The 144,179-nt window shown below is 44.3% G+C and overlaps 4 protein-coding genes across 5 annotated transcripts; 2 read left to right on the top strand and 2 right to left on the bottom strand.

Moving 5' to 3' along the window:
• Window positions 1-79,178: 79,178 nt before the first annotated feature.
• Window positions 79,179-84,487, top strand: CDKN3 (cyclin dependent kinase inhibitor 3). Its single transcript, XM_066552462.1, has 7 exons — window positions 79,179-79,348; window positions 80,026-80,081; window positions 80,710-80,754; window positions 81,546-81,768; window positions 82,837-82,868; window positions 83,397-83,500; window positions 84,192-84,487. Exons 1-7 carry the CDS (start codon window positions 79,179-79,181, stop codon window positions 84,276-84,278), a joined length of 717 nt encoding a protein of 238 aa, XP_066408559.1. The 3' UTR covers window positions 84,279-84,487.
• Window positions 84,488-87,254: 2,767 nt separating this feature from the next.
• CNIH1 (cornichon family member 1) lies at window positions 87,255-94,450 on the bottom strand. Its single transcript, XM_066552480.1, has 5 exons — window positions 94,319-94,450; window positions 93,075-93,143; window positions 89,528-89,640; window positions 88,959-89,102; window positions 87,255-88,166 (listed from the first exon to the last, which is right to left on the bottom strand). Exons 1-5 carry the CDS (start codon window positions 94,397-94,399, stop codon window positions 88,139-88,141), a joined length of 435 nt encoding a protein of 144 aa, XP_066408577.1. The 5' UTR covers window positions 94,400-94,450; the 3' UTR covers window positions 87,255-88,138.
• A 2,025-nt stretch (window positions 94,451-96,475) lies between these two features.
• GMFB (glia maturation factor beta) lies at window positions 96,476-116,892 on the bottom strand. Of its 2 annotated transcripts, none has more exons than XM_066551970.1 (7): window positions 116,804-116,892; window positions 114,188-114,284; window positions 113,748-113,797; window positions 112,767-112,816; window positions 111,654-111,736; window positions 110,348-110,421; window positions 96,476-97,435 (listed from the first exon to the last, which is right to left on the bottom strand). In XM_066551970.1, exons 1-7 carry the CDS (start codon window positions 116,804-116,806, stop codon window positions 97,421-97,423), a joined length of 372 nt encoding a protein of 123 aa, XP_066408067.1. In that variant the 5' UTR covers window positions 116,807-116,892; the 3' UTR covers window positions 96,476-97,420. The 2 variants fall into 2 exon arrangements, with proteins under 2 accessions (XP_066408067.1, XP_066408066.1); XM_066551969.1 differs by lacking the exon at window positions 96,476-97,435 and adding an exon at window positions 104,301-108,112.
• Window positions 116,893-133,609: 16,717 nt separating this feature from the next.
• CGRRF1 (cell growth regulator with ring finger domain 1) lies at window positions 133,610-143,506 on the top strand. The gene is made up of 6 exons (XM_066551818.1): window positions 133,610-133,788; window positions 136,630-136,769; window positions 138,540-138,717; window positions 138,910-139,057; window positions 141,720-141,827; window positions 142,690-143,506. Exons 1-6 carry the CDS (start codon window positions 133,685-133,687, stop codon window positions 143,038-143,040), a joined length of 1,029 nt encoding a protein of 342 aa, XP_066407915.1. The 5' UTR covers window positions 133,610-133,684; the 3' UTR covers window positions 143,041-143,506.
• The last annotated feature ends 673 nt before the right edge of the window (window positions 143,507-144,179 follow it).

Raw genomic sequence — 144,179 nt, 5'->3', positions numbered from 1 at the left:
ATTACACTATCACTGTATAAAGCTGTTTTGATAGATCAGTTCCCTCACTGAGCATATTTTATACTCATCAAAACTATTTATACATCCTCACATAACAGAGCTATTCTAGGAATTTCAAATCTGAATAATAATATTAGTCATTCTTGAAAGAACAAACACATGCAGTATCCTCAATAATGCAACACACAAATCCCAAGGAAGAACCTGATTCCTTTCTCTTTTTTTTGCCTGCTCTTGTGCACATTCCCGGATGCCTGCATGGATCAAGCATCCAAAGATTCCACTAAACCCAACTGAAGAGCAAAAGGAAGCAATTTGAGGCTATTTTTAAACATGCACAACATGCACCAAATCCAAACTCCTTAACATACTCTCCTGAGAGCTTTTGTAAAGTCCAGCTTAAGGGAATTAGGCACTCGGATCTAATTGAATTTTGGTGCGATATGGACACCTAAGTCCTTGAAGCTCATTTGGAAACTCATCCAATACAGGGTTCATTTTCCAGCTGAGAAATACCTTAGTAATGGTACACTTAACACTCAACAGCCATTTGACCTATTTTACTAATGTGTTTGGGAAGGAGGTTAATTAACAGTGGATAGCCATATCCTTAAGCTTAATTTTTCCAACAACCCTGCTCATAAAAGGAAAAACTGAGTACATATTAAAGGAAGCAGGCAATTAAGTTGCACAAATAGTGAGCTCATTGAACTGCAGCTGACTTCTATCATGTCAAAGAACAACTAAACACAGAAGCAATGAAAAGATTGTTGCCACGACCGCCACTGAGAAGTGCCTGGCAATAAAGATGAATAACTTCCTACTTGAAGATTACTGATTAAAGCTCTTAGGAACCAAAAGGTTAGACATAGGCATATCTGGAGCAAAATATTTTAATGCATGTTTGGCAGATTCTGTAACATATTTACAGTGGATTTAAAGCAAAGATTTATACAACTCCAGTAAACTCAGCATTAAGCAGCCTTTAAAATCACAGCAGTTCCAAAGATCACAAGTACAGGCGCAACTGGTTCATTTTGATGCCTCAGAGAAGGAGCTACCCCTGCTGTTTCCTAAGGACAGAGGTGGAGAAATGGAACATTCACAGGCCTGAGCACACTGTGGGAGGGAACTGGGCCTAGTGGGATGAATCACAGAATCCAGAATGGACAGGGTGGGAAGGGAGCGCTGAAGGTCACTGAGTCCAACCTCTCTGCTCAAGCAGCATCCCCTCATGTGTGTCACTCAGGATTGTGTCCAGGTGGGTTTGGAATGGCTCCCATGGAGAAGACTCCACTGCATCTCTGGGCCTGTTCCAGCACTCAGTCACCTCAATGGTGTATGGAAAACATCAGGCCAGCACTGGATGGACCATTCCCACCAAGCTCCATGGCAGAACTTATTGTCATCCCTAAAATGTAGCTCTTAACTGGGCAAAATCCTGTTCCACAATAGATACAAATACATAAAAATACAGTTAACCTCACTTCTCACTTATCTATACTAACAAGATCAGCAAGTTGGGAGCAAAATTCTTCAGAGCACTGTTTCAAAAGGCTTCCCCCCACCATTTCTTGCTATGCTTTCCTGGAGTATTTCCCCGGAAAGAAAGGCTGGTTGCTTGAAAAGGAATTTTGGTTTTCATGGTTTTAATGCAGATATTCCCTGATGGAAATGCTTAGCTGGGTGTTTCTGTTTCACCTGGACCACCAAGGCTATAGTAGCCAAAATCCAGTGCCCCACAACATCCAGTGGGATAGATGCTCCCTCAGTACAGCAGCAAGCCTCCCATCTTGGTAATTTCTAAATGAAAAAATGCAGATCAACCAGGTCAGGAGAGAGAACTATTTAGGAAGAGAGAGTGTGTGTGTCCCAGAGGAGCTCTTCTAGGACCATGAGGCAGGAGCTGTGCAGCATGGACATGTTCCTCCTCCTCCACCACACAACTTGCAGCAATGCTTTTTGGATTTCCAGTCCAGTGAAGTTTTCACATGGAAGTGCAGGCCGTGTACTAGCAAATCTGCACTTAATGACAATAAGTGATTAAGGCTTTTCCTGGTGACATCCCATGGAATTCTATAGAGGCAAACTGTGGCAACCTCCTTTTCCTGCATCTTGAGACTCTCTGCACCACAGAGAAAGCCACTGGCCCAAAGAGATGTGCACAGACAAGAGAGAGACATCAAACGAAACTCCAGTGGTGGAATGAGGGCAATGAACTATGCAGAAATGCAGGGAAAAGAACTGGAAAGGCAGTTTGGCTGGGAACTGACAGTGAGAACATTCAGGCAGAAGACTCAGGAAAATTTATTCAGATAAGTTCTGATTATTTGCTGTCTGTGACTAAATATGAGGCACCTGCAAATGCAATAGAGCAAAAATCTACAAAGCAGAAATGCTGCTTCATCCAGAGCCCAGGGACGAGTGGCTTTGTGTAGCAAAGACATTTCATTTTAGATAGAGAATCTATGTGCAGTTCCCTGACAAATGACCCTAAATATGATCATTACACTCTTAGTTCTCACTGTAAAATAGTTCTGTGCATTAATGACATGAATTTAGAGATCACATTTTTGAACATTGGATCCAAAATCCAGACAGAAATCTGTGGGCTCAAGCAATAATTAACCCATTGACTTTTAAGTGTTTGACCTTTATTTGTCTCACACACATCCTCCTCAAAGCAAACTGGCATCTTCTCCTGACTTAGGGAGATTTTGGTTCAAATACCTTCTTGTTCCCAACCACTGAATGCTGATGGAAGCAAGACTTGCTATTATAGCTCTTTTTAATCTGACTTGGAAATAAGTAACTTGGAAAAAGACCTCCTTTTCTGCCTACTTTCTCCTCAGACTTGTGTCTTTTGGCCCTTGAAATTTTTCTGAATCCACTTCCCCTGCAGTGAATCACATGAGGAAGTAAAAATCTTAATTGCAACACGAAAGTTAAACAGCAAGACATGACTTCATTGGAGTGGACAAAAAAAGGGCAAGGGATTGCTGTATGAGGTGAAAATCCTCATCTTAATTCACAGGACTTCTTGGGATTGATACAATACAAGCATATGAGAAGCAGAGGGAAGTGGGGTTTTTAAAATGTTTTTATTTTAGTGCCTTTCTCTATCCCCTTCACTGCAGCCCTGAGCTTTGGGAACACACTCACAGCAAGTCACTAACACAAAGCACAGGAATTAAACATCACATTGATCCAGAACAGGCAAGACTTGCAAACCCAAAGTGCTCACTTACCTGTAGGAAGGTAACAACAAGCATTTAACTGGCCAGGGAGTGTCTCATTAGCATGAAGGTGATAGTGAGCCTTGGAACATGAAAGAGAGGCAAGATAAAAGGACAGTAGTGGGAAATACAGGAACTCTAATTACAGCAGCAGCAGGAAAAAGAAACCCAAGTGGTTTGCAGTGAGTGTGTAGCTCACAGATGAGCACGTGTTCCGTGTTCCATCTCTGTCCAATGCCAACAGTGGATTAGAGTCCTGGACTGCCCGCCCTGGCTCAAACTATAGGTTCCCCTGTCTCTAATTTCAGAAATACCCAATATTGGCCAACATCTTAGAAACAGCACAGCCCCTGATTGTCCCTTCTAGCCCTATGATCTATGAATTCTCTCTACATTTATGGGGACGAAGCAGTTTTCAGCACTTAAGTATTTTTCTGATAAGATTTATTTTCAGTCTCCCCTCACCAAAAGAACATTAAATTGTTCTTTTAAAAAAGTTCCTTTAAAAATTCACATCCACATTCACTGGCCAATGAGAATTTTGTGCAAAAGGAATACTGGCACAAGGCATTTTCTACCTATGGATGTTTAAAAAGGTAAATAGCAGTGCCATTTTGAACAGTATTTGTATTTTATCTCTCATAAACAGTTTGGCCTAAAAAATTCAAATATTCCTTATATTTGTGGGGTTTTTTTCAGTATATGTAAGCTAATTTTAAATTCTATTCCTATTTTTCAATACATTAAAGTGCATTTGCTATGCAACATTTGGCTTTGTTCTTGCCAGACAAGAGGAGCAAACTGATTCCCTGGAATATACCCACTGTGACAAGAAGAGCTGGGAGGAAACAAAAGGTATTCCTGCACATCACATGCACAGGGATATGCCCAGTTCTTCTGAGAAAAATAATGACATTTCAGACCTATGGATATTTTTCATTTTTTGTGTCCTAATCACATGAATCACCACTTTTGTGCAGATTTTTAAAAAGTCAGACTGACAGAGAAAGCAGGAAAGCCAATAAGAGTAAATGAAATATACTTCTAAAGGAAGTTTTCATGCTCCTTAAATCAAAGCTTTCAAATCTGCTTCCATAGGCTCAGCTTTTCATATCTTACCAGTTTGGCAATGTTGTAAAATCTCCTCGCAACAGATAAAAACTCAAGAGAAAACCATAAAAATTGACACTAAAAGAAATGATAGGAAATCCACCACGTACTACCTTGACCAATTATGTTGACATGACCAGCATGCAGGAGATCCTGCCTGAGTATGGAAGCTCTGCAAAGTCACACAAGGACGGATCTCAGCCACTTTCAATTTAGCAACAGGTTATTGATTGTGCTGTACTTACAGCTAAAGCTTCCAGCCAAGGATTAGGGGTTTAGGGCTAAGGTGAAAACCATTTTATCCATCACAGCCCAACAGCAATTCACTGAAAGACAGAAAGGTGAAGAGAGGTCCCTTAGATGTTCAGCATGAAGCTGATGACAAAGCCTGCCCAAAGGTCATAGGAGTGGCCCTGCTACTCTTGTGGTTGCTCCTTAGGAGGTTTTAATCAATGGCATCTGCAGAAGTAACACAAGTGAAAATTATTTTATTGATGAAAAGACTAATTCCATGCTGGGATAACATGGCATGGCTGGCTCCCAGCAGAAAAGGCTTCTACAAGAATAGGAAGGAATTTTGCTGAGCCAGAAGATCTTCTGCCGCCATTTTACCTAAAATAAAACTTCAGTTTGAAGATTTGGATTCCTGCTGGAGATCTAAACTTGTTCTTCTTGTTTTTCACGTATCAATCCTCCTACATGGAAAAGAGTGAACCAATGCAGCTTAGCCTATGGAAAGAAAAATCACACCTTCCTGAAAACTGGGTCTGAGTCTTTTGCACTGCAAAACTCAGTGGAAGAGTTCTGCTTACAGAGCAAGCCCATCATCCACCTAATTCAGGTAGAATCCATAACAGCAGATGCAATTTTTTTAAAAATGGAATTTAAACTATTTTAAATAATCATCCACCACCTCAGCATTCCTGGCAAACAAAGGCCATCAATACCACCATCCTCACCAACTTCCTCTTGGAGAAGGATGAGCAAAGAGACTTCGTGTGCTAGTGCTTCTCACCTCCAGGAAAACAGCATGGAAAGAATCTGCTTGTCACACTAGGAATTGAGGAGGGGGTGGGTAAGAGCCAAATTCATGTCATTACTGAAAAGAAACTCTTTTTGATATAGGCATTACTCCTGGGCTCATTACAAGGAACTATGAACTCGGTTTGACCACTGTGTTGGCGAGAGTTTCTGCAGGAGTGGGGAGAATTGAAGGGAAAAAAAGGATATTAAATATACAGGAATATGATAATAAACAATAAGGTTATTTTAATGCTACTCAAGCATGCTTTTTCAAGCAATTTTAAAATTCATATGAAAAATACATGCACACAAGGAATTTAGGGTTAGATTTCTTCCTTCCCCACCCCCTGCCTGCAGCTACTCCATTTCTCCTGGCTGCCCTGTTTGCTGAGCCACGTAAGTTGTGAGCAGTTTATCTTCAGAGTTGTTTTGCTGGTTTGTTTGTGTTTAGCTGGAGTTCTGATCCTTTCTGGTTAGCGTCTTTCACTGGTAATTACAGGCAGTGTACCGTGAAAAGGTTAGTTTGGTCAGTGGAGCAGAGGGCTGGGCGGGGGGAGAGGGTTAGGAGAGTTTATCAAATGATCAGAGATGCCTTGTTGGCGCTCATCCTTTGTAAACAATAAGAAATGTCAGCGTGGCTGGTTGCTGTCACTGCTGACAGTATAAAGAGCAGAGAGTGTAGCATTCTTTTGGAAAGCTGGTTTACTGGGAGAGGAAACAAGGCTATGGGATGAAGGCACTTGGTGGATATCCGAGTACCTTGGGAAAAGAGAGGAGTTTGGGCTTCTCACTCAGCAACCTAATGAAAACTAGACAAATAGTCCTGCATTTAATATATAGTTTCCACCAATTCATGCTTCTTTTGTTAGGAACAATTCCAGTCTGTATTGGAAAGAGACGGTTAAATATAAAGAAATCATTTCACATTGACAAGCAAGTTTCAGATGAAGAAGCCAGAGGAAGTTTATGAAAGAAAAGAGAGCTGCATTCGGATAGGTAAATTTCCATTCCCTGACCTCACACTCCTTCAACTTTGCAACAAAAAGGAGGGGAAAAAATCTGATGCCTGAACAAATAGTCAAATGGTAATCGGGAAACCTAAATAAGCATCTGTGTTATGAAATGCTGGGATACAAACAGCCACAAGTAAAGCAGAAACTTTGAAAAGTCTGTGAGAGAACTGCAGCAGAAATAGGAGCAACATGGAACAATTTACAAACACAAAGCTATACCTGCAGGCAAACATTTATCTAAAGGAACAGAATGTTCTGCTATTTAGAATCTCATAGGAGAATGTGTCCTGTAAAAACACAGATACTTTTCCAAGATTTAACTGGATCAGTAAACTCAACCCACCACATTATGCACCATTTCTAATATGTGGCCAATCTTCCTAAACTAAAATAAAACCCAGTGTAAAATAAAGGCAGATTTCCTCCAAGAAAACAAATCACACGTGTTGAATTGTAATAAACAACATACTGTCAAAACAGTGTTATTTAAAACAACTGACAGCACTCCATATTCACTGCTGCCTTGACACACAAAGTACTGAATGGATTTTGAGAGTTATCAGTCTATCAGTCACCCTGGGAGATTTATTGCACTCGAGTCAAATAAAACTCACAGAGCTGTTTAACTCTTGATCTTCTAGACTCCACAGAAGGAAAAGGAGAGTGAAATTAGTCTGGGAAAACAGGCAGGCTCTCTGAAGCAGAACTTCAGGTGGTGTTAACTGACACAACTCCCTTGCACTCCACTGCTAAACCCACAGAGGGGGGTTTAGCATCCCTAGTCATAGAGATGGCACTGCCACATGCACATGCCTACACAACCACGTGATAAATAAATTCATACACCCAAAACACAGACATTAGAGACACAGAGGTGGCAACATTCTTAAAATTTAGTGTTCTTTCACTCCAGACTTGGGATACCTGGTGCCAGAGAGACCTTCCCCTGGCAATCACAGCCTTGGCAGGTGCCCTAAACTGGGCATCATCATTGCTGTGTTTCATGTTTCCCATGTTCCACTGTGAAAATGTGTTTCATGTTTTTCACTGTGAAAATCATGCTTGGTGGCTGTAAAGGACTCTGGAACAGAGCCCCAGTAACCTGGAATTTCTCCTTATATTTAGATTCTGGGTCACAACAGTAAGAGTGGATTTAAACCCAGACACAGATGAGGCCTCTGAGCTTCCACCAACAGTGGTTTAGACTGCTGGAGTCAGCGAGGATGTCATGAGCTTCACTGGGCACAAGATCAGGCCATACCTCTCATACCTAAAACTGCTTTATTTCCTGGGAAATCCTACCATCAGTGAAATCAGCAGGAGTTTCACCTAAAAACTTAATAACTCATTCTAGAGCTTTTATTCCTCAATGGTAATCTCAAAACAAAGCGGGCATTATCAGTGACCTAGTCCTGCACAGGGGTAAGTGGACCTCTAAAATATTTATTTTCCTTTTTTTCCCCTCCTTCTTTTTTAATTGCAAAGTAACAAAAGGGACTCGTGCTGTTTGGATCACTTTTCATGAAGTAAATCTACAGACCCAGTCTTCAAGAAACGATTGTTCTCGAACTGCTTTCTGAACTAACAAATAGTAAAAATAAAATAAAATAAAAAAGATTTGCCTGTCATGGGAGTTGGTCAATAAAATGCAACAGTGTTTATTACAACATTTAAAGTCTGTGATTAAGAACACCAAAAGGCCTAAACTAGAAAGGGTTTTAGCCTGTAATTTCCCTACAGTCCTGGCCTGTACTTCCTTATGAGTTAGCTCAGCAGGGCTTTTCTTCCATGTCCATCATCAGCTTGTAATTATTGCCATTCTCAAAGCTATGCCAGATGGGCTCTTTAGAAGCCGGCATGCAGCTTGTTTATGAGAGAGTGAGCTGTAATATTACTCTGCACAGAGACCTATCTGGTCCTAGTCAAAGAGCCATCGTGTTCCCCCCTCCCAGCCCTCCTCACTCTCCCTGCTTCCCTGGGCAAGGCTCTGCCTTTCAGCTTGCTTCCCCCTCGGAATGGGCACAGCACCGGGGATCCTGGAACCCAGAAGGTGGAGACTGAACCCTGTGTCTCACTATTCACCCTCCCAAAAACATGTGTCGAAACCCAGGCAAGACACTGATGTTGGGAATGTTTTCCTCTTTCTCCCACTTCCTTCCTCCTCTCTGAGCTTGTGTCTTCCTTAGAGCGAGGACTGAGGTTTAGGAACGGGATCTCCCATGCTAGGGAGAGGATAAACATTTGTGGAGAGACTGAGGTTAAGCAGCGGTGCAGGAACGGGAGAGGGAATAACCCGGAGTTCATCTCGTTAGAGGCGGTCAGCGTTAGATATCTGGGAAGGCCAAGACAGTGCTTCTATCAGTAGTTAATGAGGCAGGACTTGCAACAGATAGCCACTTTTAACTTACAAAAGCTTTTAGATGTCTCTGTTTACTTTGATCCATTTCAGTTCATTTGAGCCTTTTTTCTTTCCCTTTTTTTTTTTTAAACCTTCCCCCTCCCCACAGCCAGCACAGATAAACTGCCTTCCCCCTTCTCCCCCCACCTTAACTCAAACAATAGTATCATTTACCAACTTTTATACTTAACAAGTTTGAAGATCTTTAGTCAAGTTCTGCTACAATGGCATAAAGAAAAAACATGGCTCTTGAGAACACCATCATAAAGAGAGAGGGAGGGGAATCTGGCTGCAGAGACGTAATTAAAAAATCCGACTGCCGAAAGATAAATGAAAGGAAGGGGGGGTGGGAATAACAGGAAAGGCTGCATTTTCAGGAGAGATTTAAAGTTATTTGTTCCTGATTGGGAGAACTGCTCATTCTTTTATCCCTTGTTATTTTATCCATGTGATGCCAAAAGAACTTTCTTTGTTAAAATGTTCTCAGAACGGATAAAACTAATTTGCTGGAATGTGAAATAATCCAGAAAGTAAGAGGACTGTGCCTAATGTTCACAGACCGAGAATGGCAAATTAACCGGCCACAGTTTCCAGTCCCTGGGGCACAGGACTGGAATTTAAAGCTTCCGAAGAGAGCCCTGGTGCTAATGGATTTGCATGAAACTTGGCATGCTAATGGAGATTGTCTCTTGTAATGAGCTTTTAATTAGGTCTGCTTGGTGCTTGACCTTCTTGTAATATGGGGCCACTCCTCAGATGACAGCATTTCTAACCCACAGGTGTGGATAAACAGAGCCTGTAAACAGACACGACTTCCCCCACAGCATTCCCGAGATCTTCTCCCCCCAGCATTCCCCAAATCTTGCAACTTCTTTCCTTCAGACTGCTCACCTCCTCATCAGTCACTATTCCTTCCCTCCTGAGAATACCCTTGTTTCCTTGATTATTATTTTGAAAGAGATTTTAAGTCAGTTGTTTTCGTTTTCTTGTCTGTTTAAAGATAATATTCACACCCAACTAGAAAACAAAACAAAACCAGCCACAGGAAGCTGCTGTTCTAAGTACACATGGGCAGCCACAGCATGGCACTAGGATGGCTCATGGATTCTAGGAGTTCTCTGGATTCCCACTGTCTTTCCAGAAAATAAATGTGGGGAAAAGCCTTTCTTTGCTAAACAGGCAGCCAGAACAGCCATTTCTAGACAGACACATGAGCCCAATTACAGAGGCTGTACCACCCTGTGAATAGCCCTGAACACAAGGATATGTATTTTTGTGTTTTCATATTCCACCAGAAAGGCTTTCTTACCCCTCACTGTGTCTCTCTGAGTCACCACTCCTGCCTTTCATGCTCGCAGGGTGCCCTTCAAACGCTGCCAAGATGTGGTAACATGCTGGAAGGCAGCACTTTTTGGGAACTGTGTGAATCACTGCTCACAGCACCAAATTCTCACTGGGGAGGCTACCAGCAACCAGGCTTTCCCAAATGCTCCAGATCCTCTCACTGAGGAATTTTTTTTCTTAAAACTCTGGGTGTGAGTCTGTACATCTGAATATGTAGCTAAAGAACAACAGATGCCAGTAAATAAATATAAATCTTTCTTTCACAGCAGCCTCTGCCTGTTCCCCTGGTTAGGAACACAACCAGCAGGCAACCTCAGAGGATACATATTCATGGATTCATAGAGTGTGAGGCCAGAAGAAACCATTAGATCATCCAGTGTGATTTCCTATATATCACAGGTCATTAACTTTCACTGGGTTACCCCTGTGCTGAACCCAATAATTTGTGTTTGACCGAGTGTCGCTCGTAGCTGACACGAACCTTTCACGAGGGCGGCCGGTCTTGATACGATGACATCAAAAGATGGAGAATCTACTGAACCTTTTGCTACAATCCTTGGGTTCTTTAATTATTAAATACCCCTTTCATGAGAAAAGGTCTCATTTTCAGTTTAAATATATGTAGCTTCTGGCTAGCAGGTTTCTCCAGTAAATTTCTCCAATGGCATTTCTCCAATAAATTAAGAAAACACTGTAAGTATTTTATATCTGTGAAGGTATTTGTATTCTGAGATAATTTACTATCAATCTTATTTTGACAAGATAATCTAATTGAAATTAGGAAGCCCTTGCTTAATTTATACTTGCTGGGAAAGACTCAGAGCTACCTGCCAGCAATGAAAGTGAAAAGGCTCTGAGGAACAAAATCTGCCAAATTCCATAATGGAGAAAGATTATTAAAGATACCTACATTGGAGATAACTATCCCTGAGCTTTCCAGGAAAACAAATGATATAGATAATTTAGAGTACATATAACCTGAGTTGGTTTAGGCCACTATGTCTGGAAGACTGATACATCTTAATTCTCTTCAGGCAGTATTTTGGGAGTTAGACAAGTAGCTGAGGTGTAGACAACTTGTGTTAACATCTTTATGTGGCCCCTTGTCACTATTAACATCCTAGTAAAAATTGTGTCAATTCATACCAACCTAATTCATACCAACCTGAAACTGAATAACCGCTTTTTTCCACTTTAACTTATACAAAAGGTAGAAACCGCCAAAGTGCATTCCTAAATACTCTGCCTCTACCCAAAATAACTCTTAAAACCTTATTATTGCCACAATATCAACCTTCCCTTCTCATTCCTTCTGTCTGGAGCAAAGGCTTCAGATGGAAAATCTGAAACTGAATATTATAATTTAATCAAAATGCAGACACTCCTCTTGGCAAATGCTTCAGATGAAGATAAAGGACAAGCATAAGACAAGTTTGTCCTTGTGGGATGAGTCATGGGAAGATCAGCTGTCAAGGCCTACAACTCATTTGGTTCTTCTTGCAGATGTTTTTACAATTAAGAAAAGTGACTTGAGTGTCAAGTGGGAAAAAGAGTATTCCCCCAGGATTCATCCATTAACTCTGTCAGCAGTACCCCAAGCCTCCACATCAGAGCATGTTCCTTGCCTGTTGACAATACAATAAAGAATGACTATTTACCATATGGTAATTATAGTTCAAGATGTGTTGTCCACATGGATTCTCCTTTTGCTTCTCATGTATCCATACAGGCAGTCGAGGTCTTTAGGATAGCAGTGCCTATGGAAACATCTTTATGGCTGGATTTGTGTCTTCAGAAGAGCTACTATGACCACAAAATACTTGCTGAATGCCTCAGGGCTGTGAAAAGGTCAAAGAGAAAAATCCATACTTGAATCCTAGTGAGATATCCTTGTGGATAACTCCAGGTACTTTCTGTAAGGTGAATGAACGAGCAGATGAAAGACAGTGTCTTGCCACCAGCTCTGTAATGAGGTATTAGGGAGGAGTGTTGAAAAGCCATGGAAAGTTGTTGAGATATTCAAAACCCAGGAGAGAATGGTAAATATTTTTTTTCTTTTTTTGTTTTGTGGGGGAAAATATAGCAGGAATTTTTTAAATGTCTCCTGATTGTAAATTCTCTCTCCTCTGGGTCGAAGTTATAGTAGAATCTACAGTGGTGAGATCTGGGAGCAAGCAAAGGAGAGATTGTGTCTAGCACATTTCTAAGAGTTTCTGTCCAAGCCAGGAGCTGTTTTCTTCTTTTCCCAGTGATTATCAGTCCTAGATAAATTCCTCTGCACAAGTGTTACAATGGATGTGAAATGTTCTTCTCAAGTCTGTTGCAGCTTGGATGCTTTGACAATGCTATGACACATATGAATGTATTAAAATAGACAATTGGAATTTTCCCCCAGAGTTTTTCTCCCCAGATGTCCTAAGCCCTCCTGGTGAAACAATTCCAAGCAATTCTCCTTGGAAGACTGACAGGCAACATCAACCCTAGAGATATATGGAAGCCAAAATCAATACTCTCAGTATTGAAAAAGTTTGATCATCTATTTTCCAATCGGCCACAGGAACAGGACCTAAACTGCATAATCCAATTATTAATTAAAGTAATGGTGTCTACTTTATATCTTATACTATCTTATACTTTATATCTTATACTACCTATCTAGATATAGTTTATTAAACTTGCTCCTGTTCCTGATGTTTCAGAATTCCACCAAAAATAAGTGATGTAGTTACTACCTGAATCCTTAAGGTGGAAACCTGTTAATCTGTTGGACAGGAACTCTTAAAAAAATGTCTTCCTTGGGAAAAGAAAAGAACATGAAATAGATCTACCATTAGTGGTTTTCCGTTTGATCTTCTGTGTTATTGCTTAAAAGAAATCAGAATTACTGGACAATTGAAAAAGAACAATGGAAGGGTTATAAGTATAAAAAAAAGTCTCCTGAGCATAGTCAAAATTCAAAAAAAGCTTGGAAAAGAACAATTCCTTTGCAGGTAAGTAAGTCCTCTTGAAGCCTTTTATTGACCTTTTTAACAGGGGTGTGAAAACACTGAGCATTCCTCAGCTCTCCAAAGGCTCATTACCATTTCAGCAGGTATTCTTAAACTATTTGAATCTGCCTTTTAGATGGAATCACCACAGGACAACAGGCCTGGGTAGAAAATTTAATTTATTTATCTTCAAGATATACTGCTCTAAACTTTCCAGCTAAGGAGGAGGTTTTATGCCCTTCAAGAGCAGGTTTGCTTTGCCCCAACAAAATTAGCCACTTCCGGGATAAATTGTGGAATGCCAGCAGTGGAAATGGGGATACAAAGTGATATCATATCCTCTGTGAAAAGAACCAGCATTAAATGGATCATCACTTTTTTCAGGTCAGAAAACCAATACTGTTTTGGCTAACAAAGACTCTCCAAATCTTCTTAGCTGGTTCTTGTGCCAGCTTCCTGAATTAGGAGGAATTGGAGGGAATGTGGATAGCATTTCCAGTCTCCCTTGTTAAAAGAGGCCAGAATACATTCAGCCCAAAGTTTAGTCCTGAAACAAAGGTAAAATTTTCTGATACCTCTAACTGCAAATAGGTGCATCCAGAAACTCTTTTTTCAAGATTATTGACTGCATTATGTGGTTTCTCCGGGACCACATGCTTTGAATTTCTTTATGGAGTGATCATTATTAGGGGATCTTCTGCCCTAGAAAGTTGGAAAACTTAAATTCTAATTATAATTCAAATTCAAACCAGCACAATCTCTTGAGGTCTAATTGAATTTAAGCTGCCTCCTCACCCCAGAGATTAGACCTTGCTCTCCTTCAATACAAAACTGTGTGTGAATCTGAAAATCCAGTGGATGTTTCCCTGTACAGCACATTTAAGTGAGAACAGGAGAATTGCCACACTGGGGCAGAGCAAGCATCAATATCTTTTTCCCAGTAATGATCCTAAGGAGACATCCAGGAAAGAGCAAGGACAGGACAATCATTTCTGGTACTTGTCTGAGTACTGTTGAGCTCCAGCTGTGCTCAGCCTGCTGGATTTCATGGTTCTTCTGTTTAGAATCTCTTCACAGATCTCTCTTACAACTGCTTGTACAGGCTCCTTTGAAACTATTTTTGCATCCATCTGCACATCCTCTGATGAGGAGCTCCAGGGATGAACCACCCATCTCATCTGTCTGGTTTGAACAGGACTCCCATTAACTGAATTAGCTCTCAGTGCCCTCCAGTTCTTGTACTGATGTATGAACAGCAGATCCCCATGGATACTCTCTGCATCAGTCAATCTGGACAGCTTTTCCAGGCTGACAAATCCCAACCACCACCCCGGACATTTATCAGCCCTATTGTTCTCTGACAGTTCCTGTGGGATAGCTGGAGCTGTGCCAGGGGAGGTTTAAGTTGGATATGAGGAAAGGTTCTTCCCCCAGAGGGTGCTGGCACTGCCCAGGCTCCCAGGGAATGGGCAGAGCTGCCAGAGCTCCAGGAGTGTTTGGACAGCACTGCCAGGGATGCCCAGGGTGGGGCTCTTGGGGTATCTGTGCAGGGCCACGAGTTGGATCAATGTTCCTTGTGAGTCCCTTCCAACTCAGGCTATTCCATTATTTTGGGATTTTAAGATGAGGGTCCAGAACTCCACACCACACTGAATGAGTAGGCAATAAATTGATTTACAGAACAGTGTAATGAGCTTCTCTTTTCATCTCCACTCCCTTCCTCATAATTCCTAATATATTATTTGGGGTTTTTGACTCCTATTAAGCATTGAATTGACATTTCCACAGAAATATAAATAACCCTATTGATCATTGCATCTTTTATCCTGAGTTGTAGTGGCCAGTTTAAAGTGTCAGTGGTCAACTTAAAGCTCCTCACTTTATAGTGAAGCCCAGATCCTGTGTCCCAGTGTGCATCCATTTACAGGTAGGTCTGCTGAATTTCACCCTCTATTTTGTTTATCAATCCCTCATTCCTGACAAGCTTCTTCACATTCTTTCACTATCCATCAACAACTTTATTCCCCTGACTAAATCCTGCCTCATCACCAGATGTTCTCACTGTTTCCTCTCCTCTCCTGGCCTCTTATGAGTGCATTGAACAGCACAAGCTCCAGCCCGGGGCTCCACTGGTGAACTTCCCTCACTGCAAGAACTGATTTATTTGGTTATTTATCCATGTAAGGAGCTTCTCTCCTATCCCATGGATGCTGAGTTTCATTAAAAGCATTTTGTGGAGAATTTTGTGTACAGTGTTTTGGAATTCTCAAGTGGATTATATCTACCAGATCAGTCTATTCACTTGTTCATTGATCCTTCCAAAGAACTCAAAGACATTTTTAAGGTAGGACTTCCCTTCACAGATGCCATGTTGACTCTTCCTTGCCATGTTGACTCTTCCCAAGTGAGTCATATTTATGTATGTGTCCATTACATTTTACTAATTTGTCCATACAAACACCTGCATTGCACTTCTGGAGTTCACTGAACCCTGGCTAAAGTCTTTTGAAATACTGGTGTTACATTTGACCCTCCCAATGTTGGGAAAGCTGGAAGATATAAGGCTCACACAAGTGACCCATGGAGCAACTGTTCAGAGAATATCTTGTCTTTACAGCACATAGAAATGGTCAGAGCTCAGCCAAACTGCTCAGTTCAGGCACAAGAGATCTTAATTGCCATGATTGCCTTTGCTCTCTACATGAAAATTCGAACACAAACATCCAAAACCTTGAACTCACTGCTCTAGCCAGACACTGCCAGTTTACATTCCAAATTATTTCGTTTTGTAAAAGCAGACAATGAGGGCTTTGTTCAAGAAAAATGCAAGGAAGCCAACAAATAAACAAGACAAAGATAGACCCTGGGGATAAACATTTCAGCTTGGGACACTGGCAATGTGGTCTCAGTTATCAAACCCAAGTGATCCTGGTGAAGAGGGCAGGGAATCTTCCTGCAGCCACCTCAGAGTGCACAGAGAGGGCAGGCACTGATCCCCCAACATCCTCCTGTCTTCATTTCCTACCCCAGGTGCTCAAAACAATGCTCTTGAATGATGTAGTTCTTTCTCAAAAATAAGGGTTTCTTCTAGGGGTTCATTCCCCTCCTTGTGACTCCAGTTCCAACATCCATATGTTCCTTCCACATCTGCCAATGTTTCCAGCAAACACATCTCCCTGCCTCACCTTGTCCATACCTTTACCCCTTTCACCCCAAACCTCAACTACCTCATCCATTTACTTTAGTCCTTCCCAATTAATTCATCTCCTCAGGGTAGAGACTTCCTTCCCTTGGGCTCCCAACATTTTAATGGCTGACTCTCAACATTAATTCACTTTCTTTTATGTGCAATAGTGATGAAGGGTCAGACTATACCCACTATTTTACACATGACACTTAATCAGAGAGAATCTAAGTTACTGAGGCTCACAGAGACAATCTGTCACAGCAGAAAACTGAATCCATGTCTCCCAGGTCCACAGGAAATGTTGCAATGATAGACCAGCCCTCCTCTCTCAGGTGATCCCACTGTAGAAGTGGTGGTGGCACGCAACAAAAAGAAATTAATTATTCTAAATACACATAGCTCTAAATACACATGGCTGTGGTCCATGTTCAGACCCCTGTAGTGCTCACATCACAGATCTCTTTGAGCAGGTAAAGCTGAAAAAATGGAGTGGTTGCAGCCCCATCCAGAGATAAACACTATCAGTACTCTGCAGCTCAGCTAAAGAAAGGCATCCAAAGAAAATTCCATTTGCCAGCAGAGCAGGGCAGTGGTTTTGTGTAAAAGGAGCCTCAGCAGTGGGTAAGCCCAGCAGCTCTGGCAGCACCAGCCTGTTTGTGCTAACGATGACAGCTGCACACAACTGGGAAAGTTTGTAACTTTGCATGTTTCCAACCCATCTAGTTGCCCTTTTCAGTAGTGCTGTCCAAGGGGAATGGCCCAAGGCCTTGTCTCACCCCTCCCTGGAAATGGAAAGGCAGCTGGTATGTCCCACACTGTACCCAGTGCCTGTAAAAATTGATGGTATCCAGCAGGCCAGGAACAGGAGGAGTTTCAAGAGCTAAAGCCACACTCAGGGACTGGTGCATTTGCCAAGTGCCTACAGAATGAAGGGAAGATGGGTCTGAGCCTCAGGACTGCACTCCTGCTCGTGGGTCCCATGCCTGCGGACCCCTTGTCGTGCAAGCATTCCCAGACAGATCAGGGAACAAAGTGTCAGACTTCCTTAGATTACTCACATGAACCAAACAAGTGGGATTTGGCCTGAATACAGGAATCAGTCAGTTATCCACTGCTAAAATATAGTGGATAATTGAAGATGAAAGGCAGCTGTAAACAAACAGCGGACCAGAATATTTCACTATTCAATAGCACGAGGACTGAACAGCGCATGCAAAAGTTCATTCCTGTCCATCTGAAATGACAGGATAAACTTTGATAAACAGGACATCATTATCAAATTATGGGTCAGATAAAGTGTCCTCTGCCACACAGACGAGAGGGAATGTTGTCACCCACAGAGGAAGTGATGCCAGGACCTGGCCCTTCTTGCCTGGACATAGTGGGAGAGCTGAAAGTTGGGGTGGAAGGGAAAGGGGAAGAGCTGTGAAGAGTAAGGTTTGGTGCTCCTGCTGCTGGGGAGGAGAGGACAGCAAGGCAACTGCTGTTGCTGCTAGGAAAGACCACCTCCTCCAAGCACCCCAACTTCCCCATCAAAGTAGTGGTGGAAGAGATGGCTCTCCCAAGGTTTGGCATGCACCGAGCAGGCATCGGGGCCAGGAGTCTGCCAGCTCCAAAGCTGCTTTGCCTAGAACTACACCCCTGGTCCAATTCAATATTCAGACCAGATGCCAAGGAACACATCCTGCCCTTGGTGTTTCTTCTCACCAACAGAACCAGAGGCAGCACCAGATGCTGGGAATCCCCATCTCTCCATGTGCCCACTTCCACACAGGGTGTCTGAAATTTCTCTTGATATCCCATGATGAGATCCCTGTGCTGTCCCATGGCACAGAGCATCTGCTAAAATCCACCATCCTGCTACATGTGCACCATGTCCCATCTGGGCAGCTCCAAAGACCAACCCTGTCAGCTCCTGCCCAGGCCTGGCTGCAGCCCAGCTGACCCGAGCAGGCAAAGAGAAGGGTCAGCCTCATTTACAGCAAATGACACAGCCACAGGGTGAGATTGAGCTTTGGCTCAAAGCCTTCAGTGTGATCATTCCTGCACCACCCCCAAGGAACTGGGAGAATCAAGTATCACCCCTTCCCTGCTCACCACATGTTGCAGAGTGGGGAATATGGCAATCCTGTGGCCAGAACATCTTGCTTTTCCCTCGTTCCAGCTCAGCTCCACTGGCTGGCACACTGTGAGAGAAATAAAACACCTAGAGTTTCTCCCTGACCTTCTTCACCACTTCCCTGCTCATCTCTGCACCATCACCCCTGCCTCTCATCTCTGGGGGAAGTGGGGGAGCAGAGGCTCCCATGCTGGGTGGGAACCTTGCACGTCCTCATGCAGCTGTGCTATGGCTGGTCCAGTTCAGCACATACTGTGGGGGTGATTCAGTCGCAGTAAACTCACCACAATCTGTGTCTTTTCCTTTTTTAAACACGATCATTCCATTTCCAAGAACAGACCAATAGCTTTTATAAGCCCTACAAATATTCACCTTTAAAAATATGCTCCTTCTTTCTGGAGAAATTACTTTTATGTCTATTTTTAAAGTACAAAGGAGTTGTGGTTCTCCATGCGGTTTTACAGTTTATGGTCCCACACATTTTGCAAACTGTAAAATACGGATGTTTCCCTAGTGGAAAAATTTCACTATAAAAAATTCATGGAGTTTCCTGTTTTCACATGGGGCTTCAGTATTTTCTCTTTAAAAAAATATCACCCCTATGGAAGAATCTGGTACAGCTTAATGGCAAAGGAGCAGCATGCTACAGATATGGGAAGTGTCCAACAAAACTCAATGGGAAATGATAACCTCTGTTAAGAAAGTCATAAAGTAATTCAGAAGTCCCTATTACAGTTTCCATTTACTGATTTGTGCCTTTCTTTAGGAGGTTATTTTTCATTACAGGTTGACTGGGTTCAGCCTTGTTACATCTCATATTCCACTGAGGTAGAACAGAGTAGGAGCACAGAACAGAGCCTGAGCCCAGGAGTGCTTTGGGACACACACCACAGGGACAGAGGGATCTGGGACACCCTGGTGTGTGCAGCATGTGTGACAGTGACTCCACAGAGTGGGGCTGACAAGAGGGACCAGGAGAGCCCCTGGAAAAGGATCAGCAGGACATTGGACTCACAGCACAGGTTGCACAGGCTTATAGCAGAGGGACTGAAACATCACAGAACCACAGATTCATAGGATGGTTTGGGTTGGAAGGGACATTAAAACTCATCTTTTTCCAAACCCCTGCCATGGGCCGGGACACCTTCCACTATCCCAGGTTGCTCCAAGCCCCATCCAACCTGGCCTTCAGGGATGGGGCAGCCATCCCACAGCTTCTCTGGGCACCCTGGGCCAGGGCCTCATCACCCTGACAGGGCAGAATTTCTTCCCAATATCCCACCTAACCCAGCCCTCCATCAGTTTGAAGCCATTCCTCCTTATCTGCCACTATCTTATCCCTTCCTCAGGAAACCTCCTCATGTGAGGATCTGCTGGAGGAGCCTCTGAAGGGGCAAAGGAAGAAAAATGTGCCACAGGAGTGTAATCAAGGAGGTCTTAAGGTCTCCTGGGATGTCTGGGTGGCTGCTGCAACTTTGATACCACTCATTACTCTGGGCTTAAAGTGCTTAAAGGCAAACCCTCTCTCTCCTCCACTTCTCTTTTCTATCCTTCACACCTCACTTGTGTACTAGAGTGACAACGTGCCTTGTGGCAGCAGCAGGATGTCACTGCATGGCCACCCTGTGAGGGAGCATTTTGTACAAGATGAGGACTGATCCAACAGCCCAGGGAAAGGAACTCTGCCACAGCCTGGGGTGAGAACTGGCTTCCTCCTTTCCTCCTGGAAAGCAAGATCCTAGATTACAGCAATGACAGCAGCAAGAATAATACCTTGCCTGTGTGTTCAAAGCCCTGCCTGGATTTTTTTGTGGCTGTACAAATGGGCCTGTTGACAAATATTAGTGCTCAACACAGCCTTTGCTTCCCGTATATTGGTAAATCACCACGGCTGCAGCAAAGCTATGAGGATTTGTCTCACAATACTTTATGTACAGTCATGATCTGAGCTCTCACAGCTGCCTTTTGCACTCTATTTATTGTGATTTCAGCAATGCAGGGATACCTGGACAAACTTACAGCCTTGTTTTATCACATACTCACCACATAATGTTGTCACATAACGCTTATCACGTAAGACTATTGGTATTTTCAGTGTAGCTCAGAGGGGAAGCCCCCCAGCTGGGTAACAAATCTTTTCTAGAACTTTTTGCACCTGGAATAATGTCTTGAAACCTCTACAAAACCTTGTGAAAAGAGTTATTTTGTCACAGAAAGAACAATTTTTTTGGCTTCTCATCTCTCATCCCAGATGAATTAGCCAAATCAGAAAATCCAGTGCTGTCAATGGAGATTGTGCGAGTTCAGTTCAAGACTGTCAATCTAGAATGTGTTGTTCAAATCTGCAGACAACATGAGGCTGCCTGCAGTGCCTTAAGACACCTAGGAGTCACACTGGAATATCCTTCGCTACATAAAAGCCCTGGAAACTTAGGTAAGGGGACACAGACATCAAGAAATGAACTACAGTCACACAGCCAGGCAGTGTAGAGCCAATAATTGAAAATTTCTTTTTTATTTTTAATTTTTTTTTAAAGTATTCTATGCATTCCCTCTGCAGTTCTCTGCTTTTCCACACTGGTCCAAGGGCTGACCACTACTCCAGGGCTGAAATCCCCCCCAGCTGGGGACAGGGATTTCTCTGTAGGTTCTTCTGTATATAAACAGGCTGAGCAGAACTGTGGTGCATGAGCTGGCCACAGATTTCTCCACACCCAAAGCCTCTGTGAGCTTTTCTCTTTGGGCTGGGAAACAGCACAGCTTCACATCCCAGAATTCAAACTCAATTCACTTCCTACTCCCCCTCTATATTCCTCTCTTTTTTTCCTTTTTTTTTTTTTTTTTTAGCTGAATGGCCATAAACTTCACCAGCAGATTCCATACGGGTTATGTTACACCACCACCTGACTCCAAATCAATTACAGTCCAAAGGGATAGAGTTGCAGAGAGTCTGTGAAGCCCAGCCCTGGGGTTTCCATGAGGGACAGAGAAACTGCAGTGCTAAGAACAGAGCCTGGAGATCCAGCTGAAAGAACTGAGTGATTTCACGATGAAAGCATGGACTGGGAGGCAGGAGAGCCAGGTCTGTGTGCCCTGCTGCTGGCTGCCTGCATGAGATCAAGCTCTTTATTTCATATCCTAGTATATGGCTCCTTGCACACCAGAGTCCCTCATTTCTGGGGTTTCTCTGTGCTATCATAACCCAAATATTTCATTATAAAGATGCAGAATGTTTTCTGGAGGACAAAGGCACTGTGAGGGTCTGAGATTCTGTTTCAACAAAACACCAGAGATTTCCACTGCAATTCTAAGAAATATGAGCACACTGATCAGTAAGAACTACCAGAATAACCCATATTCTTCTCTGACATCCATCATCAGAGGGAAATCACAGAAAGATGAGGATGGAAGGGACTTAATTCACCATGTTCTGCTTCCTGCTGTTACAAACAACCCTGTCATATAATCCTTTCCATAAGTCACACCTGACAAACAAACAGGTGTATTTTACAAGGCAGCAAGAAGTGCTTGTGAAGGGTACAGACACAGAGATGAGATCAGGCAGGGTTTGGATGCCACCCTCTGCCATCAGACCAGTTGTGCTCCACACCAGAAACAACACAGAGCACAGAGGGCACCTGGCTTTGTGCCTATACACAGAAAAGGCTGAGCACAAGGATTGCTCATCTCTCCTTCTTCATGCCTTCTTCATTCCTTCTTCTCAAGAGAAACTGGAAAAGGGATATAAAATACTGTATTTCTTACAAACTTAGGACACACAATACTCAGCACCATGTTGAAATAGCAAAGATCATTTGTTTTCTGCCAGTCTCGGAAGCAGCTGTAACATTCCTAAAGTTCAGCTCCTTTACCTTAAGGTTGAACTCACGAAATCCAGAAAAATCTCTGAGACTCACAGCTCTTTATCCTTCATTTATCTCACTGAATGGAGAAAAACAGCAATTACCAGGCACTGTGGCAAGAAAGAAATGGATACAGGGCCTGGTGCAATGTGCTGAATCCCTCCATGTCCCAGTGAGGCACAGCCTAAAGTCTTGGCTCAGTTTTTAATTCAGCACAGCCTGGAAGGGCATTAAAGAAGAGAAAATGAAAGAAAAGTGAAGATTTCTGGATAAACCAACAGAAGATGCTGTTGCTAAGCACCTGTTCGATAAGTTACATAAAGAAACATGACACATCACCCAAAAGCCCAAAGCCAAATTTCTCTCTGGCATAACTCTACTAAATCAATCAAATTACACAAGGAATGACCTTAGTTGAACACACCTCTGCCTAGCAGCCACTCAGGGTTTGCCCTTCCCAGTTTTAGCACTGTTTCTCCAAAAGAATTGCGATGGAGACCGGGGAGTTCACCGGAAAGTCAGCCTTTGTAGATTTGGAGTTATGGGGAGGGGAAAGGAGGGGGGTTACAGCTCCTCTCCTGCCAAACCTGCCCTGAACTTCCCTGCTGCAGGAGCTCCGAGCTCAGCACATCCGTTAGCGCCTTTCAGGGCATTCAAACCAACATAAGCACAGAAAGGGAAAAAATCTTCCCTCGCCAGCTTTTGATACAACCTGGAAAACAAACAGCTTGGAAGAGTTCCTTTTTCCTCAGCAGTGAAAATCGTGGTAAAGCACCATCTTGATAGTTCCCAAAGAGATTCATTTACAAAGATCAGTATAGGGGAGGCTTGTTTGGTCTCCCGAGATGTATCTCATCCTCTGACAATTCACTGAGACCTTTGCTGTATCTCGCTATATGTGTATAATTATCTGCTCTGATACCTGAGCTCCTATGCAATAGTCTTACTCCAAGTAATCCAAACTATCCCCAAGGCATGGCACACACAGAATGGTCAGGGGAGAGAGGGGAGGAGGGGCAGCGGACTTCCCTCGTTTGCCGCTGGAAATCGGCATTTTAGGGCCTTGTAGTCATTTCCTTGCTAGTGTGAGGAAACTTTTTGTACATTTATATAAAATAGGAGGCCAGAAGTGCACACCCCCATCTTACTTCCTAATATATTATGTTCTCCCCTGCCGAGTCCTGGGACTTAGTCTGGATTTGGTAACTGAAGTAATATAAATGTTAGCTAAGAAGTATTCCAGCAATATGGTTCCAATTTAGGCTTGTTTTGAAGTCTAAAGAACTAATATGTCTCAGAGATTCTTCACTGGATGTTTAGCTCTAATGTAATTTGTGCAGGAGTGCACACTGCTCTCTAGAAGCTCTTCTGCAATGCTCCAGAAAACAGGTTCTTTCCCAAGCAGGATGGAATCACAGAATCCCAGAATGGTTTGGCTTGGAGGAGACCTTAAGGATGATTGAATTCCATCCACTCTGCCATGGGCAGGACAACTCTCACTGGACCAGGTTGCTCAGAGCCCTGAGTCCTTGAGGTTGCAGAGCAACCACGAGCCCCAGCCCTGGCTGATAGTCACTGGCCTCTTGTGAATTTTGAGGCTTTGCTTAGGGAATGGTGTCCTATTTGCCAGGATAAATGAAGGCTGCATGTTGCCACTGGTTTCACTCCCCTTTTCCTCTTGTTTTTCAGAGGTGAAACAAGCCACCTCTGAAGGAAGCCATGCTCTGCAAGCTGTTTGCACTTTACTTCAATAACATGCTTCTTGCAACGCTGCCTTTATTTGTGTAGACATGCATTCTCAAGGTTTGCCTGCCCCCTTTTCCTCCCTCACACCCCTACGGAGCCCCTGCCTGAATCCAAGTAATGAGCTAACCCATGGAACTCATTGCCCTTTATCTTGCTGGGGAACGTGCACCTTTTGAACTGCCATCTGCAGATTGTGTTGATGCACTGACTTGTTAACTGTGCCATACTGTGAAGGAAATGGCATGATTTAGATCAAGTGCTCTGGACGGCTGTTCATAAGAAACACTTGAGCCAAGCTGTTACTGCTCAGGATGTGCCCTGGGGAGAGGGGTTTCGTTTCGGGTCATGCTCTTGCCTTGTATGAGGGCAGGCGCAAAGTACTGAAATCACAGTCCTTCCCTGAAGCTGAGGGGAGGGGGGAGGAGAAACATTATGAAACCATAGAAGCGAAGCTGCCAAATTAACTTCTCACCCTTTCAATCACACTCCAGAGGATAAAAGCCTAACATTTCTGCCTCAGAAACAGGCTCAGTTTACACCAAACAAGTTATTTCTCTAATTTATCAGACTTGCCAGCTATCATTCTAATTATTGGAAACCTCAGACTTTTTATGAAGTCAGATGTACAGTGTTATTTGCATGGTTGTAACATATCACCAGATAAATAGGTCTTGGGGAAAGCAAGGCATTTTAGAAAGGAATCTGCAGGTTTCCTTACAGAGTAAGGGATTTAAGAGCACTATCACTGTGACAAAAATGTGGTTCTGGATTTAATTTTCTTAAAAAAAAATGCTACTTCCAACATAAAGTAACATAGCTCAACATGAGAGGGAGGAGACTATGACGGAAAGCTCATCAAAAGACTCCCGTTGACTTTCACTGGCTTTGGATCAACCCTTAATTCTTTATCTTCCTTTGCCTAGTAGCACAATCATGGAAACAAGCTAACACCCAGCAGCCAGGCCAGGGGGAGGAGGAGGAGGCAGCAAGAGCCATCAGGGCCGGCTGCTCGCCCAGCCATTCCCAACACAAACACTGATTTGTCCTCTCTATGTAAATGGATGATTAGAGTCATTCTCTAAGACAAATTTACTTTTCTGCACACTCTAAATCTGTTTAGTCACTTTAAAGGTGTCAATTATTGGAGCATGCTAAGACTATGAATTTCTTAGTAATAGCTTTAATAACATTTTGAAATGAAAAGCAGATACCTTGAAGTTGGCTTACTTTGAAAAGACATACGAGTAGATCTGCTTTTAATTTATGTCCTATTCTACATCTGGAATCCCTTATAATTAAAACTAAAAGCTGGACTACTACTTCCACCTGTCAAATGATGAAAAGATGAATGCACTAATAGCTTACTAAATAGCCCAACACGATCGAGTTTACTTTCCCATTCTATACAGTAAAAAAGGATTTTGGACAGGAGGCTAAAGGTCTTTGGTCATTACTAATAACACACTTTCAGTATTAACCTACATACCCCACTACCAGCACCACCATGGGTGCCTTTTAGCACCAAGATCTCTAAACTGCACTTTGCATTTTGATCACTTGTGTGTACTCAGCTCTGCTGCTGCAACCTCTCAAACTTTCCAAATCCACAGGTGGATTTTCTTCCCTATAACTATTTTCAGCCACTCCACATTTTTCTTCTTCTTATCTTATTCTCTTGTTAACTACTTTAATCCATCAAGTTTTCCATCTGTATTTCTGAAGCACTCTTATCCCAAATTACAGCTTTCTCAGTGATGTGAGCAGTTCAGGGCATGTGGCACCTTGGACTCTATTTTTGCATCTTCTGGTCCTGTTCCTTTATGATCCCATCACCTCCTGTTCCTGATGATCCACCTGCCTCATCTTACTGCACTGGCTGATTCATGACAATTTCCCTGAATGGATTTGCACAGAACCAAACAAATCTGGACCCTCAAAAGGTAAGTAGGGTAAGTAGGGCCTTGAAGTACAGACGCTATCAATAAAGTGACAGCTGCTGGATTAAATGTTAAAACACAGCAAAAATACTCTCCTACAGAATTACTGACCACCTTTTCCCTAATGTGTTGATACATCACTCATGGGGTGTAAATGGGTCTTTATAGATGCACAGTTGGATTATGAATCTTGTAGGGGAATCCAGGAGATTCTAGCTCTTCAGTGAGAACACACAAGCTCTGGAGCCCCTCTGCTCTGGAGCCAGGCTGGGAGAGCTGGAGGAGACTCCAGGGAGAGCTCAGAGCCCCTTCTAGGGCCTAAAAGAGCTCCAAGAGAACTGGAGAGGGACTTTGGACAATGGATGTGACAGGACACAGAGAATGGTTTCCCACTGCCAGAGGGCAGGGATGGATGGGAGATTGGGAAGGAGTTCTTCCCTGTGAGGGTGGAGAGGCCCTGGCACAGGGTGCCCAGAGAAGCTGTGGCTGCCCCTGGATCCCCCTGTGAGTGTCAAAGGCCAGATTGGACAGGACTTGGAGCAACCTGGGATAATGGAAGGTGTCCCTGCCCATGGCAGGAGTTTGGAATGATACGAACTTTAATGTCCCTTCCAACCCAAACCCTTCTGGGATTCCATGGTACAGTACTGCAAAGGGATCCACCCCTCTGGTGTGTTTTGGATGTGGGGTTTCTTTTTTCAACATCTTTAAAGATAATTGGGCAAACACGTGCTGGGAAGAATGGCTCTGAAGGGCCAGAAGAATCCCAGAATGGTTAGAGCTGGAAGGGGTTTAAAGATCATCTAATTCCAACTTTCCATTTGACCAGGGTGCTCCAAGCCCTGTCCAACCTGGCCTGGAACACTTCCAGGGATCCAGGGACAGCCACAGCTGCTCTGGGCACCCTGTGCCAGGGCCTCACCACCCTCACAGGGAACAATTCTTTCCCAGTATCCCATCTAACCCTTTCCTTTGCAGTGGAAAGCCATTCCCTCTTGTCCTGTCCTTCTATCCCTTGTCCCAAGTTCCTCTCCAGCTCTCTTGTACATATACATTCTTTTAAAAACAAAAGAGTAGCAAAGGAGTTCACTTCAAAAGGAAAACTTTGGTTCTGTCCTTGCAGAATCCTTGCAGCAGCCAGCCAGCTGTGTGGGCTGTCTCTGAAGATTAATTGTCTCATCGCCTGCTCTGGTTTCCTCTGTTCATAGAAATATGAAAATATCCGATCTGGAAAACAGGATTTCACTCTGCTTGCTAAACAGCTCGGAATATTCTAAAATGTGAGGGTGTCTGGCCTAGATAAAGCAGAGTAATTAACACTGTTGTTGGTATCCTCACAGCTATTGTTATTTCCAGTGACCAAACCCCCCTCCGGTAGCTCTTACAGTTCTGAATATTGAGGAATAATCATTTTTATATTACTTCATTCCTCAAATGAAAATAAAAGTCTTGTCTCCTGAGTTGCTAGAGAGCTGCCCAGAAACCTCCTTGGCATAAAAATGCCAAGAGACTTGAATATTGCAGCAAAATCCTCAAGCTCAGGCAGGGAGCTATGGAAAAAGCTGCCCCAAATATTACAAATGCACAGCACTCGGCCTCTTACATCAATGCAAAGAGTAATGTTTCGACTGCCCCAGCAAGTAGGAAATGATGCAGGTATTAAACATTATTACGAGAACAGAGACACATTAGTTTCTGCTTATGCAGTAGGACTGTGAATGGAGCTTTTTGTTGGGGAGGATTTTCATGGGGAAAGTTAATACATTTTGTCCAGACCCTGAGATGGTACAAATCAGTGTAGTTCCATCTAAATCAGTGGATCAGTGTTGATTTACAGCAGCTGAGGATCAACCCCCTGTTTTTTTGGCCTGCTGAGGATTGTATAACATATACTGCCCAGAAACACTGATGACAAATTTGAAACTGTGTAGGGATACGCTGAACCAAAAACCTGATTCAAACCCAAACTGGCTACTCTCCTTTTAAATCACTGAGAGCTGCTGTCTTAAACATTACTGTCAAAGGAGAATTTTTAAACATGGATCAAAATCTGGTGGCTGCACCCTCTGGTCGGTGCCACGCATGCTGCATTCCATCCAAACTCCAACCCGCTAGTGCCGATTCATAAATGATGTGTTGGTTTAATCTATTTTTCACAGGGGGTGTTTCAGAGCTGGAAAATTAGAAACAGGTAGAAGGGACTATTATTACTGTCTCATAGTGTGCTCTCGTACATGAGGATTGGATTAAGATAACATCTGGTCTATATTTCTTGAACTATTTCCCTTTTATCACAAGAAAATCGGCAACCCATCTCACAACTGCTCCTAATTTAGATCTAAATATCACTGATGAAACATTGTACAACATGCTGTTATCTATTAAAATGATTTCCCTGAAGGAACAGTGGATACTTTTATATTTTCCAGCGAAGCCAACCATATTCCCCCTTAGCACTAACTAGTTACCTTATAATCATATACACAAATAGTAAAAGCAAAATCACTCTGGAAAAAGCAAGTGAATGCCCACCAAACCTTCAGCTGGTGTAAGTTACAGCACATTCAGTGATTTCAGGTCCATTGACACCATTCCCCTTGTGATAATGGTTTTGGTTCATGGTCTGAAGAACTTCGAGGTGCTGAGCATCTTCTACATTCATGGCTTTTAAAAAGAACTGGTTAAATTATACAAGCATAGAATCATGGAATTGTTTGGGTGGACAGGACCTTAAAAATCATCCAGTTCCAACCTCCTACCACGGGTAGGTATGCCACTCACTAGGTCAGGTTGCCCCATCCAACCTGGCCTTGAACCCTTCCAGGGATGGGGCATCCACAACCAAAGCTGAATTCAGGCTCAAATACACAATTCAGCAAAGTTTTTAAGGATGTGCTTTCACACACAATGAACAGTCTGAGGTTTTCCTCGGGAAGCAGAAAGGCAGAGCACAGCACCCTGTCATCCCTCCCATTTGGTTCAAACAGAGAAATTGTCCGTGGAATGCAGTAATCTTTTTTTCAGCACTTTGCAGAGTTCAAGTCCCCAGAAAGCTGCCTATTGAGTTCAGCAAATAAAAACTTCTGTTTTCTTCACAAGTCTATAATTCTTTTTCATGGACAGTAAATCAGAAAAGGGGAGGAAAAAAGCATTTTACAATCTCAAGCTATTTTGCATACCTTAAGTGCACATCAGTTTTTCCCATTTCCATCATATTGTTACCACTTAAAACAGGGGAATTAGATAAGCATACGTTCCCTGTATTAACTGCTTTAATTTAAAAGTAATTTCTGCCATCTGGAATTGCTATTTACTGTTGTTTGGAGGAGGGGGAAAAAAAAAGAATCTGAAACTGTAGAAAAGATCATCACAATTTCTTTCAAAGAATAACCAATCTGAAGGAGGGAGATGCATACAAGGAATGCAATTGATTATCCACTGGTCAAGTTGGATATTTTGGAGGGAATTCTGAGAATAAAAAGTCTCTACAAGTTATCAGCGGTCAGACTGGAGCCATTCAGTTTTCACCTGCTTGTGTTTGTTGTCTGGCAACCAGTCAAGGGTGCTATTAGCAGAATTAAGCTCCAGAAGATTACCCTGTAGGAGGTAAGATAAAGACTGGAAAGTGTGGCTTGTTATCAGTATCACAATAAGGACCAGGTCAGAAAGGATTCAGTGTGGGTTTCCTTTCAAACAGGTAATCTCTGCTGAAATAATAGAGTAATTGTTGCTTTGAAACCTTTCTGTGCTGCAGCACACTGCAGCTCATTTGATACAGATTCTGGATTTAATGGAGAACTCCAACAAACCTGAAACACACACAGGGAAAGCAAGAAAAGAACAGGGCACCAGTGGAAAATGTCTTTATCCTGTAATTCCAGGTCAATATAGCAAAACATAAAATATTATTCAGGGCAGTTTTATACCTTGATTTATGTCTCTCTCCTTCTCAGGCTGCTTTCTATCTGTCTGTAAAGTTTTGGTCTATAAATGTGCAGTAACGTAATACAAAATATTGCAAGAGTAATAACATATGCAATTACAGTTCATCTCACAAATCCTGAACACAAGCAATGAATCAAAGCTTTCCAGGGCTATTCCTTGAAATACAACTTTTTCTAGGTTCTATTCCAAGGCCTGAAAGCAGTCACTGGGACAAGCTGCAAGAGCAAGATGCACATTGCAGATGAGGGGCAGCATTTTATGTTTTTCTGGCAAATTGCCTAAATGTTTGTCTTGAAAAGTAATTGTTGAGTGGGCTTCTCCTTTTTTTTTCTTTATAGAGATAATGCACCTTTCTCTCAGCCATCTCCTCTGGAAATGTGCATTAACTGTTTGGAGATGAAGCTGCAGTTTGGTTTCTTACTGTCTGCAGAAAGTGTTAACCTTTGAAGGTTGAACTTTGAAGTCTCAAAATGCAAAGATGAGCTGGTAAATAGTGTCAAAGGAGAAAATATAGGAAAGAATTCTCTCATTATCTATCTGTCTATCTATCTATCTATCTATCTATCTATCTATCTATCTATCTATCTATCTATCTATCTAATCTATCTCTTACCTTATGGCAATTTTTGATTTGCAAGACTTGGAAAGGAAGCTCCCTGTTGGTGTAGATGTCACCAGTCTCACACACAGTCTTTTCCAAGCTGTGGCACAAGGAGGGAAGCCTGGTAGAAGCTGGTCAAGGCTACAACATTTGCTGGAGCCATTTTGGGTCCTGGATATGAAGCAGAAAGCAGCAAATTACACAGGGCTGTTCCCTACAGAAGCAGTTCCCTGATCCTCACCTCAGTTTCCTGATGCTTCAGTTACCACAGGGTTACCTGGATTCAGATATGAGATCCTTTACCCTTAAGAGTTGAAGAGCTGCTCAATGAACTCTGAGTTTGTACAGATTTTATTTAAGAATTGTTGCAAAAGGAAGGAATGTGCAGAAATTAATTTATATACCAATGTTTCTATAGAATTTGGGGATTGTGGGTAACTACAGAAGGATCAACACAGCATCAATTCCAGGTAAGATTATTGTAAGGTTGTGAGGAGATGCACTCAGTTCTAAATCCAAAGGTTCATAACCTAGATAATATCAATCCTCTTGATGAAATGGAATACAAGTATTAAATTCTTAAAATTATTTCATGATTTCATAACCAGAGAAGCTGTGGCTGCCCCATCCCTAGAAGTGTTCCAGGCTGGGTTGGACAGGTCTGGGAGCAACCTGTTCTACTGGAAGGTGTCCCTGCCCATGGCAGGGAATAGGAATGAGATGAGTTATAAGGTTCATTTCAGTCCAAACCATTCTGGAATTCTATGTTTGTAATTTTTTTTAAAGTAGTGGAGCTGACAGAATAAATAAAAAAAATCTGCAAGGCACACTTCACACAATGTCAGTTTTCAAATAGTACTTCACAAAACTTGATTCAACACCCAATGAATGGCTGAACATAGTCAAGAAAAAAGACTCCATACAGAAAAACAAACCCAAAGGTGCAAAGAATAGAGTCTGGGAACTCCCAGGGGGGCACAGGTAAGGGCACAGGGACCTCACTGTGGACAGTGCCATTCAATCACACTCCATAGTTCCTCACAGAGGAAGAGGCAGCATTGCTGCTGCTGAAGATTGCAGATGACACAAAGCTGAGTGAAGGAAAGAATAACAGTAAGGATTTGTCAATCCATAATTTGATGTGGATTATTTGGTGGTTGAAGCTCTTTTGTCTATTTACACATCTTTTAATACAGTCAGATGCAAGGCCATGGCTTGGCCAGGGCAGCGCAGGACTGGTTGGCACTGGGAGCTCTTTGGTTCCTGCATGGGATATTTCAGCTACAACTTTGCCTTCTGGGCACTTGCCTTCAAATCACTCCAAACCCTTCTCAGGGGAAATGTTTGCACTGGCCTAACCCTGCCTGTGCTGCCTACAGAAAGCACTAATTGTTATCCAGGGAGGGAAGGGAACCAGCCTTGAAGGAAACTCAGTGTCCCAGTCCTTTAAAGTTGATTACCAAAACAATTCCTTGCTGTAGCTTGTATTTTGCTAACCTGCTCCTATTACCCTTCTGCTGCTGTGATACCTTAAAGGCAAAGAAATCACCACAAAGACATAAAAGGAAAAAAAAAAGATGGAAAGCTCCTCATTTGTAATAAAACTTAGACTCAGATTCCAAAATGAGCTGCACAGAAGCAGCCTCCAGGCTCTCCTGACTCCACTGGAGTCACTGGGGAGCACATGGCCTTGCCTACAGAAGGATCATGGCAGATTTGAGCATATGAGCTGAGGGGGCTGATCCTGCTAACACTTCATACCAGGCAGAGAGCCAGGTGCACAGAGATAATCAAACCAAATCCTAATTAAGTGTCTGAATTCCCAGGGAAATCCATGCATAGTGAGATGCCTAAATATGATTGTAGATGTCAATCCAGCTGCTAATTGCTGTAAATACACTGCTGATTTCCAGAGCAGATGATGGCAATTGTCATTTCATTCTAATTCATCTGTTTTTCTTGAATGTAAGAGAAGCAAACTCTGAGGATGACTGCACTATTATTAGTTGAATTTTCCTAAAGGAAAATAATAACTTTTACACCTAAAGATGAATCTGAGCTTGGGCAACACAGGGACAAAATTAGCACATCACTAGAAAATTGCAGAGAATATATACCATAAAGCTTTGTAAGAGGACTGTAAGATCTTATGGTTTGAAACATAATGACTTCTATGCTTTTTCTCACATTACCATTGAAGTCAGCTGATTAAAATATTTGGTGAATAAACCAAAATAAAAACATTCTGATCTCACCCAAAAGGCATGCTCAGCTTGTCACAGGAAATAAGAATCCTGCACCTATTAGATCATATCTTTGCTACCCACTCAGAGCAAATGATTGATATAACAGACATGTTGAATCAAGATGTTAGATCATTCTTTTCCTTCTCTACACACTCACTTGCAGCCAACAGATTTTTTTGCCCCAGAATATCTGTGATTCCTTAGATTCTTTGAGGCTATTCCCTTAATAATTGGAGGAGCTGGCTGAGCAAAAACCTGCAGCACAGTGCTGGGTCAGAGGGATCCTGTCTGCGCTGCTGCAACCACACCAGCCCTGCCTGAGAAAGATAAACAGTGGAGTGGGCAGAAGAGCCAAAAGTGGGGCCAGGAGGGAAAACAGACCTGTCCCTGGTATTTCTTTAACAGATTAGGGCCTGATCTAGGTCCCACTGAAGGCAGTGACACAATTCCTATCAGGTTCAACAGAAGTGATCTTGAAGAGAATGTTTTCTTGCAACTATCTGAGTGATAGGTTGTGCTCTACAGGTGTCCAGGGCAAAGAAAGAAAGAAAGAAATCCTTCCCCACCTGCACAGCTCTTCAGGGAAGCAGAACCTCTTCAAAAAAGCATCACCTGAACAAGGTGGGATCCTGTTGGCAGGATCCATTGGTTCCTCCTGTTCCCTGTCACTTTCCTCCTCTTTGCATATCAGAATTACAACTGGGATTTTCAGTTGTGGGGCACACCTTTAAAGAAAGCAGCTGTTCTATTCTCTATTTGTATGAGCTTTTGCTCTTCACACCTGGAGATCAGTTAGAATAATGCAGAATAATGACTAGAAAGTTACTTATCTCTGCATTTTGGGATAAAACTCAGAGCATGTGTCATCTTGGTAACAGAGCTGCTAATTGGACATTTTACACTAAGAAACATGTCAAAAGTCATAGGGAAAACTTCATCATTTTATTGAATTACTTAGGACACAGTAATGGAGTTTGACATCATCCAAAATACAGAATTATTTCCTGTTTTTTGTGTTCCTTTGTATCTTAAGGGAAGAAATGAGATTTTATTGAGTGGAAGTGTAATGGGAATGACACATTTGAGGAAAGAAGTACCCACATCATTAGCACCAGGAAATGTGGTACATTAAGAATGTAGGAAGAAATTTCTTAATAGTGTAAAAGAGAGGGTTTATGAGTTTGGATTATCCCAAGGGGTGCTTGTTTCTCACAAGACTGCAGCAAATTCTTTTCCTCTTTCAACTCCCACAGCAGCATACCTTTGGGAAACACCTACTTCTCCTCCAGTAACTTTCTCCTGCCTCTAATACATTCTTACCCTCAGTCCAAGGAGCTTGCTCTTCCTCTAAAGGACAGAACACTGTGGGGATTTTTTCAGAATAAATCCTATATTTGTTAGGACATAGTATGGATGAAAATGAAGGAAATAATAGGAGAGCAGAAACAAAGGCAATGTTGTTTCCTTTGAATATATACTGGGTACATATTCAGGATTTATTATCAATAACATTTATTCCTGACACATTCCTGACATCAGTCCATGTACTGCCCTCCCACTGCATCTTAACTCAAAAGGTGTTACACAAATGGCACTCACCTGTATTTATGCATGAATTTATGATTTAAGCTGGATTTGTGTGGATGAAGAGATAGATGGATACAAAGCTGTGAGAATTCACTGTAATTTTGAAAAACTGGATGAAAAAGATTTTTTTTAAGATAGAAAAATATTTGATTCACAGATGATACACAGAGCCAAGCTCTAACTAAAAATACTTTGCTCTGAGGATGCTGCTTGTTTTCCTCCACTGTCAGTGGGAAAACCCCAGATCTACAGACTCTGGGCAGGTCTTACAACCAAAATATTCTGAGAAAACAAATCCTAAAAACAATAGATGCAATGCAGCTGCTTAGCAGTTCCCCAGGGCTTACTGGTGCTCACTGCCAGCTCTCAGCTCTTTTGGCTTTGAGCAGGGAGGGCCAAATTCTTTAAATTGCCCTACAGAGTATGGAGGTCTCTCTGCCTTCCATGCTGTCACCCTGGTGGCTCTGACAAGTCTCCTGCTGCCACCTTCTTGTTCTCAGGAAGATCTGTTAACATTTTTGGCTCCTTTTGATCTCTGGGCCCTTCTCCTGACACTTTTCACAGCCTCCTGAAAATGGGATTCTTACAGTCAATAATTTGCTTATTGTCTCTCTAGTGTAAACTTAAATGTTTTTCATCTTGGAAACTATTTCCTCATGTGTGGGGTTTGGTTTGTTTTTTTCGTTTGTTTGGGTTTTTTTGGTTGGTTTTTTTGTTTGTTTTGGTTTGGTTTGGGTTTTTGTTGTTGTTGTTGTTTTTCACAATTCCTATTGAATTCAAGTGATCTGAGATTTAATAATCATTCTACCACCTGAAATGAGCTCTGGCACCTGCCCACTGCTCAGGAGCTGTCACTCTTCTGGGATTTATATCTGGTAACTCCTTTTCTTTACTCTGATCAGTTTAAGTATATGGAAGTGCTGCAGCTGACAGTGGATTTTACATGTGAATCCACACTTCAGGATGTGATAGAGGACAGGGAGTCCCACTGGGCCTGGAAGGGTTCCTTCCTCCAGACCCTGGTGCAGGACAGAAGCCTAAACAAACCATCAAGCACAGTAAGAAAATTCTTCTCAGCCTATTATATTCCCCCCAGCACCATCACCCCTCCAATCGGTTAAAATAGCACAGTTTTCTGTACCACAAAAGACTGTAATTTGTAAGGAATTCTAAGCACTTGGAAAGCACAAGGGGACACTGGGAGTGGGGAGGTCCTACCCCATAGACACTCCATCCCTTTCAAACCATGGGAATACAGCTGCCTCCCTCCACATGAAATGCAGCCTATGAGAAGAAATGAGAAGAATTCTGTTCTCAGCCTGAATAAAAATTTAAAAAAAAAGATGTTTCCAAAAGTGCACAGCTCTCCCTTAGCCCAGAATCCTTCTTTAAAACAATAAAGCCTTGTATAGATTGCACACAAAGGAGGAACATGGAAGATAAGTTTACTCTTGCTCCTCAAGGAAATCTGATTATGTACCAGTGTTCAGCCCTTTGGGACAGGGAATGTCTCAACTCTGGGGACATTAGACCCCAAGTGGCACCTACTGTCACCTCCACCCCCATGTGGCACTGAGGAAGACCAAAGAAATAAACTGAGCTGAAACTCCAGTTTAAGAGCACAAGGAGCTCTGGACTGGAGCACATTACCCCAGTTTCTGATGGTTTCCACTCGTTTCATGATTAGAAAAGGAAAAATACCAAAAGAATTGATGATGTCTGCTATTACTCATTGGAAAGAAAAATGGTCTGGTGACCTCAGACACAGGTGAAATCAGTGCATCACAGGACATTGAGATGTCATGAGTTGTGCAGGTCAGGTGGCACCAGCTCAGTGCCACAGGCAGCAGCCCCTGAAGAGGAGATGGCCCAAAATGGGGTTAATGGCAGTAGGTGACAGAGATGATATCTTACACATGATAAATAGAATTCAGGTATTTAACACTTTGGGTTATTAAATCAGAAGATACATTTCAAGGGGAAAAGAAAAGAATTTCAGCTAAATTCCAACACATTCAGGCTATGCTGTCCTGGGAGCAGGGAGGCAGGTGGGACCTGCACCACTCAGGAGCTTCACCTTCAGTTGTTTTGGGGCTCATGGAAAAACACTGCTGCCAAAGGACCTCCAAAGAAGCTGTACCTCCAAAGAAGCTGTATCTCCACTTCTGAATCCAAAGCCAGGCATAACCTGAGGTGAAGCCTGTGGGCTGTGGAGCACTGGGCTGTAATCACAGAATTACAGAATCACAGAATGGTTGGGGTTGGAAGGGACCTTACAGATAATCTAGTTCTAATCCCACTGCCACAAGCAGAGGCACCTTCCACTAGGCCAGATTACTTGATGCTTGGCTTTTTGGATAGCAGAAGTCAGATTTTTGGGTTTACTTTATCCTTGGCTTTTTGGAAAACAGGAGACAATTTTCTGAGGCCAGTTTCTGCTGGAAAGAAAGAATCCAACACATTGCAGTATTCCTTATGTGTTCCCTGGCACTCCCCTGACCTCTGATGAGATTCCCTCAGCCTGCAGGAATGTTTTTGCTACACCTGACCAAAGAAAAAAGATTATTTTCTTACAGATTTGTGAGTTGATTCAGCTTTTACTATGCAGTCAGGCAAGTAGGGGAGCAGCTGCAACAGAGGAAATTGATCCACATAATTGAGAAGAAGGGCAAGGAAGAGGAGTGAGAATGCCCCTTGTCCCCTGAAATGAGGTGTTGGACTGTTTCAGTTTTACCAGGCAAGTTCCCTGAGGTTTCTCTAAAGTGAGACAATGTGGCCCATTGCATTGATGGCCTGAAGAAGCATCTAGAGGGATCCTTTTCCCTGAGAGGAGACAGTAAGCCTGGTACAGCAATATTCCTGATTTAAGATTGTCCTTAAATGCTTTGCCAAATAAGGAGAGAATTAAAGCATCTGCATGAGCTGAGGTAAATACAGCCCATGGTATCTGTGCCTTGGTTCACTCTTGCCAAAAGGTCACTTTAGCTGGACCCAGAGGGAGGGCTGCTTTATACATCTCTCTCCAAACAAAAATCCTACTTTTCCCTTGAATACTTGCTTTTTTGCTCTTCTGACCAGGCACACCTGTTTTCTCTACTAACTCAAATCCTTGCAGCCACGTGTGCCCAGGGGATGGGGGGGCCCAGGGGGGAGTGTAATAAATAGCAGAAGCAAATAATTTACCCAGTAAAGAGCATTCCATGCTTTCTGTATGCAAATTCTGCATAAAAATTCTACATATATGGTGCAAAACTGCTCTGAACTGAACTCTAAAAATGTTTAATGCAAACACAGCTGTTATCAAGTGTTGTTCTTTCCAAGAGTCCATTCAGTTTGATGGTTATCACTATGCCAACAGCATTCCCAGTACAAATCTCTCTTCCTGAGACTTCAACAACTGCTTTACAGACAAGAAAAGTTCATTTTGCCCTAAACTTCATTCTCTGGATCCCTCCTAAATGTGTTTCTCCCTTTTAATGGTACTGAGCCTAGCAGATACTGATATTTAAGTAATTAAGGTTCTTAAGAATAAGTTAATTTAACTACATATTTTATAACATCCCTGTTCAGCAAAATATTGTAGTGCCTTTGAGTAAATAGTCAAATCTCACTGGTGTCAGAAGAGATAAGGTATATTATTTAAACCACATCATCTGGCAAAAATTCACTGATTGCTTTGAGTTGTAGTAACACCTTTTTTAAATATCAGGTTTTGAGAGCTGAAGTGAATTAGAGAATTCTGAAATATGTAAATCTACTACTTTAGTTGACTGGTTAGTTTGCTATTTATATTACCTTTCAAGAGGAAAGGGGTATTTTTTGTCCAGCTACAGAGGAGCTTTTTTAAGGATGAAAAGTCTTTTAAATTTATAATTGTACAAAACTAAAGGGGACAGCACTTCCTTCAGGGGCTGATCATCAGATCTAGCTGTGCATTGTGTTCTTGACAAAACACCTAAAATAACTCAGCAGCTGGCAGTTTCAAATGCCACAGGAATGGGAAGGTCAGCTCCCCAGCCGAGGGCTATTTAACTCAAATCAGGACCTGGACTGCTGATTATAGAATATGGTTTAATATTAAATGCATGTGCATGATTTAAAAAATCAGAGCAGGAACATTCTCATTTGTTTCACGAGGGAAATGGGAGCTTTTTGCTGCTTTGCATCCCTGTTCCTGTGCCCTGATGGAATCAATTCCCGTGGGGGAAGCAGGGATGGCAGCTTTGTCCGGCTGCCGCTCTTCATCCCTTTCAGATGGGTGGATCTTTCAGGATCATCCTTCCCAGCACACCAACCAGCACTGCAGAGCTAATGAGGTGGAGCAGGTCATCTGCACACAAACACGGACTGGGGACAGACCTCCTTCCACTCAGAGGCAAAGACCAGCATGTGCTGCAAAGTTTATTTGTTAATTGAAGCATTAGTAGCACCTTTACTATCAACTCATGGGAACATAACGTGTTGTTCTGTTGTTGCAAACCCCAATCTTATAGCCCAAACTCCATTTTAGAGTGAAGTTAAACACTCCCTACACCACTTCAAACCACTCAGGACAGCCTCTTGCTGCAGCTCCTCCTCTCCCCCTCATTAGCTCACTAAGCAGCAGCATTGAGGCAAGTGGGGGGTCACTGATGTGTTGTAATTAGTGATAGTCTGTCACTGGGGAAAGCAGAGTCTCTAATTAACACAAGGCAGCTCCTTTCCTCCCTCACTGCTTCCTTTGCTCAAGGAAAAGGTGGAGTTATAGATGGGAAAGTCCAATAAAAAGCCCAATGGACATTTGCATCTCTATGACTGGCAGTAATTTTAACAGGTTTGGCTTCATCTGGGCACAGACAGAGCTTTGAGAAAAGCAGGAAATAAAGGAACATTGGCCTGAAAAAAAGTTATCAACCCCTGACTCCTCATTGTGAACAGTGAGTGTTACAACCAGACAGTGACAGCTGAGGGGTCCTGGTGTGACTTGGCAGTTCCATGATGTCCCTGCAGCAGGATCACCTTTGGAGACTGTGCAAAGCTCACCCTCAGGGTCCTTTGGGGTCTGTGGGATTGCTTTTAGGATTCTTGAGTAGCTGGCATCAGGTACAAGGATGCACTGTAGGCTCAGACTGTGATTTCCTAAGCTTATTTTCAGCCCTTTGCCAGGGGATGGCACTGAGGGAGTACAGAGTGTGAAAGGCAAGTGACTGCCCATGGAATTTCTGAAATTCCCAGAATATCCCCAGAGCTGAGCTCGAGTCTTTGCTTTGCAGAGTTTCCCATCAGCAACACAGATGGACAGAGGATCATCAACTTATGCTAGTACACTGGATGTCCAAAATTTGATTTCTCCTTCAAAAGAGACATTGCTTTGCCTTTATGAAGTACAAAGTAATAGCTCAGGTGGAGGAGAAAATTTGTGGCTGAGAGAAGCATCTTTCCTCAACTGATAGGTCCAAATCACTGCACAGGGCCTCCTGCACTCTCTCCCAGAGGAATCACATCAAAAGCATAGACAAGGAAACAAAAGATGACTGAAAACATGTCAGAGCAAGGAGGAAGCCCAAAATCTTCATCCTTGGGTGTATTTAATTGTACCTGACACTGCAGACATATGAAGAGATTGTCTTGCAAGAATGAGCTGGAGGAACTGCTTGAGAATTGCCACTGGCTCAAACCAGACAGACTTCAGGAGTCAGAATAACCCTAAATTTCTCAGTCCTGCCTGAGAACCCCATAAAGGAGACTGATTAGGATGATCTGCAAGAGACAGAAGACAGAAAAAAAAAAGACCAAAAAAAAACCAACAGTAGTTTTCCAGGAATGAAGGCAACATATTATTACAATGAAGATGGACGATTCCAAGTTCAGGAAGGACTATAGCATTCCAAAATCATTAAGGTTGGAAAAGACCTCTAACATCAAGTCCTGCTGTACTTTTTCGAGTAGAATCCACACTGATATCCATGATATTACACCAGGCACCATCCCAGAGCTCCTGACAGACTGCAGAATTTATAAAGGAACTCTCAGAAAACTTCCCAAGCAAGGCCAAGAACAGTAAGTGAAAGTTTAGCTCAATAAGGAAGCAGTGAAGGAGGGGAAAACTAGTTTTGTTGCACAGTACAACAACTTTTACAGAGAACAGGCTTTTTAGTCTCACACAGAGGGTTAACAGCCTCCTGGAAGATGGGCTGGGATCTTACCAAACTGAGTAAATGGAGGTTGAGAATGGGATGGATAATCATGATACTGTGGAGTGAGAAGTGGGGAGGAGCAGAACTCCCTCTTTCAACAGCAGGGCAAGATGTTAGGTCAGCTCAACTGTATCATATAACTTTACCCTTGGCTTTCCTAAAAGGAGAGGAAGAAAATCAGAATTTAGGTGGTCTGGATTACTCTCTAGAGATTTCTCCCTGCATTATAAAAGAAACCAAATGTGGTTGTAGCTTAATCCTAACAAAAAGTGAGTAATTATTCATGGGTTTGCCTTCTCCAAGCTGCCTCACTGCACAGTCTGATGGCAACTAAAGTCTGTGGGAAGGCAGGAGAAGGAGAAGCAGAGGTGAGAGTGTTGCTGAGGCTGTTCTGCTTTAGAGAAACTAAAACTATTTGGACACACAGTCTGATTTAATCTGGCTCATTTTTGGCTAGCTGGGAAGAAGGAATCTTTATGTGCCAATGGTAAAGAACAGCTGAGGTAATCATATCTTCAACTGGTCTAGAAGACAATGTCTAAAGGCATTTTAAGGTGTTGTGGTTTGAGAGAGACTAAGTTTAAAAACCTCTATGTTGTAAAAGCAAAAGCACTAAAAAGGAGGTGTTAGAAACCTCCTTTTCTTTCCTTCACTTCCTGAAGAAGAAAGGATTATACAGTTGAAACTTGGGGATAAGTCATTTAACCAGTGGTTACATCTCCTTTGGCAAGGAAAGGAGGAGCCAGAGAGAATTTGGGGTTTTTGCAAACACTTACCTGTTAGGCTGTCAGAGACTGTACAGAAACAAACAAGCCTGCATGCTTCCAAAGGTCTAAGGAACAGTAATGTGCATCCAGTTGTCATCAGGGTGTGAGAAAAGCTGCTTTCAAGCCTCTGTCTGCAGTGGATAGAAAGAAAAACTGTATTACCATGGATGGGTGACTTGGCCATATATTTTAATATATATTGAAATAAAACATGTAGGTTTTGCCAGCAGATGGGAGAGAGACTTGGAAAGCAGTAAGGCTTCAAGGGGAAATGGGCAGACACAAATGTCTGAGACGCTGTGGCAAAAAACAATAGTTCACTTGATGATGAGACATCTGTGAAATAAAAACAAATGCAACACTGCCTCTGTACACATCTATTAGACATCTCTTAGAGCAGCTGCTTTGTTCTGATGCTCATGCTTTGAAGGAGGTTGGAATATTCCTCAAGTATTCAAAGAAGGGCTCCAAAAAATATTCAGATCTTGGAAAAGAAAGCTTACAGTATTAGCCTTAAGGAGTTCAGTCTATTGAGCTTAATGCATGGATAAGGGGCCTGAGAGCCAGGAACTTCTTGATCTAATGGAAGTGTAACAAAATCCAGTGGCTGCATGGAGACAGGTGAATTCAACTCTAAAACAAAAAATAATTTCTTTGTAATAACCATTATTAAATATTGGAACACATCAGTACAGAATTTGGCTGACTTTGTTCTTCTTAGCCTTTAAGAAAGACCAGATACTTTTGTAATTCAACACTTCAATCCAGCTTCCAAAAAACATTCCATGGCCTCCAGAAACAGGGCTTGGAAACAGATGATCAGTGGGGTGGTCCCTCCTGCCCAGAGAGCACATGTACAGGTAGCAGGTACTTCTTTAAGAAAATAAACAAAGACCTGCTTTAAAAGACAGAGTGTAAACTGATCTGACTGATGTGGTCTGATGCAACAGACTTAGCTTTATTGGATTAACTGGCAAACTTTACCAGCTTCCCAAGAGTCCCAGGAAAACATTTGAGTGCCCACCCTTTCAAAACTGTTGCTTTAAAAGGACTGAATATAAGCAACAGCAAAAAAGGTGGATCCAGAGAGCAGAGTGGTTAACCTGTGTGCATAATAGTTAAAATGCCTGGTTTATGTATTTATATTCACAGCTATGAAGTCAATATGAATCAGTTTGTAAAACCCTACTGCTCCTGTGTAAAACAACAACCACACAATCTTATAATCCAGGTTTGGATTGGAAGGGACTTTAAAATCCATCTAGTTCCAATTCCCTGCCATGGGCAGGGACACTCCCAACGCCTTGAGTTAAGCAGCAAAGAGCAAAAGTAAAATGTAAATAAATCTTGCCTGTGCTACAATAACCAATCACCAGTTACAACCTGTGATTAACAGACTTTTCAGGAGTCAGCAGCACAACTATAAAAGGCCCTATTTGCCATGGTCTTAAGTTCATTGTGCAGGAACCTACACTTCTTTTGGGAGACTTGTCAGAGGCTGTGACCTGAAATGTTTGGAAACCTCTAGCTTCAATTTTCAGAAACAAACAAATTTGAAGGCATTTGAATGCCTTAATTTTTAACATCATTATTGTGATTTTTTTTTAGGAGACAGACAGTAGAAATCTTCAAAGTTTTACTGAAAATTAAAGTTCTCTGAAGAAGCTTAAAATCAAAAACTTCAGAAATGGGGACAAAAGCAGTTACTTTTTTCTTCCTTTGTTTTCCCCAAGACTTGTGAATAAATCAGAAAAGTATTTGACAAGCAAATTTTTTAAGAATGATCCAAAAAGCAAGGTGCAAAATCTCTAACAAGTGTCTCTCCTTAGGGCTGGTCCATCTGCACTCTGAGCTATTCTCCAAAGAGGCAGGTTTGAAGATTCCTGCATGCACAACACCCCATGTGGGCTCCAAGCCCACAGTACAGCTCCTGAAAGTAGATTTTGATGGGTCAAAGCCATTTTATTGAATTAGCCCTTTATTGTTTACATTAAATCCAAGTGAGCTCAGAAATACTGACTTATCCTTCTAAAAGGCTGGATTATACCGCGTGGCTCGGATGCAAAAAAAGATTAGAGTTTTTATACTAATTACTTCCAGCATGAGGAGTGCATGGACAGGAAGAGCTCTGACTTTGGAGACACTCTGCTGGGCAGTTCAGAAATATTTGTCAGATTTTTTCTTGGATTTGTCATATTTTTTGCCACGAGTTAAATGACTGTTGCTCCATAATGTAATTTGGAGTGCCAGACTGTCATTAAACCTTGTCTAGGGGAATTGCCATGTGTGGGACAGAGAGAAGTAACAGCCCTTTTCCTCCTGTTCCTGGTTGTTTTATCCACTCTACCACCATCACTGGTGTTGTGAAGTGCAGTGTGGCATCACTTTCTTCCACTCTACATCGCCCTTGGAGAAAGTAAGAGTCTAGAAAAAGATTATCTCATTATTACTAAGTGAGTTTTCATTCATTTATACTCAGTCAGATAAGTAATCCTGCAGATAACAAAGTTTCCCAGACTGAAAAACCTGAGGTGTTCTCAGCAGCTTGGAAAATCCAAGTGGGATGCAGATGTGAATATTTTGGAAACTTGACATGTCAGATCAGTGTCATGGCTGTAAATCACCAGTGCTGCAGTCAGACAAGAGCAGACACAACGTGTGTAAGACACTCTCACATGTGTGTCCTTGCCTAAAGAAACCCTCTTATTCCTCATGATCAAACAGGCACCTGCCTGTGCAGAACAAACTCAGCTCTGGGCAGCTTTCATGGCCAACAAAGGAAATTCTTCACAGGGAAATCAGAATTATCAGGGAATTCCATAATTTGTATGGGCAAAACAGATGGCCCAGAGGTGTCCACAGCTTTCACTGAATGACTTTGCACACAGTGACATCAGATCGTCTAACTACACAAATTACTCCTTGGGGCCTGGGCTCTGTTGGCATTTGTTTGAGTGATGATACTCTGTGTAGTTTGTGAAACAGAACAAACAGGAGGCTTAAAATGAGATTTTTAAAGATTTGTGAGCTGCTGATCCTACAGAAAGGACACCCTGTATTGCTTTTACATCCAATGCAACAAATACATTTTTATGGTTGTTCTTAGATATCAAGCAAAATGTTTGTACCCAAACTCCTAAGTTACAGAAAGAAAATGCACAGATCTTTCCACTCAGCAGTGATGGGGAAGGTAAAGCTCACAAAAGGGTCTTGTTTTAAATCTTGCATTCAATAAACTGCTAGAAGAACAAAATGAAAACAAGCTATTGTGTTAATCTCCAGATTAGCCCTCATAGTCTGTCAATTTAATACTGATTAGTAAACAATGTCCATAATTAAGCTGTTGTTGGAGACACAAATGCCCCACGAGCCCGAACTAATGCGTAGTATTCAATCCTTTTACAAAGGATGGCAGATACAATTCCAGGAATGTTAATGCTGTCAAGTATCCATGATGTACATAACAAAAGAGAAGGCAGAGAGTTGAGGTAATTAAGCTCACACTAGACCTTCTCTCCAACCTGTACGTGTTTATTGACTAAATGTTATTAGGTGCAGTAAATAAAATGCCACTGAGTCGTGGGACCAAAAATGGGATGAAGTTTATGGGGCCGTCAAACCCTGGATTCCCCTGGCATCAAAGCACACACACCCCCCTTGCTAAGGCCAGTGACATTAATGTGCATGACAGGGGTCCATGGGGCCGTGGTCCCCTAATTGTTTAGGAGACCTTTTAGTCTGGTTGCAGACTGCATGTCTTGGTATTTGTGGAGCTAATTGCACTAAAATCCGCCAGCACAGTGTTTGCAGTGATGGGTTAACTCATTTATCCTCAGGATAATACTCAGCTCTTTGTCAGCCTGGTCTCCCGCATTCACTCCTGACTGTCAGCCCAGATGCAGGAGGAGGAAGCAGACTTCCAGCAGTGCTGCCCATGGAAACACCCTGGCTGCACATGTGCAGAGCAGAAACATTTAAACAGGAAGCAAAACCATTTTTCTGAGTGTTTCCATTCTTGGTAACCTGTTCTACCTTTCTCATGAGGGTCACAAAGCCCAGACTTGAGTTTAGACTCTGATAAACTCCAACAGCTGGGACCAGCAGAGGTGCTTGGCTGAGCTCCCCTTACTTTATTCTTCTCTGCTGGATCTTGAGGGTCTTGGGTTAGAAGAAGATGATCTTTAATGTCCCTTCCAATCCAAATCATTCCATGATTCTGTGATTCAGCTTTGAATTAGCCCCGTGCAGCACAGCCCAGACAGGGTAATGCTCTGGGTTCCCTGTAACATTCTTTTTTTTTCCTCTGAAGAATCAAGGTGGAAATAATTATAAGCCATTTTTTATTTTGATCTCAATATTTTTACATGGGGACAAGATGTCACTCTGTTTTTCCAGCAGTGTCAGTGACAACAGAGTGCATAAAAATAATTTTTCTAATATGGACTTTAATATTTACAAACTCCAGAGTGAAAGCAATGTCCAAAAATATATTTCCTTTGGACATTTTTCCTTGATTCATGGTATTTTCTCAGACTTCTTGCCCCATGTTTACAAACATGCAATAACGAACAAAATCATAATTATAGCAATACAGAAGCACTTTCTGTCCAGGGATCTCAGATGTCTTGGCTCTCAGAGTGTCACTGAACAAGTTTCCTATGGGATGAAATGTATTGATAGCCCCTTTGTACAGTTTAGACATCTGCAAATTAAATTGTTTTGCCAAAGGTCAGAAAGAGCATACATTAGTGGGAGAACTAGGAAAAATACTCCACAGCATCTTCCCCACTCTCCATCCCAGGCTGCCCATGGAACTGCAGAACAGCACTGAGTGGCTTCCTGTTTGGACATGTGGATTTGATTAAGGCAGGCCACAAGTTCCCAGAATTTTTGGCCAGGTGGTGACTTAGCTTTTGGGTGTTACAGAAACACAGCACCTCTGCCCTGCCCTCCTGGTACCCTGCAAACCCCCCTGCATGTAGGCAGCAGCCCTGCCCCATGCACAGCTGCAGGCTCAGAGCAGAGAGGGAAGGAGATGGGAGTGGGAATGTGCAAGTGGAGGTTAGGGGTAGCACTAGACCACAGCACACTGATTTATTTTGGCTTAAACTGCTATGGAATCACAGGTTCAGTGGAAAATGCTCCTTCTAGAAATAGAGCCAGTGTTCCCATCCCTTGAATAGACTCATAACTGAGACACAGTTTTATCCCACATTTTAAACTCCTCTCTGACACCCAAAAAGCCTCTTTTCCTTATAAAGGTAAGATTTGCTCTGTCTTCATAAAAGCTACAGAAAAAAAAAAGCTAGAGTTTTCTGCAGCAGCTGTTTTGGGGTGGTTTTGTGGATCAAGGAGAGATGGCAGAAAGTGTTGCTGTCACACTGAGCCTGTTGGGCAGCCAACCAGGATCACTGGAGCACTCTCAGAGAACCTTAGGAGTGCCTGGAAGTCACTCAGACACCGGGGATATGTGGCTTTGCCAAGGAGCTACCAGAGGTTTCCCAAGTCTGAGCCTTTCCAGAAGGCTGCTGCTCTGCTTTGCTCACCAGTTCCAAGCTGTCAGAACTGGAGCAGGTGAGACAACAAAGCACAAAATGCAGCTCAAATCTCCCCAGGTTTCATGATGGTGCTTCAAAGGGAGCAAAGGTGGCAGCAGACAGCAAAGGAAATTTGGGCTTGGGACTGAAGTACAGAAGTGAGGAGTAGAAAGTATAAAATTTTTCCCATTTGACACAGGAAAGTCACACAAGAAGTTGCCAGAGCTTTTACTGAGCACACAGGAGATTAATAGAGGAATAACCTCCGTTTCCACTTACTATCCTGCTTAGATTGGGAAAGGCTGTTTAGATGAAGACTCCAGTTCTGCTGAAGAAAGCACATTTTCTAAGTAAACCCCATTTTGAGCACATTAGCAGAAAAACAAGAGTATGGATAAACAGTAGTCCCACTTCACATTTCAAGTACATCCGAATAAAACAGGAATTTCCCATTGCTTAGCAGGAAAGGAATATGTGTTTCTCTCTGGATTCATAAAAGAAATAGAAGCAGATATGATATTTCTCCTTATTCTTTGAATTGTCTCATCATACAGCTGGTTTGATTACAATTTGAAGAGACCTTGGAGATACTTGGATGAGAGAAGTAACAGCATTCACACAGTGTATTTTAGAAAAACATTATCCCCTTTCTATATAAGAATATGGACAGGCACATGAAAATTGCTGTCTCTTTTTCCTACAGGCCACAGCCAAGAGCTAATGATTCATATGTAAAAGCACAAATGCCATAATGCACTTAACCAGATGTGGAAAGCTGAAAATGGAGGTGTCAGTGGATAGCTGTCCTTAGCTCCTCAGTGTTGCAGTCATCTCTTTCCTTAAGACCTGGAGTGGAAGAGTTTGAAACTCCTCCATGCCAAACAAAGACAGCTCCTCTCACTAAGAGAGTCAGTTCTTTTAAAAATAAATTGTTTGCTGGAATATTCTCTAGACTCTTTGAAAATCCACTCTTTCACATTCACACAGAGCTTTGGTACCACCAAGTGCACCAAGAGGCAAATAATTACCTGAAGCAAACCTCACCCAAACACACCCTTGAGCTCCTCAGGCCAAATCTCAGCACAGGAGTGAATTCTGCCAACAGCAGCTTTTTCTTGACTTCTCAACCGCAGAGAGCTGAAGGGAGGCTCAGGCAGAATGGAAATGTGCAAAGTTACAGACTCTGCAAACATCCTCTCCTGGACCCAGCAATACCTGTGGAAAATGGGACAGCCTTCAGTCCTGTCAGCTTCCTAGGAAAATTGCTCATGGAAGCACTGGAAAACAGGCAGAATTAGCAAAGGTCTGCTACTTACACCCTTTAAAACAGTCCTGCTCCATTAGCCTGGCATGGGACAGCCACAAGGACCTTGTTGGGACAGCTGGGGTGGCTGTGACAAGGCAGAAGGGCAGGAGAGCAGCTGCAGCAGGTTGGCTCCAACATCCTTCCCACCCCACCTGCTGAGCAGGGCAGTATCTGTCTCCAGCAAGAAAAGGGTGTCCAGGGGCAGGGAAGTCAGGCCTCACACTCTGATTACAATTTCAATGTGATCTTGAGCAAATTGTTTGGATCCAGATCCTTCAGGGGACTACTTTTACAGAGCCTTAAGTTACTGCTCAGAATTACACACTTAAATAGCTTTGTCAGCTCAGTTAAAATTTCTCTGTTCCAGTGGTTCCAGTGAAAAATAAGACATCAACCCTTCCTTGCTTTTGTGGAATGCAGTAGAAATAAAGAAAAGTCTCTAAGATGGCAGGGTAAGTATCAGCAGAGACATTTAATAAAGTTAACAGAGCCTGTATTAAAATGTCATTTTAAAAAAGAGGGTTTAGCTCAGCTTTCTGATCATACAGAGTCTGTCCTCTCCACAAACATCCTCACTTGGACATTTCAGTCATTAGTGCCTGGACTGAGAGGAAGAGGTTTCAGAGAAATTAAAGACACTCAATGTTTTAAAAGAAGGTACCTCTTCTACAAGAGCTTGGCACTGTCCCACCACTGAGAAAAACCTGTGGGACAAGTTCAGCCCTCACCAGGCACCAGGAATCCACAGGGCAAAGAGGCGTTAGCTCTGCCCCAAACACTTCATTCAGAAAATCCAGTGGCACACACCAGCACAGGGACCATGATTAATTGTTCCACTCTTTACCAAACTTCTTGTTTAAAAATCCTTTTCACTGCTTCAGGCATTATCACTTTGCCTGGTGCTCACCTCTCTTTTGTGAGCACTTTGAGTAAATAGTTTAGTGGTGAACATGGTGGTGGTGCTGAGTTGAAGGTTGGACTTGATAACCTTAAAGGTTTTTCCAACCTTAACAATTCCATGATTCTATGATTCATTTACCTTTTTTTCCCTACACTTTATACAGGGTTACCAGACTGCATAGATAAATCTCCCTTTTTTCTTGATTTATCAGTTCAGCAGCAACCATGAGGACAAACCATTACCTACAGTCCCCCATTCCCTGGGTAGTTCCACCCATCTCTGAAATTCCTCCATGCTCTCCCAGCCCAGCACAGAACTTCTTATTTTGTAGTCTGTAATTTGTGAAGAGTCCTTACAGTCCTTCCTGGTGGGCTGTGGAGGACACTTGGTTCTGCAATGTTCCTGAAGTTTCTCTCTCCAGCTGGATCAGAACAATCCTACTGAGTTGTTATTTTAAAAAATTAAAGTGCATTTGGCACCTTCTAGTATGGCTTGGTTTGATCAGCCAAGGACACAGGTGCTACAGTTCCTATTTCAATCATCTGTTGTAAAACAGAGCAGAAATGTTTCTGTGGCTGTCCAGTGGAGAGGATATGGACTGTGTGGCTCTAAATGGAAATCTTTGTTTCCAAACCCCAAAACAGCATCATAGACATCAACTAGGATTAAGGCCAAAGTAGCTCAAGGAAGAGCACAGAAACTGCCCACTATGTCAGATCCAAAATCTACTGAGCTCACCCTTGTCCCTGGAAGGGAAGAGGGGAGACAGCAGCAGATATTGAAGGAAGAATGTGCTCAGAGAGGTTGTGGACTGCCCATCCCTGAAGTGTTCAAGATCAGGCTCTGAATTACTGGTCTAATGGAAGGTGTCCCTGTGCACAGCAGGGGCTGGAGTGAGATGGGCTTTAAGGTCCCTTCCAACCCAAACCATTCTGGGATTCTGTGAATGCAGGACCCAGGCCAAATACAGCACAGCTCAGTCTGAACCCCACCAGCTTCCAGCAATCCAAGGGGTGTGGAGCTTCTGAGCCAGGGCTGCAACAAATAAACACTTGCAAAAGTCACCAAGAACTTTATGGTTCTCACTTTTTGCCTTCTCTAAGTCATTGGAAGGTCAGCAGTGATAAAATATCCCAGAGCAATTCACAATTTTGTTATTTGCTGAAGTTCCTTAGCAAAAGGTAAAATGGCCTCTTTCACATCATCCAGTAGTTTCCAAACAGAATATTATCTAAATTGTGTTTAGCTGCCTTGAATCACTGGTTTTCACAGTTAAGCTAAACCCATTTGAATAATTTTTGCATAATTTACATCTCCCTTTGCTTAATCCAACTCCCATTCCAGGAACCAGCTCTTGAAATTTGCTCTAGGTCTGATCCCTTGATAAATCCCAGTTACCCATTTCTCCTGCCACTGCAGAGGCAGAATTCCCAGTTTGCTCAGAAGCAAACTGGCTGTATTGTCTGTTCATCCTTCAAATCTGTTTGTTCCTCATTCCCCAAATGCAGGGTCATGGGAGGTGTTCTAAAGCAGAAAAGAAGAAACACATAACCCCTAACTTTGGGCAGCTTAGTTAGAATTAAAAAAAATTAAGATGTTTTTCTGTAAGCAGGGACTCAGGCAAAGTTTCCTCTATGTCAGTGAGAGTTTGTTCAACAGCTTTGAGGGTCTCTGGATCATTTCACAAATGAAATGAGCTGAAGGTTTTGTGTCAGTTCTCATTTACCGTGCAACAATCATTGACAGAGGCAGCAGTTACACTCTGGAAGGGTGGAGGATTGGGGTTACTGAGCAGAGGATTCACAGCAACTGTCACCCCTCATCTCTGCTGGTGGTTCCAACCAAGAATGCCATGGAAAATCCTACTGCATTTTCCCCTGAAGGCATTCCCTAAGGCAGAAGGAAACTAGGTTATAATTTGCTGCAGGAAAACTGGGCATTACTCCATCAAGGCAGAAAAAAAAAAAAAAAGTGATATTTTAAAAGGTTATGAAATCAGATGCCATCTTGTGGCCAAACCTCATGGAATTGCTATGGGAGATAGAAAATAGCCACAAAACACAAAATAAATACACAGAAAAAAAAAAAATAAAGGATTAAAGACTGGTGGTCTCCAGATTAAATGTTTTTCTGTTTTCAGGTGCAGAACCAATTCCTCCACACTTCTGACAATTAAACTCCAATAAAAGATTTAATTAATGATGAGATGGTCTTTATGGCCCCTTCCAAACAAAACTATATTGTGATTCTATGCACAGAAAAGCTACTTATGGCCTTTTAGATGATTTCAGATCACCTCTCATGTCCCATATGACTGGCTGTGTGTTCTTTGCAGAATATGAAACCACCATACAATCAGGTAAAGCCTTTACTTCACCCATTTTAAATTACTCTCATTCCTGTTTCACGGTTTGGTAATGAGAAATCACGGGATCACAGCTTGGTTTGGGTAGGAAACAACCTTAAAGAACATCCAGTTCCACTCCCTGCCATGGCAGGGACACCTTCCCCTGTCCCAGGCTGCTCCAAGCCCTGTCCAACCTGGCCTTGAACACTTCCAGGGATCCAGGGGCAGCCCCAGCTGCTCTGGGCACCCTGTGCCAGGGCCTGCCCACCCTCACAGCCAGGAATTCCTTCCCAATATCTCATCTAATCCTGCCTTCTGTCACTAGGAAGCCATTCCCCTCTTGTCCTGTCACTCCAGGCCCTTGTCTAAAGTCCCTCACCATTAAATCATGTGGCCATCCCATTGCACTGTTGGAGGACCCCAATTCCTCCCTGTGAACACCACAGATATAAAATTAAGTTTTTTGACATAAACACAGGCACCCAGTGCCACTGAACACACCTTCAGCCTCAGGGACATCTGCACAGGATGGGGGAGACACCAGAGGAGCTAGAGGAGCCCCAGGTCCTCTCCAGAGTGACAGCTGGAGCCCAGGGGGGATTCCTGGTGTGGAAATGGTGAGAGATGCCTGTGTTTAGGGAAATGACCTGTTCCCACCCAATGGAAACATACAGGACTATACAGCTGAACATAAAAAGAAACACATCTGAGCTGGTAGCAGCAGCAGTTGTGAGTAAGGGGTTAAATAGCAGCCATTACTACAGTGAGGAAATTACCCCAACAGAAGTATAATCCACATGGTAGAAGACAAGTGTTATTCACAAGTTATTAATAAAAGAGACCAAAAAGAAGGCAATGCTATACTGTTCTGTTAATCTCATAAGCCCAGATGTTCGTGAAATGAAAAACAGTCCAAGTACATGACCTTTCATACTGATGTAAAGGAATGTTTAAGATATGATGGGATGTTATATATCACAGGATGTTAAAAACATCACAGAGAAAATTCAATATGGATAGCAAAAATGTAAAGAATTGAATACTTACAAAAAGATTTATCTGATAAGATAAAAAAAAGCAAAAAAAAAGCAGATTATAAATTTCCATAATCATTATTTAACACACTTTTATAGACACCACTGGTTTTACAGTGCCAAAGTACAGTAATGGCAGGAATCACTATGGCATGGATTTGCTACAAGTATTACACACTTTCTCTTAGCATGAAAGGAACTGTTCATTCTTGGGAAGACATGAGATGGTTTTATGCACAGTAAAATGTTACGCAGAAAGCACCCTACATGCAGGAGAAATTAAAAATCTATGGACTCTACTGCAGCCTGCTCTTGGAGTCAGTTCTTGAGGTAATCAATTCATTTGGGTACTTAGAAAAACTGGAGATTCTAAAATGAAATATTTCTGGGTGCTGTTCCAGCCGTGGTGAATGAACACAAGTGAAGAGCCACAGGTACTGTGGAGAGAACAGAAGGAAAATCTGTGTGTGCAGACAGCAAAGAATTCAGACATAATCTTTTGGTCTTTCCTCTTGTTTCTTTTCTTTTGAGATGCTTCAGTGTAAAACATGTGGTTTACACTCATCTTTGTGTAAACTTCTCTGGGGTGATTTCAGACGCAGGGCAGGCCCTCTGTAAACAAGATGGACAAAGCTGGGCCTCAGAGTGTGGAACATGTGTCTATTGTAGCTCTTTATTCCTAACACCACCTGGCTGAGGGAGATTCTGGATTCTGAGCCACAGACCAGCACATTCCTCTTGGAATGGATGGAGGAAAGGCAAAGAAACCCAGCAGGATCTAAACTGGGGTCCTCACTCTCCTCTTGCAGCATCCCCACCCTGGCTGACACTGGAGCAAACGTGGCCTTGGTGAGGGGAGCAGGGGCAGGTTTGGGAGGTCAGTTTACACCTGGGTCAGCTCAGACATGCTGTGTACAGTATCGGGGTCTGTTTTCTATTTGCTTGTCAAATACCAACACCAGAAAGAAAGGAATAGTACTAAATCCACCATTTTAACCTTACACATACCCACAATTACAGCTGAAATAACTCAGCAATTTTTGAGTTATATGAGTGCAAAGAAAGCATCTGCAACCAATCACCTATTTTTTGTTGGTGGGGTTTTTTTCTGGCAATTCTATATCTTAAAAATTGTGAATGCAGTTCTATTTTTTTTTTTTAAAAAAAAAAAAACTTGTTAAAAAAAAACAACACATGTGCTCTCAGGCTGAAAACACACATGCCAAATTCAGCCTGGAGAGAATTTTTACGGCTGAGTTATAAAACCCTGAAAATAGGGATTTATAATGGAAATGCTGACAGACCATTAACTACAATAATAACATAAATGGAGCAATAGAATTTCCAAGTTATCTCCTTTTTGTTTGTGTCAGCATTCCTGCACCAAGAGCCTGTGTAACACACACACAGCATTAGCAGCACATCACTAAGGGCTCTCTCCTATGCAGAGGAAGACACAGCAGAGGAAGCAGCAAAGGACAATATGTGTGATCTCTGTCTTGTGTGATCTATGCACCACATCTAACTCAATATGGAATCTCATTAACTCTTGCTGGACACAGGTTTGTGAGGAATCCTGCCAGCAAGCAAAGGCAAGTAGCAGACACCAGTTCACCTGTTTTGCTCCATGCTGCATCCACAGGAGAGCAAGGCACTGCTTGCTGATCCCACACACTTCCAGTGCCCAGCCTGAGGATTGCTTTGAGCTTTCCTCGTGACCCACAAAAGAAAGAGGAAGGTGATAATTGGGCATGAAACCAGGGCACAGGAGGACTGTTAAAGAGTACAAGCACACTTTGCATGCTCTTGCTTCAAAAGCTCAAGCTCTGTCTTCTCTGGGAAGATGAATATACTGAAAATATGCAAAGTGTCATGCTGCTCAAAATAATTTGTTCACTGTTACAGACAGGGATTAATTGTTTAAAATAAGTGGCAGCTAAAGCTATAAAATCTGTGTATTCTTAACACTTCCAAGAAAAAAACTCTTACTGGTGAATCCATATTTAGCCCATGACTGGAAGTTTACAACGAAGTACATACTTATGAAAACAGAATTTCAGATTTCATCTTATGAAAACAGAATTTCAGATTCATAGAATCCCAGAATGATTTGCATTGGACAGAACTTTAAAGTTCATTACATTCCAAGCTCCTGCCACAGGCAGGGTCACCTTTCACTACACCAGGTTGCATCCAACATGGTCTTGAACACTTCCAGGGATGGGGCAGCCACAGCTTCTCTGGGCAACCTGTGCCAGGGTCTCACCTCCCTCACAGCCCAGAACTTCTTCAAATTATTCTGCACAGGGTTGACACTGGGAGCAAAGGAAAATGACAGATCCATGTGCAGTCAGATTCAGGGCTTTGAAAGATCCTCCAATACAATCAGCATCTGGCTTGTTCCCTGGCTCGTTTGTCCTAAGACACCTGACATAACAGAGCCAGTATCACTCCCATTTTACAGATGGTTAAAGAAAGGCACAGCGGTGAAATAAATTCCTCAATATTACATATCAGATTTCTTTCAAAACCCAGGAAAAGAACCAAGTTTTCTCCTTGTTTTAGTAACCTCTGCTGTACAAAAACCAGATTTTAATCTTTTTCATTTTAAGGGTAAAAAGGCTCAATATGACCCAGGAGTTGAAACAACTCATCTGCTTCACAAAAGCCCTGGTTAAGTCCAGAAGTGGAGAGCAAACTCTAAGATCACAGAAATTAATTTCTTCACAAAAATCCTGAGTTTTACACAAAGAGAGGAAGTTTGAACAAAAGAGCAGTCTTTTTCTGCTAACATCATCAATGACTCTGACCGTCCCTCCCTACTATCATCCTTTCCTGACATCCACCAGCTCCCCCAACGGGGAACCATTCTCCTACAAAAATTCTTCTCTCTTCTCTGCATCAAAAGAAGGAAAAGCAGTGGCTGTAACTACTCAAGCTGCTTTACTGATCCTTCTGCCACTATTGCTCTGCTTTTGTCCAACACACGTGTCTGAGCCTGGTCTGTGCTCGGGATATTTGGCAGGCCGAGCACCCTTTGTCCCCCTTGCATGCCGAGCACTCCACAAAGCTGCTCCCAGCAGTGCTCAGTGCTCACGCCACTGTTTGGATTACAGAGCCTGGAGAGGACACGTGGCTCTGCCTATTGTTTACAGCCCAGGATAACACCACAGACACTCCGTTGTCCCAGGGTCTCGCCAAGATTAGCACGTGGAAGAGCAGGAGCTGGCCAGAGCTAAGGCTCAGCAGGACAGAGGTTAGGCTTGTGGCTAGAGGAAAAGGCTCCAAGGAGCGTTGCAGTTCCGTCAGAGTGAGGACACATGCTCATGGATCATCAGGAGAATCTGTCCTGGAAGGTTTCTTTCTCCTTATTGATACTGAGCTCTCTCACAGCAACATCTGTGAGCAGCACTTTGTACCATCTCTGATAAGCCAAAAGGCTGTGGTACACCCATGTGATGACCCAGCCTCAGAGATAGATGCTCTCCTCACTTCCCAGCTGGCCATGGCATTGTAGCCCACTTGGACTTGCAGCCTTGGCAACAAAGAACCTCCGGATGGTACCGAGAGCTGTAGCACAACTTCTTTCCCACAGCCAATGTGGGCAGGTTGTTTCCTTGCTATCACACCAGCTATCCACAAAATACTGTCTTAAATTCATGGAATCACAGACTGGTCTGGGTTGGAAGGGACCTTAAATACCATCTTGTTCCAAACTTCTGCCACGGGCAAGGACACCTTCCTCTATCCCAGGCTGCTCCAAGCCCCATCCAGCCTGACTTTGGGCACTTCCAGGGATCCAGGGGCAGCCACAGCTTCCCTGTGCAACCTGTGCCAGGGCCTCACCACCCTCACAGGGAACAATTCCTTCCCAGTATTTCATCTAACCCTGCCTTCTGTGAATAGGAAGCCATTCCCCCCTTGTTCTGTCACTCCAGGCCCTTGTCCAAAGTACCTCTCCAGCTCTTTCATAAGTCTGCTTTATGTTCTGGAAGGATGTAAAGGGAGTTCTGAACTGGAAGGAAGTTCTCATCCTCATTTTTAAAGGACCAAATGATCTAAAGAAAACTGGTCCAGAAACCTATGCTGCCACCTCCACAGATCCTGTCTCAAGGATGCTGCCACAGCTGATATTAAAATGAGGATTATTGCCCTGAAACAGAGCTAGAACATTTTCTGCTGTATCCAAGCCAACCACAAGCACTTTCACCTTCCTATCCAAGCCCATCTTAAACCTTCCTTTCCATAGGAAAAATGCACTGCTCAACCCATCCAATAAACAGCAAAGCAAAGGCAGTCCTCCCTCCTTTTCTTTCCCACAGTTACACAATCCATGCACTGCCATGCTTTGAAACTGGAAAGAAGTGTTTGGTTTTTGCAAATAATCACCAGAAGCAAAGCACTGAAGCAGCCAACAGTGTTAACCTGGCAGCTGACTGCACTAGGGAATGGCACGTGGATGACTATTCCCAGAAGGAAAACTTAGCTCAGTAATCCCCAGCCTTGCTGGCACTGCCTGAAGAAGGTTGGCATCTCAGAGCTTGATAATATGGTATTAATCATGTTCTTGTCCTGTACAGTCATCATCAAAATCAAACAGCAAAACCAAGAGGAACAGGAAATGCTGAATTAAGGTACCACTTCCCCCACATAAACCACCACTCCAACCTAATCCTGTTCCTCAGCCATGCCAATCCAGTAAATTAGACTGCTCAAGCTGTTTGAAGTCCTGAGCAGCCAGCTCCAAAGTGAGGAGTAAGTACATGGCTTCCAGCCACATTTGCATTGCCTCCCTGCCAATTTCATCCTCCCCAGATGCAGGTTCATGAGCCATGACAAAATTTGGGGGCAAAGTGGAACAGATGCAGGGAATTGTTTCTCCTGGTTTGAGGTTTCAAGAGGAATGCTCCAGACAGCTTTGGTGAGGGCTGAAGGGAACAGGCAGAGCTCAGCACCTGCCCTCACCCCACTCCACACTCTGTGGTTTCACTGTGTCATGGTGAGAAGGACAAACTTTCACTACGTGCAGCCTTGGCTTTTAAAGTTACAGAACTCCTTCTAAGTGATTTATAATAATATAAAGTGGTTTGAATTAGTGAAAAATAGAGAGGTTAGATTTTTTTTTTTTAGTGCTTCAATTGGTTTGGTTATTTGTTTCATATAGGACATCAAAAACAATCTTGGTGTTCACAATGAGCAGTAAAGGCCATTCAAATACGTTGGAATAAGTTTAAAAGCAGGTGGTTGCCTTTTTAAGTGTTAAATATTCAGAGATGAAATATGAGTCTGTTTCCACCTAGGGCATACAGTAAATGGCTTCCACATATGCATAACAGCCCATTAGCACAATAAAAAAATTAGTTATCCAGCTGAAATTAGACCAAATATGTACTAAATGCAAGAATTTCAAAGGATCCATTTTATTTTAAGAGCCCTTGTTCAGCTGGATAACCCTGGGTCCCCTAATCAAAACAAATACAGCAAAATAGAAATTATTCTTTGGAATTCTTTTACCGACAAAGTATTTGTGGGAGGGGAGGTGGGTGGACAGAGTGGTTTGAACTCGTCAGGTACGTGACAAAGAACCTTCAGATTTTCATTTCCTAAAAGGATTGGGAAATCCATGGGCAGGAAAGCAGCTTTCCAGGACAAGATACTTCCTTGAGTCTGCAACATCAATAAAATTCACTGCTGAAACTCTAATTAGCGAAGCAAATTATGATTGCTCTCAACATTTTGATGGCATTTTTGCAGGTCTCATCTCTGCATGACTTACCCACTACAAAATTAACTTGTTGAACTTTAACTGACTCTTTTGGAGCAAAATATTCACTGGCAGGTGGGCTCCAAAGGGACAAGTATCCAAGCTTAATAAACATGCAGTCTATCAGCTTGTGTGTGCTTTAATAACCATAACAATTTTGTAGGTATTCAAAAAACCCAAAATAATTTTATTTTTACAACAACCTGTGGCAAGTCAAATCAGGAATAGGGCAGACTAAAGCCTAAATAAATGCCCATAAACTTTTAGCCATATATGCAAAAAATAAAAGTCTACAATAAAAGCTGTTTAGCAGTCCCCATGCCCACGTTTCAGCTGAAGGGAACTGTTTCAGTCACATGTGCTTTTTCTCTGGAGAGTTATGTTAGGTATTTTACACTCAACTCTGGCACTATTTTTCACTTGTTAATTGGAAACCACAATCACTTCTGCAGTGTTTTGCTCTGCTTTCTGTACTTGTGATCTGCACTCAACTGTCAAATATTTAAAGTCCAAAGCTGTCCTGACAAGGGAACAACATCTGTCCCAGCTCTCCTTGGAGCTGACCTTCCACAGAGTGAGTCCTGGCTTCCATCTGCAGCAAACGGGTTGTTACTGGAAAGACAAAAGCCAATTCCACAACCTGCATGAGAATGAGACTCCAGCACCGTGTCTGTTCACACCAGGGTGGAGTTCAGCAGTCACATTCATCAAAATGTGTGCCTTTTGTACTGAAAGGGAGAAATTTCAGAAATAGATGCAAATCTTCTTCAACATTAGCTTTCCAGTTAATTAGAGACTACTTGTAGTCATGTCACACAATGTAAAATCTGCTGTATGATATAAAACTTTATTGTTGAGATTGTTGTCATGGACATTGTTAAAACAAACATCAGCCCCAATGATGGCAGGGTGCATGTATCTATCTCTCAAATATACACACACACACACACATGCCTGTATATGTATGTATGTGCATTGTAGTTATTCTCATGTCTTAGCAATTAAACTCCAATTTTAACTAGCACCTTTATGGTTACAGTAAAAGCATTTTGTATTTTTTAATCACTGGGGAGGAGACTGAGTCACCAAGGCTGTGCCAAACCAAGCTTGATTGCTTCAACCATTCCAGTAAGTAGCTCCTCAAAAGTTTTCATGAACAAATCTAATTTTCATCCTGTATCTCCAGTAAAAATACATTCCAGCACTACCTCTCCTACCATTTAAGTGCACACAAAGATCAAAAATATCCCTAAACAGGAGAGCTCCCTACATCTGGGGACATGGGTTAGTGGTGACCTTGGACATGCTGGGTTAATAGCTGGACTCGATGATTTTAGAGGGCTTTTCCAGCCTAAATGATCCATGATTCCACACCCGCAAGGACTCTGCCCAGCCTTGGTTAGAGCTTCACCTGTTTCGCTCCCCAGGTACCTCAGCCCTGGTTCCTCCCAGCAGGCAGGGACATCTAGCGACTAAAAAAGGATATTGCAAATAAACAATCACATCTATTTCCTACACTGTTTTGTTAAAATCAAATCTATTTTGTTGCTATGGCTGATGAGATATTTTCAACACATTAAATAAGCCAATACTATGTCCACTCAGCCACAATCTTTACTTGGTTTAACTCTCATCAGGGAAAATCAGAGGGTAGATAATTTATTTTTTAATTCCATTCTCAAAAATATATTTCCTTGCAGTAATATCTCAACAGGAAAAGCTGCCTAACAAAAATAATTTTCTTCTTTGCACAGATCACTAGAATCCTGAACTTCTTAAGAGGACATTCACAAGTTTTGTTTCATTACATGAATCTTATGCTTCAAATAAGACATAAAGAAACATTCTACATTACTATCATCCTTTTTCCTCCACATCTATAAATGCTCTCATGGAAAAGGCCCTGGTAAGTAAACCCATATTTCTGACCTGCTGCATGTCTAACATTTCTTCTTTAATAACTCCATGAGCATGGCAGGCTCTTCCTATTAACTACATTACATCATCATTATCAAAGACGAAAGGAAATTAATTTTGTTTTCCAAAGACTTGGCAATAAGTTGGGTCTTTACTTCATCAGACATCTGCTGTTTTTCTACGTATGTCATTTGTGAAGCAGAGTTTTCCTTATGACTTTATTCTCCTCACAGTTTATCATGCCACACTGTTTACCAGGGAAATAAAGCGGGGCAGGATTTCTCATTTGCCCTCCAAAAGTGTAAAGCTAACTTAAAGCCAATATTATAATCTTTATTTCAGTTTCACATGCTTTTTCTGGTTTAAAGTAAAGCTCAGCAAAGACTGTCATGCAAATATAACCTCTCATGGTCTTTGCCTGAAATTTATTACTTGTGCTGCAGGACTTTGTTTTAACAGATGGGACTTTATCAGCAAATTATATGGGCAGGCCACCAACTTCCCTCAGGAATGGAGGAGTGCTAGTATTTACTTGGGCTCTTATCTATGCACTTAAAGCCATATTCTAACCACAAACTTCTATTTCCATTGATTGATAGAAAAGACAAAACACAGAGAATCTTCTGTTCTAAACACTGCATCTCCAACCCTTGTGTTCCCCATGCATGGGATTAATAGCTGCTGTCAGATATTTCACATGAGGAAAAGTTCTCTTTAAAACTTCCCTTCCTTTTTAAAGTTGAAGAGATTTCACAATGTGTTTTCACCTTCTCCACGTAACTCCATGAATGCTTCACAAAAAGGAACAATTGAGATCACTTTTCTAAATATTTATTTTGCTAAATAATTTGCTGTGGTTTGCTTGAGTTTTTCTCCACTTTAACTACACCATAATTTACCCTGCAAATAATATTCTATGAGAGAATTTTGCTCATGGAAAGTCCTTCTAAACTACAACCACCAATGCATCAGGAACTGGAAGGTTTAGTGAATGTATCCAGAGAGGAGTGACCCCAATTTCAACTCTTTACTACCTTAGCAGCACAGAAGGGCTCAAAAAAATAATGCTGTTGTGAGCAGGCAGGAGAGGGTGCAGGAGCACCACGGGGAGAGGGAGGGAATCTGAGCCCCCAGGGCAGCCTGGCTCCCACCTGCTCTTGGTGTAACCTGTGTGGGACATTGTGGGCCCAGTAAGAGGCAGATGAGGGAGAAAAACTAAATAAATAATAACTCCAGGGAGAGAAAGAAACAGTGATAAGTACTGAGTGTCATGCTAGCTGCCAGCTGCCATGTCCCATTACAGAACCTGATATTTATGCTTGCTGCTAATCAAGATCTAAAGATGTAATTTATAATTTATCTCTGAATTGCACACATCATCCTCAAACAAACACTTTTTGAAGGAATTTTGAAAATGTGCATTCTACATCTAATGAATCCACTCGTCAATGTGCTCTGAAAGAGATGGAATTCTGAAAAATATGGCACATGGCTTATTTGAAGATTTTCCTACTGAAACAGTTTCAAAGCGGTTTGAATTAATAAGAAGGATGCCAGGTAAATTCTTTCAAATGGGAAAGAAAATTTTAGTACAAAACCATGTAAAAACTTGCAAAAAACCACTGAAACATTTGAAGTGTTTTGTTCCAAATCATTGAAAATAGCATTAAAACTAAACTATGTTTTCCTGTTCAATGTAGTTCTTTCAATATAGTTTCATTTGTATGTGTGTGATAGGATCCATACTACAGGACCCAATCCTGTAACAACCCCCCTGGAATTCTCTCATGAAACACACCTAGGGATATTTGAGCAATGCATTTAAGATTTGACATTCTGTCAGATAAGACTCTTTGTTAGCAGAAAGATTCCAAAAAAATTGTCAACTACAAAGTTCAGAATCCAGCAGATAAACCACCTACATCACTGTGAGACACAGTTAAATGAACTGTTTAACTACAGTTAAATGCAATTTGTTTTAATTTTTAGTCTTAATTTTTACTCTTGATGACTTGATTATTCTGTTCTCCAACCACATATAAAGCCTTGCTAAGCAATGAGATACCTCCATTGTACTCCATGGGTCTTGGATGAGACCTTGATGGGGAAAGTTGTCCTGTTTTATTCCCAGAATGAACAGTTCCCAATCCAAAAATTGTGGTGTTACTACAAGAAAATGTATCAGAAACCAGAGCTCAGAGGAAAGCTGTAATACAGAGAAAGTTTGAAAATGCATTACAAAAGTAAGAGGATTTGTAAAGTAACCCTGTGAAAATCCGGCCATGGTTCTGGCCCAACAATCCATATCTGGATTTCAAATATTTCAACCTTTACAGATAAGATATAAACCAAATGGTGTGATATGAACCACCACAAACATAAGAGTTATTTTCTAAACAGTCACCAAAATCATACTTGGAGGCAATAAACAATTGCCAGAGCTGTAACTCATGTGAGGGCAGTTAAGCAAAGGCAAATTCCAAGGTATTTTAGCTGAATATGGTGTTCAAATTCTGACATACAAGGATAGGAACTCATGTGAAATGTGGACCTGGATTTCAATTTTAAACTTCTTGCCATTAAAGTTCAGGGTATGTTTGGGTCACACAGCTCAATATGGGTTTAGATCTCTACAGGATATCAGGGTTTTTAAAGATACTTTTCATTTTCAGATGTGACAGTTAAAAATTCCTGGGTACAATAAACCATTTGACTTGGAGAAAAAAAGTTGAGCTATAAACTGAAACCAAAGTAGCTCAACTTGGGAGTGTCCCAGCTGCAGAAAACTCTTAATTTTAAAACATTTTGATTGATCCCCAATCTCTTAGAATTACACTGCAGAAAGGGCTGTGCACCCTTCTGAAATCAGGCTATGCCTCAATTACTTCATCTGCGGATAAATTTCATTGTTATTTGAAACATGTGCAAAAGGCAGATACCAGTATACCCTAAAATTGATTAAATATCTACCTCATTAAAATACAAACCCTACAGTATAAGAGGCCCTGCTAGGAGGGTTCACTTTGCATTAAGAATGCTAAACCTTGCCAGGGAAATACCATTCTGGATCTGGATCAATCCAGTTTAGTTGGACAACATCTGTATTTTAGCAGCTGGACACTTACAGCACCAGCAGCCTCATTAGGGCTTTCACAGAGTTTCTACTGACAGTAAACACAAACTGACTCACCTGGCTGTCTCCAGCAATCCAAAGGAGAAAGGTAAACAGGAATCCTCCTCAGATAAAACCTGGAGTGAAAAGCTTCATCCCACATGCAGCTGACATTTTTGAGCACCAAATTTGGATCAGAGTATTTCAGAATGTTTTATGAATTCAAAAGTGACTCAAGGAAACGTGAAACCTGACAGGCTATTAGTCCATTCTGGGGGACTATTACCTTCCAGACAATTATTTTCAACATAAAATTCTGAGGTTTGGAAAACCCTTGTGCCACTTCCCGTGAGGATTCACAGTCTGCTGGCCAAATGTGTCTCTGCCTTGTGATACAGCACACACACACAGTAACACTGTGCTGCTGCCCTTGGATTAACAGACAGGAGGAAAATTTCATACCTTTGTTCTGAGACACTATTTAAAAAGGACAATAATTACTTTAAATTATACAAAAAACTTATATAAACACAAAACTGACAGGAAAAAGTAGGTAAAGCCAGTCCCATCATGGCAAGGAAGCAAACTAGGTGAATAGTATTCAGACTTTCTGGCTGGATGGATCATTTTTCCTGACCTTCCCCTATAAGATTTGGGGTGCACAAATAGCAGGAATGGCACTTCTTGGAGTCTCTCAGTTTTCCATGCATGCAGAAAAGCCTCTAAGAATCACAGCATTCCCTTGGTGGAAAAAAAAAAAACAACCAAAAAGAAGTCACAAATGTGTGCTGGATCTGTTTGATGAGCTTGTCCCCAGTTGTTGCCTTGTTTTTAGAGGGAGAGTTGGGAAGATGCAGACTGCAAGCCAGAGGAACAGCCCCAGGGATGGTACCTACACCTTGCTGATATTCTTCCCTGGAGCTCACATCTGGCAGCATGCACCTCATGGAATGCAAGTCCAGGAACCCCACAAGGAAAACAGGAATCCTGATCTTGGGTTTTCACTATCCAAACAACTCTGGCAGCCAACACTGCACACTTTGTGTGCTCCTGAGTTGCTACCTGAAAAGAAAGAGCAGGTTGCAAACTGGTTTAATCCTCTGGATGAGCACTGCTGCCGCCTGTGGATCACAGCTGAGCACATTTGTGATCAAGAACCTCTGCAGGTGTTTTTCAGCCATATTTTGCTACTAGAGCTCTGGGAGAAGCAGTTCAATTCCACATTGCTGCTGCTCAAAGCCATGTCCACAAGGTGTACACCCACCCTGTAGTTAAGCAAGGAATTTGAAGGGGTGCTTGGTGAACAGGATGAGTTACAGAGTTGTATCAGGTTTAAATCAATCCCTTTTCAGCAGAGCACTTATGTATGTGATTACCTTGAAGGCTGTATGTTCCTCATTAAGTCGGTGGGGTTAAGTATGCCCTTAATGATATAACAACGATCAGAATATGCTTAACTCTTTTACAGATGGCAGCCTGAGCCAGGACCCTCATTAGTGCTCCCTCTACACTGACAAAGGGACTGGGCCCTTTTACTACAAGGGAAATGGGATGTGGTCTTTCATAAGATTTCAAGCATTAAATCCAAATGCAGTTTCCAGAAGAAAGCCACTCAAACCCACACGGACATCCAAGCTATGTTGCTGTACATCTCACCTCCTGAGTTCTGCATGGAAATGTCTTCTGAGTGTGGAAGTGACTGTCCCAAGCTCTTGGAGGATCGTTTGTAAACTTGGCATGAGGTTTGTTTTCTAAAATGCTGCTGTGAGCAATTTGTCACTGACTGCAAGTCTGACAAACAAGCCCCTCTAGGCTAATTCAGACAGTGATTGGGAATCTGGAGCTAAGGATGGAATACAGGCTTTGAAAGCATTGCTTTTACTTATGGCATCCAAACATTCTCTTAAAATAAAAATAGCAATGACAATGCAATGCCAAGAATCCAAAAGTTAGGAAATGCCACCAACTTCATTCAGCCTTTTTTTGAGTCAGGTGTCCATTGCATGATCATGCACAACTCTTTTCCACCAACCCACCACTTCATTTGTTGTGAGGAAAGAATTAGGGCTGTCCAGGAGAGAGCTGTCTGTAGAGATGCTCACTGATTTCAAAACTGTTATTCAACTTCTTTCTATTCTTCCATTCTACATCCAGCCCCAGGTTTTATCCTGTACATGGCCCTTAAACTCCACATTTAATATGGAATTGTCCATTTCTTCACAGGCAATCCTAAGGTTCTTTTGACAAAACATCCAAGTACATCACACTGGATAAAAAGTTTGTCTTCACAACAGATATTGGAGAACAGAATTAACAGCTTCCACTCAGATAAATTGTTGTTTCCTGATACCTCTACTTCCTACTTCCCTCCCATTTTCTCCATTGGAATTCCCATCAAGTGCTTCTTCCTACCATTTATCCTGAGCATGTACTTGAGAGACAGCACTAGAAGCAAAGAAAAAGAATTATGAAATGAAAACTTCAGAGAATTTGGCTGCCAAACCCTAAAAGCCTCTACTAAACATCTGTGAACTAAAATCTTTTGAGAGCCATAGAGCTTGGCCAGATTTGGGAAAAAAATTTATAGGGATGCCAAAAGATCTCCATTTGATATCAGAACAACTTTCATGCCAGATTTCAGGTGTTTGACCAAAGCCTACTTGGGCTCACAATGAGAATGGACAAACCTTTGGTTTGCTTGTGGGTTATTTGTTTGTTTGATTTACACAGTGTCTTTTTCATGAAAGCATTTCTAGTAGATTGAGAGGAGTTGCTAATCAAAAACAGTTAAAAAGCTGTAACAGAGATCAGTGCAATATGCACTCAAAGCATCTCAGTTCTCCTGGGGATGCCAATTGAGATTTAAAATAAAAAGTAGGAATAAGGTTCCTTGATTTTAAGGACAAGTAATACAGATTAGTAGGCAAAGGTATGTTAGACCTTGCAGTGACTCCTGGTGGCCAGCTGGCCTGGAAAAGAAGGAATATCAGTGTCAACCCCATGGCACAGGGGTGCTGTTCACAGGCTGCCAGGATCCTGAGAGCTGCAGGCACTCCCAGAAAGGTTCTTCCCTCTGGGCACCTTCCAGGGCTGCAGTTTCTCTGGAGCACCAATGACATTCCTGGCAGCTGGGATTCAACTCCAGTCAGCAAGGGAAGCTTCCCAAAGGAAATCTCAAGAGTGCTTTTTTCCTGTTCTTTTCCAGCTATTTGAGTACCTAGCTCTTCCCTCATCCTCTAAGTTTTGGGTGATAATGAAAATATAAAAGCTGAAAAGTACTGAATAGTAGGAAAATATTGGAAGTTTATTAAAGATGACAAAATAGTGGTTTTCCCCTTGCTGAAAATGTCGAGGAAAGGTAGATATTTCTGACAAATTTCCAGTAGAAAATAATGAATTTCAACCAATAAAATCCTAAGAATATAAAAAAAAATAATTTTCAGCATAAAACGTCTTTTGTGATTTAGTCAAAAATTTCCACAAATGTAGATATTTTCAACATAAAACCCCCAAATCTACATGTTTTATCAGAAAAGAGTCAACAGCAAATTCTGGTCACAAATACTCTGATGCATTTTAAGTTTCCTTATTGCTGTTTTTCTGAGTAAATCCTTGTGGACCACAAAGAACAGCACCTTTGTGACTTCTTTCACAGAAGCATGGAATGATCCCAGAGGGCAGCCAGTGGGATCTAGGAATGATGCTGTAATTCCTCCAGGCTCTCTGGCTTTATTTGTGGGGATTTCTTTTCACTGGCCTCCAAAGGCTCTTCTCAAGTATGACTCCTCCACCCAGGAGGTGAAAGCCTAATGCTTTAGGTCAGATATGTGCAAAGGAAAAAATGAAATCTGTTTTAAATGCAAAGGAAAACAAAGCAGATAAAGGAGTGAATTTAAGCTAAGCCAATGAGAAGTAAGAATTAATTTATCTTAAAATTAATATATTTATTTTTTATAAATAAAATAGAAATTATCTTTTTAGAAATGAGCATTTTTGTGGAGGATGATGGCTGAGGCACATGTGGACAGTGAAGGCAGATGTTGCTACCTAAACATGTAAACCATTAAGTTGTACAAAGCACTTCCCCACTTTTAAATTGACTGAAATTAAATCAAATTAATTTGGTTTTAATGTATAAGTCAGCTCAAGTAAGCACAAGATTCTTCCTTTTCCTCATGTTCACTACTCTAGGCAGGAATAAGGTCACCCCTGGCCACATGTAGGGCAGAATTTACACTGAAGGCCCCAGCAGTGATGTGTGGAAGAGGCTTTGAGCAGCAGGAACAGCATCCAGGCTCTGGGCTTGCTCCTCACAGTTGTGCTGACAGGTCTGGAGCTGCCCTTCACACTGGCACATGCTGCTCATGCCCCCTGTCCCCTCCATGCTTTTTTATTTCTTTGACTCATATTTAACAAAGCTCCACACCTCCATCCCTAAGGACTGAGGGCCCCTATTCCTGCTCTGCATTCCCAGCAAGGCCAGCCAAACCTCCACACTGAGGCAGCTTCCAGGCACCCCCGTGTGGGATTTCCTTCAGAGGGTTCTGGGGCTCATCCAAAACCCAGCCCCATGGAGCAAAGGGCTTTCCCCACACTGTCCTATCAGAGGAGTTCAGCTCCAGCCCAGTGTCACTGCCACCTCATCAAGCTGACATGGAGGTGCCAAGAAAGTGCTGTCCTACCTTAGAACTCCAACTTGTCACCACCTCAATGTGAGCCAGTGACATTTCCTATTATTTCCACAGATCTCCAGGGTGTGAATCTGGGATATGGGCTGTAAACATAATTCACAAAGCAAGCTGAGGCTGCACTGATAAATTGTATTTCTTACCCCTTTAAACACTCAACACACCAAATACATAAAATATCTTGTTTATTAACTTCTTCCTGTGTGGACAGACCCACTCCAGAGAATCAGCCCATTTTTTTTATGTCACATGAATGAAAATCAACATTGGATGACAATCTACTGTGGACCCATTTATGGTGATTTATTGAAGCTTAAGACACTGCTTTCTAAACATATTTTGTGCAACCCACCTGAGAGTCTGACCATCTGGTTAAATAAGATTTTCTAATAGATTTCAAAATGTTGCTGCACTTGGCTTGAAGATACTAATGTTAAAAACCTCAGCAGTAAGGAAAAAAGTCAAATTACACAAAGGCACAAAGAATTCCTGAGCAAAATTCTGCAGTAAATCCTGAACTGCTGCAAATTGGCATAAAACAACTTCCAGGGGGCAGGAATCTGGTGAGCTATTTAGGTATGAATGGCTGCAATTGCACAGGATCTGAAATTCTTTTTCTGGAAGAACTCAGGCAATCAGGGTTCTCCAGATTGAAATGAGTATCTTACAGGCATGATGCTGTGAGATAAAAAGCATGCTGGCTGTTTTCCAGCAAGGAACTTGAGCATGTCCTTATCTTTAAGCCTATGAGCAGTCACACTGAAGTCTCATGCTTTGGGCCTGAAATTAAACATTAACTCAAGGATTTGGGCCAGAGCCAATGAAATTTAAAAAGTGACAACTCCAAAAGCCAGGGTTGTTTTGGGAACAGTTACTCAGGTGTATCTGGTCTGAGCTCAGCTGACAGTCTCAGGGAGGGATGAAAGTCCTGTTACCTTTCTGCTTTCCAGTTATTTCAGGCCTGACAGTCTCCCATTTAACCATGGGAAATGTTTTCAAGTTAGTAGATAGCTATTGAGATAATTGAGAGAATTTAAAATAAACTTATGTAACGCCTTGCAAGATGTAGCACACAGATACCTCCTTCTCAGTCATCCAAAATACAAATAGAGGAAAATTTAAAATCTGTCACAAACCTTTGAATTAACTGTTTTATCAATAGCTGAGTATTCTGCATCATTAACCTGCAACTTCAGCTATTAAAGTAAGTCAAGGAGACAGGAAGTGAAGATGGAAATCAGAAAGAATAAAAGCTGCAAAATTAAGCTGTTCTCTTTCACATGTGAAATTCCATATAAAATACTTCCCTATAAATAGTTGTCAATAAACACAACTGCTGCAAATGTATTTGGTAAATGTTGAGGTCAAAGGCCTCAACTGTTTATTGCCTTGTAAACTCAAAGGCAAGTAAATTTATTGCCTGAACGAGTTTCAGAGTATTGGCCATCATAAAAACTCTGCATCCAAGGTACAAACCAGCCCATGGGCTGTATCACAACTATTCCACACACAACTCAGGACCACCACATGTAGCATAATTCCAAGTATCAGAAATACATCAGGAATATATTGCTGCCATGCTGGATATACACTGCACTTCCCAGCTGAAGGAATGGATCTCACCATTTATGTCATCTAGGTCTCACACAGAGAAGATTATTACTTTATAGATCCTCTTTTCTCTAATTTTAAAAAGGTTGAATTGGTTCTAAAGCTTTCTATAAACTGATTAGAACCATGGTTAGTGTTTAGTGACAAATCCTCTCCTTAGATCCATTATTCATGACTATGCTTCCAGCATTACTGTTTTAATAACCTTGTTATCTTCCAGCTCCAAAACATAAAAGGGCCACTTCAGAAACAAAGTACATCTGTGAATGTGTGTATGTACACACATATATAATGTATGTATATATATGTTTTCTTGACCAGGGCTCTATTTAAGGAACATTATGTTTCTGTCCTCTGAAGTTACAGCTCTAGAACTGAATGTGCTCTGTGCCCTTCTTCACATGATCCTCTCTCAAGTACTGTATGATTATTAATTATTGCAAATTAGGAGAGAACAATCTGCACAAATTGGATCAAGAGAAAGTTCTAGGTTCAAGTTTATATGGCATTTGGTATAAAATACTACACTTAGTAATCTAGCCTGTAAACTCCTCAGGCATTTTCCCTCTAATGTTTTTCTCTGTACTGTGGAATATGCAGCCAGTGCTAGGAACTTTGGGGTAAATCCAGTTCTGGGGTAATTCCAATTTTTAATCCCCTTCAGTTGTGTGGTCAAAAGGAGCTGTCTGGCTGCCCAAACTGTGCTTTCCAATTTACCTGGAACTGCATCCTGCCTCCAGTCGGTGAGTCCATCTGTGAGTAGCTGATGGTATCTGCAGATAAAGCTTTGCAAGGTGTTATTTGAGAGTGAAGCTGCTGTCAGGGGATGGAGCAACAGAGTGCATCTGCCAGTGAGCAGCCCCAGCATCCCCACTTCAGCTGAGCACACACACGTGTGCACAGGCCCAGGACAGTGCATGCACACAGACAGTGCCCCTGAAGGACAGGAAATTATCAAACAACAAACCAACAGCAGCAGATTTTGAATCTACTTCCAGAGATCTGCAAGCTCAAATAAGTCAGAGATTTAAACACAAAACACCCAGGAACATGCATAGGTATGCCTCATTTCCTAGACAGCTATGGCACAGGTACAGAATGTAGATTTTTGGTTTTACTCCAGACACATTTGTTTTCTGATATTGTTCCCATCAAAGAAAACTCAACTTTCCTCCAGCCCTTTCTTGGAAATGTTAAATGGTAAACACTGCTCCATCTGAGAAACTGCCCCAGCAAATTCCATGAACAAACACCTTGTCAATGTCAACAAACCAACATTTAAACTGAAAGGTATTGTCATGCTGACCCTCCTTCTTCTATTTGCACCTTTTAAAAAACCACAATTAATCCAAACCACACATAGCATGTGACAAGCATAATACCAAAATACTGTTATGTATGAGTGGGTAAATCAGAAAATTTAACACTTTTCCCCATGTTTCCAGAACAGCTTTATCCTGGGCTGATAATATACAAATGCAGAACACTTGTGACTGAAGACTTCATTGGAGCAATGGACAATATTTCCATCCAGGAAATTCAGCTCCTGCTTCTTTCCACACCAGAACCACTTAACACACCCACTGATGAGGATTTATCACTTACAGGCACTGACTGCTTGGGGGAAAGGCTAAGAAAGCAGTACCTCCCTCCCTAGCCAGTGTTACCTAAGAGAGCATTACTCATGGTAGTAATTCCACTGGGCTTAATGGGACTAATCAGTAGAATGGTTAAGGGGAGGGAGAAAGAGACTCCAAACTAACACAGGGAGAAAATAAGCCAAATAATAATAATGCACAATTTTAAACATCAAACTCTTCTGTCCTGTAAGTCTGTTTAGCACAATCTATGGAATAACAAGTAAGTGTTATAACATTACCCACCCATTACACTGTCACTCGACAAACAACACAGCCATGAACTTTTCTTGGCATAATGTGGGACATAAATGGGGTTCTGTTGCTTAATCATTCTCCATGATGTTTATAGGAGGGAAATAAGAGCTCAGTATAACTAGGGGCCACAGGAGGGACACTTTAAAGGCTGCACTGCCATGTGTGTCAATACCAAGAGCTCAGCACATCTGGCTTAATTCATGTTTTAGCTGTTTGCTAACTGGAGACCAGGTGTTATTTCCTCTTTGAGATGGGAAATGCCTTTAATTGCTGCCAGTGTATCTCCCTGGTGCCAAATGGGCACTCAGCAGACCCTGTGCAAACCAGTGGAGCTGTGGGAGAAGCTGGGGCTGGGATTTGCCCATGGTGGCTCTGCAGACCACAGGCCCTTGGAACAGAGGCTGTGGCTGACTGTGCTCTTAGTCTGACAGAGCCTGAGCCCGTGCAAAGCTTCTCAGTCTTTTTGAAACAGAAATGTAGAAGATGGCTAACTCCAAAATCCCTACCCTCCTCTGAACAAAGGAAGTCTATCTCTTTAGCATTATGTCTTCCAAGATTTCTTCCAGAACAAGTTACAGCCTTTAAGGGACTCTACCCAGCAATCCTTTTTAGAAAGGCAGTTTTTAAAAACAGTCACCTGTTGCTACAGCCTTTTGGGGAGACCTTTTGACCAGTTGGACTCAGTTTGTCTTTCAAAACTCACTTAAACATTAGCAAAGCTGCTCATGAATAATTTTTCATAAGAAGCTTTTTTTTTTCACATCCATGTTTGGCAGAAAGCAGAAACAATTTGAGGCTGTTAGAGAAAAATCAAACTTGCCTCAGATGATCTGTATCCCCAAACAAGTTTAGAGCACAGCTGCAGATAGGTTTTGGAGATATGAGCTTTGTGCACTCACACAAACATCAAACCACATTACCGGCCACAGGAACATGCCAGAGAAGTTCATTTGAAAATCATTATGCATTCATTTCTACAAGTAACACCTTGTGGTCCCTGCTGTGAGTGTGGTTGTGTTGCAGCTATTTCCTTTTATGTCAGAAATGTTTTTTGGAAGTTTGGCAAGAGAAACACACTAATACTTTTGTTAAGAAAAATTTTGGTTTCCGCAGCAGGTCCTTGAGAACAGCAGCATAATGGAAGTACTCAGATTTTTATCATTTGTAACTCAATTTCAGCTTTGCCTTGCATCAGAATAAAATTCCTTCAAAGCTAATTTCAGTCCTGTCCCAAGAGAGCATTTGTCCATATCATGAAAACAGGGATTTTATTTAACAGGATTACATGCACATGCTGGTGCAGTCAGATGCCTGACTGGAATAGCAGAGTTAAGACAGGTCAGGATGAAGGTGCACTGGTGGAGCTTGGCAGGGAACCTGCTTTTAGTGTTTCTGGCTCTAGCTGAGAACATCAGTTTCTCATTGGTGAGTCCTGAAAACAAAATTCTTTCCAAAGAAAAAAGAAAAGAAATAAATCCCTTCACAAATTCTACTTCGGGCAATTGTGTATTGGTGTTGTAACTTAAAATCAACAAACCATGCAAAGGAGGTGAATCAAAGTTAAACACATCTGTGGACATGACATTCTTTGATTCTGTTTCTTACACCCACTTTTGAAAGCAGGCTTCTGATGCATCAGGCTCAGCTGGCAGAGGTATTTTATTCAAGTTCTCCCAGCCAGTGCTCCTCCACAGGTATTAAATCCCTCTGGGGAATGCAGGCACAGAGGTAATAAACATATTCGTTTCATTACAACATCTTAAAAAATGTAAAAATTCTAAAAAACCAACTGTAAGCTGACCTGCAGCCAAAGTACACATTAATTATACAGCTTAAGTCAGGCGGATGCTCAAGGAAAAGAGATATAATGTTACACCCAGCTGGATACTTTGTAGTTAGCACAAATGTAATATAAAGCGTACCAGAGTTTGTCAAGTGTCTGTCTGGATTTTCAGTTTTCATTAGTACTATAATTAAAACCACATTTTCAGCTATATTACCTATAACAAGAAAGGAATGAGAAATGAGGTTGTCAAGGTCAGTCTCTTTCTGCTCTTTATCCTGAGTATCTGCAGGCCACAAGCTGTTGAATTTGGTGTAAACCAGAGTAATAGGATGGAATGTCACGTTACAACCAAACCTTTGTGGTTGCAAAGACAAACCGGTGAGGTCACTTCCTTTAATCACCAACGGAGGGTATTTATCAACAGCCACAGAAGGCAGGGGGACAGGGAGGCAGATGACAGACAGACTGACAGATATATGGAAATACAAACACCCCAAACACAGATACCACAGAGCTGATGCACAGAACGTTCCTTTGCAGAGAGCTGCACTTGATCTTGTGCTGTCACAGTCCTTCCCATCTATAAAAGGCACATAAATGCTTTTTATGCCCTTTCTATGGTTTGTCACAGAGGGCATAGCAAAGATTTGGAAAACAGGGACAATGGATGATTGGACAAGAACAAGCTCAGAAGATTTAGACCCAGATTCACATTTTTAAAACTTTCAGAGAATTCACAATTTTGCTTAAAGCCTCTAAGGCAAAATGAGCAGGTAGCAGAATTCCCAGGAGAGGGACATGGTGTTACAATCACTATAGTGGGTGCCTTCATTAGAGATGGGTGGTGAAAAGCAGCACAGCTTCATTAAACTCAGCAGAGCTCAACATTTACCAAGGATCTGACCCACAAATTCCAGTACCAAAAATGCAAATTTTTTTTTTCACATTCAAGTGCATGTAAGTACTTGAGGCAACCAAAGCACCAGTGAATGCAAATGGAATTCCCTAGCTGTGGTCTAGAAGGTAAATATGGGTTTAGCTCTCATGAAACCCAGAAAAAAAAAAAAAAAAGAAAAAAAGAATAAAAAAGCAAAGCAGCTGATCAGTCATGTTAAATATAAATGACAGTTTACTTGTGGTACTAAAAGGGGATTTTAGCTTCATTAAAAACAAAAGCTAACTACTATGAAGGAGATGAGTGAACTATTACAACACTGAAAGACTTAAAAACGATACCCCAGGAGATAACATTCTGAGAATAAAGTGAAAGAGCTCATATAAAATACAAAAGGTGTGTTGTAAAGAAGGATCAGAAGGGCAGACTTTGAGCTTCATCCAGCCATAAATCAAAAGCTTGTTCTCCATCATTCTTGTCTATGAGGTCAGCTTTGATTCCCAAGCCACAATTCCCAAAGGATGGAGGTATTTCTATTGGCAAGTATGTGTCTTTCTTCCCCCGGGCTGGCTCTGCCAGCCCTGCTGTCACCATGGACTGTCATTATCTCAATCTCTTTACTGCCCAGGATTGTTCCATCCCGGAGCCATAGGGAACTATCACGGGCCTGCGAGAGGAAAACCCATTCAGAAGACCGAGAGCATTTGCAACAGATTAATTGACAAAGAAGTTTATCAAGCCAGGCCATCTGCAATAGTTCAGTGATTCTCCTTCACGGGGACCAAATGCTTTAGCACTCCAGGTGACATGTCAGGGATACAAGCTGTCACACAAAATAAAAGTGTTAAAAAACAGCTCAAAACCTCTAACTCACCAAAGAACACAATATCACTTCTTTAGCCAGTCACGTGCTTCATATCTCTTGCATTTGAGTCACTGAAGCAGTAATCTTTGAGCTTTAGCTCAGGCAGACTGGCCACACTCACAGTCTGTGCAAACAGGGCTCCCCACCCGAGCACTGGAGACTGGTTCAGCACCTCCGTTCGCAGTCAGGCAGCAGACGAAGGGCAGACACTTCCCAGACTGAAATAAACACAAAATACATTTAGCATGTTGTTTCCTCATCCTTCATGTAACATACTGAACCAGATAATTGTTTTCTTAAACGAAAAAAAAAATAATTTCAAAAGACTTCTTGAATATTACTCAACACACCAGACTTGTATAGTGTTCTTGCACAGTGAATTCCATTATTTGCTCCATTAGTACCATAAAGGTTTTGCTTCAGTAATTCTCACTTACTATGGAGCAACGTTGCTGTGTGGTGTAAAACCTGATAGTTACTGCGAGTATCTCTAACAGAGATAACATTTACACAGAATAATACAGACATCCGATCCCGTATGTTTCTGGAGATAAAAACCTTCATTCTTCTGGCAACAATTCGTAGGGGAAAGGCTTCGATGGGGGTAAAACTTACATTTTTAATACAAGATCGCCCTCTACTGTTTAGGAGAGAGGAAAATGAGTGAGGATCGCAGAGAGTGATTTGGGCTGGAAGGGACCTTAAAGCCCATCTCATCCCAACTCCTGCCACAGCAGGGACACCTTCCACCACCCCAGGGTGCTCCAAGCCCCGTCCAGCCTGGCCTTGGACACTTCCAGGGATCTGTTCCACCTATTGTTTTTCACCCTCCATAAACAACAACCTGGAAAAGTAAAATGATTCTTTGTGGGATGTTGTGGTGCTATGACTGGTGGAGGGCTCCCAAAGAGACCTGGGACACACGTGAATTATCAGGCTTGCTAAAACTTCCAGAAAGTGAGATATGAAATGAGAAGTGACAGGTCTTTGGCATCACAGGTGATTGTTTGGAGTTATCAGTTATCAACATTCTTCAAATTATTTTGATGATTTGGACATTTCAGATCTGATTTTATATCTCCTTGCAGGGAAAGATCACATCTATAGAGCTTGTTTATTCAAGGTTTATCTTTACCTAAGAGGATGTAGCTTCAATCTCCTCCCCTCCTTGTTTCACACCACTCCCCTGGCTCTCTCTGCCACACACTCACGGTCATTCCAAGCTTTTACCTGATGTAAATCAATTATTTATTTTGTCTATGAAACCCGAGTGCTGAATGGCAGATAGAAGATGTCACTTGTGTGCAGCACTCCACTGTCCCCAGAGATGAGAGCTCTTCCTGTGACCCAGGGACAGCAAAACCAGGTTAGGCTTGGCTGTACTTGTGTGGAATTTCAACACTTTACTGGTGTGAAAAGTTCTGAGCTTGGGATATAAAACTCCTCACTTTGATTGGTGCAGGCAGACAACAGCCATGTGTACCCAGAGGAACATGCACCTGCAGTTCCTGGCCCAGCCAATTATCTAAAAGCTCAATTAAAATTCTGATTAAATCATACCTTTCACCAACTAAATCATCCAAATTATAAATTTCAACCTATGTCTTTTATCCACTTCACAGGCCCTCAGTCCATCAACTGATAAAGACTTCCAGAATGTAAAGCCTTGATGTTGATGCTCTCCTTTTTAGATGTCAAAAAGGCACTTTTTGGCAGAAAACTAACCTTTCCTACAAAATAGACAACAAACAATTTGATGTGCTGGGCAACAGCTCAATTTAAGAAATAAGCAGACCACTCTGATAGGCAATCAGCCAATAAACACAATATTTGTAATTTAATTCTGGAAGATGACAAGGGTAATAAGGAAACTCACAGGACTTCCCCAAGGCAGGATTTGGGGTGCTTTTTCCCAATCTTTTTCCTAGATCTAGTTCAAATTTCACACCTACTAGCCCTATTTATTTCTGCCACAGCCATTATCACCACTTTCTGTGCAATACCATTTTGATTTCCACTACATGAAGGCACCCAAATTCCTGGGAATTCTTCTGACCTTTTCAAAGAGTGACCAGGAGCATTACCATTGTTGCTCTTTTCATATTTATTTGTCAGCCTCACACTGCTGCTTCCATAAAGCTGCAATCCCCAGACTTCAAGTCTGCAATAACTTTCTCCTGAATAGGAAAAAAATCAATAAAAGGGGGGAAAAAAATTACAGCAAATTTCACATTTTGATCAGAGTACAAGTGTTGCACATGATATCTAATGGGACCACAGTTAAAACAAAAGCAAACAACATACCTGCTCCTTTGTGCCTTTCCTGAGTTATTAAAATCATGTTTGCAGCTACAGTGACTGCCTGTCCTCACGTTGCCTCAATCCTTAGGAGGTATTTCTTCCCATAGTTCATCATGGTTTGCAACATCTGGATTGTTTTAATTCCCCATTATGCTAAGTAATGTAATTTTTGTACCTCTGCTATCATATTCTGAGTTTTAATAAACTCGTCTTCTCCTTGATCCTCTCATCATCTGTTTCTTCATTCCCTGAACCCATCCCAAATCCTGCCCTTTCAAGCAATTTGCTCCTACAATCCTTCTCAGGCATGTTTCAATAAAACTTCCAGCTGTGGAACCAAAGTTACCACGTAGGACTAAAATTTAAAATCTCCACACCTGGAAATCTTGCACTGGTCCTACTGGGAGTCCTACCAAGCTCAAACCACTTGTGGCCAGCCATTCCTTTGACTTGGAACATCTTTGGAAGCCTCCGTGGCATTACCCTCAAAATTAATGCCAAAACTCACTGTCTGTGCCTGGATCCTTTGCAGCATAGCTCTATGTCTGTCTAAACACAGGCTGTAGAAATGCCTTAATACAATTTTAATAAACAAAATCCCACACTGGTAATTGATGCATTTCTTCTTCTTGATTAATGGCCAGAGTTACTCACAGAATAAACCAGAAATTCTGAAAAAAAAAAGATCTACTGGAATTCCCTAAGCATAGGCAGCAGCCCAGCTCTTAAAAAGAGGGAGCCAAAAACATTTTTTCCTCCCTGGAGTGATCCTTCCTGCTAGTTATGTTCAGATAACTCCATGCAAGAGCCTCAAAAAAGTATTTTTACAGCTCAATTGAAAGTAGTATCAAGATAAGAATACTTTACTTCAAGTTCACAGCTTAAAAGTGCAAAAATGGCTCATTTTTTACTATTGGAAAGTCCTATGGTCTCTGCATGTGGAATTGACCACCCAAAACCTCCATAAGGCACCTGCTCGAGATCATCCCTGCTCTCGCATATTCTGTGAGCAAAGACTCACATCCTTCTCCATTTTATCACGGAATCACAGAATGTTTTGGGTTGAAAGGGAATTTAAAGCCCATCCAGTTCCACCTTCTGCCATCAGCAGGCACCTTCCACTAGACCAGGTTGTTCCAAGCCAATCTTAGAGCATTGCCAGGCATGGGGCAGCCATAGATTCTCTGGGGAACCAGAGTCAGGGCCTCACCACCCTCACAAGGGAGAGTTTTCTCGCTAATATCCCATCTAACCCTGCCATATATCTTTGTGAATTCATTCCCCTTTGCCCTATCACTGTTAAGAACCACTAGGATTACCAGAACAGGATAACTAGGAACACACCCTCAAGAGAATTTAAAATTTAATTAGGGGCGGGGGATCCGCCCACGCCCCTCACGGAGCCCTCACGGAGCCCTCACGGAGCCCTCACGGAGCCCTCACGGAGCCCTCACGGAGCCCTCACGGAGCCCTCACGGAGCCCTCACGGAGCCCTCACGGAGCCCTCACGGAGCCCTCACGGAGCCCTCACGGAGCCCTCACGGAGCCCTCACGGAGCCCTCACGGAGCCCTCACGGAGCCCTCACGGAGCCCTCACGGAGCCCTCACGGAGCCCTCACGGAGCCCTCACGGAGCCCTCACGGAGCCCTCACGGAGCCCTCACGGAGCCCTCACGGAGCCCTCACGGAGCCCTCACGGAGCCTAGCGCTCGAGACCATCCCTTCCCGCCTCGCCCAATCAGCGCGGGGATCATCGCTTATATTTGCATATTGAACCCCGCCCTCCTCGCCGATCACCAATCAGAGCGCTCCTTTCATGAAGTCGGGGGGAAGGTCTGCTCGGCTTTCCACGCACACGCTGAGCCGCAGCTTCCCATTGGGCAATGGGCCGGTGGGCGGGGCCAACTTGAACGGGCGGCGGCGGGGAGCGGCGCCATGGTGAAACCGCTGAGGGATCAGGATCGGGATCCCGGTGCCGCCGAGGGTCCCGGCCCCACGATGAGCCCCCCGCTCTCCCCGCAGCCCGCTGCGGCGCCAGCCGACGGCTTCGTCTCCTCAGACGATGAGTCCGCCGATGAGGACCCAAGCCCGCTCCACATCTCCTGGTAAGGCGGCACCCGCGGGGTCCTTTCTCTGAGGAAATTGTATTAAATCGCTATCCTGAGAAACAAGAGGGTGTTCCCTTCACAAGGAAAACCCGAGCCGGGCTCTGGTGACCTTCCGGGCTGGGGGTGGTGCTGGGGAAGTGTCGGAGGATGTGGTTGGGGTTGGAAGGGGCCTCTGGGGCTGGTCCAACCGCCCTGCCCAAGGGCTCACCCACAGCAGGAGCCAAGGATCGCATCCAGGTGGGTTTAAAATGTTTCCATTTAAAACTTCATAACTTCTCTGGCAGCCCGTTCCAGGCCTCTGTTTTTACAGGGTGAGGAGCTCCTGGCACAGAGAAGCTGTGGCTGCCCCATCCCTGGAAGTGTTCCAGGCCAGCTTGGACAGGGCTTGGAGCAACCTGGGATCGTGGAAATTGTCCCTGCCCGTGGCAGGGGATTGGAACAAGATGATCTTTAAGGTCCCCTCCAACCCAAAGCTTTTGTCACCCTCAAAGTAACATTTTTCCTCATATTCACTTCCCGTGTTTCATTTTGTTCCTGTCGGTCCTCATCGTCCCACCAGACACTGGTGAAAAAGTCCCACCCTCTTGACACCCCCTCTAAAGACATTTATACATTTGAAAAATTGAAATCTTCCCTTCTGATTTTTATTTATTTTACTTTTTATTTTCCAATAGGTTGTCTTTGTCTCCTCTCTACTCTTCAGAGTTCCTGGGATTATGTTCCCTTCCAGGTAAGAAGCATTCACTGAAATTTGCAGGCATATTTGAGAGCTGAAGAGGGGTAATACCTTGTACCCCAAATTTCTGTGTTGTGGGTGACTTCTTTTGTAATCTACGCCTGGAATAAGTGTTTTGGAAACACCGAAGCTCATCTAGAGAATATCTTAATGCAAGATTGTGGTTTTTAAGTCAAAAAAGTAAATATATAAACTTTGTCTGCATTTTTAATTACCAGAACTGCTGCCATGGTGAATCTCCATTCAACTCTTAAGTGATCTTTATTCAGCCCTTTTATTTGTTGGATGATTTTTTTTGTGTTTGGTGGGGGGATTTTATGCTGTACCCTGATTTAAAATATCCAAAACTTTTTATCTGGAAAACATAAAGCACCTTAAAACCTTGGGCAGATTTCTTTCATTAATCCTATTGCATTACAGTATTAAGCAGATAATGGTGTTTAAACTGTCTTCTGCACCAGGGATCTACTTGCAAAAACAAGAACTATGTTTTATTCAGGGTGTGGCTTTGTTCCTTGCTTTGATTTTGGGGGGAGGCTGCCTGTGCTCTGTTCTGCTGCAGCAGCCATCCCATAAATATCACTTACCTGCAGTGGTAATTATTGTTCATAACTTGTTTCAGGTTGCAGGTTTAAGGATATCAGAAGAAATCTTCAGAAAGATATAGGTGAGTGTTCTTTATGCCAAGGGCAATTCCATGAATATTCCATGACTATGGAATAAATAGTCAGGATATTTCCAGGCAGGGGCTGCACAGTACCCCTGAGGCATCTTCAGAGCAGCTGGGATCAAGATGAATTACAAACTTGTAGTCTTCCTTTTTCCCAGAGAAAAGGTGAAATTGGGATAGAAGAGATGGAATCATGTAAAGATTTCTGCTGAGTATTCAGCTGTAAGCACTAAAGAGCAGAGACCAACAGCAAATCCCCTCAGTGTCTGGGCAAGTCAAGCTTAGGAAGGAACTCCTGGCTGTGAGGCTGGGGAGGCCCTGGCACAGAGAAGCTGTGGCTGCCCCTGGATCCCTGGAAGTGTCCAAGGCCAGGCTGGACAGGGCTTGGAGCAGCCTGGGACAGTGGAAGGTGTTCCTGCCATGGCAGGGGTGGAATGAGATGGGCTTTGAGGTCCTTTCCAACCCAAACCATCCTGGGATTCTGTGATTTTAACTGGAGAGGGGACAGAAACATCCTAAGTGGATAACAGGCTGTCCTGAGTGCTGCTGTGTTCTCCAGTGAGATTCTCTCAGGATTCCCTCTGAACTGAGAAAATTCCTCTCCTGGATTAGCTGAAGGGAAATGTGGGGGAGGCTCAGTGGAAGAAAGAGTGCTCAAACCAAAATTGCTCACTCCTACTGCCTTAGCCCCAAAGATTAAACAAGAGATCAGGACCAAGGTCCTTATCTGCTTATCCTTAAGCTTGATTGGCTTTTGTTTATCTGCAAGTGTCTTAATCCATTGGCAGGAGAACTAAAGAGCTGTGGGATCCAGGATGTTTTTGTGCTTTGTACCAGAGGAGAGCTCTCAAAATACCGAGTGCCAAACCTGATTGACACCTACCAACAGCACGGGATGTGTGTGCACCACCACCCCATTCCTGATGGGAATGCTCCTGACATTGCCACCTGCTGCAAGATCCTGGAAGAGCTCAGAACCTGCCTGGAAAATAAGCAGAAAACAATGATACAGTAGGTTCTGCCTCCCCATCACCCCACCTTCCTGTAAAGGATGCCAGCTTCTCTCCAGGTGTATGAGCAGGGGAAATAGGATGGTGTGAAAAGGCAGTTGCAATCTTTAGGGTTAGATCATGCTGTGAAGTCTGCTTGTTCCTCCTCTCTCCTGTTTGGAGGGAATTCTTCCTTTCAGAAGATCAGAATGTCCTGTTTCAAGATTAGAATGTCCCATTTCCCCTTGCTCTGTCCAGCAAGAGTTTTAAAGTGTGTTTTGAGTGGCAGCACAGGGCTCCTTGCTCCCAGCCTACCTGGATATCAGGTGTACAGAATGAGTTGGGAGCTAAAACATTCTTTTGTCAGAGGCTGTGACTGCCCCATCCCTGGAAGTGTTCCAGGCCAGGGATGGGGCTTGGAACAACCTGATCCAGTGGAGGGTGTCCCTGCCCATGGCAGGGGGTGGAATGAAGTGACTCTAAGGTCCCTTCTAACCCAAACCACTCTATAATTCTATAACATTTCTCTGGACTATTTATCAGGGACTCAGTGGGTTCCAGCAGTGCAAAATTCACTCCTGATTTCCATGAATGAGTTTAAAGGAATTTATTTAGCTGAGCTCAGAAGAGAAGGGAAGAGCTTTCCAAATTCCATGTTCCCTGAATGATCCCACTGACACCTTCCTGTACAGAAATCCACCGAGTCCTTGGTCTTCCTGCTGTTCTCACATCTGTCCTCAAACCCTTAATCTGGAGTAGGATTTAAAGAAATTTGAAATTGTCCATCTTCCTACTGTTTCCTGTCCTCCTGTGCCTTTGAGACTATTAGCAGGAATGAAGGGGAACTTTAAATAGGAAGTTTCCATGGAAAGATACAGAAGGTCTGGAGAATAAATAGGCTATATCCCTGTAGGTATAGAAATAGAATATAGAAAATACGTTGAAATTCTTGTTCTGACTTCTTTTGTACCACTGCTCCTCTTGATTGTATTAAGGCAAGAACTGTGTCTATCTCTTTATGTGTTGGGGGGTCCCTGGGTGCTGCAGTTTGCTACAGCTTGTTCCAACCAGATGTTTTCTTTTCTTCCAGCTGTTATGGTGGCCTTGGACGCTCATGTCTTGGTAAGCATTTGTCTCCATCCCACAAACCCACAGAGCCAAATTCTGCTGGAAGCTTCTCTGTGGATGCAATCCAAACTGCCACTACCAGGAGCAGCCTAGTTAATAGAAAGGACATGAACCAATTCCTCTGCATCTGATTCACCCCAGTGTTGCCCCTTAAAGCTTTCAGGAGTGTTAGTTACTGTGTGTTCCCAGAAGGAAAGGGTGGGAATATGGCCAGAAGACACAAAGGGGAATTTACTGGGTGTACTGGCACTCATTCCTGAAAAGCCTAGGAATTGTATCCCAGATGCTGCTGGGAAGGCAGGGGGGACATAGTGGGAGGGTTTTCACCTATTTCTAAAGCCCATAGGCTTAGGCAGGAGCAGCAGGGAGATGGGCCAGTACCCAGAGATACAATTCTGCAAGAGATCCAAGAGCTCAGGGGCCTGGATAGGTTTGCCAGGATGGTTTTCATGGGACAAATCAGTGGCTGTGTGCAGTCAGAGGTGCTCAGCAGCACTCAGGTGTAAACACTTTCCCTTGCAGTGGCTGCCTGTCTCCTGCTCCAGCTTTCAGACACCCTGGCACCTCAGCAGGTGATAGAGAGCCTCAGGAACCTGAGAGGATCAGGGGCCATACAGACCATCAAGGTAATGGGGCTGCAGCAGGTAATACACAGGTCCAAACACCAGTGAGAGCTCAGGCAGTCCCCTCCTTCACTTCCCAGAGATACCTTTGCCTTTCCAACAGCTGCTCTCTGGGGTTTGAGCTGTTTCCTGCTTTCAAGAAACAGCTTCTCCCAAGAGGAAAAGGCCTCAAGTTGTGCCAGAAAAGGTTTGAGTTGGATAATAGAGGAAATTTCTTCACTGAAAGGGTTGTCCAGCCCTGGCACAGCTGCCCATGGCAGGGGTGGAGTCCCCATCCCTGGAGGGATTAAAAAGCCATGTGAATGCACTTAGGGATGTGGGGTAGTGGTGGCCTTAGAGTGCTGCGGGAATGGTTGCACTCAAAGTCCTTAGAGAGATTTTCCAACCTAAATGAGTCCACGATTCCAAATAAAGCAGCTTTGAATTCTGACAACTCCCACCTCTGAGGACCACATTTTGCATTACCTTGGGGTAATGCATCACCTGTGGCCATTATGGGGAACTACAGGATCCAGGTCAACATCCATGGAATCTGACAGTGAAAAATCCCAGAGGATGTGGAGTAAGCACACAAAGAACAAATGGACCAGAGGGTGCAGTTTTCATCCAGGGCTATCAAACAGCTTTTTAACACAGGTGGTGCCTCTTGCTAAAGCACAGAGCACTCACTGCAGGCCTGGTTGTGTATTTCCAGCAGTACAATTTCCTCCATGACTTCCGGGAGAACCTGGCTGCTCACCTGGCCACAAAGGACCCGGTGCTGAGATCGGCGTCGCGGTAGCTGATCCTGCCATGGGGTCTGTGCCTGTGTGGAAAACTCCTGGACAAGACACTTCTCTGCTGACCTTTCCTCAGTGCTACTGCCTGTGTGACACAGCTGCTGCCTTCCAAATCCGTGTGTAAAGTACTGGGATGGGGAAGGAAATCCTAGAGAACATGTGGCATCTTCCCCTCTTTGGTGATTTTAATACTCACTGCCTGAAAAATACATGTACAAGTGTGTTTGTGTCCATTGCTGTTCTGCTGGGAGAATGAAGCTGGATAGAAATTCCATCTCTGGAGCTGTTTAAAACAGCCTCACACCATCAGCTCTGCTGTAAAGCAAAGTCAAGGCAAGCTGGAGCTCTCACCCCTTCTGAGCTTTTAACAACTCGTTCTAAAATGTCACAGGCTCTGCTCCATGTGTTGAGGGCTATTTGGGAAGGAGTCTCCTCATTCCAAGAGCAGGAGGTGTTGTACCACAAATCTGTGACACACCCAGCAGGGGGGCTGTAGGTGACTGTGGCAGGAAGACACTGCTGCAGCTGCGTGGGTGAGCTGGCACAGCCCTTCTGCCTGCTGCCACCACTGAGAGTAAACAAACAATCAGCTGTGGGCTGGGAGAGGAGCTCAGAACAGTCCTCTAACAGGCCCCAACCCTCCTGTTTCACTATATCCATTCATAAAAGCATGATGAAACAGCTCCTGGCTTTTGCTCAAGTTCAGGATTTTGCTAAAGTTCAGGACCATCTCAAGTCAGAAGTTGGGATGAGACTCCACACAACAGCAGGGGGCTGGAGTTGAACACGTCCCTGCTTTGTGAACTTCAGAATTTATCTTTGAACTTTGAGCAGAAAGGTGATTTCTGCAGATTAATTAGTGTTTACTGCGATTCCCTTCCCCACTCTTATGGCAAACAGGAACTTTTCCCGTTTCCACAGCATAGAATAATTTACAGCAAATACCCTGCCCCAAATGTGCTTCAGTACTTAATCCTTGCAGCTAATGGTTTTCAGATATTAAATATTTATCACATGAGTCAGCAGGAAGCTTGCTGAGGGCGAGAGAAATGTTCTTTATCTTCTCCATAATCTTTTGCCTCCTAGAACTCCAAAACCAATGATGAGGTCCACGTTTTGAATGCCAAAGGCCTGGTACTCCAGCAAGGCATCACACAAGGGCTACTCCAACACTCCTGGGACAGGAGGCTGATGTTGCTGGACAGGGCTGGTGTTATCCACACCCCTGGGCAGCTGGGAATATTCATCTGCACCCCACACATCCAGTTAAAGCTGCTCAGCAGCAGGACGGTGCAAACACTTGGGTAAATATTGCTGGGCCCTTGCAGCTGGAGGGGCTGCAGAAGCAGCTGGCAGTTGGGCTCAGTCAGGCCTGCATTGTTTATTCCAGTGTGGAATTTGGCCAAGGGAACAAGAGATTTGTTTAGAAGGTTGAGGAGAGCCAGGGGCTACAAACAGCCAGTCTTGTTTCCATAATGGATTTATAAATATACAAACATAAGAAAGTTTTAATGAGCTTTGCTTCCATAGGCTGAAGTCATCTCTTACATCTTCGGAAGAGTCAAGCAGCAGAAAAATAAAAATGATCCAATAGGAACAATATTCATGAGTTTCCAAAAAAGCCTTTCAAAAATTCTTCCACAAAAAGCTAAAAATTATGGTTGCACAAGGAAAAAAACAATCATGGAATGCTGAAGGCTTGAGCAGTAGGGGCATGGGAAATGCTCAATCAATGGAAGGAAATGTGAGAAAAACAATTTTATGTACAAAGCAATAAACTGTCAGGACTATTATTACTTAGGAAAGAGAAATTGAAGTTATCCCAGCCTGAATTCTCTTATACCCCATATATTTATAAAAACTAGAAACTACCACTCTCCATGCCCTGGGAACCCAAACTTTGTGTGATAAGAGCCTAGAAAAGGGGAAGGCTGTGGAGGAAAAAGGGCAGTCCCAAAGCTGTGGAGGGACTTCCAACCAGAGAACAAAGAGACTCAGCCCCTGTGACAGGTGACATGAGTAAAGTCTGTTCACTCACACCCAGCACAAATAAGGTGCAAAGGGGGACATTTTCAGCACATCCTGAAAGATGAGAGTGTAGGTCACTAAGTGGAGTCTGGCAGAACCTGTTAAATGCCTGGGTTTTACACACAGCAATTCCACTGCCAGGATTGCCCAGAGCAGCTGTGGCTGCTCCATCCCTGGAGTGTCCAAGGCCAGGCTGGACAGGGCTTGGAGCAGCCTGGGATACAGGAAGGTGTCCCTGCCATGGCAGGGGCTGGAATGGGATGGGATTGAATTTAATGTCCCTTCCAACACAAACTGCTCTGGGATTCTGTGATCTTCCAGACCAGGCTACAAAAGTGCTCTAAAAGCAGCTGAACTCATGGCACAAAAGCCATTCAGAGCTTTTTAAAATGCCAAAGCCCACTCAGGACATCTGCTACACAGAAATTTCCAAATTTCTCACCCTTCAAGCAGATACTCAATACCTGCCCTGTTTCATATTCCTTTCCTCAGCCATTGCCACTGCCCAACACAGCAGTGTTGGAGTATCTGGATTTCTGGTGGAACCCAGTGCAGCCATTCATACAATTTTTACTGCCCCTAATACCCAAGAGACCCAAAGTGAACAAATACACAGTTTATGCAAAAAAAAATTTTACTAGAATGGGGAAACTCTGCATTGTTCTCCAGCACAGATAAATGAAAAAGATCCCTAATTAATACTTGTAAATTAAGCAGCTGTTCACAGTCACAATTTACAATGCAATATTTATCTGAAACATCTGCCCCTGCCTCATCTGCTATTTAACTTCAGGAAAAAAAGCAGGAACACAGAGCTTCTTTTTTCCAGAGGTAATTCAATTCTGTGATCTATTTTTAAAGGGAATGCAATAATCCACTGTAAAACAACTGATGAACACAGTGAGGATCTGTTGAATTTATAAACAAAACAAAAGGCACCACATTAAAAATGTTGCTGAATTTGAGATTTGTTTTTTATTATCATTTATTGCACTAAGGAACAGCGGGGCAGTTTCACAATCTCACCTTCTGCTTTGAAAAAGTCTGTAGTATTTACTATTCCTAAACCCAAGAGTGTTTTCATCATTGGACTTGATAAACTTTGGAGGTTTGTCCACTTATTAATCAGCACAGACATTAAAAAAAACACATTTAAATTCATTCCTTCATGGACAATTCAGCTTCTCCTACCACAATGGCACAGGCTCGAGATTAAAGCAGGGTTAATGTTTAGAGAAGACACAGAAGGCTGTGGACCTATGGATGCACATACAGGGGAAGATTAACCAGATAATAAAAAACAAAAAAATAAACCAAAATAGAACTATTTTTGCTTTTGTGTCCATGAATGAATATCCTAAGACCAACATCACCTATGGGCAAAACTTAGAGCATTCCAGTTGTTCCCAAGCCCTTGGAGCTAGAGCTGGTTTAGAGTCAGGAGTGGGATACACAAGTCCAAGTGAGCCACTACAAAGCCCATCCTACAGCAAATCCCTAGAGTACTAAGGCTAGTAGTAACCAACACCTACTTGAAGGTTATGGCTGTTCCTTATGGAGTGCAAAGTCAAAACTTTTCAAACCCCAGTCATCTTTATATTAATTTACACATAATTCATTAATTTCAGCGTCCCAGTAAAATATAAGAAAACAGTCTTTCCACAAGTATAAAATGTGGAAATATTTTAAAAATAGGGGAGTCATTGTTTTCTAACTCAATTGTGAACATCAGGTTCCGGATTTAATCTTGGTCAGAGGTTCTTGTTGTAAAGAATCCATGTTTTTTGTGGCTTTTGCATGCACTTAACTGGAACAAAGCTTGCTGAATGTCTTCTTAAGAGCTCACCAGAACATAAATCATGCTGCAGAAGAAAAAAAAATATTAAGATGCATCATTTTGATTAGTGTTACACATTTAATTCTAACAGGGTCTATTATAAGGAACAAGTCCATGTGAGATACATGGATTGTGACTGAAGATCTGACAAAATGACTCTTCTACTTTTGACTTCAACAAAACCACATTTACATCACACACTTTCCTCTGAAAACGATGTTTCAGCTTTTTAATTAAAATACCCTGGGATTTATTGTATTATGCTTAACAGAAGAAAAGTTTGGAGCTTTTTAGTCTACAGTTATGGAACAGAGATTCAAAATAGTCATTCTGACCAAATTAGGATTTGTGTTTTAAAGCAGAATCAGGGGTGAATGTGGATTCTTTTGCAGGAAAGCTGGCACTGTAGATGACCATACAGATTCCCAGCATGTTTTGAGTTGGAAGGACTTTCTAGATCATCTCACTCCAACCCCTGCAATGGGCTGGGAGACCTTTGGCTAGGCCAGGGTGCTCCAAGTCCCCTCCAACCTGGCCTGGAACACTTCCAGTGATCCAGGGGTACCCCCAGCTTCTCTGGGCAACCAGTGCCAAGGCCTCCCCACCCTCCCAGGGAACAATTCCTTCCCAATATCCCATGCATCCCTGCCCTCAGGCATTGGGAAGCCATTCCCACGTGTCCTATCACTACACACCCTGGTGCCAAGTCCCTGTCCAGCTCTCACAGGCTCCCTTCCAGCACGAGAAGGATCATATTCCTATGGACAGTATTTCTCTCTGCCCTGAGCCAAAGCTTCAGCTGAAGAGGAAAACTTACCCATATAGGTAGTAAAAAAAAGATAGAAGGTAGAATGCTAATTTGCACCATCCTTCTTTCTGGCAATAGGCTAAAATATCTGCATTCATGATGGTCGTGGGATCGTAGAGCCCCGGGCCGCTCATCACGGGTCTGCTCATGTACCTGGAACGAGGCACAGGCAGGTGTGGGGTGACAGCCACAGGAAACCTGAGTCCTGCCCCCACCCACCAGGGAATGCCACAGCTGAGACACCAGTAACACCCTGTACACAGAAGCAATTCAATACCCATGTCTTAAGGAATGGCAGAGGAAATTGGAATTGCTATTCAACTGGCATTCCACACTGGGAATTGTCTCCGTGCACCTCTGGCACGTCATTGACTTGAACACACACAACTCAATTCTCACACAGCACAAGAGAATAAAAATCACCCACAAAAGCCAGGTGATGGCTCTTATTGTACAGCCATGACCTGAACTTTCCCAGAAAGCGTCTGGGTTTTCCCAAGACACAGAACACTGGACAGAAGACAGCAACAGGAGAATGAGTAACAATTCACTGAGCATAACAGACTTGCCAAAATTACCTCCAAATATGATAAGCCAACAAGGGCATATTGAGACCCAGTGTGAGCCACTCTGCTGCACAGAGAAACATGACACAGAAGAATGCATGGATGAGGTACTCTGGAAGTACAAGCTGGAAAAGAAAAAGGTGAGTTAGAAGTTTCGATTGCACAGAGCAAAACGTGGCATTTCAGCTACTTTGGAGGCACAAAATTGCTTAAAAGTATTATTTAAAACCAACACTAACAAGAACAAGGCTGTGGAACGTGAAAGCAGCAGCCAGCACTATGTGCCTTGCTGTTTTCACATGCTACTCATGAACCAAGGAGAAAAATTTATTTATAAGATTTAATGGTCAGATCAATATTTTTTTATTGCTTCTATCAAATTAACAGATTCCACGCTTTATGCGTGACACTTAGAAGAGGTCACTGAGATATTTCTGCTCATGCAACAGAGAAATATCAGTAGAAAACATGCTCTGCAGAATGGTTCATAGGCAAAAAGATGTTTGTGTTTTCCTGTTTTACAGATCCAGAACTTTCCAAAGTTGAATTATTCCCAAAATGTAACACCCCAGGCAGAGCTTTACCCAACCAAACCAGCAGTGACGTGGTGGCACACACAGGTCTGCACAGAGGAGCTGCTCTGCACAGGCACTTCTCCCTCACAGCTTCCCACTGTGCATGCTTTACAGCATCATGCTTCCAGCAGAAGCCCACAGAGCTCAGTACCAGGTACCATGGAGTCACAGGAAGCATGGAATGCTGCAGAGATTAGTGTTGTTAATAGGAACAACATGGAGAGGTACAGAGAGTAAACGCATGCAAAGAGCTGCGGAATCTCACACCCAACACAGCAGTTAAATTTTATACAAGTCACCCCAAGGTGTTGCTATTTACTGCTTTATTACTGGCTTCAGAAGGAATCATACAAATCAAACTGGTTTGGGCTGGGAGGGACCTGAAAGCCCATCCAGTTCCACACCTTGCACTATTCCAGGCTGCTCCAAGCCCTGTCCAGCCTGGCCTTGGACACCTCCAGGGATCCAGGGGCAGCCACAGCTGCTCTGGGCACCCTGTGCCAGGGCCTCAGCACTCTCATTATGAAGAATTCCTTCCCAATCTCCCATCCATCCCTGCCCTCTGGCACTGGGAGCCACCCCCTGGCTCCTGTCCCTCCATCCCTTGTCCCCAGTCCCTCTCCAGCTCTCCTGGAGCCCCTTCAGGCCCTGCCAGGGGCTCTGAGCTCTCCCTGGAGCCTTCTCCTCTCCAGGTGAGCACCCCCAGCTCTCCCAGCCTGGCTCCAAGCAGAAGCAGAAGATCTGTAAAGCTTTTGCCTTCTCTGCTCAGCCCTGTAAAACTCCTCATGGAAAACACCCCATTTTTACCCAAAGGTTTAAACTGTCAATGTGTGTGTGCATGTACACACACAACACACTCTGCCCTCTTTTTGTGCAGTATCATTAACATTGCACGGGATGATAACATCAAAGTTTCAGTGGTTTCCAATTTTTTTTCTTCTTTTAAAACCCCAGAATATCTTCCTAGAAACCTAAAAGCTACCAACAAACACACTCACCACCTACTTTGCTGACATTCTAGTTCTCTAAATGAAGAATATCATAGAAAGCACACTTGCATCAACACCACCAAAATTCAGCTGTTGTACACAAAATGTTTCAAGTAAATATTTTCATCCAGATCCTTCTTTGCATACTTACCATTTACACATGGAATTATTTATAGCAGAACCATCACCCTGTCCAACACACGATGCATTTGGCAGTCTGCTCAGACAGATTCACCAGGCCTGAAAAATCTGTATTTATTTACCTACATATCTCAATATATGTTTTTCTTTTCTCTTGTTTATTATACCCTACTCCTACACCAGGATCTCTGCCTCTTTCTAATCTCCCCCATTTGATCCTCCCTGCCTGTCCTAAAGAAAAATGAATTACATCAGATCCTACCATATTTATCACAGAAGTGAGGGAGGATGGATCTGGTTGCTGAGAAAAGACACGACTATAACAGGAGCAGGGAAGAGAAGGAATCAGCAGTGTACTCAGGAGTTACTATTTTAGGCTAATCTTTCCACTGAGGTGCCTCAATTCCTACCAAGATCTTTGGTTCTTTGTACAGGAAAACAACACAGCCATGTGTTTGTCCAGCATCATGTACCCCTCAAGAGCCTGACCTTCACTTTTGGGGACTAGCCTGCTTCCACAGGAACAGCAAATATGAGATTATTTCAGACTTTCAGTAGCAAAGCTGCCATGTAAAGGACACTCCATGCACAGGGGGCAGCAGAAGGTTAATATTCAGTTAAACATGCACATTTTTACACTACAAAGGTTGCAGTAAGGTCATAATGCATCGATGTAATGAGAGTTGGCCTCTCCCACACTGCAGCAGAGATGACTGGAACAGACCAAGCAAGGGAAACTGTTAGATGCACAGCTCTCCTAGCAGCAAACCTCCTCTCCTCCTCCCCTCCTCACACTGAAATAATCACTTTAATTCGTGTGCTGTACATATAACACACTCTCTGCCCCCTCCTCCACCCCCAATTACAGCAAATTTATTTTTTCTGGTGTATTTTACTTAAAACACACTAAAGCTACAGGTCAGGCCACACTGCTGTGCTGCCCCTGCATCCTCCCTCAGCCTGGGCACACACAAAGGAAAAGCCATAAAATGCTGCAGGATCAAGCTCTGTGTTCTTTAACAAGCCTCCCTGATGCTGCTGGCCTGTCAGAGATGCAGGCAAACAGTTTGCCTCAAATTCTTTTCCTAAGCCAAGGAGTGTCTGAGTTGAATCCCAGAGAGGACACTGGGACACACCCCTGATCCTGGAACACAGAGAAGTGAGGATAGCACCTATCACCTTCCACTCACCCAAATCCTCAAAAAAAGATCAGAACTGACTTGGTCAATGCTTTAAAAAACCCGCAAGTATTCTCCTCTAATCTGAATTCAGTAAATCTGACTTGAAAAAACACAATTTAGTTCTGCCTGAAGTTATTTTCTGACACCTAACAGGCATGTAACAGTTTTCCCCAAGTTGCTGGGTAAGCAAGCAGAATTGGTTTGGCACAAAATATGGAAATCCATGAGGTTGTTATAAACCCCAACGAACAAATAACGAGCAGATGAACAGGCAGACTAAACAAAACAGCTAAATAGTATTACAGATGTTCCTAACAAAATGAAAGGGAAGTTCAAAAACATGAAACTGAAAAGCAGTACACACCTTTAATGCAATTTTGACTCTTTTAATCTTTTTGACCTTTTCAACTGTCTTTGTGCCGAAAATGTGGAAAGCAGATTGAAAGAATGTTAGTATGACAGCTGACAAGATCACCATCAGATTAATAACAGTCAGAATATTCAACTTGAAACTAAAGAATCAAAGAATTTCCCTACAACTTCTACCGACAGCGAGGGCTTCTCAACCCAGATGCAATTCTATTGCCCAGGCTGATTGCATCAAGATAACACCAAAAATAAGCATTTTACATGTATTTATTCAGCAAAACAAAATGTTTGGTGTGCTACTTACAGGATTGAGTGTATTACACTGGTCTATGGGGTTCTTGTAATCAGTCTTCAGTTCATCAAATGCTATAATCTAGAGGGAAAAAAAATGAAACAGTTTTGATTCCCCAGGAGCAATTTTGTGTTTTATCCATTAAAAGTAGCATTTTGGCACAGAGCTGCTACCTTTGTTCTCAGTAACATTTCACCTAAGTTCTGCCAACAACTCACAGGTAAGACAGATGTGGAACAGGTTTTACAAATACAAAAGCAGTAGTTTCATCAGATATTCAAAAGCCTTTGACTACTCCCCAACTTTTTATCTTCCCATCTGCAATGAATTTCCTACATCCCCTTCATCAGTTTTCAGCCCCACTCACTGTGCAGACCCCAACCTCACCCAGGACTCTCTTGGTGGCCAGCAGGAATCTGGCATGGGGGACCTTAATCCAGAAAAAGCAAGAGCATGTTTAAAAGCCAACAGATATTTTTCCTCATTGTCAAAGTAAATGCTGAGCCCACATACATCCCAGAATCACAGAACTCTTAGGACTGGAAGGGACCTCTGGAGACCATCCAGTCCAACTTTCCTGCCAAAGCAGGATCACATAGAGCAGGTTATACCTCCTAAAGGTGTATCCATTAAAAAAAAAAAAAAAAAAGTACACCGGTATTTTTCTTGACATAAAAATAAAGACAAAGATGCAGCATGAAGTACAAAAGGCAGTTTTACACCATAAATATCCTGCTAAGCATCACATCCTCCCTCAACCAGCTCATCTCAGGCAGGGTCCTGTTGGCTGCTCTCCCAGTGCCAGCCTCGAGGAGCAAATCACAGAATCATGGAATGGTTTCGGCTGGAAAGGACCTGAAAGATCCAATTCCAAACCCTGCCAAGGCCGGGGACACCTTCCACTATCCCAGGCTGCTCCCAGCCCCATCCAGCCTGGCCTTGGGCACTTCCAGGGATCCAGGAGCAGCCACAGCTTCTGTGGGCACCCTGTGCCAGGGCTTCACCACCCTCACAGAGAATTCCTTCCCAATCTCCCATCTGTTCCTGCCTTCTGTCAGAGGGAAGCCACTGCCCCTTCTCCTGCCACTCATGCCCGTTCAAAAAAACCATTTTATCCGCAGAGAGGCCGATTCCCGCTCCTAGGGCGGTTCCGGATGCGGTTTCCCCGCTCCCTCGGCGGCTGTCCGGGGACGCCCTGGGGGCTCTCCGGGGCCCTTCCCCGGGCGGTCCCCCCCCTCCACGGTGCCCGTACTCACATGCCAGATGGCGAAGAAGATGAGGGCGGCCGTGAGCAGCAGCGCCAACATATAGCAGAAGGCGGCGAACGTGAAGGCCATGGCGGCGGGGCCGCGCGGGGGCTGCCGGGCGCCTCAGCAGCCGCCGCGCAGCCGCCATGGCCGCGCCCGCAGCGCCCCCTGCCGGCCCCGCCCGCAGCCGCCATTTCGTGAGGGGGGGGTGTGAGGGGATGGAACAAAAACCGAGTTTTTCACCTTAAAGTGTGGGAGGAGGGAGTGCGATCGCGCTTTGCGGAGCGCGGTGTGAGAGAGGGTTGGCGTAGAATCATGGAATCATAGAATCTAGTTTAGAAAAACCTACAAGATCTTTGACTTCAATGACTCCTGTGACTGTCAACACACTAGAGCACCGAGTGTCATTTCCAGTCATTCCTTGAACACCTCAAGGGATGGGGACTCCAGACCTCCTTGGGCAGCCTTTTCCCAATGACTGACCACGTTTCCATGGACAATTTTATCATAATATCCAATCCAAACCTCCCCTGAGGTTTTCTGAGGCCATTTCCCCTTGTCCTGTCCCTGGGAGCAGAGCCTGACCCCCTGGCTGTCCCCTCCTGTCAGGAGTTGTGCAGAGCCACAGGGTCCCCCCGAGCCTCCTCTTCTCCAGGCTGAGCCCCTGCCCAGCTCCCTCAGCCTCTCCTGGTGCTCCAGACCCTTCCCCACCTCCATTCCCTTCTCTGGACACGCTCCAGCCCCTCAATGTCCATCCTGAATTGAGGAGCCCAGAACTGGGCACAGCTTGTGGTGGCCTCAGCAGCGCCCAGCACAGGGGACAGTCACTGCCCTGGTCCTGCTGCCACACTATTGCTGCCACGGGCCAAGGGCCACCGACCTCTTGCCCACCTGGCCAAACCTGGGCTGGTGTCCAGCCACTGTCAAACAGCACCCCCAGGTCCTTTCCTACTTTCCAGACCCTCTGCCCCAGCCTGGAACGCTCCATGGGGTTGTTGTGGCCCAAGTGCAGGACCTGACTCTTGGTCTTACTCAACCTTGGACTCTTGGTTTCAGTCCATTGATCCAGCCTGTCCAGGTCCTTCTCCAGGGCCTTCCTGCCCTCCAGCAGATCCATACTCCCACACAGTTTGGCATTGTCTGCAAATTTGCTAATGGTGGACTCAATCCCCTCAGTCAGATCATCAATAAAGATATTAAACACGACTGGGCCCTACACTGATCCCTGGGGGCACCACCAGTGTGCAGCATCATTCCCCACTACTGTTTGGGCCCAGCCATCCAGCCAGTTCTTAACCCAGCCTAGGGTAACCTGTCCAGGCCATGGACTGACAGCTTTTCCAGGAGTTTCTGTTGAAAGGGCATTTAAAAACCATCAATTTTCAACCCAGTGCCATGGGCAGGTACACCTTCCACCAGACCAGTCCAAGCTGGCCTTGAACACTTCAGGGATGGGGCAGCCACAGCTTTTCTGTGAAGTCATGCCAGGGCCTCACCACCCTCAAAGGGAAGAATTTCTTCCTAATACCTCATCTAAATCTTCCTTCTTTTAGTTTACATCGATTCCCCTGAGTCCCATCCCTACCTGATCATGTAAAATTCCCTGCTCAGCACAAGCTGCATCTGGAGAAAAGGGAGATGGCAAATTAAGGAAGAAATGCTGGAGAAGGCTGTGCTGTGAGAGCCCTGGGGAAGGGAGGATTGCTCATACAATCCCAAATCAATACAAATTGGAGCCTGTCCAAAGGAAACAGCAAGATGAGAAAACAGTTTGAGGAGAAGATCACCCCACTCTCCTTTCCAAAGGTCATGTAAAAGTTGTTTCAGTTTAAGCAGTGACACCTTGCAGTAAAGGCAAGCTGGGGTGACATTGCTGCAATCATTTCCTCTGGAGCAGAGTGAGGGATGATTTCCTTAAAACCAACACCTGCCAAACTAAATAATATTTTCCGGTGTTATCTGCTGGAAAGCTTTATACACAATTAATGGAGTGTCACAATGAGAGATGAGCAGAAACTTTATTTCCTTCACCAAAATACAGGAAAAGCTGTAGCAAATTAGCTGTCTTTAGGAAATCAGCTGTTGCAAAGATAAAGTTGATGTTTCTGTATAAAATCACTCATCTCATCCACAAACTACTCCCAATAAAAGCACTGTGGCGTCATTATGACCCATGAAACTTTGATGTGAAACCCAGAAAAGATTTTAAAATAAATTTTAGTGAAGATGAGCCCTGAAAAACCTGTTCTAGTGGAAGGTGTCCCTACCTGTGGCAGGGGGATGGAACAAGATGGGGTTTGAGGACTCCCAACCCAAACCAGTCTGTGATTCTGTGACTCTGAGATTAATAAGAAGGTGAGAGAACACAAGGCCAGGAGAGTGTGGGGTGGGTACTGCAGCCCAGGCAGCTGCTCTGAGCCATTCCCAGCTCTGTCCCACGAGCCTTCCCATTGCCTTGCAAGAAGGACAGACAAGAAGACCACTGGGCAGTGAGAACATCAGGAAGGGCTGAGCCTGTTGTGGTTTCCTTCCAGCTCAGTATGACAGGATGGTTAGGAAGAGAGGCCCTGGCAGTGCATCACAGCCACCTTCCAACCATTCCTCATCCCTCAACTCCTGAGGAGCCAGAAACAACAATTTCTGCAAACCCTCTGCAATAACAGCTTTCCTTATATCACTTGATGCTTCTTTAGCCTTATTTATTTGCAAATTGTTTATTTCTTATTTGGAATACCCTTGAGCTGCACAGGCACACTTATTCCCACAGACATTGGAATGGACTGTGCTGGAAAACACCCTGGTGCAGGTTTTTCCAAAGCCACCCAAAGCCAGTTTGCCTCACAAGAGCTGTGGGAGGTAGAGAAACAGGATGTGTGCAGAGATCCTGTTATACCTTGGGGCTGGGGAATGCAGGTTTTCCTCTGCAGTTTGATCCATTCAAGGTAGATACTTCTGTATTTGATGATTTCTTTTACATGAAAATGTTGTGCAACAGGGATGTGCAGTCTCAGAAGTAAAAAGGTGTGTCAGTCACATACTTGCATTTGCAATTAATCCTGGTTCTGCCTCGAGGAATGCAGTGTTTTATTCCCTCGGGTGCTGGCATACAATTCAACTGCAATTATCCTGTCAGGAAAAGAGGAAGGCAGCTGTAATCTTGCACAACAAAGATTTCTGCACTGAAGGATTTCTTTATCATAGATTTTATTTTTTTTTAAAGATAACACTAAAGGAAATGGAAAGTAAATTCTGTAGAAAATGGTCTAATCAATTCTTATTTCACATCCATTTGGTATCTCCAATCAAACAATGACTGAGTATCTTCTCTGATTAAACTTTGAAAACAATGCCAGGAAGCCACAGAGGAGCTCTGGAGATGGCCCACAGCTCTTAATGCACTTTCCCGTTAGTCTGGACACACTGAGTTTAATCCTGATTGGAATCCCCAGGGAAAATGTCAGTGTCTGTTCCCTTCATCTTAAATCCCTCTCAAGTACTTGTCCTTATTGGAAAACAGCCGTATAATCAGTCATAATTCAGTGTGTTACAGGCTGTTCATGAGGAAGATTTTGGCAGAGAACTGTGAGGAAAGATTTTGGAGCAATTTCTCTGAATTATGCACAGGTTAACCACATCCTTCAACATTAAAAATTGTCATTTCAATTACAGATATCAAGGAGGAATCTAATACTATTGAACTTGGTAATAAAAATCCCACTGAGTTTAATAGACTTTACTTACTGGGTTTTCAGGAGAGGAAAAACTGAGTATATATCGACAATTTAAGGGGCTCATTAAAAGGAGGGGGAGGGACTTTTTATACAGGCATGGAGTGATAGGACAAGGAGGAACAGCTTCAAATTGATAGAGGGCAGGGTTGGATGGGATATTGGGAAGAAATTCTTCCCTGTGAGGGTGGTGAGGCCCTGGCACAGAGAAGCTGTGGCTGCCCCTGGATCCCTGGAAGTGTTCCAGGCCAGGTTGGACAGGGCTTGGAGCAGCCTGGGACAGTGGAAGGTGTCCCTGCCATGGCAGGGGATGGAATGAGGTGAATTTAAGGTGCCTCCCAACCCAAACCATCCTGTGCTTCTGTGAATTTAGCAGAGACTCTCTGAGTATCTCTAAGAGAATCCAGCCAAGATGACCTTCCTGCACCCCTGTAAATGCACATCAGGAGCAGCCAGAGCACAGAACTCCTCACCCACTTACCCCCTTTATCCACTAACAGACATCAGTTCAGTCTTTCATCAGCAGGGTAAACAGATCCCTGCACTTGCAAGTGCCCCACCCCCCCTTCCTCACTGGCAAATACCCTTTCCTATTGCACTAATTAACTCACGTCCAGAATCCCTGCTTAGGCTCTTCCATTTAGTAGCGCTCACATAAACAAATTAACATGATAAATTCCATTGCACATGAAAGCCAGTCTCAAGAGAAACACATTTAAAACCCAATTTCAGAACATGAGTGCTGCCAGGCATCTCACCAGGACTCATTACAGAATCCACTCGTGGCCTCAATCCCTCCAACATTCATGGTTAGATGGCAACAGTTTCCATTTAATAGGCTAAATACTGAATACTCAACCTGTCCTCATAAATAACAGGGTTTGTTTTTCTCATGCTGGGTAGAGCTCCTGTTAATGGCTTTCCACACAATTCTGAGCATGATAACAGTGTGTGGACAGGAAAAGAGACCAAGAGCTGTATTTAAAAAAAAAAAAAAAATTATAATGCATTTCAGGATTTGGCTGCTCATCAACAACAGAGGGGATTTTCCAAAACATTCTGCATTAGCCTAGCTGTAGTAGTGGTGGCTCCAAAAATGTCACCCTTAGTCCTTAGCTCTTGGAATGCCAGAATGGCTTGGGTTGGAAGGAACCTTAAAATCATCCAGTTCCACCCCCTGCCATGGGCAGGGACACTCTCCACTAGACCAGGTGCTCCAAGTCCCATCCAGCCTGGCCTGAACACTCACAGGGATTAACATCCTTATTGTTTCTGCCCAAAAGGAGGCAAGATAGACACCACTTCAGCTTTGTATCAGAAAAAATAAGCTGTGTAGGGCTCTGACTTTGGTCTTTCTGTTCTCCCACACACATCCCTTGTGGCCCTGAGTATGGCACCTTCAGGCCCAATGTGTATTTATACACTTAAATCACACTAAATAGGATTTCAAAAGCCTCCATCCACATCTAAATTCCTTCACAAATCTTGCTTTTGATCTCTCCAGCTACATCCGTATTACCAAATCAGCTCAAAGCTGTACCAGTGCTAGAAATCCACACCCCACTGGTTGTTCTTGATATTTAAAGTCCAGCTCTGCTCTGGCTGCAGCTTCCACCAGTAACCTCAGGCACGGGGAGCTGGGTGGAGTGGCTGACTCACACTCCACATCCACAGCCCCTGTGCATGAGGGCACAGAGCCAGTACCTCCAAGGTTTTAGGACTAAACCACAGGAATGAGGCAGCAGCAGTAAAGATGCAAAAGTTCTCTGCAGATGAGAACAGCTTTGTTCACCTCCCAGACAGGGAACTGGCTTGTATTAAACGGTACTTACAGACCTTGGAATGGGGCCATCCAAGGAAAGAAGGGCTCTTGCGTGGATGCTTCTATTTTTCTATTCTCCCAGTAATACAGCTATACAATTTGTTTTGTACTCCTGAAGCAAACAATTGCACATTCACAGTTGGAGGTAGGGTATAAATATTGTCTCTGGCTGATCCCTTGATCCTGTCGTCCTCGCTGAATTAATCACACTCACAGATCAATCCAGGATTTGTTGCTGGCAGAGCAGATGGCCAGGCAGACTGCAGTTGTGAGCAAGGCAGGCACGTTCTCCTCCCAATTATCCAGCAGCATTTTCCAATAGTGGATACTTAAAATTAGACATTATTTTGAACAAATGTTAGATCTCTCTTGTTCCTTCTTCAGCTCCACAGGGGCAATGACCCTTGATTTTTGCTCTGCTTCCATGCTCTAACACTCAGCAAAAGTACAGGATGGCTGGTGCCCCTTTCCCTTTCAACTGAATGTTTTCTGCCCCATTTTCTTCTGCTGTCTTCCCATTTTCCACAGAAATGAGGTGACAACACCAGCTGCTGTTTAGCACAGGGATTTCAAGGGTGCATTATATTAATTGCTGAGCCAGGAGGGCTCCAGGAGAGGGAAGAGAAGCTGCATTCATGAGGCTCGTGGCATGGAACAGCAGGAATGGGGGTGACAGTGTGTGCCTTTCAAACAGCCTGGACAGGACTTCCCTGTCACAGGAGTAAATTTGCCGTGAAAGACAGACAGACGTGCTGTTCTCGCAGTGTTTACGTCTGTTCTGCATTCAGAGTCCCTCTGGATGATAATTGCTGCTGTCTCCCCTCTGTCCCCTGCTGAGGAGCTGTGAGAGCTGTCAGGGGAGTTTCAGCCCAGCTCCATCAGTTCTGTAGGAGACACCTCAGGTTGCTCCAGAGGTGAACAGGGTTAACCCAGAGCATGTTTGCAGTCCCTGCAGGAATGAAACACGACAGGACAGTCCAGAGGAGACGATCCCCCCATGCGGGGACACAATGGGCCACTCTGATTAACACATCTATGCAAAGGCATAGACATCATCCCCTTGGCTCCATGGCTGGAGAAAAGACAGGGAGGTTACACAGAGCACGTGAGGCTGCACGGGATGCGGCACACACACACTGCATCAGGCAGCCTCTTATCCACACAGGATCACAGCATCCAACAGCACCCAAAGAACAGCAGACATGGAAAAAAGCCTGCAAGACCTGGGAGGGGAACAGTGCCCAAGTTTACACTGATGTGAGCTCAGAACCATGGAATCCCAGAATGGTCTGGGTTGGAAGGGGCCTTAAAGATCAAGTGGTTCCAATCCCCCCACCCTAGGCAGGGACACCTTCCACTATCCCAGGTTGCTCCAAGCCCTGTCCAACCTGGCTTTAAACACTTCCAAGGATGGGACATTCACAGCTTCTCTGGATAATCTGTGCCAGTGCCTCACCACCCTCACAGTCAAAACGTTTTCCAGATATTCAATCTAAACCTACTCTTTCAGTTTGAAGCCATTCCCCCTTGTCCTGGTACTCCAGGCTGTTGTAAATATTCTCTCTCCATCTTTCTTGTAGGGTCCCTTCAGGTGCTGGAAGCTTTCTCTTCACCAGGCTGAACAATCCCAAGTCTCTCAGTCTTTCCTCACAGCAGAGATGCTCTATTCCTCTGATCAACTTGGTGGCTTCCTGAGGACTCACTCCAACAGGTTGATGACATGCCAGCACTGTCCTAACCACCTACAGAGAATATTCATTTCAGTATTTCACCCTTTGCAGCTTCCCACAAAATGAAAATAGAAAACTTGAGGTATGCAATTGCTTAGCCTTATGCTCGACCTTTCAATATAGAAACCAGATACAAATGTGTATTAATTTGAAAAGTTAAAAGCTAAAGCCAGGGGTCTTTGTACTTCAGAACTGTATTTATTAAAACAATGCTGGAATTGACATTTCCAATGACTTGAACACAGCACAAACCAAGCCAGTGCACTCCCTTACTCTGCAGCCCAGAGAGAGGATGCCAATTCCACAAGAGGTTGATCCCAGACACATATTTTGAGAACTACAAGTCCTTTTCCCTGCTGTACTGTAGGAACCCATGTGTCTGCATGTCTGGCAGTTCAAGGCTGCTCTTCAAGAATACCAGGGCTGCCTCTCAGATCCCAGAAAAACTCTCTCTTCCCCAGCAGTTATCATTTAAACTGTGTTCCCAGACCAGCCTCGAGGCCAGCTCAGCACACAGGACCAATTCCCTGGGCTCAGTTTCCTTCTGGAGGAGGTGGGAACAAATGACATCTTCTCCACAGCTCTGCCTTTGCTGGCAGAGAAGCAGTTACCTACCCTAAGGGAAGCCCTGCAGAGGATGGAACCAAACTGGAGTTACACACATAGAAGCCAAATCCAACACCTCCAACATTTATAAGTCCCTCTGCACAGGCTTTCCCACAGGAACCTGAGCTTAATTTCTTTAGACCTTGTAGTACATCACCAAAACTGCAGCTGACACAACTGTGCCAACTAACAAGTGCAGGGAATCACCCACCTGTCACATCTTCAGTTTTGTTCCAAGGGGTGAGGCCCACCTTAAATCCTCAGCCCTGCCATACAGGAGTGCAGCTGAGCCAATTCCAGCCACTCTCAGACCCACAGAGTGCCTCATGTCCTTCCCACAGCCCCACCAGCCCTCCCTCTCAAGGCTGCTCCATGTCAGTTCTGCCTCTCAATGGCACTGTCAGAATCTCACTGCCGGTGCCTGGCTTCCCACCCTCATCCACACCTAAACAGGAAACTGCAGGAACTTCACTGTGAGGAGCCTGGGAGAGCCAGCTTGTATTCCAGTCAATGAACAGCAGGCACAGGCAGACTCACACACTGTCACACACAGACAGCAGCTGCCCCAGCTTCCATCCCTGGCAGTGCCCAAGGCCAGGCTGGACAGGGCCTGGAGCACCCTGGGATGGTGGAAGGTGTCCCTGCCCATGGCAGGGGTGGAACTGGATGGGATTTAAGGTCCCTTCCAACCCAAACCATCCTGTGATTCTTCTTCCAGCTCCTCCAGAACAAATTACATTTTTGCTCTTCTCTGTATTGTTCCCATACACCCTGCCAAGCCACAGATCTCCTCAGCAAACTCCCAGCCCTGGGCAAGCTGTCTCCACAGCCCTGCAAGGGAAAGCACCACTGTGAGATGCTCAGGCTGTAGGTACACTGCAGGCTGCTCCTGCTCTGCAGGTTTCCCATTTTGATCCCTACTCCCCCCTTTGCTTTGACTTTAATCACCACTCAATTGACCTTTTCATCAGAATTATGAGAAGCCAATGTCCTTTCCTGAATGGAAGCAGCTGCCCTTCACTTCATATCCCTGATCTCCTGGCAATTCTCTTTACTCTGCTCTTGTTTTTATGGCCTGTGATGTGGCAGTATCAATGAACTATTGCCCATTTCCTAGTGAAGTACACTCAGTGACAAGCAGAGAATGCCACAGGACCCCACAGGTGACCTCTCCTCCCATAGGAGAGCCATTTATTCCCTTTTTTTTTCTCCTTTACTGGAAAACCATTCTTCTCCCTTAGCAGCTTTTTCTTCCCCGAGCTTTTGGCAATAGATTTTGCCTTTCAGTGACAGATGCCTTCAGGATCCAGATGTGCTGAAGCAGCTGTGCATTTTCTCCTTCACAGAGTTCTCTCACCTGGGAGCAAAGGGGTTTATTTCTGTCATGTCTAATCAGTGGCCTATTAATGCTGTTCCTTGGTGTTCACAGAAACAATCTGAGGTACTGAAGTGAATTCCTGGGTTATACTTGGCAGTTTTTTCAACAATAAAGGAATCAAAGTCTCCAAAGATCACAACAGGATGAAACAGCAAGAATGCAGAAAAGAAGGGCTTAAATCAAATTAATGCAGTGGTCTCTTGAGCAGGAAAGAGATGAGCCAATGTCTGTGAGAAGGTAAGAAACACTAAGTTCCTCTGTCTCCTTCAAGCTTTGGTTTCCTTGACAGCTACTCTGACACTGTTCAGGGGGCACCTGCACTCTTTATTGTATTCCACAGCTCCAGGTTCTGCCAGGAGCCTTGGGGGAGAGGTGGAACAGGGAAGTTTATGTGACATTCCAGGCTGACACCGAGCCCCACTAGCCCCACGCTGCCTTGCACCTCATCTGGAGGCAGTGGGAGGTCTGTGACACAAAGGTGCAAAGCAGCAGAGCACAGCAGTTCCCTGCACTATTCCAACAGCTCCTCTCCTCCCCATCACAGCAGATGGAAACAGGAAGTTTATGTACAACAGCAAATGAGGGAGCAGTTGAGACTGAAGACACCTTACAAGTCCAACACAAACTCCAGGAAGCTGAGAAAAGGAGGAAGGTCATACCAAGCATCACCAGATTTTCCCTGTCACACAGTGACCACTTTGCAATTAAAACAGGCCAACACAACCTCTTAATGAAACATTTTATTTAAACCAATACAAGCACCATGCTTAGCAAAAAAAAAGATTTGGTTTAAAGTAAACATGCAATGTGAAGTAGCAGAGACTAAACAGCATATGGAAGTTGTACTGGTTACTGGTATTTTCATGGAACTGCCAAATTCTCAAATCTGGCCGTGAACCTCTCACACCTTTTAAGACAAGTCTGGACCACAGAACAAACACAAGAGTTTCACTGAGCCCCTTCTCATGTCCCACCACAGCTCCACTTCACAGGCACTACATGTATGTAGAAAAACAATGTTCATGATGTTTATTTTTGGAATGCTCTGAAGTAAGGAATTGAATTCTCTTGCTTCTGCCTGTTTGAGTCAGACCTGTCATCAGTTTAACGTCGTTTCTGGACCAGCTATTGTACAGTTAAAGATACAAAAATGGAATCCTGGTACAAATGCCAAGATGCTCCTTTGGAGAAGTGAAAAGGTGTCCACACCTGCATTATTGCCTCCTTTAATAGATCAGATAGGTATTCATGATATTAGAAATACACTTAAACCATCAAATACCAGCATTTACATTTTTTGTTAAAAATATTCAAAACACTACAAGTCTAGTTCATGGGCTGACATGCAAACTCATGCTTTAATTCAGCTTACCATCAGTGAACAGGATTATAAGAGCTGTATCCCAGCCATCTAGTCAATATTTAAAGCAAACCTGATTAATTGTGGCAGAAGTCTCCCTTGGAGAGACCTTTAACTCCAGACTGAGGATTTTATGGCCAACTTACTAACTCCTGAGCTCCCAATGGAAAATGCTGACTCTCAGACCTTTAGCTACAAAGGCTCCCCTAGGCTAATTTATGCTGTCTTTTAGATGTCTCTTTAGAGGTCTGAAAATTCAAGAGAAATGTGTGATTACAGATGGGCAACTCACCAGCAAAGCCCAGCAGGAACGTACTGGCCTGAACATGGACTCATCTGCCTCCCACTGAGCCTAAGGGGGCAGCAGCACAGAACACACAGTTCTACAGATAAGGTGGGGAAAGATGTTATGAAAACAAGGATTATTTGTGCAGGAAAGACCTGGACATAATGATGTCTTTGTTTAATCAAGTGTTAGCACTACCTGCATCTCAAGAGCCCAGGACAATTAGCAGCAGCCAGTTGTGTCAAAACACTGCATTAAGACCAAAGAGAACACAAACAAGGCTGGAACAGCAAACACCCTCTGCACACTCATCTTCCCAGAACCTGCAGCTGCTTCCACAGCTCAGCCAGGGAAGCAGGAACAGCTGCCAGGCAGGGCTGGCTGAGGAGCAATACTGGTGGGCTGAGCAGCATCAACAGCACCTTCCAGGAGAAACTGGGCTTTAGCACTCTCACGAGGATCCGTTTGCTCCCTGCAAGGCTGGAGGGGCAGCACCCAAGGCAGAAAGTGCTTAAGTGAGGCACGAGAACATGTGAAGTGGAAGAACTCAGCTGAAGATTCAGCTGTAAGGAATAATGTTTTCTTGGCAGAAGGGAGAGCAATCCAGAGATGAAAGGTCAAATTTCATCATTTCATGCAGCAGCTCCTCCCTTCCCTCCTGATACAGGCCTCTTGTACAGTTATTTTTGTGCAGACCTGTGCAGGCAGCAGTTGGCTGCTGGCAGCCCACCAGTGTACAAAGTACAACAGACATGATTAATCCAGTTTTTCCCCACTGCAAATCAAGCTGAACATTCCAAGCAGCAGCTTCCCTCTCGCCCACACTGTACTTTGACATGCCTCACCTTTAGTACAATCCCCAAAAAACCTCAAAAGAGATTCCTGCTGTTCCCAGACTGATGCTTGGAATGACACTACCCTTTAAGCCAAAGTCTTATTTATACAATGTTTGTCACAAAAGACATGGTTTTTATTGATCTGCAGTACAGAATGATCAAGCAACAGTTTCATAATCAACATTTTTTCGTCCAGGGAAATGAAATTGTTTTTCCAGTTCAGTACGTTAACACAGAAATTGAATTACAAGCACTTCTTTCCCGCACCAAAAGATCGATTTAATTGGATCATTCCAACATGTATTTTGAAAAGCTCCTCTCAAGTCAGATTTATATACAAATAAATGAGCAATAACATCAAACTAGGAAGAGATTTACCAACACTGAAAACCTTTGCAAATGAATTCCTTGTGATCTTGAAGGAGTTAGCGTTTTACCACTAACACAACCTACGTTGACAAATGAAAAAATAACCCCACTTTCAGCAAAGGTTTCACAGCATGAAATACTGGCCTCCAAATTTAACACTGCATTCCTTCCCAGCGAGCAGATTGGTTGGGGCAGCTGTATTTTAAGGTGTGTTATCAACAGGAAGCTGCTCTTACGCAGACACTTGTTCAGAAGCACAACAAACACTCACGGGCAAGATAGGGAGAGACTGTCCCGTGAGTGCTCCTCCTGCCACAGCACGTGCTGAACGTGGCCCACATCAGACAACTACTCTATTCAATACAAAACAGACCTGTAAAAAGACTGGTCATTTATAAAAGTTAAATACTATTTTCACATTAGATTTGCTGTTTCAAAGAGATGAACCGTTAAGTAGATGAAAATCAAATGATCACTTATGCAAAAGCTTCATCTGGAATGTAATTTTGACCAAAAAGCCATTAAGAAAGTTAGAGGTTGTAATTAAAGTACTCAAAAGCTACGTGTGGCCAACTTTTATAACAAAAGAGATATAAATCGTTCATTATCATGAAAAGCTTTAACCTCTTGACTCCTACAAATGGAGCAGATGATTGGAATTTCAAGAAAATGAGGTTGGCTTTTTGTTTTAACAGATGTCAACTGAAGCACGAGGCACTAGGAACAAATATTACTTGGATTCTTTAACAAAGTTTTTACCAAATTTGTAAGAAGTGGCAGTGTAAAATTCTCAAGTCCTTTTAAAGCTAACAAATGAAAGGCACACAGTATCACCAGGTGTTCAGATAACAGGAAATGAGCAGAGGTAAACTTCTCAACAGTGTCAGAACAGAGATGCAAGAAGAAATCTGGTACAAGAGGAACCAGAGTTGTAGTTCAGCCCTTAGTTATCAGCTAGTTCCTGTGAGACTGTATTAGCATGAGAACTGGACAGTCAAAGCTTTGCCCTGAAATTTAGGAAGATTGACTCAGGCAACTGAGGAATTACTGGAATGACAAAAATTAGTTCCAAGAATTTGAGACAGTTCACATGGACTGGATGGAAAGATAAATGGATGGATTTGCAGTACAAGGATTTTGACTTTTTAATACCAAACAAATGCTTCCAGGGAGCTTCCAACAAATGCTTCAAAATTGAGAAGACATTAAGTCAAAAATTACTCTGGTAAGTGACAGTACATAAATTCTGCATATAAATGGCTAACGTGTGTCGTAAGGATGCATTTGTAGCTCAGAAAAAGTTAGCGTCAGCTTCCAAATGATGTTTGTACACGGTTATAAATCCAGAACTGAACTATTTTAGTTACAGAAATATTAGTCACAGGAGTGCAAAAGGAGTCCCTGCAGAGGAGTATTCCCTTTTAGCAGGTACAAATAAGGAAACACCTGCAAAGATTTGTTACTTCAAGGAGACAGACCTGCTATTCTTTGCACAAACTCTGCACAAGAGAGATACTGCAGGAGACAGCTGTGAATACAGTGCATTGCTTGGATGTAAGTACTCATGTCTGGTTCCAGTATCACCAGGATGGTACATAAATACTTAGAGGTTTTCCTTAGTGGAAAAAGCCCAGTTTCTCACGCAGCCATTCTTCAGTTAGGTCTTCTGTATTTCTGATTTCGAATACCTAAACAAAATGGCATTGCATCAATTCCTGAGGGATGGGGCTGGAAGGGACAACACACAATGCAAGCAGCACCTTTCCACACACATTGTCTGAGCTGCAATAAACCACTCACCAACCTACAATTTTCAGGTGCTTTCTTGAAAGCATCAGATCAGAGGAAAACACACAAGACTGAGTGGCAAAAAACATCACTAACATGAACAAGAATCTTGTAATGCTATTTCTAGGCTTTACTCTTATCCCTTAAGAATATGAGAAAAGCACATGTGCTACATTTCAAAATAACCCTGAAGTGGCCCCATCTCACATGCATTATCTCAGCAAGATGGTATTTTGAAGAATACAAATAATTTAATATCTGGGTTGATTTAAGCCCGAAGTTCAGCAATTTTACTCAGTGCAACACACAGTTATTTTTTCTTTCAACTGAAATAAATTAATAGTAGCCAGTAGCATATTGTTTTACCTGTAAAATATCTCAAAATAGAAAACTTGGGAAAAAAACCCAACAAAATCCTAGAAGCACAGAATGGTTTGGGTTGGAAGGGGCCTTAAAGACCATCTAGTTCCAACCCCCTGCCATGGGCAGGGGCACCTTCCACTATCCCAGGTTGTTCCAAGCCCCATCCAACCTGGCCTTGGGCACTTCCAGGGATGGAGCAGCCACAGCTTCTCTGGGCAAAACCCCCAAAACAATCTAAAAACTACTAACCCAAAGCTTTGAGAAGTCTTTAATGAAGACTTTAAGCAGAAAACAAGGTCCAAAACACCAATATATTCTTTACATTCCATGTGGGCAAGTAACTGGTTAGGGTTTGGGTTTTGTTTTTAATAGCCTGAAGAGAAACAATGTTAATTATGATTGATTACTGGAGTCCATGAGATGCCCAAAGACAAAAGTCAGGTAATTTTACAAATTCACAGGTCTTAAAAATGGAGAAACCCCAAAAATCAGTGTTACAAGAACAGAACAGCTTAACAGGAACCAAGCTAATATGCAAGTCACTGGAGACTGACGAGAGAACTCAGCTGAGTCATGAGCAAAAATCACACCAGGAGGAAGTCACAGCAGGAGTTAAAATGAAACACAGCTCAGCAAGTGGCAAGAATAAAGTACATTTGAAGAGCAAGCAGGCAATCCCAACTGGAGACAGCCTGTGTTCTCTGCCTTCAGGAAAGATGAATGAACCCAGTCCTGGACTTGCATTCAAAAGCCATTCAGGCTGAATTTCTCCCATTTCAGAAGTGATAGGAACTCCAACTGAGCTACTTCCCAGGCTTTCCCCTTCTTCTCACCAGTCCCTTCTTCTTGCTTACTGAAAACTGTCTCTTCCTCCTTTCTATGATATTTATCAGGCCTCCAAGATGCAGTCTCAACAGATCTAAAAAAAGATTTCTTGGGGCTGTGCTGATTGTTTCTGCCATCTTCTGCTGCCTTCCTATTGACTCCTGTAAACCTGAGGTCTAATTGAGAACAGAGGCATCTTCTCTTACAAGGTACAGCTGGAAGAGGCAAAAGCTGGACAGAGCTTGGAGCACCCTGGTCTAGTGGGAGGTGTTTGAAGGAATGAACATTAAGGTCCCTTCCAACTCAAAAGGACTCAGGATAAGAAGACCTGAAGGGAACAGTGCTATGGGGAGTGCTGAAGTCATTTCACATGGTATGAAAAACCTGAAGCAGCTACTGACTCTATTAAGCTTTACTGCTTGAGGCAAAAAGGAGTTCAGGTGCCAATTAGGCAAAAATTTCAAAGATCTCCAAAATGAAAAACAGGTGACATTTCTTTTCTAAAATATACACACAGCCAGACCTAGTGAATGCAGTGATTTCTTCTGGTGTCAGTACTGGAAGAATCCAACACAGGAAGAAATTGTTCATCCCTTGGCACATGTTACTTACTCTGCAGGCTGTTCTGCAGGCATGCAGCCCCAGGAACCAGCTAAACTGATCTACACCACACTGAGGCTTCAGTCTATTCTTCCCATCAGTAAATTCCTCCCCCACAGCAAAGATGTCCATCCTACTGAGGGATATTTTTGTTTAAGAGAACACTGTTCCTCCTGGTGTTTTAAGGTACAGAAATCTCCACACATACTCCTCCTTCAGCTCTCCTAAACCAGACACTGTTCACTGTAATCACAAACTCTCACAAAACCCTTCTTGCCATTGGTTCAAGCAAGACACAAAACAACAACCTGCAGTGAAGGGGGAGTTAAGTCAAAAGCCAGTTATACCTTAGTGAGTTCAGCTGTCTGTACAAGCTTATTCTTGCTTCCAGCATACATCATCTGCTGCTCAGGCTTACATCCTGAAGTTATGGGGAAAAAAAAAAAAAGGAGATTTTAAAAAATTATTTTGACTGCAACAATTCAAAAATAAGTTTGGGGGTTTTTAAGAATTCCAAACTGAAAGCTAAAGATAGTCACAGGAAGATTCTCAGGTAGCTACAGAAGAATATGCTCAGTAGTTGCTAAACTCTTTTATATACCTAGTTACTCTAGCTCTGAGAAATGAAGGGTAAAACAATGCAATCAGTTTATCTTCTCCCAGGGGATAACAAGGATAATCCAGTAATACCAGCAAGATACACCACTACAGTTCAGAACACAGATGGAAGCCCAGGAGCAATTCAGCTCTGTAAGCCCAAACCAAGACCCAGGTTATTTGGCTTCTATTAAAATGACACAGTGCCCTGTGCAGGTAAGTTGATGTTGAGGGCTGCTGTGACACAAGCAGAGAATGCTCTCAACTGCTCTTTACAAACCTGGGATGATCCAGGATTAGTCTGTTTCTCCTGGAACAGTTCCCCCAGCACTTTCACATGCTCAGATCTGAGTTAGGGAGCCCTCTCTTCCTCCTTTTCCCCCACAGCTGTGACAGCCCTTTAGACTGTCCCCTCACAGCATCCTCTACTGCTGCCCATTACACCCAGGCCCCCCAAAAACTCCTGTCAAATCTCATCCTAACCCTCCTAAAGTCCTGTTCCTTTCATGGGTAGAATGAAAGGAAGAGGATTCCAAGATCCTCAGAAAGAAATGGGTTCCCATGTCCTTGTGAGATGAGAGGAATTTCCTCCTCCCAGTCACTTATGTCTGACTAGCAAGAGACAGCAGAGCAGAATCACCCAGGAACACAGGCAGTGTCCTCCAGCCCTCTCTGTGCTCACTCCCTGAGCCTTACAGGGCCATGTTTTGAGGATTCCCCAAGATCTGAGGAGTAACCAGGTTAAATTAGATTAAACCTCCATAAGCGGATGCAGAGTGCTCCAGGCCCTGCCCTTCAGAGGGCTGCTGAGCACACTGACAACAGGCACATTTAGGCAGACACACCTTCTGGCCAGCTAAGCAGGAAACCAACACTCCAGCTCAGCCTTCAGAAGTGGGAAAGAGAGAATCTCTTCTATCAGACATCTGAAGTGCCCTAAATGTGAACCTCAAAGGCAGGAAAACCTCCTTGAGAGCACTAAGTACTCAGTTTTATCTTCCCTAGAAGAGAATATTCCCAAATTTACAACACACAGTAGCTACAGAGTTCACTCACCAACTGGACTGGAGAAGATAAAGCACAATGGATAGGAAACTCTTCCATCTTCATGCTGGTACTTGTAGCTATACACAATAAATGTTTTTTCTGAGGTTAAAGAAACTAAAAAAAATCAATTATTTTAGTAGGATATTATCCTCAGTTATCAGAGCCTGATGCAGGCAGAAGTCAGTGTTGCATTTTAGATGATGTTTTAATTTGGCAATAAAAACCTCAGTTTTGTTTTCACTTCCACATCTGACTTTCAGAACTGGCCCTGCCTCAGTGTGAGGGCTGTCTCTGTAGTAATGTTTCACATCAGAGCTAAAAATCACCCTCTCATCACAAATATTCCTCTTCCAACTTTGTAAAAAGCCTTCCCACACCCACCAGTGTGGTTTTGGCTTTTAATGAAAGCCAAATTCTTTCTTTGCTGACCAAGAACTTCGTTGTTTCAGGTGTTCTGCTCAATTTGAACTGCAGTTTTAGCCAGAACTTCTGTTTTACAGCCTCCCACTGCACTGTAGGCATGAAAGGCAAGATTCAGAACAGCACAGGGAATGGTGCCAGCCAGCTCTTGAGGCTAATAGGGCAGGTATTTTCCTCACATGTAACTTAAGTGCCCCTTTTATTTCACTAGTTAATTTACTTCACCCTCTTTTGTTCTTTTTTCAAAACAGGGATTCCTCCCTGGATCACATGCCCACAGCAATTCCAGAATCAGTAACTGCAGCAAAACAACAACAGCCACATCCTGAGAAAGTACCAAAACACATCCAGAGTTACACAGGCAGTACCCTATATTTAGAAGTAGCCACTGACTGGTACATTTTACTCACTTCTTTACATTACCAGCCACTGGTAATGTAAAACGTGGCTTTGCTTTACTTCCCCAAACATTATATAGTGTAAAAGGAAATCAAATGTCAGGAAAGGCTTAAATGAGTCATTGTTTCAGCAAGTGCTACAACAGTTCAGTGCAGCCTGAGAACTGATCCCTGGGTTATTTCACAAATGAAGGATCAGCAAGATCACACTACAGCAATTATTGGCCTAAAAAGGTGAAGTCCAACACTTTGAACAGCTTCCAGGAGTGAGTAAGTCCAAATGGCAGCAGCATGGGAAGGATATCGAGGTTGTCTCTCAGGCAGCTCATCCTTTAGCTCATCAGGAGAAATACCCTGGTGACATTAAACACAAGCAATATTTGAGCAAGTACCTCACACTGGAAGGTTAAAGCAGGGTAAGGGACACTGAAACACCTGTAGGGCAGATGTTGATCTACAGGTGAACTGATAAGGACCTCCCAAATTACTACAGCAGTTCAGGAAGATTTGTGTGCCAATAGACTCCTATGACTAAACACAGAATTAATGTTAGCATGAATAATCACCCCTATTTTAGGCATAATAAGTTGAGCAAACATTTTTGGCTTTAGTTGGCTATGCTGGCAGTTACCATGCTTTGCCAACCCTAGTACTAAATAAGTAAGCACACACTATAAAGTAAGTTAAAATCAGCTACATAAATCAAAAGTTTGAAGATTTGAGTCCTTCCTCCTTCAGCAAACAAAAAAGATTCCTCATTACATCTGAGTGTTACATTGACATCTACATTCTAGGGAACAAGAGCTCAGGTTAATGCTCAAATCCCTGGGAAGGATTTAATTTTGCCCTATGGACCGTTAAGAAACACCACACACTGGGCTGACCTTATTATGCCACCCATCAAATTTAGAGTCTGCAGGGGATTAGCAATCCTGCTTCTAATTGATGGCAGACCAGCTCAGAGACAAATGCGCAGATCTACGTGGAAACACAGCAGAAATCTCTTCAAAAAGCCAGCAGGTGCCAAAGATGCTTTTTACATCATTAAAACAGCTTTAAAATTAACTTTTTTTCTGGTGCAATTAATTAGTCAACTCAATTGCTTCTGCATAGTTTCACTATTAATGGTGCTGTGCTTTACATGCAGAGTGACCATGCATTTAAATAAGCTCATGACCCAAATTAGATTAAGAGTTTGATAACAATTTGAAACTAAGGCAGTACCTTAGAGACAACAATATATTGCAGGCTGAAGATACTCTTATTTACAATTCATTTAACAAACCTCATGCTCCTCATCCAGCACCACCAACTGCTTATCCTTGTCGATTTTCACTATAAATCAAAATAAAACACAGATCAATGTTTTTTTCAATTGATTTACACAATGGATGCATGAAGCTTTTTAGCACTCAACAATTACAGTCCTTGTGATTCTGTTTTTCTTCTTCAGTGTATCCCATGACTTCCCAAAATCATTTTACAAACAGTGGTAGACTCTGAGCCATAATTAAATATAAATACTCTGCTAAAAGCAGATGGAGACTTGAATCCTAAGAACAGCACTGTTTTATTGTTAAAATTACAGGCAGGATTGAAAGTGCTGCAGCCCAGAGAACAAACACTCCCCTGGCTCATGTTTACCTGATACAGCAGCAATCTTACACAGGGAAAAGAGGAGAGAGGATGTTCTGACAATTTTTGTCAGGCACGTTTGGAACTTACTTATAATGGCAGCATTGTTGGTCTCTTTGCGAAATCGGAATTTTCTCAGTTTCTCCACCAGGTCTTCGGCAACATCACAAACCACCAGAGATTCACTCTGCAAAAAGGAAATGGCACAGGGGAGGGAGAGATAAATCCTTCCACAAAGTGAAATGGACCAAAAAAATCCCTGTGTCACCCACATCTGTGCATAAATACTGAAGAGGGCCTGCATGCAGCTTGTCCAAAGCTTCAGAGCATCACATAAACCAGAAAAAATGTGGGTGAAAGGAAATTGTTTTTTTTTTTAAAAAACCACATTAACAGAACATTTATCTGTTTTAATTTCCCTCTTCAAAGCCACACAGTTAACTAAGAGTATTTATTAACTACTCCTGAAGTGGGATTATTCTCAAAGCTCTTAGAAGTCAACTTTACACTTCAGAAGTTGATTTTATACTTCTACACTTACAAACAAAATTTTACACTTCATTTTCCAAGCCCTGAAATAAGGGAGTCCTTTAGAGCAACAGCAAATGGAATCAAGTAATTTAAGCATTTAACCTAGTAAGAGCTACTATTGGTATTTAAGAACAACATTGTCCTTGTTTATTTTTACCCACAAAAATATTGAGATTCACACACACAGAAAGAGTTTCAGACATTTTAACCCACAAACATGCAGCCATTTCTCCCTGTGCACACCAAGCTCTCAGAGATGCTCAAGTAACATATTAGTCATCCCACTGAAGATGAGGAAGGAAATTATTGTTTCACAAGCAGCCATGCAGGTTATCTTCCCTTACACAAGCAATTTCTGAACTGCACCAAGCCAACCACTGCCATTTCCTGAGCAACATTTTATACACAAAACCTCCATCTCCAAGGGGTTCATGCCAGCTTGATAAAGAAGTTACTTAAAATCTGCAGCTTAAACTGTATTTATGAACTCCCAAGGCATCAAGAACTTTGTACCAAAGTAACTGTATTTCAAGGTTTCCTTAAAAAAAAAATTCCTCAGATAAAAAAAAATGTGTAAGATTACCAATCAAAAGCTCTTGCATTGAGACAAATCACTGCTTTTAAACCACAGTGTCACTACTTAAGCTCCCAGTTCTGTCTTCTCGTGTTCAACATTGTGAGATTTCCCCCAAAAAGCAGACGGGTGGCTCTGCTTCCCCACGTCCAATACCCCACGTTTGTTGTTGCTCCTAAAAAGGTTTCCACCTTGATCAAATTCTGGCACAAAGTTTCATCCCTGTGCTTCCTCTGGACAGCTGGAGAGGAAATCAGGCTCTGCTGTGACAGCAGAGCTCAGGCACTGCCTGTACAGTGTCCCTGATTTTGCTTGTTTCCCCTAAACATCGAAGATCACCCTTGGCTCCCTCTGATCAGCAAGTGAGTCCTCTGACCCAAACAGGTTGAACTCAATGATTTAAAAGGTCTTTTCCAACCTAACTCGTTCTGGATTTTGTGAAATACCTCTACTATCCAGTCTCACTCATACAGGGAAAAAGACCCTAAAAAACACTTTAAAACATAACAGAATTCAGGGCTGCATTCCATAGCTGAACTTGTATTTCATATAAAATGTCACTTACACCCACTCTCACTCACCCAGGACGTCTCAATTTAAAAACCCAACAGGACTCAAGGCTGCATTTCAAAGCTGAGGTTATACTTTATATAAAATACTCTTTTGTGAAGGAAGCTTTTCTCCCAATCCTCTGGGCTCACCAGCTTCTCCCAGCAGACAAGCCATGCTCCTGCTCACACCTGTGCAGCCACACGAACGCAAATCCCTGAGGGGATCTGAAGGAAAACACTTGGTAACATCAGATTCAGCCTGTTTACCGGGGCTAAGCCGGCTCACCAACGCTTCGCTTAACAAAAACTGAAGAAAGGCGAGGCAGGATTGCTGCACAGGCACGGGCACACCTGCCAGCACCACCGAGAGGGTGCTGCTGCTGCTGCTGCTCCCCGGACCCTCCTGTGCGGATCGCCCTGGGGACACCCCCTCCCCTCGCCCTCAGACTGACAAGTAAACGTGGATCTCCCAAAGTGCCTCAAGCACGGCTCTCACCAGAGAGGCACACAGCAAAACAGCCCAAGATTTGATCAAATTGGCTTTGCAACTGCTCCTTCCACAGGAGGGTTCAGCTCCCCAAACCTTTACTAAAAGCAGCATGCATGACTCTTCCTTTCTCCACAGCCATTACTTTACCCATTAACCAATATTAATGCAAAGTACCCCAGAGCATTCATCCACCAGTCCTTGTTTCCCTTGGTCTGTTCCAACCAGCAATCACAGCTCAAGTTCAAATTCACCACTCGGGTGAATGACTTCAATGAGCAACAATCAGACGTTCTTCAGTGAATTAGCTCGAATCATTACAAGCCAACCAACAACCAGGTGCGACCAAGCCATAAGTCGTTTCACAGACACATAATCAGTTCCTCAGAGGTCAGATCACGCGTTTTCCTGTTGATTATTCTATCATTTCCCTATCGAATCTTTCTGAATCAGCTAACTATGCACCATTTCAGGGGTGAACCCCTTCCCGGCCGAACCCCCCCTCCCTCCCCTCACGATCCCCCGGGTCCCCCCTGAGGGAGCGGCGCGCGCTCCCCCCTCACCATCTTGGCGCGCGCACCAACCGCAGCCGCTCGCGCGCCGCCACCGCCGCCTCCTCCTCCTCACTGGGTTGCGCCCCCCACCTCACCGCGCCTGCGCGGCGTAAGCCCCGCCCCGTACCTCGCCCTCCGACAAACCAGCAGCGCCCCCGCGGGATGGGCGGGGCGGTGTCACGCGCCTACGGGCAGCGGGGAGGTTCAAGGCCGCCGAGGGCGGGAAAACGCGGGATCACGTGATCCAGCAGCGCCACGCCTCCCCCGTTGCTGTGCAGCCCGAGCCACGCCCCCCTCACTGTTGCCATGGCAACTCGCGGGCTCGCCCTCAGGCGCCATTTCGCTCTGAGGGGATCTGGGGGAAGCGGGACGGGACGGGGTGGGCTCGGCTTTCCAGCTCTTAATGTGCCTTAAAAAGGGCAAGGACCGAAGGTTTAAACCCTGGAATTGAAGCGTGACATGAATTAGAAGTTGTTGTGCTTGCTGTGCTTGTGTGTAGAAGTGGAATTTAGTTCAGGAAGTCATGCGGGGTCTCAAGCAGCACAAGGCACAAATAGGAGCAGCCAGAGCTAGGCACACGCTGCTTGTCTATAATGGACTTTGATATGAAGCTCTCCTGATGCTGGGGTGAATATTTAGCCTTTTCCATGCCGCTCACGTTTTTAGATGCTGTTAAAGCAGAGAAAAATGCACTTTAAGGGATTCCATAACGGATTTAAGAATATAATTGCTTTCCTCAGAATGAAAGGACAGATGCAGCCTTCACATCTCAGACACAACTTCTAGTGACTTACACTAATGATTTAAACACCAAATTTATAAGATAAAACTGCAGATTTTCACCAAGGGCTTCAGCAAACACCACAGAAGTGCAAGATTGCTGAGCAGCTATTGGAGCCTCACACAAAATCACAGAATGTCCTGAGGTGGAAGGGACCCAAAGGGATCATCAAGCCCAACTCCTGGCCCTGCACAGGAAAACCCAAAAATCCCATGCTGTGCCTGAGGGCACATTGAGGTCTGTCAGCCTTGAGGCCATGACCGTTCCCTCAGGAGCCTGTTCAGTGCCTGACCATCCTCTGGGGAAGAACCTTTTCCTGGTATCCCGCCTAATCACAGAATCACAGTCTGGTTTGCATTGGAATGCACCCCAAAGATTATCCAGTTCTTAGCCCAGTGCTCTGGAACACCTTCCACTAGGCCAAGATGCTCCAAATTCCTGCTAACATGGCTTTGAACACTTGCAGGGGATGGGGCAGCCTCAGCTTTTCAGGGCAGCCTGTGGCAGGGCCTCACAGCCCTCACAGGCAGCAATTCCTTGCCAACAGCCCAGCTAACCCACATTTTCCAGCACAGGGAGGAAGCAAAGCACAGCCATGTGCTTCCAGGAACATGGCTTTGGGTCACCTCACAGCCACTGCCACTGCAGCTATGACTGGCAGCTGCCGGGGACAACGCTGAGACACACTGAGCTCTCCAGCCTCCGGCAGGGTGGCAAAGCTGAATCCTGCCCCAAGTGCCACCACTGTGGCTCCAAGAGCTCTCTGTGCAAGCACACAACAGCATCAGCCCTCCTGGTGCTCTACAGACCTGAAAGGGCACCTGGAGCCTGAGTGTACTGCCAGGAGCCAGCACCTCTGCCAAGAGCCCAGGAGTGACAAGGGCCAATTTCCTCCAGAGGCATAGAGGCTCTGCCCAGGGAGCAGGGCTGTGGGCTAGCAGGGCTGAGGGGACAGGGGACTGGAATCACAGCCCAGCTGCCCTGGGACAGGCCTGACAGACAGACAGACAGGATGGGGGGCAGGCACGAGTCCCCATCCTCTCTGTGCCCACCTGAACCCAGGGACTTAAGGCACAGGTGTGGTATTTGCTGGGTCGCCAGGACGAAGGAGGAATTGAGACTCTGACTCCATGTTCTTAGAAGGCTAAATTATTATTTTAGGTACTTATATTAAAGAATACTATACTAAAACTATACTAAAGAATAGAGAAAGGATATTTACAGAAGGCTAATGTGGGAAGATATCGCGATGTTACACTCAGGCGGAACCCCTCCCCTTTTACCGTTACCTGACCGTTAACCCCTGTTATAAATGACCCCGTGAAACCGTTAATAAAGGCCATTTCACCATCCACCACATTGGTGAGTGCGTGTGCTTGGTCCGTGTGGCAAAGGTGCTGCCACCGACTCGTCCTCGACCCAGGACGCCACGCCCCAAGCGGCGGCAACAAGTGGTGCTGAAAACCCAGGAACGATCCGGGAAGTGGGAATCTCCTGGGCGAGTGAATGGCAGCTGGAGCAGCGGGACTGTCTCCGGCGGGGAGGATGCTCCCAGAGGACCGGTGAGAGGGGAAAGTCTTGCGCTGAGAATTGGTGAAGTAGGAAGGCTCGCACCAGGAGCGGGTGAAAGATGAAGGCTCGTGCCTAGGACCGATGAAAGAGGAAGGCTCATGCCAGGGGTGGTGAAAGAGGAAGTCTCGCGCTGGGAATCGGCGAAGGAGGAATTCTCACACTGCAGCCAGCAAAAGAGGAGGTCTCGTGTTGAAAACCAGTGAAGGAGAGGATGGAGCCCCTTGCCAAGGTCATTTTTAAAATTCACGGACAGTGGGGCATAGCTTGCGAGCCGGGAGACTTCATCCTCGCGGTGTCAAGGCTCCTGCGCGTTGGGGTAATCGGGCAGCTGGAGGGTATTCTTCACCCGGAAGTGTGGGATGATTGTACTGGGGCCCTAGCAGAGGAGGCTATGTCCTCAGGCTTGGGGCAAAATCTAAAATTATGGGGCAGGGTCATGCAGGCTCTGAAAAAGATTTAGCAAGTTCAGCAGGAGCGGGGAAAGTGGCCACCCAGGACTGCTTGCAGGAGGGGCCCCAGCAGGGTGCGGACAATCGTGGGTCTGCTGAGTGTGGGGATTTGCAGCTGCAGGAGCGCTCTTTGCGCCTCCCGAGCCCAGGCACCCTGACTATGGGGAAAAAGCGGCCATTTTGGGATGGACTGCTAGAGGAGGCGCAGAACGCGTCCGTTAATTCAGAGGCGCAGAGCGCGGCCGTTAGTCAAGAGGCGCGGGGTGCGGTCGTTAGCTCAGAGGCGCGGAGCCCCGCCATTGATTTGGACTCCGAGGCAGTTTGGGCAGGGCCTCCGCCTTATGCGCCACGGGGTGGCACGCCCCCGAAGGGGGGTGGTTGCGGATGCAAGCACGATCGGCAGAGATGGAGAAGGTCTCCAGGACAGCGCAGACACACGTGGGCAAAAAGGAAGGAAAGGACACGGAGGGCGAGCTGACGCTGCTCGGAATACGCGTTGGAAATCTCATCACAGGGCACTGGCCTCCCCCAGCAGGAGGCAGGGCGAGCCTAGAGGGAGGGAGGGCACAGGGCTAAGACAAAGGGGCAGGGTCGGAGCCTGACAAAAAGGTCTTGGAGCCCAGAAGTCCCCAGCCAGTCGAGTTCCGGGACCAAGTCAGACTCGAGCTGGGACGAGTAGTTCCACAAGTGGTCCATTCCTGATCCCGACTCTTATTCTGATGATTCTGATTTGGGCGAAGAGGGAGTGGGAGCACGCAAGGGTAGCCATCACAATCCTCCTGCTTGGGCCAAGGGGAAACTAGGAAAAGAACAAGCTCCTCTTATGGACTGGAGGAGAATAAAAATAGCGTGTGCCGAGTGGGCCCGTTCAGCCAAGCTAGCGTTTCCTGTCCAGGTGAGGGGGCCAGGCGGAAATCAAAGAACCTATACACCTGTGAACCCCAAGGATGTACAGGCAATTGTCAAAGCGATTGCAGACAGGGGGATTAATTCAGCGATGGTCTCTACTCTCATCGACAGTGTTTTTGGAGGGGATGACATGCTCCCATTTGATATCAAGCAGACGTGCAGATTAATTTTTGATGGGGCAGGAATTATTGTATTCAAACAAGAGTGGGAGGACAACAGTGCAAGGCAGCTGGCCTTGGTGACCAGGACACACCACCCACTATATGGTTCCAGCTTGCAACGCTTAATGGGCACAGACCCAATTATGATCACTCCCTAGGCGCAGGCTGAGGGCCTTCGAGCCCACAAGGTAGTGACAACAACCTGTGCTGCCAGAGAGGCGATTCGCTCTGCATCTAAGGTGATCACCAGACCATCGCCCATCGCCATGGTCTACCATAAAGCAGAGCCAGAGCGAAGGTTTCACGCAGTTTGTGGACCGCCTCCAGGCAGCAATTGATTCCTCCGCTCTACCATCAGAAGCAAAGGGCCCTGTGCTAGCGGAGTGCTTGCGCCAGCAGTGTAATACTGCTACAAAGGACATCTTGCGGTCGCTACCACCCGGGGCTACCATAGCAGACGTGATTAGGCATGTCGTTAAAGAGGAGCATCTGGCCCCAATTCAGGCAGCTATCCACACTGCTATAACTAACGTAATGGCATGCTTTAAGTGTGGCCAGGCAGGGCATATCGCAGTAAACTGCCCTCAGTCAGGATACCCACCGACAGCCATTCCCCCACGCCAGATGGGGCTTAGGGGGCCATGCTGGACATGTGGAAGGAGGGGGCATTTCGCTAGGGAGTGCAAACCCAAGGATCAGGGAAACGGGATGGGGAGGGGGCACCCGGGCCACACTCAGCCCCCTCCCACCCGGAACATGAAGTGGCCCGGTTGTGCCAATTGTCAGTGGGTCACGGAACTCCCGCACCCACTGCCCCCTTCCACTGTCAACTTCACAGCCCAGCCAACGGCCCAGACCAGTCCATCCACACCCCAGGAATACCAAGAATGGCTCCCTGGGGACAAGGCCCCTGGGTGGCCCTGGCCATGAAGGCATGGGAGCGAGACCCATGGGTGGCCTTCGCTGTGAAGGTGGGCAGACACCCACTAATAGTGTGGGCTGTCTGCCGCCTCTATAACAACTCTGATGGCCCTGCTATCTGTATCCCTTTTTGGGTTGGTACAGGATCGGATGTCACCGTCACTGGCCTTCACAGTGGAAGTTGGAAGCCCCCATGGTAGGCGGGGTTGGAGGACTGTCTCACACCTGAAAAAGCACCCAGCTTATTGCGCTAACGCTTTGCATGGAGAGGGGACCAGGGAGAACCATCACCTTCTCCCCGTATGTGATGTCCGAATGTCCACCCTTGTTAGGGAGGGATGCCCTGACCTTGTTGGATGTTAGAATGACAAATTTATTCTAAGGGCCACTGCTACACACCCACAACTGCCCATCAAATTGAGATGGAAATCACTAGACCCAGTGTGGGTCAAGCAGTGGCCCTTGTCCAAGCCTCGAATGACTGCCCTTCTCAAATTAATTACCCAGGAGCTACAGCAAAACCACATTGAACCCTCCACAAGCCCATGGAACACTCCGATCTTCGTCATACCCAAACGATCTGGTGAAGGCTTCCATCTCCTACACGACCTACGGGAGGTGAACAAAAAAATCCAGCCAATTGGCCCTGTGCAAACTTTGTTGCCAATAAATTCCATGGTGCCAAGAGGACAACCCTGTGCAGTGCTCGACATCAAAGACTGCTTCCTTTCCATCCCCCTGCATGACGAGGACAAAGAGTGGTTTGCCTTTTCAGTCACCTTCCCGAACAGCCAGCGGCCCAACCTGCGCTTCCAGTGGCAGGTATTGCCTCAGGGAATGGTCAACTCCCCCGCCATTTGCCAAATCACAGTGGACCGAGCACTAGCGCCAGTCTGACAGAATGATCCCACCGCGACCATTATCCAATACATGGATGACATCCTGATCGCCGCACCATCGACGAGCCAGGTAGACAGGCTAGTGTCTGCAATCTCAGAGACCTTAAAAGCAAATGGGTTTAAAATTGCCCGTGCAAAGATAAAAAGGGGACCATGCGTGACCTTTTTAGGGGTGGGACTCCTATATAACCCCTCCCCAAATAAAAATCCGCCGAAACATCAGGACGCTCCACAACATGCAGCAGCTGGTGGGATCCCTACAATGGCTCCGTAACATCTTCCTGATCCCTCCCGAGGTCATGGATCCCCTAAGCGACCTCCTAAAAGGGAAGAACCCATGGCAGCAAAAGGTGCTGACACCAGAGGCAGTGAGCTCGCTTGACTTTATCAAACATCAGATGTCAATGAGCACGTTCACCAGATGGGACTCGAACGCACCGGTCGATTTGTATGTCCACCTTACGAAGAAAGGGGGAGTAGGAGCGCTAGCCCAAGGACCCCCTGATAAAGCCCAACCAATACAATGGGTGGTCTTGGGAAAACCATCGTGCGGCTTTTCCCCAGGATTTGAGTGCCTTGGTAGCCTCATTATGAAAGGCAGAAAACTCGCCCTGAGACATCTGGGCACTGAACCCACCAGAATATGTCTGCCCTTCCGCACACAGCTTTCCGCACAGTCATCAATAACGTCAGAGTACCTGGCCATAGCCTTCACTGGATTTGGGGGAGAAATTTGTTACGCAGCGAAACCCCCTTGGACTCAGTTGCTTGCGGTTGTTGACATCGACCTACCATCTAAGATGATTGACCAGCCATGAGAAGAACCCACAGTCTTCACCGACGCGTCTTCGTTAACCTCCACTGCAGCGGTAGTATGGCAGTCAGGAGAGCGGCGGCGTTGTATTAAAACAACAGATCCTGCGCTTCCGGTCCAGCAACTCGAAGCAGCCGCCGTGGCACTAGCATGTGGACTGTTCCCGGAGGAACACCTTAACATCGTGACAGACTCTATATTCGTGGCCAAGCTCTGTCTAGCCATGGCTGGACCCGGCGTGGCAGTGTCCACAGTGGCGACGATGCTGAAAGAAGCACTCTGTTCGCAAAAGTGCACCGTGTCTATCATCCATATCAACAGCCACAGTCCAGTTAAGGGGTTCTTTCAGATCAGCAACAACAAGGCAGATGTCGCTGCAAAAGGGCTGTGGACCCTAAGAGAAACCCGTCAACTACACGAATCCCTACATATCGGGGCCAAAGCGCTCACAAAGAAATGCAGAGTCTCAGCCGCTGATGCAAAGCACGTCATCACCTCATGCCCCTACTGCCAAAAACCACCACTGTGGTCCAGCGGCATCAGTCCCAGGGGCCTCAAGGCAGCCAAAATATGGCAAACAGATTTTACATTATGCCAGCTGCTGAAACCCCGAACATGGCTTGTAGTAACAGTGGACACCTACAGTGGAGTAATCGTGGCCACGCAACACCGAAGGACCGACTCCAAAGCAACTATCCAGCATTGGTTAATGGCCATGGCATGGCTTGGTATCCCGAGGCAAATGAAGACAGATAATGGTCCGAGTTTCACTTCAAAATCAGTCCAAATGTTCGCATCAAGATGGGGTATAACTTTAGTCCACGGCATCCCATATAATAGCACCGGACAGGCTATTGTGGAACGGGCTAACCAAACCCTAAAAACTAAACTGGAGGTGCTGGCGAAAACAGAAGGTTTTACCAATTCCATCCCACCAAAAGACGAAGCGCGCATCCTGGCAACCGCCCTGCTGGCTTTAAATCAGTTCCCCAGGGGAGACGAAACAAAAAGTCCTGCCCAGAGGCACTGGGCCACCCAGGCACTAGAGGAAGGCCCACAAGTCATGATCAAAAATGAGTTAGGGAAATGGGAAACGGGTTGGAGGCTAGTACTCACAGAGTGAGGGTACGCAGCCATTAGGAAAAATAGTAAAATTAAATGGTGCCTGCTTAAGTCGATAAAACCGGACCTTCAGGGCAAAAACTAATGAAATTTGTAAAGCTTGGTTTGCAGGACTGAATCCTCAGATGCCCCCGTGGCCCGTATCTTCCTAAAGGCTGCGACGAATCATCAAGCAGCCCGATGGCAGACCATACCAGGGTCGTGAAATACTCAGTGACCAAACTAAAGGAGAGGCTGGCGCAGAGAAGGACTGGGGGAAAAAGCTCAACAAAAATGTTATCAGTCATGGTTCACATAAATGTTGGTTTTGAAAGTCTTGTTTTAAGTGGTATCCATCAAGTAGAGTTCGAACTCTGGCCACGTTCTGGCTCTACTTGAATGGAATGCCAATCAACCCGGAGTTTTTCTGCGTTAAAGGTTCAAAGGACGTTTTGGAGAGAAGATGAATCTGGACATGAGCTCTCCAAATCTCTCTAGTTTTAAGGTCAAACAGGTCACAGACTCTGGGAGGATAATTCGGTGCTGTGGTGTCAACCAAAAAACTGAGGAGGTCCTGCGAAGATATCCAAAGTCATGGTTTAGTCAGCCCCCATGACTGATCCCCAGTGAAGTTTAAATCAGCAAATATAACATTTCATTTTCTTACACATGCCAAGCTCAACATGTCCTGAGACAATGCTGTGCCAGAGACTGAGTTCTTCAGGCACATGGCAGGGCAGCCCCAGCAGCGCAGCTGGCACTGCCAGTGCAGGAGCTCCTCACCCGCATCCTGGTGGGCGTAGGCTTTTCCACCTACACCTTAAAGATGGTTGTGATGCTCCTCCTGAACACCCCTGCCACGGTGGCTCAGGAGGGATTTCCTGGATATCTTGGAGCACCTGCACCACTGCCTGGAGAAGACAGACCTTGAGCACTTAGTTGTAGACAACAAGAGGCTTCCTGTGGAGATTGGCTTGTGGGCAGGCTTTGGAGTGGTTGAACCACCAAGGCATTTCCGGCACCTGGTGCATGATCCAGGTGCCCACACTGAGGCCATCCAAGATTACACTGGGCTGTGACATGGGTTCAATCAGCTCCTGTTCTGCAGCCCTTGAAAGAGATGCTGAGGCACAGGGCTGTCTGATGGCTGCTGTGCTGCTTGACTATAGTGTACATATGAACTGTATATAAATTACCTCTATCTATACTTGTCTTTAACTAGTTTCATTATACATGTAAAGTTTTTATATAAACATATAAAATGTATATATGTAAAATTTGTGTTATATATATAGTTTTGCAATATTAGGCAGAAATCATATATAAAGATTGGATGAGGTTGTGTGGCAGCAGCATGGCAAGGACCTAGAGCAGGGCAGCCATGAGCCAATTGACCCTGGCTGGAGAGCTCAGCTCGCAGCTGCCTTGGGGCAGTCCCTTCTGGGCTGCTGCTGAACTGCTGCTCCTGCCTTTGGGGCTGTGGTTCAGGCACAGGGGAGCAGCCATGAGCCAGAGAGCAGCAGCATGCAGAGCTGGAAAAGAAGTTTTGAGGTGCAGGATGGGAATCGAGCGGAGAAGGCTTCGGGAAGGAGAACACGAACTGAACGATTGAATGCCTGCCTACTCAGGGGATACTCAAAGTTTTGGATTCCATGTCTGTGCATCTATCAAGGAACAGCTGGATTGGGAGCAGATGGCATCCACCTGACCTCAGACCACAGGCAAAAAGATGGGCAGATATGGGACACAGCAGGGCAAGGGACATCCCTGCACAGCAGTGCTCTGACAAGAGCAGCAGTGGCCTCCTCTCAGTGGCCTCCCAGTGCAGCAGCTGCTGAAGACCATTGTGGCTACACAGATGCTTTTTGCTCTGCAATCCCTTTGTACTCAAAGGCCAAGCTGGGCGTTTCACCTGGGCTGGAAGGTCTGGGTAGGCAGGGAACAGGCAAGAGGCACTGCTGTTGTGACCTCCATGTGTTCACTGGGGACACAACAAAGAGTCTCTTCATCCCAGACACTGCCCAGGGCCTTGGCACTGTGAACCTGAACTTGTTGGACATGCAGGAGACTCTCTGCTGGCAGAGGGAATTACCCACTGGGAAATTGCTGCCTGCAGGTGTCTGATAATGGGAAGATTTGCAAGAGGACTTAGAGGAGCTGGATTTGGGAAGAGTTGAGCAGTAAAAACAGAGCCACCCTCACCCACTCCAGTTATATAAAAACCAGTGCCATCCCAACAGAATCTCTGGTGTTTTTATAGATAATATTATTGATTATAATCAGCAGGATTGCTGATGTTTGTTTCTCCTTGACAAGAGCTTGGGGGTGTTTCTGTCTGCTTTCTGAAGGGAGCCCCTGGGGCCCATTCCCTCCCAGAGGGGCTGCACTTGCTGGGTGCTGGGGCTTTCATTGTTGGGCCCACTGGGAGCCCCTGAGCTGGGCTGGGTAACAAGGTCAGGGCTGGCCCGGCTGTGATGCCTCTGGCCCCTGTGACATCAGGGGCAGCGTGTCACAATGGGGGCCACTATAAAAGGCCCCCACAGGTAACGCTGGCCCAGCACAGCCTGGGCAAGCAGTGAGTGCGCACGTGGTGGGGCTGGGCTGGGCCAGGGCCGGGCCACAAGCACCAAACCCGGGCCTGCATTGTCCCCGTGCATCCAGGGCCAGCCCCTGGGGCCAGTACCTTGGCCAGGGCACGGGGCTGCTGCTGGCGCACTGGGACAGGCCCTGCTGCCTGCCAGCTGCCTGGGGCCCTCTGCTTCCCGCCCTCACATCCCTGCGTCTCCGGGCCTCACTTCAGCCCCCACCAGCTCCCTTGGTAGCCCCACTGAAACCCTTGTCTCTCTCCTCCTGCAGACCATGGCGAACAGACTCGTCCTGGCTCTGACTGTGCTGCTCATCTTCCCGTTCCCACAATCCGTGGTGAACAGATTTCATGGGGATGTGCCACACCATGTATGTGGGAGGTTAAGATATCGCGATGTTACGCTCAGGCAGAACCCCTCCCCTTTTACTGTTACCTTTTACCGTTGACCCCTGTTATAAATGACCCCGTGAAACCGTTAATAAAGGCCATTTCACCGTACCACATTGGTGAGTGCGTGTGCTTGGTCCGTGTGGCAATGGTGCTGCCGCCAAGCCATCCTCGACCCGGGACGCCACGCCCCAAGTGGCGGCCACAAGTGGCACCAAAACCCAGGACGATTCAGGAAGTGGGAATCTCCTGGGCGAGTGAATGGCAGCCAGAGTAGCGGGACTGTCTCCGGCGGGGAGGATGCTCCCAGAGGACCGGTGAGAGGGGAAAGTCTCGCGCTGAGGACCAGCGAAGGAGGAAAGCTCGTGCCAAGGGCCGGCAAAGGAGGAAGTCTCGCGCCAAGGGCCGGTGAAGGAGAAAATGGAGTCCCTCACAAATGTCATTTTTAAAATTCATAGGTAGTGGGGCATAAAGAAAGAAAACAGAAAGGTTTTACCAATTCCATCCTACCAAAAGACGAAGCGCGCATCCTGGCAACTGTCCTGCTGGCTTTAAATCAGTTCCCCAGGGGAGATGAAACAAAAAGTCCTGCCCAGAGGCACTGGGCCACCCGGGCACTAGAGGAAGGCCCACAAGTCATGATCAAAAATGAGTTAGGGAAATGGGAAACGGGTTGGAGGCTAGTACTCACAGGGTGAGGGTACACAGCTGTCAGGAAAAATAGTAAAATTAAATGGTGCCCGCTTAAAGTCGATAAAACTGGACCTTCAGGGCAAAAACTAATGAAATTTGTAAAGCTTGGTTTTGCAGGACTGAATCCTCAGACGCCCCCGTGGCCCGTATCTTCCTAAAGGCTGCGACGAATCATCAAGCAGCCCGATGGCAGACCATACCAGGGTCGTGAAAAACTCAGTGACCGAACTAAAGGAGAGGCCAGCGCAGAGAAGGACTGGGGGAAAAAGCTCAACAAAAGTGGTTCACATAAATGTTGTTTTTGAAAGTCTTGTTTTAAGTGGTATCCATCAAGTAGAGTTCGAACTCTGGCCAGGTTCTGCCTCTACTTGAATGGAATGATCACCAATCAGCCCAGAGTTTTTCTGCATCAAAAGGTTCAAAGGGAGTTTTGGAGAAACATGAATCTGGACATGAGCTCTCCACATCTCTCTTGTTTTAAGGTCAGCTGTCGCAGACTCTGGGAGGATAATTCGGTGCTGTGGTAAATGTATGATTTCAAATCGTCAACTGTGTTAACAATTATCAGCCAAAAATCTGAGGAAGTCCTGCAAAGATATCCTAAGTCATGGTTCAGTCAGCCCCCATGACTGATTGCCCTTGGTTCCACCTTATTAGGCCCTATTATCGATCTTGGACCTTATATTTTAAACAAGTTAGCGTTGTTTATTAAAAACCAGTTAGAAATAGTTAACTTTTTGTTTGTTAAACACTTACAGTTAAGACAAGTTTGCTGTGGTTGTGTTGCATTGTTCAAGTTCAGTACATTTTACCAGTTACACGTTTCCCAGTTGTCAGTTTTAACCTTTGCATTTTCTATGTTTTTAACTAGTCATAAAAGGGGTGGGAAATGTGGGAGGTTAAGATATCGCGATGTTACGCTCAGGCAGAACCCCTCCCCTTTTACTGTTACCTTTTACTGTTAACCCCTGTTATAAATGACCCGGTTCAACCATTAACAAAGGCCATTTTACCATCAAGCACATTGGTGAGTGCATGTGCTTGGTCCGTGTGGCAAAGGTGCTGCCACCGAGCCGTTCTCGACCCAGGACGCCACGCCCCAAGCGGCGGCAACGCATGTGGAGGAGATGAAACCGGCCCCCCCAGAACCACCTGAGCCTGGCTGGGGACCCCGGCTCCTGGCTGCCTTCCAGTACCTGCCCCAGATCTGGCAAATTGCTCAGGCACTGCTTCTGCCTTTGGGGTGGTGGCTCCGGCGCAGAAGGGCAGCCGCGAGGCAGAGAGCAGCGGCCCAGAGAGCTGAAGAACAGGCCAGAAGGAGGAAGGTGAAAATCGAGCAGAGAAGGCGGCTCCTTAAAAAGAGAAACAAAGAAATGGAGCAAATGCGCCGGACCCTCAAAGAACTGGAAAAGCAAATGGCCAGGCTGATTCAAATGAATAGAGATACAAACAAGATGCTGAAGGTAGGCAGGGCAGGCTTTTGGAAGACCACAGGCAGTGGCCTGTGTGAAGGAAAGCTTCCTTTGGGCTGGCCAAGGCGAGCCGCACATCTTTGTGAGCAGCCAGCGCACAGAGCTACGCTTGCCGCCCAGCAGAGCCCTGCGCTGGGGCACAGGCTCAGGGCTCATGACACTCCCTGCCCCTCTTCCCTCTATCTCTTCTCTGTATCTATAGTAACTGCATCTATATTAGTGTCTCTCTTTCCACTTTTCCATGCAGAAGCTTTGCATTTTCTCAAGGACGGAGCCATTTGAAGGAAGATCCGGCCAAATGCCTCGAGATTGATTCAAATTGTTAAATAGTTTAGAAATATTTAAAATATTTAAAATATTTTATTTAAAAATATTTTTCAAAGTTTTAATAACTTTAATGTAGACTAATTCTAGATTAATATGGTAATAATAAGTAATAATTAAGTAATGGCACTTATTCTTTATATTATATAATTACTATCATTCATCAAAATTAGTATGAATTATATTAATTAACAAAATTTAGGTATGCTATATTTTTATCTTAAGCAGTGAAATTTACATAATCTTCATGATTAAAATACTCAACTTTTATTAATGTTAATATATAACAGTATATAAAGTAGTTGCTTAGATAAGATTGACTATAATCAGAATTTGTTATTTTCAATATTTAAAATATGTTATTGTGATTTGAAGATGACACTGACTGCCCTCCTGTCTTGGGAGAGTGACTTCCCTCTGGGAGCTGCAGTCAGTGCAAAGATGCAATAAAGGCAATGCCTGAACAAACGCTGTGTCTGTGAGTCTCCATGTTGGACTCAGGTGTCAGCTGTGGGGAATTCCTGACAGAGGGGCACCACAGCACCCCTGGGCCATGCAGAGGCTCCTTTCCTCCCCTCCGGCAGCTGGTCCTTTGGTGCTGTGATCAGGCCTCTGCTCTGCGGGATGCCAAATGCAAGAGAACCAGGAGTGCCACCACTCCGACTGTCACTTAGGTCCCTGCAGAGCTCAGGAGACACCATGGCTCCTGTGTAGGGTGTGGAACGCTGCAGTAGGCCATGACAGCAGGGACAGCAGGGACAGCAGGGACAGGGGGACACAGCACAGGAATCACAGCCCCGCTGCCCTGGGACAAGCCCGACAGGCAGACAGGACACGGGGCAGGCAGGAGTCCCCATCCTCTCTGTGCCCTCCTGAACACAGGCACATAAGGGACGGGGGGAATGGAGACACAGCAGGCCCCTCTCCTCTGGGAATATCCCACCTGCCCAGGGCCCTGACAGAACACAGGGACTGAGGCACTGCAAGAGGAAACCAAGGATGAGGAGGACAATGCTGAGGTAATATTGGCCCACATTCTGCATGCAAACTGCTCCATGGAGGAGAAAACCAGAGGGGTCCTTGCCACAGCAGATCCCTTCTGATGGAATTTTTCGGTATTCCTGCACACAGGTGTCCTGTGCAACATGGAGCACATGAATGCACTTTGACACCAGATTCTCACCCCTGCTCGAACATTCTGGCACAACAGGAGCAAGCATTCCCTAATAACACAGGGGTTCAACTCTTGTGCAAAGCAACACAAATTATCTGCCAGAGCTGCTCCTCTACTGCTTCTTGATCTGAAGGAGGCAGGAGGTGGTTTGGCTAAAGTTCCTTATCTCTTTTGTCTCATAATGGGAAGGTTTCACAGAGGTCTTGGAGGGGCTGGATCCAGGAATAGTCAAGCAAGAAAAAAATGAGCAAGCCCCCCTGAATCTCACTCAGAAAGCACCGTGAGAAAAGCACCTCTGGTGCTTTCATAGTTGATATTATGCAACATATTCAACATTAGTGGTTATATTGTTTTCCCTATTGACAGGAGGTCAGCAAGAGGGGCTTCTGCTTGCTTTCTGAAGGGAGCCCCTGGGGCCCATTCCCTCCGAGAGGAGCTGCACTTGCTGGGTGCTGGGGCTTTCATGGCTGGGCCCACTGGGAGCCCCTGATCTGGGCTGGGGACCCATGTTGGGGCTGGCCCGGCTACGATGCCTCTGGCCCCTGTGACATCAGGGGCAGCGTGTGACAATGGGGGCCACTATAAAAGGCCCCCGCAGGTAACGCTGGCCCAGCACAGCCTGGGCAAGCGGTGAGTGCACACGTGGCGGGGCTGGGCTGGGCCAGGGCTGGGGCACCAGCGCCGCAGCCGGGCCTGCATTGTACCCGTGCATCCAGGGCCAGCCCCTGGGGCCGGCGCCTTGGCCAGGGCACGGGGCTGCTGCTGGCCCACTGGGACAGGCCCTGCTGCCTGCCAGCTGCCTGGGGCCCTCTGCTTCCCGCCCTCACATCCCTGCGTCTCCGGGCCTCACTTCAGCCCCCACAAGCTCCCTTGGTATCCCCACTGAAACCCTTGTCTCTCTCCTCCTGCAGACAGACCATGGTGTTCAAATCAGTCCTTGCCCTGACTGTGCTGCTCCTCTTCCACTTCCCACGGCCCGTGGTGATTGGTTCGCATGAGGATGCAGAGCTGAGCGAAGAGGACCTGGAGCAGGCTTCCCCAGAGCCACCCGAGCCTGCCTGGGGACCCCTGCCCTCGGCAGCCGTGCAGCAGGGGCCCTACTGGGCTGCTGCTGAGCTGCTCCTCCTGCCTTTGTTCCTGTGGCTCAGGCGCAGAAGGGCGGCCATGAAGCAGCAAGAAGCAGCCAGGAGAGCTGAAGAAGAGGCCAGAAGGCGCAGGATGGAAATCGAGCAGAGAAGGCTTCGGTTCAAGAGGACATTCAAAGACTTGAAGGCCATGTGGAGGACCATGAAAATGATCAAGAAGAAAATGGCCAGGCTGATTTGAATGAACAGCAAGGTGTGCAGGATGCTCTTTGGGCTGGCCGAGGCGAGCCGCACATCTTTGTGAGCAGCCAGCGCACAGAGCTGCGCTTGCAGCCCAGCACAGCCCTGCGCCGGGGCACAGGCTCAGGGATCCTGACACTCCCTGCCCTAATCCACTCCATCTCTTTATTGTATCTATAGTAACTGCATCTGTTAATGCTTTTCCCTGCCATAACATTGCACTTGGTCCTGGATGGAGGTATTTGAAGGAGGATTGGGCCAGACTGATGTGCCCGGATTGCAATAGGGGAAAAGTTTAGAAATAACGATATATATTTATTATATCTAGATAACTCTTTTTTGTTGAACAATATAGTTGTACAATATATTAACTGGCATTATTTGTAATAATACTCAATTATAAGATGTAAAAGCTAGAAAAAATGTAGTACTAGAGTTTTGCTGGAGGGGAATATAAATTTATTAGTCAGGAATGACACTTTTTTTTTCATTTGTATTGCAAAAACATATTACATAGCAGTGTGTTATATTAAATATATGATATGTATTTTATATGTCCATTATATAAAATATGTATATGTATATGATATATAATATGGTAGAATTTAACAGTATAGCATAAGAGTATATTTTAACCTGTACTTTACAAATTGAATATGGCATATTTCATGTAATAGATAAAATAGAATATATAATGGCTGTAAATAGAGGAATTGATAGAAACAATCGATATTGTTATAAGTGTATGGATACAAATGATACTTTGATTTTTGTCATGAATTTCAATAAAGTTGTCATCGACATATTATTTCATTTGTTATGTTTCATGTGTCTGTGCCAACCCTGCAACACTGTGGCCGCCATGGTCCTGCCCCATCCCTGGCACATTGAGGGCAGCGCCTTCACTCGGTGCCGCCATGGCTCCACCCGGTCCCTGGCACATTGAGGGCAGCGCCTTCACTCGGTGCCGCCATGGCTCCACCCCGTCCCTGGCAGGCTGAGGGCAGCGCCTTCACTCGGTGCCGCCATGGCTCCACCCCGTCCCTGTCAGGCTGAGGGCAGCGCCTTCACTCGGTGCCGCCATGGCTCCACCCCGTTCCTGGCACGCTGAGGGCAGCAGCTTCACTCGGTGCCGCCATGGCTCCACCCCGTCCCTGGCAGGCTGAGGGCAGCGCCTTCACTCGGTGCCGCCATGGCTCCACCCCGTCCCTGGCAGGCTGAGGGCAGCGCCTTCACTCGGTGCCGCCATGGCTCCACCCCGTCCCTGGCACGCTGAGGGCAGCAGCTTCAGTCGCAGGCTGAGGGCGGCGCGGCCAGCCCGATGGCTGCCGTGTTCCTGGTTACGCTGTACGAGTATTCGCCGCTGTTTTACATCGCCCTGGTGTCCGTCTGCTTCCTCGTCACCAGCGCGCTCGTCCTCGGCTGGTCAGTGCTCGGGGACCGGTGGGGCTCGGCCGAGGGGGCCTGGGCTGTGCTGAGCGGGAGCAAGGCCAGGCCCACTGTAGGGGCTTGGAACGGTCTCTTCCAACCCAAACGCTCCTAGGCTTCTAAACGAGCAATAAAAATAATTTTTAAAAGAAATTATACGTATTTCTGTTAAGCTCGTTTCTCTTTTAGTGATACCGAAATGTTTTCTTAATACTTTTTGTAATATCATTCATAATATTGGCAATCAATGCGTTTGTGTGTACTGAGCTGTGTGAATCGAGGCAAGGGGGCAGAGCTGGGGAAGGGTCTGGAGCGCCAGGAGCAGCTGAGGGAGCTGGAGGGGCTCAGCCTGGAGAAAAGGAGGCTCAGGGGGACCTTCTGGCTCTGCACAGCTCCCTGGGTGCAGCCAGGGTCTTTTCCAACCTGAAGGATTCTGTGAATCTGTGAGCTGATCTCCTGAAGTGTCTCGAGGGGTGGGGAGTGAAAGGGATTCTGATTGTGTTTGAGAGGATGACGCAGAAATGCCACTGTTGCCTTTTTCAGAAGCAGCTCCTTTAATGTCCCTAACCCTCAGGAGTGGCTGTAAATGTAAATACTGGAACTTGCCAGGAGCAGTGCATTGATTGGCAATCAAAATCTTTCATGTAGAAATTGTGGCTACAGCAGACTCGTGTGGCTTGTGGTGACAATAAAACTGGAGTTGTTGAACTTCCTCTCATTGGTTCCACATTAATATCTGCAAAGTGCTGGTGATAAAGGTATCTTTAAAAAAATGATCATACTAAGCCATGATTTAGATGAACCTTCATCATGTCTATCCCTAACCACTGCTCCTTTTGCAAATTTAATCATTATTTATCTACTTGTCGTAAATTCTGGCAATCCTCTGCTCGAAAAGGTCTGAAATAGATGTGTGCTACAAGATCCTAACATGTATGCACTGGTGACTTTTGGGTACGGGGTGTACAGAGGACTGTCCAAAGGCTTTTTGTTGTTCCAGGATCAGAGATTCCAGTTGCACCTGCACTAGGTGTTATTGCAGTTTATGGAAATACATGCATTTTTTTCTTCAAACTGGAGTATTAAGGGCCTGTTAATGAAGGAGGAGTGGTAGCCAGGAGCTCAGCACATAGCAGCAGGTGAATGTGTGGGCAACTGCTCAGAGGTATTTGCTGCTCCCTTGGAATTCTCCTGTGCCATGGCCATGACCAGGAGCCTCCAAGGGATTTTCCCGTGCCTGCAGCTGCAGTTACAGCTCAGGTGCTCCTGAACTTGCTCAGGAAAACAACTCAAATCCTTCATTTGCCACACAGGGCGCTGTAAATGCAAATGTTGTCACCGGAGCAAAGCATACCTGATCTATTGCTGCAGTGGCATTTGGGCTCCCCCATAATTTTCAGCATTCATTTCTTTAATGATGTGTTTGTGTTGGTGTCAATCAGCCTGAAAAACACCAGCTGTTGAGGAATGTTCATGTTCTCATTTGTCAGGCCTTGCAGTGATGGGAGGAGTGTCTGTTCCTGTGTCAGCTCTGCATACCTGTGGCTCTGCTCACAGGCCAGCTTCCAGAGCCAGTCCCACAGGTGCCCTGGGCACAGGGGTGAAGTGGAATTTACATCACCTGATTACTTGGGCATTGTATTTTTAGCTGGAGGGGAACGCTCCTGTGAGGTGGAGCTGAAGGCTCAGCACCTGTTGGTTCTGCAGAAACATTCATTCATCAACTAAACCCTTGGAAATTCCTGCTTTTTCTAAGCTAGCACTGCTCTGAAGAAATGAATGTTCTCCTCTACCAGCTAATGATCTGGACTGTTAGATCATAAAATAAAAACTGTATCATTCCTACACTTCCTACACTTCAAATTTACAGAAAACCACACCTGACTGTGGAACAGAAAGGCCTCCATGCCTTCAGCTGCTGCTAAAACTGTGCCAGAGGCTCTTTTATCTTGCTGCTTTTCATGAGGATAATCCTGTTGCTTTCATCCAGTGAAGAAAATTTCCAAGGAACGGGGATTTTCTGCCACAATCAGGCAGATTCTGGTATAAAACAGGGCTGCAGAGAGGGGCTCTGTTAAGGTTTGGGTATTGAAGAAGGGAAACAGCTGCTGCCTCTGGCTTCTTTGTGAGATGTTTAACTGGGATATTCCCTCCCCTACAGCCCCAGGGATGTCACTGTGGGTGTTTTCCCTCAGTTGTGGCAGAGAGAGCTGATTTGAGCTGTGCTCAAATCAAGGATGGCCAAGAGCCTTCGATGATGCCACTGAACAAACGCAAATGTTTCCATGAAAGGAATGGCTTTAAACGGACAGAGAGCAGCTTGAGTTGGATATTGGGAAGGAATCCTTGGCTGTGATGGAGATGAGGGCAGGGCACAGACAGCCCAGAGAAGCTGTGGCTGCCCCATCCCTGGAATTGTTCAAGGCCCCGTTGGATGGGGCTTGAAGCAGCCTGGGCTGGGGCAAAGTGTCCCTGGTCACGGGAGGAGGCCGGAATGGTGCTCGGTTCTGCGGGACTCAGATGGGAGGGAATTCTGGCCTAGCCCTTTACCACTAGAGGGCACCGACAACTCTCATTCATTTTATTCCCTTTGTGGAAATCCAGAGTAAAATATTCCCCTTTTAAAGATTCCCTGCATCACTGTGCAGACTCCTGCCTTCTGACAAAAAGCTGAAGTCCAAATGGCAGGATATATTATCCATGCATCCTAGCAGATATTCTGGAAAGCCAAGCTACCTCTTTTTGTTCTGCTATTTGCTATTTAGAGCTGACCAAACAAAAAGTCAAATGTGTCAACACTAACACTGAACCCACTCGTTCTTGTTTTGTGTCTCCTAGGTTTGGTTTGGGTGTTCCTGTTATTCTGAGGAACTCAGAAGAGACAGAATCCAGCACAAGGGTACTGAAAAAACGGATGAGACAAGTGAAAAATCCTTTTGGGTTGGAGATCCATAATCCTGCTGCAGCTTCAGTAACAAGTCAGTGGATTTCTTACATGGTTTTTGTCAATTTTCATTCCTGAACTTGGTACTTTCCATTTTCTGCCTAGAATCATAGGATGGTTTGGGTTGGAAGGGACCTTAAAGATCATCTTTTTGCTCTCATCCTTTTTCTCTATCATAATTTCTCAGAAATACACTTCCATTACGACAGAAATAAGCTTTTACACAGTTTATAAATGTGGTGTTTTTAAAAGTGAAATGTTTGGATAATAAGGTACATTTTAATTCTCATTAATGGAACACTTCCTGCTATTACAGATCTTTAAGTAACTAAAACATTTGCAAATTACCAACCACTGTGGGCGTTTCTATAAATTTCATGGAATTGTAGAATTGTACAGAATTCATTATGGAATATGTGCCACCCACTTAAATCTAAGCCCAGATCTTCAGCAGTGTTTGGAAGTGCACTATTTTTAATAAATAGATAAATAAATCATCACTCTCTTTTTTCTATCTGTTCTCCAATGGAAACTGCATTTAAATATCTGTTTGGATCAGAGTTCAAGCCACCCCTATCATTCCTGAAATCACCCAGAGAGGAAGTGGAATTCATGGCCTTCTGCATCACTGGGCAGCAGTGAGCAAGGCTGAGCATCTTCCACCCACACGGATGTGGGGCCTTCCAATGCATGAGGAGGGGCTGCAGCAGATTTCCCCCCCTCCCTCAACATAACCCCCCCAACACAACAAATCCAACAATTCAGGTAAATGGGATTTTTCAGGAGCTTTGAGCACTCCTGCTCCTGTTTGTGCAGGAAGTGTTTAGAAGTTGACAGGTTTTTGAAAAAAGAATGGGGAGCATAGAGGCCCTTTTACTCCTCCCTCTGCATGATCCAGAGCCTTATTCTTTGAGAGCACAGAGTTTTGTAGATGAGTGATCTAATTACTGCCATTATCTCAGGAGGGAATGGACTTTGGGCTGAGGTTGTGCTCTTGGATCTGCCAATGAGTGTCTAAAGTGTTACCAGAAGTTAAAATTTACCGTTCATAAAATGCATGTGATATTTTTGTGAGCTTAATCAGCCATTTTATCTCCTCACACCCACTGACTTCCATAAACACTAAGCTGAATCTAAATTGTCAGAAGATTTGTTTATAATGATAAATAATTTTTGTTATTTTATAACGTTTAGCATTTTAGGGGCGGCCCAACTGCAGCCTTTCAGTACCTGAAGGGAGCCTAGAAGAGACTTTTACAAGGGCCTGGAGGGACAGGACAAGGAGGAATGGCTCCCCACTGGCAGAGGGCAGGGATAGATGGGATAGTGGGAGGAAATCCTTCCCTGTGAGGGTGGTGAAACCCAGGCACAGGTTGCACAGAGAGGGACTTGGGACAAGGGGATGGAGGGACAGGACACAGGGAATGGCTTCCACTGCCAGAGGGCAGGGATGGATGGGAGATTGGGAAGGAATTCCCTGCTGGGAGGGTGGGCAGGCCCTGGCACAGGGTGCCCAGAGCAGCTGTGGCTGCCCCTGGATCCCTGGAAGTGTTCCAGGCCAGGTTGGACAGGGCTTGGAGCAGCCTGGGATGGTGGAAGGTGTCCCTGCCATGGCAGGGGGTAGAACAAGGTGAGGTTTAAGGTCCCTTCCAACCCAAACCGTTCTATGATTTTATGGTTCTATGATAAAAATCTGTGACACCGAAGGTGTTTTCTGCCTGTAGCTCTTCAAGCATCTAGACTTAGCAATTCCAGGATTGCTGCAGGTGGTGAGTTAATGAAATCCCTCTCCTCTTTCTCCAAGGGGGTGTAACACTGACACCTGACTGCCTGGAGGACTGTGTCCTTACCTGCTACTGGGGCTGCAATGTCCAGAAACTCCACGAAGCGCTGCAGAAACACGTCTACTGCTTCAGAATAAAGACTCCTCAGGCATTAGAGGATGCTCTCTACAATGAATACCTCTACAAACAGCAGTACTTGTATCCTTTTTTTGAATTGTTTTGACAAAATATGTTGATTTTTTTGGCACGGGGAGCATTGAGGATGGTAAATGCGCTGCAGATTTTGGCACAATGCATTTATGAACAAACACGATGAGAAATACTCTTTATGCAAACGTCATGTTTGTCTGCAATTGCAGCCACTGATTGTTTTCCTTGACACAGGCAAAGCATTAAAAAAAATGACAAGGCAGAGAAATATTGTCAGTTACCAGAAGATGCTCAAGTTGTGGATTTTGGCCCTGTGCCTAGAGCTCGCTATCCCTTGGTAGCATTGCTGACGTTAGCAGATGAAGAAGACAGAGAAATATATGATATTGTAAGTAATATCAGAGTATATTTCAGGGCCACTGTGTTTAAGGTCTGAATGTTTCAGGAGAGAGGCTTGAAAAAAGCAGCTTCACTTTCCTGTTCCCTAGAATTTGGTCACTCACTTTCTTATTTTCTTAAATAAAGCAGTTCAAGGCTTTAACTTCCAAATCTCAGCCTTTGAAGAGGCAATGGGGAAACATTGCTTACTCTTTACTTATTCACTACAGCATTTAAAAGATGCTTGTGATTTCCCCAAAGCTTCAGCCTGCCAATGTCCCTGAGGAATGAGGGTTGGGGCAGTTTAGCAACCTGTTACTCTGATTTCTGGGATCACACGGGCATGTGGTGGAGCTCTTGCACTTAAACAGATTCTTGGATTCTGTTGGCAAGGCAGGAGGGTTTTTTTAATAAGTGTCTGGCACAGATATGGAGCTGATTGCTGACTTGGCTATTAGAAACCTAGAAATTACCTTTCTGCCCCAGGTCTGTGTCATGGTTGTGTCTCACAGGAGCCAACTCCAGGACACTTCCAGGAAGGGGTGAAAGTCTGGCTCGAGGCTGATGGGAGACACTCAGCTCCTCAAAAAGGGTCTCCTGCTAATCTCTTGCTATTAAAGCAGCTTCAGCCTTGCCACATGCTGTTCAATACCCTTTCTAAACTCTAAATTGGTGAACTCTGAATGATTTGAGACACACTTTTATCTCCCATCTTTTCATTGGATTGATAATCTGCTTGCATTATCTCCTTGAACAGTAGCACAACTGAATTCAGAAGCAAATTGCCTAAATCCACTGAACACTTTTCCATGCATTCAGCTGCAAGCTGTAATCACAGCAGTACCTGAGAAATCTGTCCCCTTTCCAGTGATGGCTGTCCTTGGCTTCTTGTCACCTGACTTTAGGACTGCCCTCCTCCCTCCTGTCCCCACTTGAGATGTTTTAATACATTTTTATAGAGACTCTAAATGTAGTATTTGAATGTATTTGACATTAGCATGGGCATGAATTTGTAACAGCTCTCTTTTGAGCCTTAACATAGAAGAAAGGGGTGGAAGGAGAGTGGTGGAGGTATTTTTCCTCTGGTTTTGGAGGAAAGGAACACATCTGTAAATCCAGTCGGGAGTAACTCCACCTGAACTCCTTGCCAGACAAATGTCAGAATTGCGTCTGGTTTGTTGAAACAAACTTGTAAAACAGAAATGGTATGTGGAAATGGATCTTTGCCAGTGTGATATTACCATTTTGAATTATGTTTGGGGGGGTCTGTGTGGGTGTCCATCACTGTGGATGGTGTTTTAGTGATTCTTTCCTGGGGGGGGGGGGTCATCTGATTTTTATCCAAACTGGTTTTGTGGCAAGATCATCCCTAGTTGGTTTTGTGCCATCATTTTCCTCCAGATCCAGAAAATTAGCATGACCATATATAAAATGTACAGAAATTACTGGAAGAGTGTCATGGCTAAAGTGGAAGCTTAGATCTCAGGCACTGTGATTTAGAAAAAAAAGACCCTTTTGCCAAGGAATAGTGAAATCAGTTCTTATAAATCCATATGTGTAGGTACATACACATTTGAACTCTGTATTTAATTAGCCATGTGTGGATTTTGAAGTGCAAGTCTAATTTGCCTTTAAATTTCTTTTTAAAGCAAAACAGCTTCTATATTTCATTTCTCTTTTGACAGCTTCTGGGAACTACAATAATATTGAATTTCACTTTCTTTTTTCCCAGCTTTTTAGAGGCTATTACGTAATTTGGGCAGGGTGGGGGTTGTTAGGCACAGCATGCAAGCTTGGAGTGCTTGTATTTCCAGAGGAATTATCTGAAGTCAGCCCGTGGGGGTTCAGAATCCTTTCCAGTGAAATTTGTCTTTTGCCTGCTCAGATTACAAGCCAATCACTTCTTAGTGATTTTTGGAGTCTGAAAACTGCAGTCTGTGTGTTTCTGAGGGAAGGGGGAGAAGGTGGAGAAGACTGCTCAGGTGCCTTTGCAGTTTGGGGTGTAATTCCATGAGGTGGGAGCAGCCAGAGCAGGGCTCTGCTATAAACTGGCCACAGAAGAGCTCCATGGGGAAGCAGGGTGGGAAGCTGAAGGAGCACCCAGGGCTCTCTTGTGCCACATCCTGTTTATCCCTTGTCCACTATAATTTTTTTTTAATCAGTGCTTCAAGTCAACATTGTTGAATTCCTGATTGTCTAAAGAATTAAGCAGGTCAGGAGCTGTACCAAAGCAAAACAGAGAATCAGGGAATAATATGGGTTGGAAGGGACCTTAAAGATCATATTTCCCATCCCCTGCCTTGGGCAGGGACACCTTTCACTGTCCCAGGGTGCTCCAAGCCCCGTCCAGCCTGGCCTTGGACACTTCCAGGGATCCAGGGGCAGCCACAGCTGCTCTGGGCTCCCTGTGCCAGGGCCTGCCCACCCTCACAGCCAGGAGTTCCTTCCCAAAATCCCATCTAACCTGTCCTCTGGCAGTAGGAACCTATTCCCTGTGTCCTGTCCCTCCATCCCTTGTCCCCAGTCCCTCTCCAGCTCTCCTGGAGCCGCTTTAGGCCCTGGAGGGGGCTCTGAGGTTTCCCTGGAACTTTCTCTTCTCTGGAGTGAACACCCCCAATTCCCTCAGCCTGAGTGATAAGGTTATTAAACATAGAATTTTTGTCTGTTTGTAGATTGCAATGGTGGCTGTAATTCACGTTCCTGATGAAAGCTACAGACTCTCCTGCCGAATTTTGTATCAGTATCTCCTCCTGGCTCAAGGTCAATACCATGACCTGAAGGTAAGCCACGCACGGAGTCTGGTTTCATGTGTATGACAGTGTTAACTTTAGCTTGTGTAGGCTTTCAGGAGCCTAAATTAGTACAAGACTTCTATTGTCATGCAAAGAACTGGATGGTAGCTTAAATTATTTTATCAGTTAAGTAGTGCCACAGGAACTTACTGTACAGAAATATTTTCCATTAAAATATTCAAGATTTTCCAGGGAGATGAACTGCTTCTAATCTAGGAGTCCTAGTGTCCACTTAGTAAAGCAGTAGGAAAAGAATCACTGTTGAATGCTTCTTCTTTCCAGAATTGTTATTTCCTTTCTTCAAAATTCTCTTTTAATCAGGAAAGCCTCAGAAGAAACTTACTTTTTAAAAATTCCTTTTTCTTGCACTATGCTTAGGAATCATGCCCAGAAGAATTTGCACTTCACGTAAAATAAGACAAAAAAAGGAGTAGGGGATTGGAATATGAGCATGAGCAGAATGGGTTGAGTGCAGCAGATTTGACAGGATGGTGGGTATAATTTTGGTAGGAACAGATAGAGGATCCCTCTAGGCACAGAGACTGATGGACCAGAAACAAACCCAAACTGCTCAAAACCTGAGCACTTCTGTTAAATTTCATGCATGACATTGATTTGATACAACCAAGGTCTGAGGATTTCTCTTTAATATTTTCCCACTGTTTTATGTAATTTCATGTTTCTGAAATGCCTTTAACTGGAGGCCAGGCAGCTGCCAGGACCCACACAGAGTCTGGCACTGTTTGACCCAGTGAATGGATCCAGTAGAACTTCCACTGCACCTGTGCGTGTGCAGAGATTGGGGAAGAGTTTGTTCACTCCCAAATATTTGTGTTTATGTGTATTTTAGCAACTCTTCATGTCTGCAAATAGTCCTGCACCCTCCTGCAGTGATACCTTCCCTGGTGAGAGCAGCACTGACAGAGGGCTGCTGGAAAAGGCTGGGCTGGCTGGAGATGAAGCAGAATTGCAGGAAGAAAACAGCAAAGACTGTGTGGTGTGCCAGAATGGCCCTGTGAACTGGGTCCTCCTGCCCTGCAGACACACGTGCCTGTGTGATGGCTGCATCAGGTATTTCCAGCAGTGCCCAATGTGCAGGCAGTTCGTGCAGGAGTCTTTTCCACTTTGCAGCAAAAAGGAGCAAGATGAGGATGAATCGACCCGTGTCTTGCAAGATGTTCTTCCTGGAAGAGTTTTTTAACAGGAGTTAAAAATAAAAGACCTGGGTTATGTGCACTAAGATTAAATGTGGAAGCCAGACTATTTATGGGAGGATATGTAGTGTTAACTTGTAGGATTTTGCTTTTTTTTTGTTGGGTAATTTTCAGCTTCCTTATTTTTCCTCGCTCCATATGCTCACAGGAGCGCTGCTTCCCCGTGCAATGTGGACAGGAGAAGTGCGTAGGATAGCTCTGAAGGATGTGAATTTATTTATAACTGCTTCCTAGATTTTCTTGGAGCACTATTGGAGGCTATTTTGACTACTAAATTTAGGCTGTCTACTAAAAAAAGAATAAAACTTGCAAGTGCAGTTGCCCAAGGCTCATTCTATATTTATTGTGTTTAAAATACTATAGCTGTATATAATTTTAACTCGGTATAATTTAGGAACTTAGCACTTTACAGAATGTACCATATGAAGGAAAGTAAATATTCTTCATCATTAACTCTGTGTGTGTTTATTTTGTAGCTGAAGGTTGGGAGCTGGGGGGTTGAAGGTGGGGCTCAGGACACTGTTTCTGGCTGGTTTGAAGGATTTGTGTGTGAGGGCCTTCAGCCAAAGCCCTTTGGAAAGGTTTTTGTTGATGACTCTTGAACTGCATGTTGATGACACTTTCGAGCCTGAGCCCCCGCGATGACATCTTGTGACACAGACTTTCAGTCTTGTTGGCAGTGCCTGTAAGAACTTGTTCTCCATGCAAATGTTGGTTAATCACTCTCCAGAGTGGTGGCAGCTTTGTGGTGCTTTGAGGGATTTCCAACTCTTTTCACTTGCATGGTCAGCTTGGATGATCAGTAACAAGTTAACCAGTTACCCTTATCAATAGTCCCAGGAAATGTAGCTGCTCTAACAAAGGAAGAAGCTAAAGAATAGCAGAAAATTATTTCCTTTCATTCCAGTGGTGTGCTGTCAAAAGCAATAAAAATGCCTGTTGAGAAAGGACAAATGGGCTGAGTCTCACAACTGCTCATATAAGGGAAAATGCTCCTTAGAACCTGTAGAAATGGGGAGTAGCTGCTTTCTGTCCTCCCTTTTGTTCCCTTGCAGCTTTTCTCCACATCCAGTTCCAGGACAGCTGCTCAGGCTGAGGCAGGGAAAGCTGTGCTCCATGATCCTCA

Source organism: Molothrus aeneus, chromosome 6 (assembly GCF_037042795.1).
Source record: "Molothrus aeneus isolate 106 chromosome 6, BPBGC_Maene_1.0, whole genome shotgun sequence".
Classification (NCBI taxonomy): Eukaryota; Metazoa; Chordata; class Aves; order Passeriformes; family Icteridae; genus Molothrus; species Molothrus aeneus.
The sequence above is the reverse complement of the archived record's forward strand: the minus strand, read 5'-3'. Positions and strand labels throughout refer to the sequence as shown.

Bases quoted from the DNA above. Each gene is read 5' to 3' on its own strand.
- CGRRF1 (XM_066551818.1), top strand. From the start codon at position 133,685: ATGGCTGCCGTGTTCCTGGTTACGCTGTACGAGTATTCGCCGCTGTTT. The intron at 133,789-136,629 runs GTCAGTGCTCGG...TGTGTCTCCTAG, and splicing joins AGCGCGCTCGTCCTCGGCTG to GTTTGGTTTGGGTGTTCCTG. The intron at 139,058-141,719 runs GTAAGTAATATC...GTCTGTTTGTAG, and splicing joins ACAGAGAAATATATGATATT to ATTGCAATGGTGGCTGTAAT.
- GMFB (XM_066551969.1), bottom strand. The intron at 111,737-112,766 runs ATATCCTTCCCA...CTCAGAAAAAAC, and splicing joins CTGCCTGAGAGACAACCTCG to ATTTATTGTGTATAGCTACA. The intron at 108,113-110,347 runs GTATAACTGGCT...CATTTTGTTTAG, and splicing joins AGACAGCTGAACTCACTAAG to GTATTCGAAATCAGAAATAC.
- CNIH1 (XM_066552480.1), bottom strand. From the start codon at position 94,399: ATGGCCTTCACGTTCGCCGCCTTCTGCTATATGTTGGCGCTGCTGCTC. The intron at 89,641-93,074 runs GTAAGTAGCACA...TTTCTTTTCCAG, and splicing joins AGTGTAATACACTCAATCCT to CTTGTACTTCCAGAGTACCT. The intron at 89,103-89,527 runs GTAATTTTGGCA...GCCTCGTTCCAG, and splicing joins TTGGCTTATCATATTTGGAG to GTACATGAGCAGACCCGTGA.
- CDKN3 (XM_066552462.1), top strand. From the start codon at position 79,179: ATGGTGAAACCGCTGAGGGATCAGGATCGGGATCCCGGTGCCGCCGAG. The intron at 81,769-82,836 runs GTAGGTTCTGCC...CTTTTCTTCCAG, and splicing joins AAGCAGAAAACAATGATACA to CTGTTATGGTGGCCTTGGAC. The intron at 82,869-83,396 runs GTAAGCATTTGT...TTTCCCTTGCAG, and splicing joins CCTTGGACGCTCATGTCTTG to TGGCTGCCTGTCTCCTGCTC.